Below are 111,618 nucleotides of genomic sequence, written 5' to 3'. Positions count from 1 at the left end.
TTTTCTTTTTTTTTTTTTTTTTTTTATTATTTTTTATTTTTTTAAAATTTATTTATTATTATTATACTTTAAGTTGTAGGGTACATGTGCATAACATGCAGGTTTGTTACATATGTATACTTGTGCCATGTTAGTCTGCTGCACCCATCAACTCGTCATTTACATCAGGTATAACTCCCAGTGCAATCCCTCCCCCCTCCCCCCTCCCCATGATAGGCCCCGGTGTGTGATGTTCCCCTTCCTGAGTCCAAGTGATCTCGTTGTTCAGTTCCCACCTATGAGTGAGAACATGCGGTGTTTGGTTTTCTGTTCTTGTGATAATTTGCTAAGAATGATGGTTTCCAGCTGCATCATGGATAGGAAGAATCAATATCGTGAAAATGGCCATACTGCCCAAGGTAATTTATAGATTCAATGCCATCCCCATCAAGCTACCAATGAGTTTCTTCACAGAATTGGAAAAAACTGCTTTAAAGTTCATATGGAACCAAAAAAGAGCCCGCATCTCCAAGACAATCCTAAGTCAAAAGAACAAAGCTGGAGGCATCATGCTACCTGACTTCAAACTATACTACAAGGCTACAGTAACCAAAACAGCATGGTACTGGTACCAAAACAGAGATATAGACCAATGGAACAGAACAGAGTCCTCAGAAATAATACCACACATCTACAGCCATCTGATCTTTGACAAACCTGAGAAAAACAAGAAATGGGGAAAGGATTCCCTATTTAATAAATGGTGCTGGGAAAATTGGCTAGCCATAAGTAGAAAGCTGAAACTGGATCCTTTCCTTACTCCTTATACGAAAATTAATTCAAGATGGATTAGAGACTTAAATGTTAGACCTAATACCATAAAAATCCTAGAGGAAAACCTAGGTAGTACCATTCAGGTTTCTTTTAAAGAGAAACCAATCCCATTCAGGAAGCTGAAGGCTGATCATCTCCCAAAGGCCCCACCTCTTAATAGCATTACCTTGTGGATTAGGCTTTCAACACATAAACTTTGAGGGGAAACAAACATTCAGACCATGGCAATATGGTTCTTTCCTTGGGGAGCAGGTCATATTAGTTGATAAATCAATATACCAATCAATGGAATCAAAGTTTCATCAAAAGTTAAATAAGTTTAATATTTAAATAACAACTTCAGCTACAGCTATAGTCTCCTCTCCACAGTACCCATTCTCTTTTCCTGCTTAATGAAGTAATGAAGTCATCTTATTTCTCATAGTTTCCCTTATATATTGAACCTCAAGTTTGAGAGTTAATCTGCTTGTCTTTTCCTATATGTTGTTTTCATGTATTCATCTCTGTACCTTCAAATATGACATATTCACGCCTTTTGTCAGCTTTGTCATTTATGAAAGATAACTTCTTTCAAAATCCAGCTCACCATTGGCTGATGTATCATCTGTGTGTAGAGTTGTTGCTGTTTTGGTGTGTTTTGTTTTGTTCACTGGCATTTTCTTTTCCTGGCTAAGTTGTAAGTTCGCCAATAAAATAATACCTGGTACTTAGTAGGTACTAGAAAAATTTTCATTAAATAAATGAATGGGAATATATGTTGCTTAAATAAATGAATGGGAATAAATTAAGCCAATTGCTTAATTTTATGCCATAACTAAACATTTTCATTATCAATCTTATGATTTTATTGGAAGAATAACTAAACACTTATTTTGGGGCTTCTTACACACTTAATAATTATAAAGGATTCTTTTGAGGTCAGAAAAAATTCTTTTGACTGAAATATTTTATTATTCTAGGTCACAAAATAATTTTTAAAGTTATAAAAGGTTTGGGAAAAAAAGAAGGGAACAAGGAAGTAAAAATGAAAATCAGCTATAACTGTACCATTCAAAGAAACAATAACAATATTACACTTATAATGTACATCAAATTTTTTGTTCTTTTTAAGGTTTACAATTTTATCATAAGTGTTTCCCATATTATTAGTCTCAAACAGCATCATTTTTCTTGTTTGTTTTTGTTTGTTTGTTTGTTTGTTTTTGGAGACAGGGTCTCACTCTGTCGCCCAGGCTGGAGTGCAACGGCACGATCTTGGCTCACTGCAACCACTGCCTCCCAGGTTCAAGCAATTCTCCTGCCTCAGCCTCCTGAGTAGCTGGGATTACAGGCGCACACCACCATGCCCAGCTAAGTTTTGTATTTTTTAGTAGAGACAGGGTTTCACCATGTTGGTCATGCTGGTCTTGTACTTCTGACCTCATGATCTGCCCACCTCGGCCTCCCAAAGTGCTGGGATTACAGGTGTGAACTACTGTGCCCAGCCTGCACTGTTTTTAATGACTACAAATTTCCTTAGTATGAGGGTCTGGAATTTAACTATTTTGCTCTTGCTGAACTTCTAGTGATATTCCTACTACTCTCCCACTTTTGCCATTTGTATGGGTAATCCAGTAACATTGGTATGCAAAAATTTCTGCCAATGTTTCTGTAGAAGAGATTCTTCAAGCTTTTTTGATTCATAAGGAATTAACATTTTAACATTATTAAAAATCTTTTAATAGAAACTGCCAAGTTGCCTTCAAGCATGGATAATTTATACTCCTCCTAACAGAATAATGACAATACCTATTTTGTTCCATTCTCACCTGGGTCATATTTTAGCAAAATACATCCAATAGAAGGAGTTGGACAATGTGACTTTGGAAAATAAGAAAACTTTAGCATTGCTTCTAAAAGCTTGGAAACTCTTATGATGTTTCTCTTAATATTCAGGTTCCAATTCCAATAATGTCATTTGTTTCTTTGTCTAGATTTTCTATGCAGTTCATGCTTTTCAAGCACGGAGTGACCATGAACTCAGCCTTCAGGAATATCAGAGAGTTCATATACTTAGGTTTTGTGACCTAAGTGGCAATAAAGAGTGGTGGTTAGCTGAAGCTCAAGGGCAGAAAGGATATGTGCCCGCTAACTACCTCGGAAAGATGACTTATGCTTAAGAAAATAAGACTTCGACTTTTATTTTCCAGCAAGTTATTGATTGACTACCTCATAAAACTGACATTACAAAACTTTGGACCAGAAAGCAAGAAACCTCCAAACTACAGAAACTGATACTCTACTGGGTTTTCAGGAATACTGTACTTCCTAACAGGGTTATTGCAAGAATGTATTATAAAGGATACATGTTGAAAGAAATACTAAGCCAACAGAAATAGCAAAGCAAATGACCCAAGCTTCAACTATCAACTACTTAAAAGTGAAGATCTTTTGAAAGAGTAATTATATCCTTCTATCATCAAGAAAGGTTGGATCCAAAGGTTTTTCAATTTACTTTTTTTTTTTTACTGTATGATGTATTTTGCCTCAAATGTTTTTGTTTTTCATATTGCTCTCTTGCAAATGCATACATGTTCATATACATACATATAAACCATATATATTATGTAGCTTTATACACATATGTGGATATGAATTACACACCTATATGTGTAAACCAGAGTATACATCAAAGATACATAATAGGAATATATCACCAACTAGAAGTCTTTGATAATGTATTTTGTTAATGTTTTGTTTATATGTTTTGAACTAAAAGAAAACTGAATAACTTGATATTAACATATAACATTACTAAATGCATACTATATGCCATTGTTCTAAGTGCTTTATATGTAGTAACTTGTTTAATACTCAAAACATTATGAAGAAACCATAGTCCAAAAGGGTAAAGTAATTTAATCCAAATCACATTGCTAGTAAGTGGTGGGCCTGGACTTAAACTTAGGTAGTATAAATAAAAAATAAAACCTAAGGCTTCCAACCATCTAAATAGACCTCCCCCTCAGCCAGGGCTCTTTTTTTTTTTTTTTTTTTTTTTTATTCAAAGGTATAACTGGATAAGTAGATGTGTTTACAACCATTCTTGTGAAATACATTTTTATAAAAATACTATCAACTTGTTTGCTAATAGCAGACACATACCTCAACTATGATGACCTAATTTTTGGTGGATAATGTACATGATTAGGTAGAAATAGGCAAGCTCACACTGGTAGATTAACTATCAAATACTCAGTTAAAACTCCGTTTGTGGCCCCCACTTCTTGATCGATTTCTATTCCACTTTGTCTTCTACCACCTTGTCAACTTCCTGAGTGACGCCCTCAGACTGACCACCTGACCCACCTGACCAGCCACTCCTCTGTCTGGAATTAGAAGATGTTTCCATCATAATATTCTTCAACTTCAGGTAATTTAGCTGGCACTCAGACTATCCAGCCGGAATCATGCCACTCTGCCTGTAGCCTTTCTGACTCAGTTGGAGGAATATCAAAGCAAACACCCATATTTCCTTTCAGGAGGCACACTGGTAATCTGAGACACTGCATTACTACTCAGCTTTCTGTTAAGTTCTTTCCAAGCACAGCTGACATCCTGTATTTCCTCTAGACTTTCCAGAGTCATGATCACAAAACCCTTATCAGAGTTGATTAAAGATCATGGTTCAAAGCTTGATACGCCAGAAATGTGGGCTAAAGTTGAAGCCAATGCATCCATCGCCCCTTTCTCTTCTATCAGTATCTGAGCTGATGGTTGGAAAAAATCAACAGCAGCATAAGAAATGGAAGCCAGAGACCTTACGGCATCCATGCTTTTAAATTTAACTAAATCCATTGTAGAAGGAATACCTACATGTTTAAAAGTAATTCCTGTTTTTTGTTCCACGTATCTTAGTTGACCTCTTTCTCTTGGTTGATAAAAACATATACAAGCCGAGCGCGGTGCCTCACGCCTGTAATCCCAGCACTTTGGGAGGCTGAAGTGGGCGGATCACAGGGTCAGGAGATCGAGACCATCCTGGCTAATATGGTGAAACCCTGTCTCTACTAAAAATACAAAAAATTAGCCGGGCATTGTGGCGGGTGCCTGTAGTCCCAGCTACTCGGAGGCTGAGGCAAGAGAATGGTGTGAACCCGGGGGCAGAGCCTGCAGTGAGCCGAGATCGCGCCACGGCACTCCAGTCCGAGCAACAGAGCAAGACTCCGTGTGAAAAAACAAAAAACAAACAAACAAACAAGAAACCATATACAAACTCCTGTCTGTCCAGCTCTACCTGTGCATCCAGAGAGATGGATATGGATATAGGGCTCAATATCCTGAGGAGGAGAACTTTGAATCACCAGGTCAACTACAGGAATGTCCAAATCACAAGGAGCCACGTTGGTTGCCACCAAAACTTTATAATTACCTCTCTGAAGCCTTGTAGTGTAATTTATCTTTGTGACTGTGCAATGTCCCATGTAAACACAGTGCATTCTGTTTTGTGTGGATTCATGGCCATGTCAGTTACATTCTTCTTGGTCTCACAGAAAATAATAGCCCCCCCCTTCAGATCCACTATGGACTTGAAGGACATCTCATTATCATCTATGTTTTATAAAGGAGGAAATTGAGGAACTCACGTGGAGGGACTGGGATTTAAAACCAGGTCTTCTGATTTTAAGACCTTTTCTTTTAGTGTTTTCCCTTTTCTTTTCCTTAAGTCACTAAAATCTATAGTTATATAACCTTACAAAAATCATGATATGCAAAATGGAAAAATGATAGTGACCACATATCTACTAATGGCATTAAAACATTAAAATGTACAACCCTAAAAGCTTACTTGTTAGCACACTTGCTTATCTGTCCATTCATTCATTGAACCAGTAAGTATTTATTGAGAGTTACAGTGGGAATACAATGCTGTGAAAGACAAACAAGATCCCTCCCTTCACACCACTTAAATTCTAGTGGGGAAAACATCTGCACATAACAAACTAAATAAAATGATCATAAAATAATAAATGTTATTTATATAAAACTGGCTACTTTCTTTACTGCTCAGTTAAAGGGTCTTGTAGCTCATTTTACGATATGAAAAAAATCAAGGTCTAAAAGCTCCTTGAGACAATTTAAACTCTAATACCAAATATAACTCTATAAAATACCAAACTGAGCTAATACTGTATATGTGTACTTATACATATGTACATAACCTAAATATATGTATGCACATATTATCTATACAAAGAGCCATACTCAGTGAAAGATAAGTTACCTCCTAAAGTTCCCTCTGAGGTACAATAGAAATTAAAATAATTGCTTCTCTTCTCAACTCTATCTAGCACGTGTTTTCTGTGATGGGATAAATGTTTTCATTTCAAGTGCCAGTGTGTGAACTGTAATAAACATTACTGCTTTCATTTTTTTGTAGGTACAGAGGTTACGTTAACTGTTATAGTTGCTGAACTGAGTTTTTATGTCAGGCAATTTTGTTTAGTCCAAACTGGTTTTGAACTATAAACAATTATGGATATGTATTTTTTGGTTTCTTTGACCCCGAAGGGAAATTGGGGTTTATGTCAAATTGATGTTTTATCACAATAAATCTGTTTCTCAAAGCAAAAGTCTCTGTAGGATTGAGATAATTCATTATTTACATATGGGGTAACAGACATTTACTGCCTATTGAGATAATGATTGAGATAATGGATTCTCAATCCTGGATTCTAATTTACTACAAATAATTTAGCACCATTATTTAAGAGAGCAGTTTAAAATAATAATCTTTCCTTTAAAAAAAAAAAAAAGACCAAGCTTAATTTTAAAAGCTTTGTGTTTATAGAGATCACCTATCAATATACTTTAGAATAATGCTGTTAGAAAAACCTAGGGATTAAGGAAGACAGTTTGAGATTAGAGATCTGTAGAGTGAAGATTTAGTAGCACACATTAAGGTTGATGGAACAGGCTGTTCACAGTCCTTGTGAATGTGGGAATTTGTTGGATATCCAGTTTTTTTGCTGTGAAAAATAAACTGTTTCTCTGATGCAGAGGGCTGCCTATCTTCTCTCAGAATATACATGTGCAACAATTGCTGGTTAATTTGTTAGCTTGCAAGTAAGACAACAACTCAGACTTTCCACATTTTCTGACTTAACCCATTTATGCCAGAGGTTGCAAATTTTTTTGGTGAAAAATCAGACCTTGGAGATGACCTTGAACAGTAGGATATAAATAACTCCCACAAGCTGAGGATTGCAATAATGGAACACTAGGCATAAATGGGTTAACAATGTACAAAACAATCTCAAGAATTAATCATTATATAGGAGCTTATTGTATACAAAGTTAGCTAAAATTAGGTAAAATACTATAACATTTTGAGCACTAAGTAAGATAGCCTTTTCTTTCATGGTATAGGAAGAAGCCATCAGTGTGTGAACAAGTCATACATTTTTATCTGCAAAGACCCTTGGGAAATGATATTTTTCTCCAAAACTTATCAGGAATGTGCATAACCAGGATGAATCAAAGTTCAACATTTATTACGTACTATGTGCATATATTGCATTGGCAATGTAGGTAAAGTGAGCAACTTGAGAAAAAATACTGTATTAAACACCAAGAGAGTTCACAATTTATTGGAAAAAGATGTATCCTTCAATAACTGAAATGAGGTGATAAAAAAAGGTAAAGATACAATATGAAGTATGATAAATCAATTAGGAAAATCCATTGATATGAGAAATCAATAATGAAAAAATAATTTTAAAAAAGATGAAACAATTGGGAGGGAAAGGGAGAGTCAGTTCAAATGGGGCTAGCACAGAAAATGAACACCCAGAATACGGGTAGGAAAATAGAAAAACTATATTGGGTCATCCCTGCCACCACATAAGGCACCTCATTCATCAGGATCAACTCTTGGGGCTTTGCTAGAAGACGAACTAATTCTTTTTCCTTAAATTCACAGATGCTATCAATCTTCTGAAGTTCTCATCGAGAACCAGTCATTCTAATCATTGTTTTCACACACTATGGAAATCATTAAAATAAAAATGTTGAAGACTGATTTAAAATAAACGTTTCCAAGTTTTGTTATATATATTTAGCATTTTAAGGCAAGAAACAATAGAAATTTGATTATGAAGACTTTTATTAAATTACAGTATATTACAGATATCTTAATAATAAGCCTTTCATCTTTAGGCTAATATGATATAAAAACCTACTTGGCCACATTACTTCTTGAGTTTCTTTTGGGCAGCTTTCTTCTTGACCATCTGTAATCGCTTCATAGCATTGAGCTGTGATTCTTGTGAAGTTGGACCTTTAAGGGATGCTGAGGGAGAGCTGCTGGATTCTGAAGTAGTTTTGCTAGTAGTACTTCCACTAGGTCCTGATGTTCCAGTATTTCCATTCCCACTTAGTTGGCTGCTGTTTCCTGGAACTAAACTACTTGGACTAGGAAGACCTACTTTGCTGACATTGTCACAACTAACTGAGCGACTAAGGCCAGTTTTACCCAAGGTTAGAGGTGGAGGTGGTTTTAATGGTACAGTGGGCGTAGTGCTGTTATTGGAACCTATTTTGGAACCTATTCCACCTTTGGATGATGTTGCCAGACCAGTCAAACCCACAGGTTTCTGGTTAGCTGATGAGGTAGCAGGTTTCCCAGTACTGTTTTGTGTTGTTGAACTCAATTTTGCCGTTGAGGGACCAGCAGAGGAAGTTTTGGCTGCAAAAGCTGCCCATCCAGTTAAGCCACTAGTTACTGACGAGGAAACGCTGGCACTAGAAGAATTTCCTGAAATAACTGTGGATGTCTAAAAAAATAAGGTAAATATTACATTAGAGCCAAGTATAATCAATACCTATATAAACATCCTTGAATATACAAAAACTCATTAGACTTTTTATATCTAAGTTATGAATTGGGAAATTTAAATCACACCACCAAATTAGGTTCTTATGAAGCAGATCGGAAAAACCACACAGAACAAAACTTATCTGTATCTAGCGGATATTATCATTTCCAAAACAGAAAATTTCTGATACCATATTCTTGTTCTAATGATCCCAAAAGAAAATATATGAAATTCCCTCTTGAGAATTGCTTTTAGATTCAATTCTAAGCTATATCTGAAAACCAGATTTAGTGCTTTAATATACTTTTTACCCAACAAAGTATTATCTAGCTTAATTAAACATCTAATTATTTTAGACTTTGCTCCAAATAACTAGGGATCATTTCAAAAATTTAATTCACCCTTAAGGGGCAAAAATGCCCATACCCAGAATATTCAGGAGAACATATCCAAGATGAAGAGATTCAGTCAATGTTTATTTACTGAGTGACTGTGTGAGAGAAAGAAGACAGCTGTATAGATTCTAAACCCATTTAAAAAAATGTTCTCCTAAATTTTGAGCAACAGTTACAGGAGTACAAAATATATGCAAAGTTAATTACTTGGAAGTGTACAACTTGCATGATGTATTAAAAAGGTCTCATGATTTTAGTTTCACAATTTGCCCATGATTCCAGTTAAACTATCATACAAAAGTCTCCTGCTCCTTTAATAAGGATTTTATCAATTGCCTCATTAGGCTGCACAGTGACATTTTCGGTAGGACTGATCTCACTCTCTGATATATTTCATAAAGGTATAACCCTTCAACTTTTCTGATTAACTTCCCTGGCTAATCAGAAGCTCACAATGATACCAATGCCACTATATAAACACATATTGCTCTTGTTCACACAAGAATATATTTTTTCACTTTCACATTAGGCACAAATGTACGTAGTTCAAATTAATTTTGAATTGAACTTCTTATTCACACCTTTTCTACCTTTACACTCTTAAGAAGATTCACAAAAGTGTTAAGTTCATATATAGATAAGAGATAAAATTTTACAAAATAATATCCTACTTAAAAAATGGTAGTTATACCTAAAATATATCCAGTTATAATTTAGAACTTTGCTCTGAAATAGTTGACAAAACATTTTGAGCTCTTGAAATCAAGGTAGCCTTCAATATTGTCTGCATGCATACATTTTTAATCAATGTGAAAAGTAACAAAAATAGAGTTCTGAGATCTTCGTTTTATAAGAGAAAGAATCCAGGTATTTGTCCACATACTCTGAAAATTGATAGGATGTTTTCTTACAGTAATATATTAATTATCTTACGAAGTTATCCAGAGAAGAAAAACTACATAAACCATACATTCCTAGAGGAATATATACCAGCAATGAGAGAAAAAGTTAGTCAAGAAGTAAACATTTACTTTTCAGTTATGAAACACCTAACTTTTTTTTTTTCCTTTTCTTGCTATTAAAGATAAAACTGTCTGCCATATGGTTAAATGATCTTTCAACAAACTTCACAAAGGAAAACCCATCTTTAGTAATTACAAGACCAACACTTAGGAAGTACAAGCAAGAAAGCAAGTTCTATGTGTCTGGCATTTCATTTTAATGGCTTGCTGTTGCTTAGTATTGCTTTTCAACAGGATGATAGATGGTTTATAATACTATCAGGACACATAAGAGTAATATAATACAAATAATGGAGACCAAGTGATTTCTTACTATTTCAGCATAGAAAACAAATTTCTCAAGTTTTTAACTATAAATATTTTTTTGCCTATTTGCTAGATGGGCAAGTTAGAAAAGACATTTGCTTTTTATATGTGAATGGGAACAATTTTTTTGTGGTATAAATTTGTTCACTTTTATAAAAAGTGAATTTTTTATTAAAAAACACAAAACCTCTTTATCAAAACAAATATAACAGCAAAGGCTTTAATTTGTTTGCCATAAAATGATTTCATGTTGAATTTTCTGAAAATAAACTTTAGTAGTAACAGATTAGTCTAAAAATCTCCTAAAAAGTGATTATGTGCAGAATACAGCAACTCTAATTACTTTCAATAAACTGGTCATTCTTACTTCTATTCCAATTCACCAAGTTCCTATATGACAAATCAATAATGGATATGCCTTGGATAGCAAATCTTCCCGGGCAAATTAAAATGAAAAATAACCTCCAAATATAATTATCAATAAGTTTTTAAAAGTACTTTATATTCATAATCTTTTTCATCATATCAAGGGTATTAAGCTTACTATTTACAGTCACTTAGATAAGGTAATAACTTTAGAGTTTTCTCAGGTCAATCTTTGAGAATTTGAGGCTAATATTTTTTTCTTACATGTTTAGTGCTATGCTTAACATTGGAATGTGTACCTCAGTAGAAGTCTTCTTTTTGTTATAAAATTAGATTAGAAAATTATTTTTTCATGATATAAAAATGCCAAGATAATAAGAATAATGTAGTATGATTTCAAGGATGCAACCTTAGGAATGAGAAAGGTGATACTCTCTCTAGACAATGTGGTCCCTTGGTATAAGGGACTGAAAGTTTATTATAAAGAAACAAAACAAGACAAAGCAAGAAAAATCCTTCAATAGCCAGTAAGAAGGGAGAAAAAAAAATTACAAGACCACTCTGCTCAAGTAGTGTGGGGGGCAAAACTGTTGCTACTAAGGGCAGAGGTATTTTGAATTTAAACCAGATTTCTTTTTTTTTTTTTTGAGTCAGAGTTTCGCTCTTGTCACCCAGGCTGGAGTGCAATGGCACTATCTCAGCTCACTGCAACTCCTGCTTCAGGGGTTCAAGCAATTCTTCTGCCTCAGCCTCCCAAGTAGCTGATTACATGCACCCGCCACCATGCCTGGGAATTACAGGTGCCCACCATCACGCCTTGCTAATTTTTGTATTTTTAGTAGACACGAGGTTTTACCATGTTGGCCAGGCTGGTCTCGAACTCCTGACCTCAGGTGATCCACCCGCCTTGGCCTCCCAAAGTGCTGGGACTACAGGCATGAGTCATGGCACCTAGCCTGAATTTAAACCAGATTTCTGATTGGAGATAAGTATTGAACCAGATGAGAATGGTAAAGAATATCATTTTGGAATGATCATAGACTGCTCCTATTTGTGATAAAAAGAAAAACAGCAGAGTTAGAGATTAATTAATGATATAAATGTTCCCTTTCTACCTAATATAATAGTAGTAAACTCTTAATTTCTAAAATATAGCCATTTAGTATATAAAGTTTCTCATTAAATTTTTTATCAAGCAACTATTGTTTAGTTAACTAAACTTTAAGATACAATCTTAGATAAAAATAGAATCTACTATACCTTGACTTCTGTTCTCTTAAATGCTAGAAAAGTTGTCTCTTGTTTCAGTTTAGTTTCTGGTTTCTTAACCAATGGATCTTTGACAGCTGGAGTTACAGAAACAACTGCAGGGGCTGGTTTCTGTGGTGGTTTCTGAGTTTTTTGAGCCTGCAAAAATCAGTGGATTAAATCACATACAAACTCTTAACTGAACATACAAAAAGATAATAATCTCTCACAGGACTCATCATTGAAATTAAATACAGTTGAACATTTAAAAAAGTACTGTGATGATAATGAATATATATGCTCTTTGACAAATTATTTTTATCATCATATTAATGGTTTTACAGATTGTGTTAGTTTCTAAACAGTAAAGATAATATTAAGCTTTAGAAATAATACAGAATAGGGTTAAATAACATTTTAACAAGACAAAATTGTTTTTTAAAAAGAAAAATCACAAACTATATGTAAGCATTAGCTTTACTCATGATGAAGTACATTTATTTCTCATTGGGGTTGGTCAAATATGTAGGAGTTTTCTTCTTGGGGTCTAGGCATAAGTCCCTCATTTGCTGAGGGCAAATTAAAACACAGCTCAGATCATTTATAAGGTTTTACATGAAGAATAGGGAGAAAAAAAACTATTGATAAATGATGAAACTTTTTGAGGTTTTTCCACATTGCAAAACTAGGCACGCTAAATCTTTAGAGAAAGTTCATAAATACAAATTTCTATGTTATCAAAGAATTTTCACCCACTATTACTTTATAAGCATCTTCAGTTATATTTTGACCAATAATTGATTTTTTCCTTTATTTTATAACTAGGCACTTTACTAAATTTTCCTATAAACTCTAATCATTTTTGAGTTTATTTTTTAGTGTTTTCTAGGTAGATAATTGTAACTGTCTATAAATGGTTATGTGCAGTAATATTAAGAGTAATTTTCGGAGTCAAACAGAGCTAGGATTAAAACCCAGCAACTGGCCGGGTGCAATGGCTCACGCCTGTAATCCCAGCACTTTGGGAGGCTGAGGCGGGTGGTTCATTTGAGGTCAGGAGTTTGACACCAGCCTGGCCCACATGGTGAAACCCTGTCTCTACTAAAAATATAAAAATTAGCCGGACATGGTGGTGAGCACCTGTAATCCCAGCTACTTGGGAGGCTGAGGCAGGAGAATGGCTTGAACCCATTAAGTGGAGGTTGCAGTGAGCTGAGATCACACCATTGCACTCTAGCCTGCAGAACGAGAGCGAAATTCCATCTCAAAAAACAACAGAAAAAAACCCAGCAACTATTTTTCTAGGTACATTATCTCAGGCAAAACATGTGAATCTCTAAAAGCCTCATGCTCTTCATCTGTAAAATGGTAACAGCATTTGTTTCAAAGGTGGGTTATGAGGATGAATTATGATTATGTAAGAGTTTAGCACAGTATCTGGAATATGCTGAGTGCTAAAAAAAAGTTACTGTTTATTCATCATTATTATTTAAAAAGGATAATCAAACTGAATCCAGAAAAATCCATGCATACTGAACGGGGAAAGATGCTTCCCACCAGCCATTCCATAGTCTTTGCTAATCTTCATAAGTCTATATAGTACTGTACTAGACAATTTATTAACAATCTGTCACCATTTCTGGAAACCAGAACTTGGCCTATTTTGCTCTTGTTTGGGTCTTCTTGTGTAATTCTGTGCTACCGTTTGCCATACTATATAGTTTTGGTCCTTAAATCTCAATTCGTATCACTTTTTATACACATACCTTCCACATCAAAGTACACCTACCTTCAATACCACTTATAAACCAAAAATCAGATCAAGAATATTAAGAATGTTCAAAGTAATTCACTGTTGATTACTGGTACTAGCAGGAAAGGACAGCCATCTTATCCTTTATTGCAAAACCATGTTACGAGAATGCATCCCTCACAGTAAAACAGAAACATATGGCTCCAAATCCATGGCTTTTGATCTTAATACTGCATTCCACCCACATCTAGCACTCCTGAGGTTAGACTCTGAGGACCCACCTAACTTGTATGTTTTAACAGATAAAGACTAATTATGATGAAGCCCCAGGAAGTACTTCTGCCTGAGATCATGTTTGGATCTTCTGCCTTCCCTGTTTTATCCAGCCATCTTAGAAACTGAGTAAAAAATCCTTTGTCCTTCACTGGTAATACCAGTTTAGGGAACTAGGATATAATTACTGATTCAGTTTTGTTCAATAAAGGAACTAAAAGTTTCATTGAGTGACTGCTTCAAACACTGCAAAATGTATAAAATTCTCCACTAAGGCACTAACTGCCAAAATGGCAGCACTAAAAACCCCATATATTTCTAAATGCTGTGAAACAGGAGTGTATTACTACCTTAGATTGAGAACCACTGCAAAAGTGATATGAGTCTCTCACCTGAAGCTGGGGAAAAACCCACTACTGGGTAGAGAGAAAATTATAGAACTGAAGAATAACCTTGGACCCTGCCATGCACGATCATAACATTCTTAACTAGGTCTTCCTACAACAATGTGTACTGCAGAACTTGCCCCAGTTTGAGGAATCTGTGCGAAGAGAAAGGGGATATCAGGTGCTATTTATAATATCTTTGAGATACCTTGGAACACCAACCAATGCACATATGAGAATCTCACTCAAAGCAATTATAGTTAGAATGACTCAATTTAGAATCCCCACTGTTTCAAAATTATCTCATTAAACCTTACATTTCCTGGATTCTGATCTTTAGGCTCACTTCAGATCATGTCTTTTGGTATTTCCCCACATTTACTCTTGGTGTATTCTAGTCATGTTTTAATATTAGCCATGACTCCCCATTTAGTACTTTGACTTTTGGACACACAGACCAGATTCACTGTTGATTTCTGGTACTAATCTGCATTTAGCCTGACATGGTGGCTCATGCCTATAATCCCAGAACTTTGGGAGACTACATCTCTACAAAAAATAAAGAAAATTAGCTAGGCCTGGTGGCACATGCCTGTAGTCCCAGATACTTGGAAGACTGAGGCGGGAGGATTGCTTGAGCCTGGGAGGTCGAGGCTGCAGCGAGCCATGGTCACGCTACTGCACTCCAGCCTAGACACCAGAGTGAGACCCTGTCTCAAAAAAAAAAAAAATTATATTTGCTTCATTTTATTTAACTTAAGAACAACAGAATGTAGAATGTGTCAGTCTTGAGCTCCATTTAAGTGCTATGCCAATGAATTACATGATCTTACTGATAAATTAGGTATTATTTGCAAAGCAGATAAAAGAATAAACAGTATCCCAGATGAAGAAGCTGAGAAGCAGAACACGAAAGTTCTCCACATATTCAGGTAATTACACACTTCGTCTGTGTCAGAGTGGCCAGAGTGTATGAATGTGTATGGTGAAGCAGTGAGAGAAGGGGCTGTAAGGTAGAGTCGGGTCAAAAAGAGAAGGTCCATATATGCATCCTAATGAGTATAACCTCATAATATAAGTAATTGAGAGCCACTGGGCATATATAAGCAGATAAATATTTTAGAAGAATTCTAATGACAGTAATCAAAGTGGATTGATGGGAAGCAAGGAGATTTCTTAAGTGGTTATTGCAATAGACAAGTAATGCATTTGTGGAACAGGGTAATAAAAGAGAAATGAATAGATTTCAGAGACATATAAGAGGGAGAATTAACAAATCTGGTAAACAAAGGGATATGAATTAAGAGAGGCATCAAAGATGTTTTCTAATTCAGGCAATTGCAGAAAAAAAAAACTGGATAATAGAACAACTTTTATTTTTAAATATATTGAACTTAAAGTATCTATAGACATATCTAGTTAGCTATAGAAGCTTACCCAGGAAGAGGGTTAGAACCATAAACATAGATTTGACATAAAATAAATCCCCAAAAAATGGAGGAGAAAAAACTTGGGGGAAGAATAGTGCTTACTTTAGATATTAAGGGAGCTAAAGTGATAATAATAATGAAACAGTTGAGTACATACTAAAGAAAGACAGATTATTGTCACAATTTGTTCTTTTGACAATTTCCAATTCTTAGTGGTTTCTTATCAATGCTCTGGAATGCATTGCTCATCTATAATAATTTCACTTTAGATCCTGGAGGGCTAGTTTAAATAATAAATTAAATAAAAATCAAACTGAGCAGAACAGATTGTAACTTGTCACAGAAATTTTCTGTTACAAGTAAGAAATATACACTATTGATATCCACACTTTTCATTTACTACTTTTTATTTCATAGGAATAAAAACACTTCCTATTTCTGATTTAACTGATTAAAAAGTAAAATGGTATCTCAAATTTTTACTTTTAACTAAGTACTTCTGACCTTTAAAGATATATTGGTTAGACAAATTTATGTAGAAATTCATTTGATTAACAGACATGAGAACTCTGCAATTGAGAATCACTCATTTAAGGCAGGGGAAGAGAGATGGAAGTGTGAGGGAGAGGTAGCGAATAAGACATTATGGCAATTTCTTGTTTTCTTTAAAAGAAAAATTATGAAATTCATTTATCATTTATCTATTTTATAAGTGAATAAAAGTTAGAAAACTATCCAATATAACAAATGAAAATGTATTTCACTATGATATTAAAGGCAGGTATGTTAGTGAACAGTAAAAAGAGAAAGTATGTTGGAAGAATGAGGTAATGGTCACTTGAGGATAATGAGAAGGAAAGACTAAGCAATAGAGAAATGCAGCTGGAAAGACGGATATGCACATATAAATATCGCCTCTGTACACATCTTATTCATTTGGTGGTTTAAGCTCACTCAGGAATTTTCTATATTTCCTTACCAGACCTCAACAAAGAGTGGCGCTTTGTATCTCACCAATTCTCAGTGCTGCATGGTATATTAAAATGTTTATAAATACATTGACAGACTAGTAAGGAATATTCATAATTTGTGTGTCACCAATCTTGTTTGTTTATCTATATTAGAAGTAGATAAAACTAAACAGAGAAAAATGCACATAATGTGGTCTGGTTTTTAGCCATAGAAATATTAATCACATATATATACTATACATATAAACATTTAAATAATCAGCTTATATTATTTATTTTTTCAATATCTTAAATATTCAAATCTTTGTTTTGAAAGCACATACCAACAGAAACATTGACAGACTGTTTAAAATAAATAAAAATACGATTCCTACCATTCTTTTCATTTGTCTGGTACATCGGGCACAGTACCACACCAGGCGAGGGTCATTCGCTTCCTTGTCTGTCACCTGGGGTTTATGGCAATCTCGGTGGTAGAGATTATGGCACTCCTGACATTCTACTAATTGATTGCCAGATGCCACCATCATTTGCCTAAGAAAACACACCATTAAACATTACACTACTTTTTTAATGCAATAATTTAAAGTTATTTCAGGGGCCGGGTGTACTGGCTCATGCCTGTAATCCCAGTACTTTGGGAGGCCAAGGCAGGCGGATCATTTGAGGTCAGGAGTTCAAGACCAGCCTGGCAGACATGGCGAAATCCTGCCTCTACTAAAAATACAAAAATTAGATGCGCATGGTGGTGCACACCTATAATCCCCACTACTCGGGAGGCTGAGGCAGGAGAATGGTTTGAACCCCGGAGATGGAAGCTGCAGTGAGCCAAGATCACACCACTGCACTCCAGCCTTGGTGACAGAGTAAGACTCTGTCTCAAAAAAAAAAAAAAAAAAAAAATGTTATTTCAGGGTTGTTCTAGTAAAGTTTGGTATATTAAAAAGAAAAAAAATCCCAGAAACCCAAAGATCAAAATAACAAACTCCAACACATAGCATGCACAAAAGCATAAGCTTTTAAAGCTTATGGTCAACCATTAATAAATACATGGAATGCCATGATTAAATTTGGCTATTTTCTCCTTGTCATTTCTCATCATAATTTTTGTCTTTCTCTCAGAAGGTAGTAGACTCTGATTAGTCTTCCAACAGTCTCATAACATTTTGTATCTCTATTAAATTCCCTTATATTAGTTAGCTATATGTTGTTGTTGTTCTTCATTAATATGAGTTACCTAAAGGTGAGAACTGGACCTAACTATTCACAGTCCTTAGCACGTTACTGCACACACATAGGGTGCTCAATGAATGTCTGATCAGATTAATAGAATGAAGGCATATGTGTATAAAAAAGTATAAATTCCAACAGCACAAAAAGCAGTCACCATAGCCTTAGATTATCATAGGCATATATATCATAATATAATAATCACTTTCCCTCTGGAACCCAAAAATGCAGAAAATGTTACAACATAACGGATTTAAAAGCCATAGTTGGGAAAGACAAAATATTTGACAATTTTCAATATGTTAAATTGTTATATGGGCAGTTCATAAGACATCTACTTATCTCCACCCCAGTTCCAAATCGTAAAAACAAAATAGAAAATGCACAATTGTTCTGATTTTGGGGGTTGAGGAGTGGAAAGGGGTCCTGTGTTCTTCATAAAGTAACAAAATAATCTGTGACAAGGGACAACTTACCTACAAACAACGCAGGCCAATCCCATCTCCATGGCAAAATCATCAGCACTGGTCTCCTCAAAACTGGAAAGGTCAGCCATAGCTAAATCCTTGCTAGTTTGGACAGTAATGGGAGAGGACTGTGTTTCTGGTTTCTCCAATCTAGGTTTCTTTGGAATATCAACTCCTTCAGTGATGTCTGATTTCATCTATAAAAAGCAGGCATCAGAAAATGATAAAGTGATGTGGTAGAATAAACTTTAAGTCACTGAAAGATGAATAAAAAGGACAATAGGCAATGATCAAGTCCATTTTACAGATATATTCACATAGTTTGGGACATATGTGCACATTAACGATCTGTAGAAGAATTATAACGAATTTATCGGTACATTAAATGAAACCAGCAAGACAGAAATAAATAAATCAGAATAGTTTAACAAAGATTTGTATTTCTCTTTGTACTCTTCTATCTATTAAAGATTTCTGGAAGTTCGATGGATTTACTTAGACTAGTATCTACTGTACAGACTTAACACATATTTGCTTCAAAGCAAATTCGGATTCCCTTCTTTAAGATATAAATATTATCAATATATCCATTAGATTTGGCAAAAATCAAAAAGTCTGATAAGACATGGAATTTGGAATTCTTGTACTTTGTTGATGACAGTGTAAATTTAATACATCTACTTTTGATAACAATTTGGCAATGCCTAGCAATGTTGAAGATGTCATATCCTATTACATTCACTTATAGGTATACATCCTATAGAAACTATTAACATGACATTTGTATAAAGTAGCTCACTTCAACTCCATTGTAATAGAAACAAAGGAGAAATATCTAACTGTGCATCAGTAGGGGAATGATAAGCTGGTTAATTCACAGAGTAAGTATTATGTAGTAGTTAAAAGAAATCTAGATCTACATGCATCAACATAGATACATTTCAAAAGCACATAGTGGAGTGGAGAAAAAGTTACCAAAGGATATACACACACACAGTATGATACCATTTACATAATTTTTTTTTTTTTTTTTTTGAGACAGAGTCTTGTTGTGTTGCCCAGGCTGGAGTGCAGGGGCACAAACTCTGCTCACTGTAACCTCCGCCTCCTGGGTTCAAGTGATTCTCATGTCTCAGTCTCCCGATCTGCTGGAACTACAGGTGTGCGCCACTACACCTGGCTAATTTTTGTATTTTAAGTAGAGATGGTGTTTTGCCATGTTGGCCAGGCTGGCCAACTCCCGACCTGCTGACCTCAAGTGATCCTCCTGCCTCAAACTCCCAAAGTGCTGGGATTACAGGCATGAGCCACCACGCCCAGCCTCATTTATGTAGATCTAAAAGCAGAGAAATAATCTAACGCAGTTTATGAATAGCCACTATTTAGCAAAAGTATGAAAACATACAGGATAATATACTCCATCTTGAGGGCAAAGGTTACTGAAGATATCGTTCAAATGTATTTTTTTCTAACTAAAATCTTAATTACTATATGTAGAAATCATCTAAAAATAGACAATCCAAGAATCATCTGTGGCCCTGCTCAGGTGCATACCATTCTATAAAGTTTATGTTTAGTCATTTACATCTATACTCTCCTATCTTTTCTTTCTTGCTTGCTTTCTTTTTTACTTGAGACAGCGCCTCACTCTGCCACCCAGGCTGGAGTGCAGTGGCATGATCTCCGCTCACTGCAATCTTTGCCTTCTGGACTCAAGCAATTCTTCCACCCCCTACCCGCCCACAAATAGTTGGGACTAGAGGTAATTGCCACCATGCCCAGATGATTTTTGTATTTTTTGTAGAGATGGGATTTCACCATGTTGCTCAGGCTGATCTTAAACTCCTGAGCTCAAGCAATCTACTTGCCTTGGCCTCCCAAAGTGTATCTATCTTTTCTTCTTAACAACTGTACCATCTAGGACCTCTGAGGCATAGATAAAAGTTTATACTCAAAATTACTATACTCCCTAGGGTTCAAATATTTATTGACAATAGCTTTTAACCATTTAACTTTAAAATTTGTAAATTTTACTCATTTTTGAAAGTCAAAATCTATAGCTATCAATACATATTCACTGAGTGATGATTATTATATACCTATACTCATTATTATATAAAAGAAATAGACATAAACCATTGTTCCTTTCTGCTTATGGAACAACTAATTTACCTTTTTTCTTTTAACAAGATTAAAATAAAATCTTACTTTATCAGCAGGTCTCTTTTCGGCTTCTTTCTTTACCTTTTCAGTTGTGAGGACCTTGCCATTATTATTACCAGAAGGAAGACTGGATGATATTTTGGGCTCTTGCTTAATGGAAATGTTTTTTGTGCTTGAAATTTTGGGTGGCTCCACATCCTAAAAGATGAAAAAAGGTACCAGTAATTAAATATTCAGACTGATCATCATAAAAAATAGATCATTAATCTAAACAATTTTCATTTAAAACTAAGACATCTCATTATAACCAATGTAATATTCCTTTCTTAAATAGATAAATAGCTTTATTGAGAAATAATTGATATACAAATTGTACCTTTATTTATTTATTTTTTTGGGGGGGTATGGAGTCTCACTCTGTTGCCCAGGCTGGAGTGGAGTGCTGTGGGACAGTCTTGGCTCACAGCAACCTCTGCCTCCTGGGTTCAAGTGATTCTCCTGCTTCAGCCTCCCGAGTATCTGGGACTACAGGTGCACCACCACACCCAGCTAGCTTTTGTAGTTTTAGTAAAGATGGCGTTTCACCATGTTGGCCACGCTGGTCTCAAACTCCTCGCCACAAATGATCCACCCACCTCGGCCTCCCAAAGTGCTGGGATTACAGACATGAACCACCACACCCGGCCCAAACTACACCTACTTAAAGTGTAACATTTGATAAATTTTGACATATGTATACATCTATGACACCATCACTACAATCAACATAATGAACAGATCCATCATCCCCCCAAATCTCCTTGTGGCCCTTTGTAATTACCCTGTTACAGGTATACACACTAGAGAAATTATGTCTCCCATCCTCAAGCAATCATTTATCTGTTTTCTGTAACATTACATTAGTTTGCATTTCCTAGAAATTTATATAAATGGAATCATAGAGTATGTATTCTTTTTTTGTCTGGCTTCTTTTACTTAGAATATTTATTTTGAGATTCATCCATGTTGTTAAGTGTATCAATAGTTCATTCCTGGCCGGGTGCGGTGGCTCAAGCCTGTAATCCCAGCACTTTGGGAGGCCAAGACGGGCGGATCACGAGGTCAGGAGATCGAGGCCATCCTGGCTAACACAGTGAAACCCCGTCACTACAAAAAAAAAAATACAAAAAACTAGCCGGGCGAGGTGGTGGGTGCCTGTAGTCCCAGCTACTTGGGAGGCTGAGGCAGGAGAATGGCGTAAATCCGGGAGGCGGAGCTTGCAGTGAGCTGAGATCCGGCCACTGCACTCCAGCCTGGGCGACAGAGCGAGACTCTGTCTCAACAACAACAACAGCAACAACAACAACAAAAAACAGTTCATTCCTTTTTATTGCTGAATAATACTCCATTGAATGAATATATCACAATTTATCTATCAATTTACCTATTGATGGATATTTGGGTTGTCTGCAGTTTGGGACTACTACAAATAAAGCTGTTATGAATATTCATGTACAAGTATTTGTACATACCTATGTTTTTACTTTTCTAGAATAAATAGGAGTGGGTTATATGTTAAGTATTAAATATATGCTTAATTTCTTAAGAAACTGCCAAACTCTGTGGCAGGACCATTTTATATTTCCACCAAGCATATATGAGAGTTCCAGCTCCTTTCCATCCTCACCAATAATTTGTATGGCTAGTCTTTTTAAATTGTAGACATTCTAATAGGTATGCAGTGGTATCTCATTTAGATTTAATTTACATTTTCCCAATAACTAATGATGCTGACCAGTTTTTCAAGTGCTCATTTGGCATACATATATCTTCTTTGGTAAACTATTTGATAAAATATTTTGCCCATTTAAAAAAATGAGTGTTTGTTTCATTATTGAGTTTAAAGAATTCATCATAGATTTTGGGCACAAGGCCTTTATCAGAGATACAATATGAAAATATTTTCTCTCAGTCTGTGGCCTGTCTTTCCGTTCTGTTTAAAACTTCGATCCCTTATTCATGTATTATAGCTTTGCTGATATAGATAACTTATTTATTGTTACTAATAGTAACAGCTCCTTGGAATTTCCCCTCCCCAGAAAGGAGGGCACTCCCCCACCATTCTAAATAAAACTAAAGCAGCTGAGTGCAGTCTATTTTACTGTGATAATATGTAAAAGTACAAAAGCATAAATGGGGATAATACACATCAATTTCAGAAGAGTGTCTACCTCTGAGGAGCAAGAGAAGAAAAAGGAAGGAGGAATGGCTCCTCAGATCTAGTGGTGGCAGGGCTTGATATATTATTATGCTGACTGCTTAAAACTGAGGCCTATAAATAGTTTTTTATAAACAGTTTATATTAGAACGCAGCCACACCCATTCATTTATGTATAATGTATGGCTGCTTTCACATTACCATGGCAGAATTAAATAGTTGCAATGGAGACCATCTGGCACACAAAATCTAGAATTCTTACTGTTTGGCTCTTTATAAAGTCTGTTGACCACTGGTGTAGACTTAGTCAAGTGTTGAAGAAAATGTTAATAATGCAGATTAAACTTAAAAGTGTATGGTGGGCCAGGTGTGGTGACTCATGCCTGTAATCCCAGCACTTTGGGAAGCCAAGGTGGGCAGACTGCTTGAGTCCAGGAGTTTGAGACCAGCCTGGGCAACATGGCAAAACTCTGTCTCCACAAAATATAAAAAAATTAGCCGAGCATGGTGGCACGCACCTGTAGTCTTAGCTACTCAGGAGGCTGAAGTGGGAGGACTGCTTGAACCTGGGAGGGAGAGAGCGCTGTGAGCCAAGACTGTGCCATTGCACTCCAGCCTCGGTAACACAGTGAGATCCTGTCTCAACAAAAAACCAAAAAACATGTATTGTGTGTAACTAAAAAATTGAGGACAAACTCATGCAGTATTAAACTATTACCTATTCAGCAAAAAAGTTGTTCTAGTTGTTGACAGATGAGTTAAGTTTTAACTGCATTATTTCACATTTGCCTTCCTCATTAATGTAAATGAATATCAACCAATATTCATGTTAGAATACACTTGGAGACCTGGTAATGTTTATAAGCATACCACTGCCTCCAGGTGATTATTATCCATGCTAAAGTTTGAGAAACACTGGCATAAATCACTCTTCTCACATAAATCTAGTGATGAAAATATTCAGCTGAAGGCTAAAATTAAATGGACCTGGGCTTTAAAAACCTGTAACAAAAGAGTTTCTGAAAACTGACCAAGAGAAGTAAAGTCTAGCTAGAAACCTAAGGGCAGCATGCTTTTTAATCACAACAAATTTTTCACGTTTTTTAAGAGATAAACTTCTATTTTAGAACTCCATTAAAACATTTTTTTTTTCTTTAGTAATAATAGGTTTTCCTAACTGGACAATACCAACACCCACAGTGGAATGAATTTGGCTTTGTAGAGCCATATTGATTTGCTCTACAATATGCTTTGTAGAGCCATATTGATTTGCTCGATCTGAACTCACTGAACCTACTGGAATTAGAATAGATAGAAGAAATGAAGTCACAATGGTTCTGTTATTCAAAGTACAATAAAAAGGCTTCAGAGTACTAGACCTAGTATTGAAAGAAGGCTGGGGACAAAATGCCAGTGTTTACTTGAGCTTCAGATTCTGGTGAGACTTGAGCTAGTCATGTTCTATCTTTTCCTTCTCGGTTTGGGATCTAGGTCCACAGACCTGAGTGATTTGGAGTTTCAGGACAACAGCTTAGAAGAATTCGAAAGAATGTCTTAGTAGGTATTAGGGAATATAGTAAGAGTTGTCATTCACTGACAGCCTATTATGTACCAGGCAGATACTACACTAGGTGACTCATTTATTGTATCTCCTTCAATTTTTACAACTCTGCAAAGTAGTTCTTATCATCCCCATTTTACCAATTAACAGACTAAGTGAAATGAAGTTGCTGTGTACCTCAGTTTCCTTACATAAAATGAAGAAAACAGTATCTATCTTAAAGGATCATTATTATAATTAAAATTAATTATTCACATAAACTACTCAGAAAAGTACCTGGGACATCAAGATACATTGTCTATTATCATCACACAATTATAAGATGTAAGTGGGATTTAAAACAGGTATGTTTGGTATCAAAACATATATTCTTTTCACATAAAGTTGCCATTGCCTGGTTTGTTATTATCAAGACAGGAGCTACAAACTTCTCAGAGTTCATCCATACCTCCTTTTCTCTTAAATTATTCTACCCATATTCAATTTATATTGTTGAAAAATCTGTGCTTTTACTTGATTTTTTAAATCCTTAAAACAATAGAGAATAATTAGAAGTAATCTGTGGTTACATTCAGCAGCTTAAAAAAAATTCTGATCATAAAGAATCGGAAATTAAAGTAAGTCGTAAACAAGTGAATTCATATACACATAAAGCAGTAGAACAGAATATCCCACACCCCCAGCTGATTTTTCTATGTGGTGTAACAGTTCTCTGAAAACTTGAAGGAAAAAAAGAAAATATAATTTCTCCGTGCCACAAGGAAAGATTATTTCAGCAGAGATTGTATTGAGATGGTCTATATGTTATCAATGTACTACTACAGGTCTTATAAAACTCTCTTCAAGCTTTTTATTCATGCAGGTACCTTTTGAGATGGACGGTAACTGGAATCAATGCCCCGAGCCAAAGATTCATCAAGCAGTGCTTTTAGCTTTTCAGCAGAATCTTTACTCTTTGAATGTAAGAAACCTAGTGCTTTCAAAAAAATGGGATCAAGTTCCAAGTTCACAGTAGCAGCCATTGCAAACACCTGAAGGAAAAAAAAGAGGACATAATTTAGACGACAATGCACAATTATCTATGTCAAAGTTTTACTTTTCTGTTTTTAAATTTATAATAGATAATACTGTGTACATGATATAAAATGTAAAATTATCAAAAAGTTATTACAAATAAAAGTACATTTCCTTCTTATTCCTGACAGGCATTATCTAGTTCCTGCCCCCCTGAAACAACTAGCAGTATCAGTTTTCTGTGTATCCATATTGATGGTAATGTTTTAAATCCAGGTAGGCTTCTCCCTGCCACAGAACTCCTTCCTAGCTGTGTTTTAAAAGATATACTTTGCAGTTTCAGTACATAGAACTTGATGGGTTTAGGTCAAGTTTACTCTGTATCAAAATTTCTTCTCTCAAACCTGATTTCCATAACACAAAGGAAGTCTTAGTGTGCATGTGTTTGTGTGTGTAATGGGTATCACAAGAGGGCAGCGGTGAAAGGGTGCGTTAAGTGATTAGCTGTCACGGGTCACTGCTGCCGCTTTTACCTCAACCTTTTTTTTTTTTTTTTTTTTAATTCACCTCTTTAGTTCTCTGCCCCAACCATGAATGTCTCAGAAAACATATTAATGATAACCTTATTTGATCACATTTAGATTGTGGTATCTTATGCATTAACCTATTTTTAAAATTAAGGTTTCTGAGGGATAATATCATAACTACTTAAAACACACACACACAAACACACACACACACACACACACACAGAGTCTATGACGCTTTGTGTCCTAAAGAGCTTAAAAAATAGCCAAGATGGATAAAGATATACATCAAAGGCTTATGAAATTCCACAGTACTAAAAAGTTTTGTTTTTAGTTAATACCAGTACTATCATGTGGTTCTGCTTCTGGTTGTCACTTTTTCAAAAACCTCTCCAGGCAAGAAATGATCAAAATAAAAATGTATTCTTTGTGTTCAATCCTTTGATCAATATACTATGGCTTGAAATCTTCTATCCTCGAGGTTAATATTATATTAATGCAACGCACTTGCACTGCTATAGTTAGAGAACTATCAGCAATTCCAGTTATCTCCCATTTTCAGGGGTTTATAACACCATTAAAACTTGCTGTAGGTTGAATCCTAGCATATGAAAGCACATCTGAAAATGGATTTTGTTGTTCCCTCCCCTCCAACTTCACTCTTCACCCCTCTCCGCATCTGACAAGAAACATACATACACATCACTAGGTTTTTTTTTTTTTTTTTTTTTAAAGTTCCCAGGAAGGTATTAGTTATCTACCTGATAACTACAAAATTATTGTCGAATTCTGTACTGTACTAAAATATTATCTGAATCACACATGGAAAGGAATCCAAAGGTCAGTACTACAATGAAAAAGTTACCTTATCTCAAACTGTTGTATTTGTAAGAATTTAACAAAATTGAAAAGCAGCCTCTGTCACTTCTTAAAATTATATTATTACATACATCACCTCTACATAATGATAGGTATAGGAAAGTTATTTTAAAATTTACTCAAGGGGCTGGTCACCACGTATGTTCTGAGGAAAAAATAGCTCCTTAATAAAATGTCCATGACTGAAAAGGTAAACATGCCATTCCTCCAGCATCTACAAGGGTAACAGCCACCTAATGTCTTTTTTCTTTAAATTCCACTCCTATGACAGTTTACTAATCTTTCTACTGATCTAATTTCATATAGGTAAAGGGAATAGCAGTTTACTTATCCGATTGTTATGAAACAGTTTATTTTATTGGGTACTGACCAAAGGGTTGACACCTAAAATAACCCTCGTAATATATTAGAAAAAACATTTCTTGAAATTTGTATGCTGAAAAATGAAAGCCAAGTATTTATTGCTATGTATTTCTACAATCACAGGTAAGAGGTTTACATTACAGATTAGGTGACAAGAGTCAGCACCTAGATTATAAGACGACAGAAGTCATCAACACCAACATTCCAGTTGGAACCTTAGAGTCAGTTCTTTTTATGTAATCTTACCATTATAAAACTTAACAGGCTTTGTACCCCTCCCCTAAATTACTAACATGGCCCTCTGGCCCAGTGGTCCCCCACGGTGAAATACAGAGAAAAAAATATTAATTTTTAAATTTATTTCTATTTCTATTTTTAAAAAAATCTATTCATATACAGAATTATAATAGTGTATTATATAATTGATCTTTAACCTCAAGGAGCTTTATCTTCAGCCAGTGAAATCTGAAACTTGCCACAAAAAAACTATACACCTCTTTTATTACAATCAATTCTCCTTTCTGACTACAATCTTCCATTACTCTATCTCTTCCACTGCCTTAACCCAGGGACCTCTTCAAAGTGCCAAGTCAATCTTTCTTCGGTATTTATTTATTCATTTCTCTGTTCCCATTCCACTTGCTCTTTGTTACAGAAGCCTCCAATTTCTTGTCCCTTTTGCTTTCTCCTTATTGGCACCCTCTTGCCCTGACTTTTGCTTCCTCACCAAACAGAAAACAGTAGTTGAGCCTAAAATAAAACACTCATGGTTATGTGGTTTATATTTTATATTTTAGTTTTCTATCTTACTTTTACTCCCACTTTTCTGTTGCCTTCTCTAATTTCTGTTACTTTTCCTTCCTTACTGGCAAATATCCATATAGTGAAAGAACTTTACTTTCTACAGCAGTCATAAAGAGGTCAGCAACTTGGTGTAACTGTGTTGATCTATATATACAAAAATATTTTCCTGGAGTTACACCAAATCATGTTACTTCCATACAATTCCTTTCCTGTATATTCATTCCTAAACTCATGGCCAAAACAGACTGTAAAAGAGCCATATCATTCTTACTATGGATTAGAGTTCTAGAAAACAAAGTCCTATGTGTGTGTATGAAAGAAAAATGTATATACAAAAGAAATTTAGTATATGAAATGTAGCTTTCATTTAAAAAGTAGATGTTGCTTTAAAAAAGGAATGTGAGAAAATTAATATTTACCACTTTAAAGCTTTCACTGACCTAGGGAAGTGGTAGTAGTAGTATTGATAAGAGTGAATTCTTAGGTGATGCTGGTAATTAGCTGTGTCAAATGCATACAGCACAAAAACCCCCACTACTAAACAATGATCTTTTTTCTCTTTCTCGTATTATCCTTGATTTATTGCAGTATGCCGTTTACTTCCTATCCAGCTCACATTCTGTGGTCCAACCTTTCAATAACTCTTTCAGTACTCTAGGCACCCGAAAGCCCTGTAGTTTCCTTACTTTATAGACATCCACCCTGCTAGTCATTCTCTCTCTGCCTGCACCCAAACTCTAAGTGCAACTGAGAGGAATACATATACACCCTATCTTCAGAATCACCATTCTCAGGTTGGCATTCAATACAACTTGGCAATTCTCTCATCCTTCTCTGGTCAACTCACTTCCCCATTTTCTGCAAAGATCAGCTATGCTTTCTCCATTTTCTTTTAAAATTGCTTCTGTGTTTCAGTAGATGGCCTCACCTACTTCACAAAGAAGAAAGGCTGTCAGAGAGGAATTAAGTCAACTTCCTTCCAGCACATCTACAAACTTACTTACACTCATCCTTTCAAACTCTTTCACATCCGATAAAAAAGGAGAAGGTGGCTCTCCATGCAATGTTACCTGGATCTGGATCCTATCTCTTCTTGTCCCCTCTTGAACCTTGGCCTATGGATTATTGCCCATATCTTTTTTTTTTTCCAGCCTTTTCTTTCTGCTGGCATCTTCTCATTGACATTTAAATATATTCAAACATCTATCTTTTCTCTTTTATAGGAAAACTTTCTCAGAAATCATCTACTTTTGTACTCTTTTTCTTCATTCCTTCTCCTTATACAGCAATTCGTGCAATTTGGCCTTTGTCCCACTATTCCATGAAAATGCTCTCATGAGTCATTCGTGGCCTCAATCAGTAAACCTAATACATATGATTTTCCCTCCTACTTCTTTGTCAGTCATCTTTGTAGGTTCCTCCTATTCCAATTAAAAATGAGATCCTCAATGCTAGGTTCTGGGTCTCTCCTTGTTCTACATCTTCTTCCAAAAATGTGTCTCTGAGTCAGCAGCATAGGCATCACATCAGAACTTAGAAATGCAAACTCTTGGTCTCCATTCCTAGGCCTACTGAAGAAAAAACTCTGGGAGTAGGGTCTAGAAATCTGTGTTAAGCCTTCCAGGCAATTCCATCTACTCTAAATTTTGGGAATTATTACCCTAGACAATTTGATCTATACAGTCCTTTGCCAGTGTTTACTAATACATCTCTGCAGTCCATGTGTCTCTCTCCCAAGATCAAACTGCCAGCTTGACATGGATATCTCATTGGTGCTTCCTATTGAACGTGTCTCCAACAGAGCCACTCATACACTCTTCCCTTTTCTCCTAACCAGTTCTTCCTCTAGTAATCCCTTTTTCAAATGATATTTACCCTATTGCCCAAGCCAGTAACCCAGAAGCAGCTTTATATCTTTCCACTTCCTTAATTCCCACCCCCAATTCAATAACCAAACCTCTTAAACATATCTCAAATCTATCCACCCTTTTCAATTCTTACTACTACCACTCTAGACCAACCTATCATCATCTATTATTTGGCCCGCTGCAATAGCTTAATCAGTCTCCCACAACCACTCTTGTCATCCTCTAAACCTTTTCATATCACTCACTTGCTTAAAATCCTTTTATTCACTTCTCACAATCCAAAGGTTCAAGAATAAGATTCTTAACAAGGTCTCTAATTCTCTACATCAGGGGTCCCTAACCTTCAGGCCATGCAGCAGGAGGTGAGCAGTAGGCAAGCAAGTGAAGCTTCATTTGTATTTACAGCCACTCCCATCACTTGCATTTCTACCTGAGCTCTGCCTCCTGTCAGATCAGTGGTGGAATTAGATTCTCACAGGAGTGTGAATCCTATGTGAACTGTGCATGTGAGTGCTCTAGGTTGTGTGCTCCTTATGAGAATCTAATGCCTGATGATCTGTCACTGTATCCCCCATCATCCCCAGATGAAACCGTCTAGCTGCAGCAAAGCAAGCTCAAGGTTCCCACTGATTCTACATTATGGTGAGTTGTCTAATTATTTTATCTTACAATGTACTAATAAGAGAAATAAAGTGCATAGTAAATGTAATGCACTTGAATCATCCTGAAACCATGTCTTCAATGAAACTGGTCCCTGGTGCCAAAAAGTTCGGGGACCATTGCTCTACATGATCTGATAATACATATAAAGCAGTTACAACAGTACCTGGCACATAGTTCACACTCATTAAATGTTACCTAGTATCTCAGGCCATTCTCACTCTCTGTTATAGCTATATGACTTATTTCAAGCCCTCCAGTATACTCTTTCTTACCTTAGTACTTCAGTAGAAAGTGTGCCACCCCCACCTCCATCTTAGGTCACCTCTCAAGTTTCTGTTTTTCCTGCACATTCCTTCAACAAAACTAGAAGTTTTACTGTTACATAGTCCAAAAACATTCTGTACTTATTTATAATATTAATCACACTGTTAATTATGTAAATAATCTTTCTTTCTCATCAGAATGTAAGTTCCATGAAGGCAGGCAGTGGATTGGTCTTGCCTACTGCTGTAATCCCTGTCTGGCAGAGTTCCTGGAAAACAGCAAATAACAGTAAATGTTGGCCAAGTAAATACTTGTTATCTACTTCCAATTTCATAAAACTTTCTCCTCCCTTGAGTTCTGTTACACTCAACTTTTCTGTTTTTCCTCTTCTATCTCTGACTACTCTTTCTGTGGTTTGTCTTCTGATGCTTGTTGCTTTTGGTATTGTCCAAGTGTTTGTCCTTGGCTATCTTCTTAGTTCTGCTAGCAGTTTCTTCTTGGTAATCTTATACACATCAGGTTTTCAACTATCATCTCTGGGTAGATGATTTAATATGTTTTACCCCAACTCCAATCTCTCTCTCTCGCTTTTTTTTTTTTTTTTGAGACATGGTCTTGCCCAGGTTAGAGTGCACCGAGATCATGGCTCACTGCAGCCTCGAACTCTGGGGCTCAAGCGATCCTTCTGCCTCAGCCTACCAAGCAGCTAGGACTACAGGCATGTACCACCATACCCATGCCCAGTTAATTTTGTTGTTTTTTAAGTAGAGACAGGGTCTTGCTATGTTGCTCTCATCTGGTCTCAAACTCCTGGGCTAAAACAATCCTACTGTTGTGGCTTCCCAAATTGCTAGGATTACAAGTACGACCCAAATCTCTTAAATTTGAATCTCGTGTTTCCAAATGCTTAGTGTATGTGTCTATCTGGTTCCTTAAAGGTGTCTCCAATTCAGTTACAACAAAAATTGAGATTCTGATTATCCTCCTGAAAAGTTCCTTGTCCTGCTCTTTCAATAAATGACATAACTTACTTTTAGTCAGGTTTGAGACCAAAGTCTTTCCTTCACTGAGTCTTTCCCTACTCCTTATATTCAAATAATCAGCAGGCCTTTCCTGTGGATTCTGCGATATTTTTCACACTTGCCCTACTTTTCACTTTCACTGCTACTAATGAAATTCAGGTTTTATTAGCTTACTTGAACTATGGCAATAACCTCGTTATTTTCCTTGACTTCAACTTTGTTGCCATACAAATTTTCCTTAAACCCAGTTTTCTTCCTTTTCATTCAAATAAAAAAAAATTCTTGCTGAGAAGTTAGGGCTTTCCACCACCTTCAAAATAAAGTCCACATTTCTTGGCCTAGCATTTAAGACGATTCAGTAATTGGCACAAAAATTATCATTCATCATTCCCAGATCTGCCTTATAGCTAGCTGGCCCTACCTCTGTTTTTTTAAATTTTTTGTCTGGGAAGCTCTTTACCTATTTTTATATATCTACATCCTATCAAGACCCTGTTCAAATACTTCTCATGAAGATTTGACTGACAGTTGCTGTGCCCCTCTCCATTCCAAACCCTATTAATAGTCTCTCCCTTCAAGGATATCTCATAGTGCTTTTTCATGGTAGTGCAACTTTCTCCCTTGAAGTATTTTTTTTTTTTTTTTTTGCACAAGTGTTATGTGCCCTACAAAACTCTGAGTACTTTAAGGGCAGAGTCTATATTTATGCTTTTGCCTATCCCTTTGCTACTTTGCAAAGTACCACAAATAATGGCTATAGAATTACTGGAACTAAGTGATCAAAGTATAGTGGTCTTATCCCTCCTTCTATACAACTGTAGCCATTTCCAAGGTCCCTTCAGCAGAAATCACAAAAGTAACTCACCCCTGCCCCCACAAAAAAACTCCAAACATCAAAAAAGCAAAAGCAAAGCAATCACCTCTTTCATGACTGGAGACTTGTAGTACAATGTTCCTATTTGTAGAACTCTCATAATCTTTCACCTAGCTTGCTTAAATTCATTAATCCCACTGGCCTGTAAACTTGATGAGAGCAGGAACATGTTTTGTTCACTGTATTTCCCTAGTGCTTGAAACTTAATAAGGGCTCAAAAATATTTACCCAATGAATGAACTAGGTTTTTTGGGTAAATGTCACCTTATAAGGCTTCTGTGATTTCTCCAACCTGAATTGGGCATTCATATATAAATGTAAGTATGTGCTTTCTCCCAGATCCATCTTTCACCCTACCTGGCAATCTCAAAAGAAGTCTAAAGTTGATCATATGCATGTGCCCCAGATGAAGGAAACCGAATTTATGCACACAGAGTGCAGTATTACTGTTGCCATTTCATAATGGCTCTAAAAAACTTTGTTCTTCATGACTTCGCAAACTCTTGCAACACCTTCCAATAAACATTCTTTTAAAGATGCTGCCTTTTTCATTCCTCCAGAGTTCTTGGTTCTGGGTAACAATGATACCTTAGGGACACCTGGAATCGCAGGAGAAAAGGCTCCGATTCCAAACCAATCAAGTGACTGAAAGCTGACAGCAAACACTTAGAAAAAGAATGTCAATCCTTTGATCAAAGCATCACACATCGAAGGCCTAGAATGGGGGATGGTCCTTGACAGGGGAGCTAAAAGATGAGAGACAATGAAGGAGCTACGTAGAGAAGTGACTAAAACCCTCCGACAAAGTCCGAGGCAGGATTCCAAGTCCCTTGTCCCTAGACCTAGAAATATCCTCGGTCCGCATGCCCCGGCCCGCAACTCCCTCGCAGGAAGCACAGTCCTCACTGAAAGGGGACAGCAGTCAGTCTAGGGAACGCAACCGCCCGTAGGTTATGATGATTCCGCTTGAGGAGCGAGGAAACTAATATCCCACGTAGCTACTCTCCCACCTCGCTCCTAGCGGGGGGTCTCGAGCCTCCAGGAGGCGGCCGGGAGCAAAGTCGCTCAGCACAACTCACCGTTCCGCCCCGCCCTGCCGATCCGTCTGTTCCCGGTGGTCCCTTCGGAAACGGTCCCCGCACTGGCCGGCTCCGAAAGCAGAAAAACAAAGGTTCCCACAGTAGGGGCGGGGGAAACGTTTGGCAGTGCGACAGTAGGAAGTGACGTTACTTCCCTTTTTCCGGTCCGCCGGATTATGAATGACGGCCGGCGGGAGTGTTTTCCAGATAAACTAGCTGTCGTTTTTCTCCTGGCCTCTGTGGAAGCGAGTGGTCTGCGGGCAGCAGCTCCCAGAGGCAGCCTGGGAATTCCAGCTCGGGCTGGGCGGGAAGGCGAAGGCGGCCCAGGTCGCCGACACGCTCACGCACCCTACCTGCCTGGCCGCGCCTCTGCGACCAGGTAAAGAGGGCGCTCGGGCCGCCGGCTTCTCAGCCTCCGCGACCCCCAAAGGACCGCTCTTTTCTTCGGAGGTCTATAGGGCTGAGGATGCGGGGAAAGGGTGGGAAGGATAAGGGCGTGGTATCATCGTCCTGATTTTTCTCCAGCCCTGGGGCCTCCTCAAACTCCTTTTTGGCCACTCCTGCTGAAGGTGCGGGTTGAGGACTCTGGGCTCCTCAGTAGTACGCGTTTCCCAGTTTCCCCCTAGCCAATCCCTCGTGTCTTCCTCTGCTGGAGAAATGGGACAGCTTCCAGTTGGAGGCGTTGGTGGGGGTGGTTTGATATTTGCTGTTAAGTGTAATTTCAGACCACTTGGGTCACACTTTTAACTTCTCTTCGGCATTGAGTTTTCCATTCCAGCCCTTCCTAATTGCAGAAAGCAGTTCTATGTGAATACTACCTAACATTTACTCCAAAGGACTTGCCTCATTTTGGGCCATTCGCTTATGTTTTGTCATCACAGCAGTATCTCTTCGGTTTTTAACTTCTGTAGAAAGTTTAACTTGCATGAAAATTGCTTTGGCTTCAAAAACGTTTGCTAATACACGTACTTCCATCCCAAATTTCCACCTGGTTTTGGGATTAGATGACTTGTTTTTTTCCTCTTTATTCTTAATGCCAGGATCCCATTCCTTGTCATAAATTCTTGAATATCAAGAAAATGCCAGCCTTAGTAATGTATCGTGTGCTACATTATTGATAAAGAAGGTGGTGTATTTCTATTTTATCTAAGCTTATTGGTAAAAGCAGTGTTTACAGGAGAAAAGGCAAAAGCTAGCAAGAACTAGTGATGTGATAATTTTAAACATGTAAACATGGTTATTTAAATCCATGATAATAAACTGTTATAACACAACTAAATGATTCGCTGTCATATTTAATAAATCAAACATTAAGCTATGTGGGTTTAAAAAAAAACAAAAAAACAAAAAAACCCCCAAAAAACTGCCTGATTGGGGGCACACACCACTGAGAGGATTGCTTTAAGCATACTCATTACTAAAAATCGTGTATTACACCTGTAGGTATCATTTTGTGAGGTCTCACTTCAAAAATAAGACTGAAAAGGTCAATGAGATTTGAGAATCATCTTATCAGTTCTTTTTATTTTATATATTTTGCACTTTTTTTTTTTGCTTTAATTTAAACAGAGCTCAAACTTGAGCGTCTCTAGTAGTGGGCCCATCAAGTTTTTGTTTTGTTTTGTTTTGTTTTGAGACGGAGTCTCTCTCAGTCGCCTGGGGATGGAGTGCAATGGCCTGATCTCTCCTCACTGCAACATCCGCCTCCCGGGCTCAAGCAATTCTTCTGCCTCAGCCTTCCGAGTAGCTGGGATTACAGGCGCCCACCATCACACCCGGCTCATTTTTGTATTTTTAGTAGAGGCGGAGTTTCACCATGTTGGCCAGGCTGGTCTCAAACTCCTGACCTCAAATGATCCGCCCGCCTCGGCCTCCCAAAGTGCTGGGATTATAGGCGTGGGCCACCGCGCCGGGCCTGTTTTTGCTTTTTTAAATTTGTTTTACTTGTAGCTTTTGTATCATCTGTGATTTTTAAATAAAAATAAATACTGGCCGGGCGCGGTGGCTCAAGCCTGTAATCCCAGCACTTTGGGAGGCCGAGACGGGCGGATCACGAGGTCAGGAGATCGAGACCATCCTGGCTGACACGGTGAAACCCCGTCTCTACTAAAAAATACAAAAACTTAGCTGGGCGAGGTGGCGGGCGCCTGTAGTCCCAGCTACTCGGGAGGCTGAGGCAGGAGAATGGCGTAAACCCAGGAGGTGGAGCTTGCAGTGAGCTGAGATCCGGCCACTGCACTCCAGCCTGGGCGACAGAGCGAGACTCCGTCTCAAAAAAAAAAAAAAAAAAAAAAAAAAAAAAAAAAAATAAAAATAAATACTGAGTATCCAATTAGCTTTTCTAACAAAGAATAAATACTGAATATCTAATTAGCCTTTCTAATAGCAACAATTTAGCAGCCCTCAAAATTAACAAATTCTGGAGCCAGCTAACTAATACATCTGTAGTATACACGGTTCCCTGGTGTGTGTGTGTTTATTCTAAGGTATTTAATGTAGTTTATGGAATTCTGTTATGCAGAATATTGGAACACTTGGAATGCAGATATTTAAACCATGTACATTAAAACAAGCACAGGTATTGTTTGCTGTGAAAATTAAGTAATTTTATTTCGTACTTGATGTTAGCCATTTGCGCTGTGGATCACTGTTAATTATGAGGTCTGGTTTAGCTGCAGGCATTATGACTCCATGGCAACAGATGATTCCCTGATTCTCCAGAGAGAAGATTACACCCTTTGTTTATGGCTAAGGTTACAGTAAGCTTTCCACTTAAAAACTTTTTTCCTACTTCTTTACCAGATAAGAAAACAGCTAATTTTAATCATTGGCTTTTGTTCTCTAGGACTTAACTGCATCCCATATTACATATTTAATGAGCTTGAAAAAAACTCAGTTTTTTTCTTATCTTTTTTGACTTTAAATATTTAAGGTAATTGGCTGCTATCTGTTGAGGGGCAAGCTTTTTTGTTGTTGTTGTTGGTTTTTTTTGGTTAAATCTATGTTATTGTAATAAAATAGGGTGCAATATTCAACCAAATAGTGTTGTTTTATGAAAAACATAAAACCCAAGCTAAATTTTAAAATTCAAAATATTGAACATATGATGTAGGAGAGAATTTTTAGCAGGTTTAAATTTTAATCTTTAAGAAAACAGTTTGTGATTTTTCATACTTATAAACTGTGTTGAACTTCTTATTTTGTACAGTGGGTTAGTATGTACATGGATTACGGGTTTCACATTTATATTTTACCTTTCATGATCCCCTGGCTTTCAGTCTCAGTAACAACTATGTTTTTTCAGTGTTTGGGTGGGAAAAACTTTTCAATCAATATAAATCCCTTACCTTTCATGGAAAGATGCTTGAAAATATAACGCATAATTTGGGTTTTGCCCATCAAAGTTTGCATTTTTTTTTGTTTTGTTTTTTTGTTTTTGTTTTTTTTTTGAGATGGAGTTTTCCCCTTGTTGCCCAGGCTGGAGTGCAATGGCACCATCTCGGCTCGCCGCAACCTCTCCCTCCCAGGTTCAAGCAATTCTCCTGCCTCAGCCTCCCGAGTAGCTGGGAATACAGGCATGCCCCACCATGCCTGGCTAATTTTTTTTTTTGTATTTTTAGTAGAGACGGGGTTTCTCCATGTTGGTCAGTCTGGTCTCGAACTCCTGACCTCAGGTGATCCGCCCCAGCCTCCCAAAGTGCTGGGATTACAGGTGTGAGCGACGGCGCCTGGCCCAAAGTTTGCATATTTTAATAGTGCCAATTGGTAAGGAATTTGCTTATAAATTATAAAGAAATAATAGTAGCTAGTATTTATTTAAGGACTTAATATGTGACAAGCTTTGTTCTGTACAGCACACTACATGGTAGGTACAGTTATTGTCTCCATTTTATAAGTGAGGAAACAGATATGCAGAAAAGTTTTTTATAGCTACTAAGAATCAGAACCAGGATATTTGCACCCAGGTAGTCTGGCTCAACAGTCTTGGCTCTAATCTATTACTTTATAATTCTTGTTTTATAAATATTCTCACTAGGCACATGTATGAAGTCTAGTTAAGATTCTTAGTTCCTTTGCCCTGGATATAAGTATACATAAAAACTTCTGTGCTTGCTCTATTTATGAGTTTGGTTAGATTCCATTTATATTTTTCCCAATTCACCTCACAAAGGTGATCTTATTTCTTCATTTTAATTTATACTTAGTTGATCCTTAAAATAGATTTATTAATTTGGAAAAGAAAGAATGGTGTCATGAAGAACGAAATTCATGTTGTACCAAGAATAAAGTTATTAATAATACTCTCAGACAGTGATTTCTAACATTCATGTATGCACATTCATTCCTTGAACTAAAGTTTGAGTTCATTAAACACCGGAGATATTATAGTGTTAGGTGATAAGAGCTATGAAGAAAAAGGGACGCTAGGTAAGAGGCTAGGGAGTGCTTTTTCAATTCAGGCAGTCAGGAGAGGCTGTTCTGAGTTAATATTTATGCAGATAAATCAATGAAATGAGGGAGCAAGCCATGTGAATCTCTTGGAGAAAAGCATTCTAGGCAAAGAAATAGCAAGTACAAAAATTCTCAAGTGGGAGCATTTCTGGCACCTTCCAAAAACAGCAAGGACAACTGTGGCTGGAAGGGAGTGAAGAAGGATAAGAGATGAGGTCAGAAAGGGATAGCTAGGGTCACAGTAGGCCTATAGGCCATAATAGGAAATTTGGATTTTATTCTGAGTGTGCTGAAGAGCCACTGGATGGTTTTGAGCAGGAGACATCTGATTTATGTTTTTAAGGATCATCCTGTTGTTGGAGAATGGACTGTTTTATGGCAAGTGGAGGAAAACAGTTAATAGGCTTTTGCAGTAGTCCTTGTAAGCACTGGTGATGACTTAGATTAAGGTGGTAGTGGTAGAGGTGCTAAGGAGTTGGATTTAGCGTATACTTCAAAGGTAGAGATGGCAGGGTCTGAGAGAGAGAAGAAAAGAAGTTGAGTGGGACTTTTGAGTTTTCGGCCTGAGCATCTGGTTGATTGGTGTTCCCATTTTACCAGGAAGTAGAACACTAAGGGAAGAGGAGCAGGTTTAGAAAAACATCCACATGGAGATGTCAGGTAGAATACAGGAGTGTGAAGTTAGGGGAGAAGATATGGCTGGGATATACATGTAAGAGTCAGATAATATTTAAAGCTATGGCACTGGAGATCACCCAGAACAGTGCTGTCATATTGTGAGTTGTGCCCCATTAATGAGTCAGGAAATCAATGTAATGAGTAACAACCAGCATTTAAAAAAACAAGCACAGAGGAAAAAATATCAGATTTATCCCATATAGTAGGATAAGTATTGCTTCATGACATTTTTGTTTCCATTTTATTCAGTGTATTGTGTGTTACATTATAAAATGTGTAACTGTGTGGCATGATCACAAGTGTGAAAACCAGTATTCAAAGGATGAAGTGTGGATTGAGAAGAGGGCAAAACACTGAGCTGGGGTCACTGAGCCATCTGCAGAGTAGCCAATAAAAGGAATCAGGAAAGAATTGCCAAAGGATTTAATCCAGTGGAGAAACTTGTCAAATAACCCAGGGATGGAAGTTTATATCAAGGATTACTGAGACCAGCATACTTGCTTAGAATAACATAATACCCGACGATTTTCACTTTGGTAAAATTGCTTCAATTTATGAAATTTTATTTATAAATAGTACTATTATATTAGAACAATACCTATTCTTAAATGTCTCTAAATAAGATCTTTTATAAATTTAATTAATACTTTTGGACTGATGTACAATTCTCATCTCTATAATGGAAATAAAATACTTTTAAGGATTGTGAGCTTTAGAAGTAATGCACATGTTCTGTGTGCTCAGCACGTAGTAGGTAGATGATAAAATGTATGTACTATTTAAAACTTTATTTACCTAACATTTATTGAACTATCAAATTGTCACAAAGATAACTTATTTGAAAAAACAAAAAACAAAACACAGGTTGATAATTTGCAGCAATTATGCACTTTTTGGTCTTCATTATATAATATATAATTTATCTAATATATAATGTTGTACATAATGCCATAGATCTTGACTTGAATTTTGATCACAAAATTTTCAAGCTTTGTTTTTTCTGGACTGTGGAGAAGTATGCTTATTTTTAATAGTTTACTGTTTGTCTCTCTCATTCTCTGTGTTTTATCAAGGCTAAGATATATTCATTAGAATGAAAGTGCAAAAAAAAATTCTGAATGCCTAAATATTAAACCTATGACTAATTCCACCATTTAAAAATATATTAGAACTTTCCTGAGTAATGAAATCAAAGCCATAATCTTTTCTTTTTACCTACTTATTAATTCACCAAGATTCCCAAGCAAACTGGCATGTCCGGGAAAGAGATGCACACTCTATTTAATATCCTGAAGTTTGTGGTTTTGTCTGCTACTTTCTCATTCCCTCTCTGGAGAGTGGCACCTGTCAAAGCTGAGAAAGAGCAAATTACTCTATTTCTGTGCTTGGCAGGAATGTAATATGGAGTAACAAGAGCTATGCCCCAGAAGCCCTAGAGACAGAAGTTGAGTCTATAGTACCTACCTTCTTAAAGATCATGACGAAAAATGAATGAACTAAGGCATTCTCAAGCTAGGAAAGAAAAAAGAGGAGGGATTTTTTTTTTTTTTTTGTCTGTGATATTTGCATACTTGGAGCAAATAGTGGTTCTTCTCTCTAAAAAGGCACAGTGCAAGCCAAAAACATCACATTTGTACAGGTTTACTAAATAATATTTATTTTAAAAATTATATTAGTACATAATAGGGAAACATTCAAGGAGAGTAATTTTTTATTTTTTTACTCTAAGATCATTAAGTAACATTTTTAATCTCCCAGGGGAAAAACCAACATCTATATTTTTAAGAAAATACGTTAAGAATCAACAGTACTTTGTTGCATTGTCTCTCAGGCATCTCATTAATTTTTAGATATCACCATGGGCAGGTTATTGCTATTCTGTTTTGCTGACATTTAGCATTTTAAGTGCTAACAATGAGAAGAGTTTATAGAATATGTCTAAAACCCTATTGTCATATTCTTATGTGCCTTGCAACATGGCAAATATAGACGTACTTTTTAAAAAATATATTTCTACATATCTTAAAAGCTATTAGATAGCATGACTTTGTTTCCAGTTTTTAAAAAGTGTTAAGATGAGGCTCATAATTACTATTTTTTAGACTGCTGGGCAAATGATGAAATCAGTCATGTTTTCTTTCAAATCTGCTTTCTTGAAACACTTAGGGATCAGTCTTCTTTTTATTATCCTACTGGCAGGAGAGTGAGTCCAGAGCAAATTCCTCATAAAGACTGTTAATTCCTGGAAAGTGTGGTTGGTTCTTTTTGCCCTAGTGTTGTTACAGATCTCACTTTGTTTGACTGTTTTTAAGGACTCATAGCATAAAGGTGTTATATTAATAATGAAAATGTTTCCAGAGCTCTATTCAGCTTTATTTAAAAAACAAAACAAAACAAAGCAAACTCTGACCTTTGATCTTTAATAAAAACCTTTTTGTTTAAAAATTATCTCTCGGTGACAAAAATTTTAAAAAATAAGCTCAGGGAGAAAATGGCATCTGTAAGTTAAAAAGTTGTTCCTTTTACAGTACGTAAAATAATTTTCCCCAGATAATCTTTTAAGAAGTAACAAATCATGGTATGTATCTGTTACATTTTAATAGAATAAATATAAAATAAAGCAGTAGTGATTATTTGTATTATTAAGAAACTTTATAATCCCAGCACTTTGGGAGGCCGAGACGGGCGAATCACGAGGTCAAGAGATCGAGACCATCCTGGCTAACACGGTGAAACCCCGTCTCTACTAAAAAATACAAAAACTAGCCGGGCGAGGTGGCGGGCGCCTGTAGTCCCAGCTACTCGGGAGGCTGAGGCAGGAGAATGGCGTAAACCCGGGAGGCGGAGCTTGCAGTGAGCTGAGATCCGGCCACTGCACTCCAGCCTGGGCGACAGAGCCAGACTTCGTCTCAAAAAAAAAAAAAGAAACTTTATAAGATAATACTTTACTAACTATATTTCTTTTTTATAATGGATTATAAGTTATTTGCTTTTAAAGAATGAAGAACTAAGAGGCTTAAAGTGTTCAGGTTTTGTTTCAGATTTTTTTAAAAAAGGAATTTAAAATATTAAAGAAAATTTAGTATGATGAAGGTTTTCTAAAATTAAGTGTACACTAACATTTTGAATACACTTAAAAGACGAGAGGTGCATGTGTACTTTTTAAAAGCTTTTAAAGTAATTTTCCTTCTAATATGTCATGTTTCTGGTACATATTTCCATGATGAATGCTTTTAAAGAGTGCCATCTAGTGTCAGTTTTGGAATAATTGTAATTTATGGATTAGAACATTGGGAATTTTTGACCCAGGAAATGTATAAACATAAAAAGACAGGACAATTGATAAAAAACTTAAGGAATATGACTTGAAAATAGCCATGAAGAATCTGATCTCAAGACTGTGTGTGTTTGCACCTTTAACCAGTGTGTATATTTATCTCTGCTTTCATTTGTCAAATACTGCTTGCTTATATATATAATAAGCATATAAAGCAGTGAACAAAAAATTTTTACTCATGGAACATTCTAGTTGTGGGAGACAAATAATAAAATATGGTATATTACCATTTTTTCAGGGAGCGTGGGGACTGGGGTTTGTGATTTAAATTGAGTAGTCAGGGAGGATCTCAGTATGAAGTTGCCATTGAATAAATAAATACCTGAAGGAAGTGAGGAAGTGTTCTAGGTACTGGAAACACCAAGTGCAAAGGCCCTGATGTGGGAATGTACCTAGTGTTTTAGCAGGGGTCCCCCAACCCAGGGCCCAGGACTAGTACCCGTCTGGGGCCTGTTAGGAACCCCACCTCAAAGTGGGAGGTGAGCGGCAGTAAGCCAGCGTTACTGCCTAAATGTCGTCTCCTGTCAGATCAGCAATGACATTAGATTCTTATAGGTGCTCCAACCCTATTAACTGCACGCAGGAGGAATCTAGGTTGCACGTTCCTTATGAGAATCTAATGCCTGATGATCTGAGGTTTCATCCGGAAACCATCCCCATCCCCCTACCAACCCCTCATGGAAAAATTGTCTTTCATGAAACTGGTCTGTGGTGCCAATAATGTTGGAGATGGCTGTTTTAGAGGAATAACAATCTACTTTGGCTGGAACAGTGAGCAATGAAGAGAGTTAATGAGACAAACTCAGAGACATAAAAGAGGATTAGATCAAGGAGATTTTTGTAGGCTGTTGTAGAAACTTTGGCTTTTCTCTAAGGACAATGGGAAGACCTTGGAGGGTTTCGTTATGGGGGTGTAAAGGAAAAGAACGGTGTAAACTGAGATGGGGAAGACACATAAGGAGCAGGTTTGAGGGTGGGAGAGAATAAGGAACTAGATTTTGGACATGTTAACTTTAAGATAGCTCTCACTATCCATGTTATGGGGAAATTTAAATATTTTTATATTATGATTTAGCACTCAGCAGCTATCACTTGAGTAGAATCTACTTCTCCTAAAAGAACGAATGTCCCCTCCCTATTATTTTGTAGGGTCATAAAAAAGAAGCAGTATGGAAGGACCAGCACTGGCAAAACTTCTCAAGGATATTATCCCCAGACATCTCTCAGTATTCTTGGTTAATTTATTTCCCTTTCTGTTTATCTCCTGTTCTCACCTATAGTGAGACCCCAAAGTACTTGATTGGGAGGGCTCTATTGGGAAGCACTGGGGTTTGCTCATTTTAAAGGAGCTGTTGTAAAATTTCCTCTAATGCTAGTCAATTGCAAAGGGTGGAATTTTTTCTTTTGAAAGTCATTTAGTCAGTCTTCAGAAACAAACCTTATAGCATTATTATCTACTGCAAATTTTTACTGATTTCTAGAACAGGCTTTTGAAACATTCATCTTTTAGCTTCTAAATGATTATATTCCAAGACCATAATCATTACAATTTATACTTTAGGTGACTCAATGAAAGAAGAAAATGAAAGCCATAAAGAAAAGTCTTACAGAAGAAGAATACCTGTATCTGGACTTTTCTCACCAAACAAAAGGATGCATCTTTCCTCTTCATACATCTGTAACTTTATTTCTGTTATCTTACTGTGACTGTAAAATCTTTAAAATTTGCTTAGTTGTCACCAAAGAAGTGAGTACAGATAGTTCACTACTAAGAGATGATCTGATCCAGGATGTTGAAATACAGATTATTTCAAGGCAAGAGCTCCCACCAATAGTCCAGAATTGCTGTTTGCCTGCAGTAGTAGAACGATCAGACAATTTTTGTAGAGCAGGACTTGCCGTTGTATTGAGACACATAATCCAGAAATCCTGTGAAGCAGACCCCTTAAAGAAGGAACTTTTGGAACTTCTGGGCTTTAAAAAGACTTGCTTGAAAGCCTGTGCTGAAGTAAGTATAATGTCTCTTTTCTGTTATTTGAAGCTATAGAGTGGAGTGATAACATAATTACTTGACCATTTAATATTTTAACTTCCTATTAGGAATAAAAGTTTGTTTTAAAAAACCACAGTAACCAATGAAATAAGGTAGCCCTTTGATATAGTTTGAATATTTATCCCCTCCAAATTTCATGTTGAAATGTGATCCCCAATATTGTTGGGGGTGGGACCTGGTAGGAGGTGTTTGCGTCATGGGGACAGATGCCTTATAAATGACTTGGTGCTCTCACTAGGGTAATGAGTGAGTTCTTGCTCTGTTAGTTCACTAGAGATCTAGCTGTTGAAAAGCGTCTGGTACCTCCTCCTTGCTCTCTCTTGCACCCTCTCTCCCCATGCGACACACCTGCTCTCTCTTTGCCTTCTACCATGACTAAAAGCTTCTTGAGGTCCTGACCAGAAGCAGATGCTTCTTGTATAGTCTGCAGAACCATGAGCCAAATAAACCTCTTCACTTTATAAATTACTCAGCCTCACCTATTCCTTTACAGCAATGCAAAATGGGCTAATACACCCTTTACGTGTGCCAATATTTCAGTGCAGTATTGAAAAATAAGAATTAAGACTTAATTTATAAAGTTTGGAGACATTTTTAGAAAATAACTTTTTTTTCTTTATTTTAGTTATGTTGATTTTTAAACAGAATGTTTACATATAAATAGGAACTCAAATAGTAATGCTTTGGAAGTCCTGCTTATTGTAGGATCTAGGAGAATGGCGGGACAGGAGAGGTATATTTTTAAGGCTTTAAGAAGTAATGATTTATTTAGTAAGGGGAATATAGGAATGCTAAACCTCTTTTGCTTAATGTTTTTACTTCTAAAACACCGTGATGTGTCTCCTGATGTAACATAAAAGCCTAACCCAGGGATGATTTAGCTCAAAACTTATTTCCCAATAAGACAGTTATTTTTTCTCAAGTTATGTTGAAATTAAAAAATCCTTTCATTTCTTGTTTTGTTTTTGTTTTGTAGGTTAGTCAGTGGACCAGGCTATGTGAACTCACCATCCCTTTGGCTATTGAGAATTTTCTCAGAGAATCTTCTGACCAGCCCCCAACTATACCTGTAGAAATACTACAGCTAGAGAAAAAGCTTAGTGAGCCTGTTAGAGTGCATAATGATGATAAACTCCGCAGGCAGAAACTCAAGCAACAGAAGGCTGATGGAGTTGGGCCTCCCCTTACTAAGGGAAAGGCAAAGAGCAAGGTCCACACGCAGGAAACATCTGAAGAGTTGGACTCTTCATCTGAGAGTCTGGAACTGAAAGTGGCATTCTCAAAGCTCACAGTGCGGGAAGAACCAGCTACTACCAACAGAGAGCCTTCTCACATCAGAAAAGCAAAAGCCTCCGACCTTCCACCTCTGGAGCATGTGTTTGCAGAAGGGCTTTACTTCACTCTGGCAGATATCGTGCTCTTGCCCTGTATCCATCATTTCTTGGTAAGGTTTCGTCTGGACTGTACACATTACTATGAGTTTCGGTCTATGAAATTGCCTAGGTTTGAATTTTTATTCTAATTCTTATTGCCAGTATGCTGCTGGGCAAGTTATTAATGTCTTTCTCCATTTTCTTATCTGTAAAATGGAGATAATAATAGTACCTATCTAAGAGGAAAAATGTAAGGAACAAATTAAAGTTTGTGTGAAGTATGGAGAACAGTGCTTGGCACATAGTAAGCTGTCAATCAATGTTAGTAATTATTATGACTTTTAATGTGAAATTGCTAAAATGTTAACAGTTGTTATTATTAACTTCAAGTTTCTATTGTGATTACTTTCTAATATTAGAAGGTCTAAGTCGGCTCTGTGGTACCATGGATAGTCCGTTGGACTTCTACTATTAGAGGATCCAGTTAAAAAAAAACAAAAACTAAAAATCTTGTCAGCTAAATTTTATAATTATTAGTCACTTAAATTAATCTTATGTTAGGTATTATCAAATTGAAAATATTTTATTCTGACCTGTATGCTTCTCCGTTCTCTCTGAGATTAAAGTAGCTGGCTCTGTTATTATGTGCTGGGGGAGGATAGAAAGTTTTCTGAGTAGGAAGATCTCTCTCTCTCTCTCTCTCTCTCTGTCTTACACACACACACACACACACACACACACACGCACATGCACACACACATTCCCTCTGTGCAGGAAAAAAGAACAGGGTGAAAATAATACCAGAGTGAACATAGGAAGCTTAGCTCTCTGCAGCCTTCCAATTGGTTTTCAAGAGCTGCATTGCTTTTTGCTTTTGTTTTGTTTTTTTTTTCTTGGAAGCATTTCCCCCTTTTCCCTACTAAGGAATCAGATATTAGATTTCATTCTCATTATATATCACCAACAATTCAGGTATCTTTTGACAGAAGAGACTTCTATTGAAAATCTATGTATTTGAAGGCTTTGCTTCACAAGTAAATTAGGCAGTATTGATCAATTGTCATTTTCTTAAAGAACATTTCTCTTTTCCTCAAAATTGAACCAAACTTGGCAACCAAAACAATGTAAAAATAGGGAGATCCAGGAATTGTTTAGATGTTGATTGGCATTTTAAGTGCCAAATGTCATAATTTAATAGAGTCCACAGAGTTGAGTGGGAAGAAGACATTGATTTTTAAATTTTTTCCTAGTCAAATGATTTCTAGATTCTCTTCTCCATGATCCCTCTCCTCTATTACCAAGTTCAGTCATTAGAGCAGTCATTTGATACATTATGAAATATTTGGTCTTCTGTCTTCTTGACTTCTTTGGATAACTGTGTTTCCAGTGTCATCAGAATTGAATGAAAGTAGCATATCCATTCCTTTATTGAAGAAATTTATTAAAATGATGTGAATATGTAAACTAATTCTCGAAATATTTTCCTTCATTCCTTTGTATTTTTACTGGATTTTTTTTTTTTTTGAGATGGAGTCTTGCTCTGTCACCCAGGCTGGAGTGCAGTGGTATAATCTTGGCTCACTGCAACCTCTGCTTCCTGAGTTGAAGCAATTCTCCTGCCTCAGCCTCCCAAGTAGCTGGGATTACAGGTGCACGCCACCATGCCCAGCTAATTTTTCTATTTTTTAACTAGAGACAGGGTTTCACCATGTTGGCCAGGCTGGTCTCGAACTCCTGACCTTGTGATCCGCCCACCTCATATTTTCAGGAATTCATCTTTCTTTGATAAAGCCTTGATACTTGTTATATTTTTCTCCTTTAAATCATCTTGGGTAGTAAAGAAGTCATTTTAATTCATAGAGTGGTTATGTTGGCAAGCCTTTTTGCTTGAATTAACATACATTGAGGTGAATGGAGTGACCATCCAAATGATCAGAATCAGGATCAAGTTCATCATCAGTAATCAAGGTCAAGTTACCAGAAGCATAAAACTGAATCTAGGGACAGAATATTTAGTCACAGGAATAGAGTCAAGGACATAAAAGTAAGGAGTCAGTTTTGCTAAGTCAAGGTTTGAATTCCTAAGGGACAAAATGAGAAGAACTAGGGAAAATACCCAGTTCTGATAAACAGAATAAAACCAAAGATGGAAAACAATAACAAGTAGAATGGATGAGGTGTTTTTTTGGTTTTGTTTTTTTTAATTAGTCAGAGACAAACATGGAAGGGCTAAGGTATTATGTATAAAGCTGCTGCAAGCTCTTTTTTTCCAGAAAATACTTTATTACTTTACAAAGTTAACCCGTGATGGCTCAGCACCTCTTAAGGAAAGGGGCCTGACGATACCCTCTCCTCTGAAAAGTCTTAGAAATAGATTTAAAAGGAATAAATTAATATGTACACTCATGTTTCCCCCTCTTTAATCCATTTACTAGAATTTTCTGGTAGATAGCATATCAAGCATATGGGAGAAGTAGCAATGAATAGCTATACTAGGGCAAAATCCTACTGTTCCAATACTAGAAGATTGTATGTTATTTTTCAAGTGGTACTAGTAAGCAAATACACTTTGATAGAAGTATTTAAAACATTATTGTACTCCTATAAGACAGAAAGGTTGCATTTTATAATTTTATAAAATCTTCTTGTAATTTGAACACTTATGATTTGATTTTCTACATTTTAACTTCTAATGCTTTGAATTGAGTTTAAATACACACACACACACACACACACACACACCCCCACACACCCCCACACCCCTTTATTAGCTTAGGTAAAATCATTCCTCTTTTAGAAATTGATTTTTTAGCAAAACTAAATACCTCTTCCTGTGTTCCCATTGGCATAAAATCGGGAACCTCACTTTTTGCTGGCATATTACAAAAATGGTAGCTGCTACTTATTTAGTGGTAAATTTGTATTTTCTGTGTCTTCTCCTATGCATTAGGTCCTCAAGAGCTTTTAGCTTTAACTCACTACTTCTAATTTATAAGTAAAAAATGGAGAGCTGGGATAATATTTCCATTTAGATAGGTTGTTTACTGTTTTTTCTCTGCTTACACTGCTCACCTAAACATCTGTGAGTATATTTTCAAAAAAATAGGTATGACTAAGGAAATGATATAAAATAACAAAATATTTTATATAATAAGTGATTGTAAAGGAATGCAAAGGAAGAAATATTTTGAATAGATGCAACGTCTTGCTTCTCTTTTTATTCAGACAATTTTTTTTGCCCGTTATTGACAATTAACTACAGAGTTACTAAAATATTATTTTTGCTTTGGTAGCTGTACTTTTTTTTAAAAAAACATTGTTTTAAAAATAAATTATCTTTTTTTTTTTTTCTTGTCCTTAAAGAACTCTGTGATATTTATAATGGTTTTGATCTTATGAGCCAGGTAACTATTTGGTAATCATTTCTTATGAAGAAATTTAATTTTCATTTCACAGAGTTTTCATTAGCAACTTCCTTAAATATATTTTCATGAGTGTAATGAATGTGGTTCAGTACCTTCTGAGCTGTCTAGATATTAGTAGAGTGGCCTGGCATGTTGATTAAATGGAGTGGCCTGTCACACAGAGTAAACCTCCTCAATTTCTTTTAAATATGAATTATTGTTATTTAATTGCAACTTCATTTCAAAAGAAAGGAAAGATGCCGCGTACATCTAACAAATAAGAATAAGTCACTAAAAAGAAGAGTACAGGAAAGATGAAGAAAAGAGAACATTTATAGTGTGATTATCATGTCTAAAGATCTGTTCCCGTAGCACCTAATCTATTTCCAAGCAATTCAGAAATCTTGAGAGAATTAATAAACTTTTTGGCTCTCAGGGTGCTTAGAGAGTATTTTTCAAACTTTTTTTTACTTTAACTCAGTAAATACAGATGGCCCTCCATATCCATGTGTTCTGCATTCATGTATTCAACCAACCGCAGATTTAAAATATTTGGAAAAAATTGCATCTCTACTGAACATGTACCAACTTTTTTCTTGTCCTGATCCCCTAAACAATACAGAATAACTATTTGCATAGTGTTTATATTGTATTAGGTATTAGAAGTAATCTAGGATTTAAAGTATAGGAGAGGATGTGTATAGGTTATATGCAAATACTACACCATTTTATATCAAGGACATGAGTATGAGTGTCCGTGGATTTGGGTGTCTGATACAGGTCCTGAAACCAATCCTTCATGGATACTGAGGGACAACTGTAATACATTTTACAAGTTGAATAAGTGTAGAAATAAATGTGTATCTTTAAATAATATGTTAAAAAATATATAAATAATTACAAAAAAACTTATGGGATGTGTACTCTGATATTTTCTATTTCATTTTTTAAAAACCTGCTATGTTGATTTCACAACCCCTAAATGAGTGATAAATAGCAGCTTGAAAAATATTGAGGGGATTATTCTCTGAATAAATGGATTCTTTATCATTTGTTTATTCACTCAACAGGGTATTATTTGCAAGGCAGTGTTTTAAGTGCTTCAGTATTCAAAGAGAGTTAGATACAGTCCTTGTTCTTATAGTCAATTACTTGTGCTCATTTAATCTTAAAGTCCACATAAAATACAGGATAATATATATGTATGAATTTTTTATTAATTTTCTGTCCTTTCTGTCTCATGCTCTGATATTACTGCTAGATATATTTGTAGAGATTTCCTGTGACTTGACCTTTTTATTTATCTATCTGTTCATAATCATAAGTCATAATGTGTTTGTGACATAGTGGTTTCTATGGAAACAACATTTATTGCTTCTCAAAGAAGCAAGAACACTCTAAATTTTAAAGAAAATAGAATTTGGTGGTAGTGCTAGGGAGAAAGCATCTGACCAAGGGAAAACAAAAATATATGAGTTTGTGTCAGGAGGAACAATTTCAAATTTTTCTAATTTGAAAAAATAAAAGTATTACTTTAAGTGCTGCTTTTGAAAAAAAGTCTTCCAAATAATGCTAGTTATCTTTTTTAGTTTTAAATATTTACAATTTTCTCTTTTATCTTTTTACTATTTTCTTTAGTAAAATGTTCTCCTTACCTCATTGTGTAATTTTTAAAAATACGGTTCTCAAAGATACTTCTTACATTATTGGTAAGGAATATCATTTAGATTTTGCCTAATAGTTCACATACAGAGAAGATAGCTTCACACACACAAAAAAATGGAACTTTAGATCACTATTAATAGTACAAGCTCTCCATTTTTACACTTCTGCAGTAAGCTGAAAAATTTCTTTTGAGACCCCTCAAAATACACCAATGATTATAGACTACAGATATTAAATTGTGATAATTTAAAAGCGTTACATTATTTGTGTTGAGGAAGTTAATACTGATTTTCATTCTTTCCCCATTAACCACTTAAACTAATTTGTGTAAGTATATATTAAGGATTTTAGGTTTTTGATATAATGTTGTCCAATTAACTCTCTATATGCAGTGTGTTAATAACTTATCAAGTATACTGAGGGTCAGGAACAGAGGAATGTGTTCATGGCCATGAATTATAGATGAAAGGGTTTCCAGATTGGAATGCAGTTGATCACAGAAGAGTTCTTAGAGAGAGTTAAAAACATACTACCAATGAAAGATGATAGACAGTTGAATATAAGGTGTAAAATTTTCCAAAATGATTTTCAATTGTACTATTCATAGACATTTGCAAATGCCATTGTTATTTATGTTGATTCTTTTTGGAATTATTATATTCTTCTTTTTCTATTGATGGCTGTTTTCCATTGTATAGCTGTATGACAGTTTATCCATTCATCTACTGAAGGGCATCTTGGTTACTTCCAAATTTTGGCAATTATGAATAAAGATGCTGTTAACATCTGTGTTCAGGTTTTTGTGTGGGCATACATTTTCAACTCATTTGAAGCACAATTATTGGATTGTATGGTAAGAGTATATTTACCTTTGTAAGGAACTGCTAAACTGTCTTTCAAAGTGGCTGTACTATTTTTCATTCCCACCAGCAATGAATGAGAGTTCCTGTTGTTCCACATGCTCACCATCATTTGGAGTTGTCAGTGTTTTGGATTTTTGCCATTCTGATAGGTGTGTGGTTGCATTTCCTTGTTTTAACTTGTAATTCTCTAATGATATATGATGATGAGCATTTTTTAAATATACTTAGTTGCCATCTGTGTATCTTTTTTGGTTGTCTACTCAGATCTTTTGCTCATTTTAATTGTGTTCATTTTCTCATTGCTGAGTTGCTCCAATTTTTATGCTGTGAAATTAATCATAAAAACATATAAGACACATCACTAAAGAAGATATACAAATGGCAAATAATCACATGAAAAGTTGCTCAACATCATTAGTCATAGGGAAATGCAAATTGAAATCACAATGAGACACTGCTATATACCCACAAGAATGACTAAAATCAAACAGACTGATAATACCAAGTGTTGACAAGTTGTGGAGATACTGGAACCTCCATGGATTGCTAGTGGGAATTGTAAAATGGAATGGCAACGTTGGAGAAGATTTTAATTTCTTTAAACGTTAAATATACAGTTACCATAAAACCTAGCAGTTTGACTCTTAGATTTCCAAAGAAATGAAAAACAGTTCCACATAAACACTGCTACATTATAATGTATAGCAACTTTATTTATAATAGCCAACAACCGGGAAAATGCAAATATCTATCAACAAGTGAATGAGTAAGGAAAATACAGTATATCCACACAATGACTACTACTCTTAATAAAAAAACAAACAATTGGTCAGTGTAACTATATGGATTAACTTCAAAAGCATAATACTAAGTGATAAAAGAAAACCACATTTTATGATTCCATTTGTATGAAAATCTGGAAAAGGCAAAACTATAAACATAGAAAGCCGATCAGTGGTTGTCTGCAACTGACTGTGGAAGCACAGATAGAGTGCAAATGGTCACAAGGGAAATTTCAGGGGTGACGTAAGTGTACTAAAACTAGGTGGTTGCATTACTGCATACATTTACTACAACTCAATTGTTTGAACTATACGTTTAGATGTGTGAATGTTGTGGTTTGTAAAGTTACCTCAACGCAGCTGTTACAAACAAACAAAAGATATATAATAATGTGTTTTATTATTTTCCTACCTAGGTAATTATCTGCAAGAAATTCTCTGAGAAGCTGGTAGAATTTCCATTGCTAGCCTCTTGGTACCAGAGGATTCAGGAAGTGCCAAGAGTAAAAACAGCAGCTTCTAAGTGTGGGATCCAATTTCTTCATTTACCAAAGTTGTTGACAGTCTCAACTGAGCAGCGTCCAAACTTAAGTGAAGTCCCAGGTGTAGAAGAGCACAGCGATCCTTTATTTATAGGAGGACCAAGACCAACCATGGCCAAGTTAATGGTACTTAATTGTGTTATTAACATTTTCTTTCAAAAATTCTATATGATAATGTTGCTGAGCATTCTGCTCAAACTTGTACACGTGTTGACATTTTTTTTTTATAAATTTTATTTGTAGCTTTCTTACTTCACTCTTTGCCAGTTAATATTTCTGCTACTTTTTTCATTTATGTGAAGTATACTAAATTTAAAACTTTTAGTACTATGTATTTTTGGAGCCAAGTAAGTCACAATATATACTTTTAAAAAGCATTTTTCTCAAAACTTTTTTTTTTTTTCTTTTAATATTCAGGATATTGACCAAGGTAGCATCATACCTGGTCAAGTGTACTATTTTAACATAATCTTTTTCTGTTGTAAAGTTTTGGTCTCAGCCTTTTTTAGTTTGGATAATGATTTCAAGTTAAAGAAATATAAAGATGAGGCTGGACATAGTAGCTTACACCTGTGATGCCAGCACTTTGAGAGGCTGAGGCAGGCCTATCACTTGAGGTCAGGAGTTCGAGACCAGTCTGGGCAACATGGCAAAACCCTGTCTCTACTAAAATTACAAAAATTAGCTGCGTGTGGTGGCATGTGCCTGTCGTCCCAGCTATTCAGGAGGCTGAGGCACCAGAATAGCTTGAACTTGGGAGGGTGGAGGTTACAGTGAGCCGAGATTGTGCCACTGTACTCCAGCCTGGGCGACAAAGTGAGACTCTTACCTCGGGAAAAAAAAAAAAAAAAGAAAAGAAATATAAAGATTAATATCTCAATTTACTTTCCAAGGTTTTATTTAAATTTGTAATTTTGGAATTCTTCTAATTTTATTTTTACTTTAATCTTTGATTTTAATGTTTTTGTTATATAACAAGCCTGGGTGACAGAGTTAGACCCTGTTTCAAAAACAGAAAAAGCATATGCTTTATTTTTTTCTCACTGGGGCATAGTTTGTTTTCAGTAGTACTAATTGTAAAGTTTTCAACAATGGGCTTTCCTTTCCCTAACATTTGAAATGATCTGCAAAAATATTTTTGCTTTTAATAGGTGATGTGAAGATTTATTTGAATAGAAAATTCATGAAGTAATTTAAGTTATCCATTGAGTTGCACTGGAAAAATATTTTATTTCCCTATTTGGGTTAGGAAGTAATTGAGTTCTGTAGTTAACAGAGTTTACTGATTTAGAAATGGACAGGAAGACTTTGGTAAGGATACCAATTCCTTAACTCTTCATCTAAGCTCTGTGGCCTATTGATTAAGTAATGAAACATGATTATATAGTTGATTTTAGAAGTTATTGAGGCATGTCTAGATTTTGATGTGTCTTGATTATATGACTACACTGCCAAGGGACCTCTGGTTCACCTCTTGAGTGGATATGCAACTTCTTTTGGAAATGATGAAATGATGAAAATATCTTAAAATAGATAGTGGCAATGGTTGAATTGTGAATATTCTAAAAACCACTGAATTGGATGCTTTAAAAGGAGAAATTGTGTGGTATTATATATAAATTATATCTCAATATAGTTGTGTTTTTTAAAAGACTCTAAGGTAAGAATGAGTTTAGTGAAATGAGAAATAGCAAGAAAGTCAGTGTGGCTAGACTGAAGGAGATAGAAGAGAGGTAGATGATGTCAGAGAGATGTGTTTATCTTTCTGGAGGCAAATGAGTGCACAGGGCTTGTAGACCAATAACCATATCTTTAGCCCTAATGAAAGATTCTTTGTACTATTTCCTTTGGGACGCAAATTCAGCTAGTTTTTGTAATGGAAAGTAATCTCATAAACTGATACAAAGCATTTAATGCTGGAGTCTCAGAGATTTTTTATTTGAATAGGTTATTCCTAAAGATAAAAGTAACTGAGCCATGGAGATAGCTAAACATAGATATAGATGTAGATGTAGATATAGATATAGATATAGATATACACTGTGGACTATGGACCTGGAATGTGATTGGAAGGGATCTGTGAATCCATGTGTATGCCATGCCACTGTACATAGATCAAATAAACAAATGTACAGCTTCTAAGACAGAGAAGGATCCTGCAATTTTTTTAATATATTGAAAAGTGGTTCTAATTCTTGAAAATATTGGGAACTATTTGGTTAAACCAGAGAAATTTTTCTCTAGTGACATTAAAGACGCTTCTAAAAGACTAGTATGAGTGGTGTTTTGGGGTATGTGTTAAAGTGGTAGCTTTTAGGCTGTGGTGGTTTTCATATATGTAAACGGAGACCTTGATGGACATATGCAGAGTTCTTTATTATTTCTATGTGGATTGTTTTTGATAACATTTTCATCTTCAGCTGAACTTTCTCTTTGATATCCAATATATTTCTAGGTAGCTTATTACTTCTATGGATCTTCTAGTAATAATTTTAAAATAGCATTACTTTTTATTATCTCAATATAAAAAATAGGATAGTGTGATGTCAAAATACTCAACACACTGTATTTTTATTTAATTAAAATATGTATTTTAGGGAATAGCTGATGATTATTACTATTTATCCTCCTCCTTACCAATATAGAAATACAATTTTTAGCCTTCAAGAATATAATAAGACTATATTAATTCCTTAATTTAGAAAAAGGCTGTTTCCTTTTCTAGGAAAAGGGCATTGAAGTGATGTTTTCTCCCCACCCTTGCCCTACTTGGACTGTTGATTGGAATGTTCTCCCTGCAGCAGTCAGCCCAAAGGAAGGTGAGTTTTCTTTTCTCTTTAAGTTTTATTCGTAATTTGGATACTGTCTTCAGATCTGTCTAATAATTCTGTAAATCTCCCTTTGGCTTTATCTAACATTCTGATTACACTATCAGTTGAGTTTTCATTTTATTTTTATTATGAAAATTGTATATACACACACACCACTTAGATTTAATATTTCTCACATTTTTCTACATTTGTTTTATTTGTTACTTTTTTTTTTTTGCTGACATATTTTGGAAAAAAAAATTCCAGGTAACATGTCATACGTTAGGACTCATATTTTAAAAATACTGATATCTTAAATAATCACAATGCCATTATCATACCTAATAAAAATTAACAAACTTTAATGATCATCTAATGCCCAATTTATAATCCATTTTCTCCAATTGTTTAAAATATTGTTGAGAAATATTGTTTTATTGTTTGGTTTTAAGTTGAGTGATTATATTTTTCTTTGCTGGAGATTATATTTGGTTTGTTTTTGTTTCTTCTTTATAATTTTTCAAACATAGTTATTTTATATTTTATATTTGTTATTTCTAATAGATAATCATTATTTTATATTTTGTACTTGTTATTTCTAATACTTAATGTTCATAGAGTTATAATTCTGCTGTTTGTTTTTTCTGTTGACTTTATTTCTGGTACCTTATTTTCCTGTGAGTTTTGTAATTTTAGACTGTGAATTCATTTGGGGTTACCTCAATCTGTGGTGTCTTGTGGGACTTGGATTAAGGATAAATTCCCACAGAAAGGGATTATATTTGCTTATACGTACTACGACTTAAGACTACTTAGCGTTGGTTTTTCAGCTTCAAATTTCTTTAAAAAATGTTTAAATTTAATTATATTTATTATTTTTTCATTGACACATAATTGTGCATATTTGTGGGGAACAATGTGATATTTTGATACATGTATGCAATGCGTAATGATCAAATTAGTATAATTAGCATATTCATCATCTCAGACATTTATCATTTCTTTGTGTTAGGAACAGTTGAAATCTGCTCTTCCAGCTATTTGAACTGTTATTAATTATAGTCACCAAACAGTGCTGTAGAACCCAGGAACTTATTTTTCTTATCTAGCTGTAATTTTATATCCATTAACCAACGTCTGTCCTTTCCAGGCTCTAGTAACCACTATTTTACTCTCTAATTCTTTAAGACCAACTTTTTTTACCTTCCAAATATAAGTGAGAACATGTGATATTTGTCTTTCTGTGCCTGGTTTATTTTATTTAGCATAATGTCCTCTAAGCTCATCCGTGTTGCTGTGAATGACAAGATTTATTTCATTTTTATGACTGGATAGTACTCCATCATATATATGTACCACGTTTTCTTTATCTCTTCTTCTGTTGATGGACACTTAGGTTGATTCCATATCTTGGCTATTGTGAATAGTGCTGCAATAAACATGTAAATGTAGATATCTCTTCACTATACTGATTTCTTTTCTTTTGGATATATATCCAGCAGTGGAATTGCTAGATCCTATAATAGTTCTAATTTCATTTTTGAGAAAAGTCCATACTGTGTTTCATAATGGCTGTACTAGTTTATATTCCTACCAACAGTATATAAGAGTTTCCCTTTCTTTGCATCCTCACCATGTTATTTTTTGACTTTTTAATAATAGACATTCTAACTGGGATGAGAAGATATTGTGGGTTTGATTTGCATTTTCCTGATGACTACTTATTTATTTTTGCTATTTAGTTGTTTGAATTCCCTGTGTATTCAGGATATTAATCTTTTGTTGGATGAATAGTTTGCAAATATTTTTTCTCTTTCTGCTGATTGTCTCTTCACTTTGTTGATTGTTTCCTTTGCTTATATAGGTTTTTAGTTTAATATAATTCTATTTGTCTATTTTTGCTTTTGTTGTCTATGCTTTTATGGTCTTATTCATAAAAACTTGCCCAGTCCAATGTCTAGAAGCATTCTCCTTATATTTTCTTCTAGTAGTTTTATAGTTTTGGGTCTTACATTTAAGTCTTTAATCCATTTTGAGTGGATTTTGGTATATGATGAAAGATAAGGTCTACTTTTATTCTTCTACATATGGATATCCAGTTTTTCTAGTACCATTTATTGAAAAGACTGTCCTTTCCCCAGTGAATGTCCTTGACACCTCTGTAAAACATGAGTTGGCTATAAATGAGTAGAGATACACTTTGGATATTTGTCCTCTGTAAATCTCAAGTTGAAATTTGAACCCAAATGTTGAAAGTGGGATCTCAAGGCAGGTGTTTGGTTCATGGGAGCAGATTCCTTATGATTGGCTTTGTGACATCCTCATGGTAATGTGTGAGTTCTCATTCTTAGTTCCCATGATAACTGGTTGTTGAAAAAAGCCTGGTATCTCCTCTACTCTCTCTTTCTCGCTCCCCTTTGCTATGTGATGCCTGCTCCCCTTTGCCTTCTGCCATGAGTGGAAGCTTCCTAAGACCCTCATCAGAATCAGATGCTGACCCTATGCTTCTTATACAGCCTGCAGAACTGTGAACCAAATAAACCTCTTTTCTTTATAAATTACTCAGCCCCAGATATTCCTTTATAGCAATATACAAATGGACAAAGACAGGTGGATTCATTTCTGGTTCTCTATTCTGTTCCCGTGGTCTATGTGTCTGTTTTTAATGCCAGTACCACAGTATTTTGGTTATTATAACTTTGCAGTATATTTGAAAATTAGGTTGTATGAGGCCTTCAGCTTTGTTCCTTTTGCTCAGGATTGCTTTGGCTATTCAGACTCTTCTGTGGTTATACATGAATTTTAGGATTTTTTTTCTATTTTTGTGAGGATTGTCATTAATATTTTCATAGAGATTATACTGAATCTGTAGATCACTTTTGGTACTATGATCATTTTTATAATGCATGAACATGGATGTCTTTTTTTTGTGTATCCTCTTCAATTTCTTTTATCAGTGTTTTATAGTTTTTCTCTAAAAGTCTTTCACTTCTTTAAATTCGTTGTTTTTTTTTTCTCTCTCGTTTGTCTTGTTTGTTGTTCCTGTATACAGATGCTACAGAATTTTATATGTTGATTTTGTATCCTGCAGTTTGGCTGAGATTCTTTATCAGTTCTAAGTGTTTCTTGGTAGAGCTTTTTGGTAGGTTTTTCTATATATAAGATTGTGTCATCTGCAAATAGGGACAATTTGACTTCTTCCTTGCCAATTTGGATGCCCTTTATTTCTCATGCCTAATTGTTCTGGCTAGGACTTAGTAGGATTCAGTATGGTGAATAAGAGTGGTGAGAATGGGCATCCTTGTCTTGTTCCAATTCTTAGAAGAAAAGCTTTCAGTTTTCCCCATTCAGTATGATGTTAGCTATGGGTTTGACATATGACCTTTATTATGTTGAGGCATGTTCCTTTTATACCCAGTTTGTTGAGAGTTTTTATTACAAAGGATGTTGAATTTTATCAACTGCATTTGGTGTATCTATTGAGATAATCACATAAGTTTTGTCCCTCATTCTGTTGATATAATGTATCTGATTTATTGATTTGCATATGTTGAATTATCCTTGTATTCCTGGGATAAATTCCACTTGATCATGGTAATGAGTGTTGTAGTGTGCTGTTGGATTTTCTGTTTGCTAGTATTTTGTTGAGGATTTTTGCATCACTCTTTATCAGGGATATTGGCCTATAGTTTTCTTTTTCTGTTGTATAATTTTCTCTTTTTCTGTTGTATTCTTGTCTAGTTTTTGTATCATGGTAGCGCTAGCCTCATAGAATGAGTTTTGAGTAATTCCCTCCTCTTCAATTTTCTGGAAGAGTTTGAGAAGAACTGGTATTAGATCTTCTTTGAATGTTTGGTATAATTCAGCTGTGAAGTCATCAAGTCCTAAGCTTTTCTTTGATGGGAGACTTTTTATTACTAATTCCATCTTGTTACTCATAATCGGTCTATTTCTAGGAGGTAGGACACTGCTTCAGCGTAGGCACTGGGAAGACATGACTGCAGTTGGTGGCCAAGGTACTGTTTTTCCAAGAGACTGTGTACTTTTTCAACTCACACACAGAGGGGCATGACTGCTCTTGTTGGTCAAAGCCCCATTTACCTGGGATGTCTTGTGTTGCTTCAGTTCTGGTCCAGAGAGGCACGGTGTAGCAAAGACTGGGAGAGATTTTTAGAACAGCTCTTTCAGGCCATCATTTTCCTTAGAGGCAGTGTGCAGCTTCGGCTCAGTCCCCTAAGAGCAGGTGCATACATGACTGAGGGATGGAACGATTCTGCCTGAACACCATTTCTCCAGGAATGTGTGCACAGCTTCAGCTCTAGCTGTGAGTGGGGACTAGGAGGAGTGCATGAAGCAGCTCCACTACTGCTTGAGCCCACAGGGAGTGGTATAAGAGCTGGTCACAGCTAGGCTCGGGGATGTCAGGGCACTGGGCAAGAGTGGTTTGGCAGCAGCTTAGCCTCAGAGATGAAGGGATATTGTGGGTACTCGCCTCTGAGCAACACTCCAACAGTAGTTCCAGTTTGAAGATGGCATTGTGCAGTAGCCACATAGGCCCCAGGGTGCAAGGCATAGTGTCAGCTCCTTCTCTGTGGGAAGACGGCTATGTGGACTATAGGCAGCTCCCTCAGCTGGACTTCAGTACACCGATCAACGCTTTGAACAACTATAGTCCTCACTCCAGTAGTGAGGACTATAGTTGCTAGCCTTTCCCCATGGGGAGAAGTTCCTCCTAATTCCCATCTGATCCCTGCTGGGGAATGGGGTGGTGGAGACCAGGTGTTTCCTTCAGTTCTCTGTATGGCTATCCTGAGTTCCTGTGTTCGCCTGCGTTTCTGTTACTTCTTTGATGTACTCCAGCACTCTCCTTTAGTCATTTTCATTGTGATGTAGTTATTTATTGGTTGTTTAGGCTGTTTTTGTGGTGGGGGTATGGGAGGCTCGGGCATATGGAGTGTTAGGGGCTTCTTAAGCACAGATTCTTTAAACATTTTTTCATCTAAAACTGAGACTTAAACAGACAAGTTACCTTTTATCATCTTCCTTTGTTGTTGGGTAGAACTTTTTTCATGTGTCTTTTCAGAGGGAATATAGCTTTTGAAGGTTTCTGCTTTCAGGTAGTGATATTTGTTCCAACTCTCCATCATGCTGGGATGAAGGACTGGCCTCTTTTTGTCCTACTGTTAAAGTCTGGGTCCCTATTATTAGCAAATACCCTCAGAGCAGCCATAGTGTCAGTTCAAGACTTATTATACAGATTTTCAGCAATCCCCCCAACTTTTTACCCCCCCACGTTCTTAAAGCCCTATAAATTTTCCTTATTCTGAGAAACCCACCTAGGCATATAAAGGATGCTTGTTTAATTTTAAATACCATTTTAGGTGTTTTTTAGATAGAGAATTCTTTAGAATAGCTCAATTTCCTCAATTATTCACTTATTCTTTAGTTTTATATTTAGCCATATATAACTTTTAATTTTTAATCCTCTTTGAAGTAGTTGCCTTCCCTTTTCATATTCTTTTTTTCTGTGATACTACCTAATATTGCCTGTATCTCACGGGTCAATTCTATTCTGCTAATCAAGGAAATAATTTAGAATTCTCTCAGTATGGAAGAAGATCATGTTGGAGAATTAATATTTCTGCCCCAAAGATATTTTATAAAAACAAAATTGTTTTTACTGTTTTTAAATAAATATATTTGAAAATTATATATATGTATATTTGAAAATTAGGTTGTATGAAGCCTTCAGCTTTGTTCCTTTTGCTCAGGATTGCTTTGGCTATTCCGACTCTTCTGTGGTTATACATGAATTTGTCATAATACTGTGACAAATAAAATTGAAATTTTGGTCTTTTATTAATTGTATACAAAGATAGTAAATAATTTGTTAGTGTTTTAATTTTATATATTTTCTGATATTTCAAAAATTTAAATGTTTTTATGGTACTTACAATTGATTTTTGACTGTACACACTTAAGTTATAATATTGATTTTGAACAAGCTAAACTTAGAATTTACTAAGCTTAAAAATCCAATTTTCATTAATATTTATGTTTATCAAGAAATGAAAACAGAGTTTTCTAAATGCCACATGTTTTGCTTTATCCATAATTTATTTACTTGGAGCCAAAATAATATTTTCACTTATTAGTATGAGCAAACAATTACATCAGCTACGAACTGAAGGAGATCTCATATTAAACATTCATGACTGGTCGTTTTTCTGGTTAGAAGTTAATATCTAACAGAGTTCATGGAATATATTACTCATTGTATCCCTATAATTGGATCATCTTGTTTTCATAATATGACAAAGAAGCAACTCTAATAGCAGGGCTATAGGGTTTACTCACATTACATTCACTGTTTCTTAAAAGGTTTATAGTCTGTTAAAGTAAGGCAGAATTGTGGCATTTTAAGTTTGTTGTTTTCAGTTCTGGTAATTTCAAACATTGCATGATAATAGGATCTTTGTGAAATAAAACTATGTAGGGGTGTGAAGGATCACTATGAAAACACTTTTAAGATGTATGTTTCTGTACTGTCAGGAGAAATCTCTAATACAACCTGTATTATAGTAAGATTTTATTGGTACTTGGTTCATTTGGATGTCCCAACGACTGACTCCTCATACTGAATTCATTGAATTACATCAATATTTGGGTGCATATTATAATAACCATTCTTTTTACTAATAAATGCTGTATTAATCCTCATGATAGAAGCTATTTTTTTTAGGCCTATCCAATCTGCCATCCTCTGCTCTTACCCATTTCTCTCCCCATATCTTATCTACCATCCCTTGAACTTTTTACTGTTTCTTTTATACAACCTATATTTACTATTTACATGTCTTTCCTTTTTTCTTCCAGCCTTGAATATTATTCTTCCCACTCCCCTTGCTGGTTGAAATTATACTTGCCTTTTAAGGATCAATTCAAATGCTGTTTCCTTCATTAAGTCTTCTTTATGGAGTCAACCTGCCTGAAATTTAGTTAACTACCTAGCTAGATAACCCATGGCCAGATACTCATCTTCTCTGTGCCTTGGTTGCCTCATCTGTGGAATGGAGATAATAGTGTATACCTTATGGAGTTGTTGGTACAGTCAATGCATTAATATGGAAAGCAATTAGCACAGTGCCTAGGAAAATTGTGAATGTTAAATATTTGCTCATATGGAAGTCACATTAATTACTACCTCTTGATATCCTGTTAGTGCTTTCTCTTTTTTGTTGTTTTTACTTTTTTTTTACTTCTTAGAGACGTAGTCTCACTCTGTCACCCAGACTGAAGTGCGGTGGCTCAATGATAGCTCATTGCAGCCTCTAACTATTGAGTGCAAGCAATCCTCCCACCTTACCTTCCCGATTAGCTAGGATTACAGGTGCATGCCACCACACCTGGCTAATTTTTCAGTTTTGTGTAGAGACAGAGGTCTCACTGTGTTGCCTAGGCTGGACCTTTTGTAATTTCTTTCTTTTTTCTTTTTTCTTTTTTTGAGAGAGTCTTGCTCTGTTGCCCAGGCTAGAGTGCAGTGGGCAATCTCGGCTCACTGCAAGCTCTGCCTCCCGGTTTCACACCATTCTCCTGCCTCAGCCTCCAGAGTAGCTGGGACTACAGGCGCCCACCACCACACCCACTAATTTTTTTGTATTTTTAGTAGAGATGGGGTTTCACCATGTTAGCCAGGATGGTCTTGATCTCCTGACCTTGTGATCCACCCGCCTTGGCCTCCCAAAGTGCTGGGATTACAGGCATGAGCCACCGTGCCCGGCCTGTAATTTCTTATACTTCATATTTGTATTTATATTATGCTTCTGTTACACTGTAATTATTTATGTGCATGTTTTTCTTCTTCAATAGACTGTGAACTCTTTGAATGTAGGACTCCTTGAGCTAGATACTCAATTATTTTTTATTAAACTGAATGACTTGAAACTACAGATTCTTTTTTTAAACGTCCCAAATTTCTGCTTTATCTAGGAAAGTCTTTAACTTCTTTTATCTCATGTAGATTTCAAAGGCTGAAATAATTGAGATTTTTTAGTTTCAAGAAAAGAGAACTGAGAATTTAATGTACATTATATATATATATTTTGTTGTTGTTGTTGTTGTTGTTGTTGTTGAGATGGAGTCTCGCTGTGTCGCCTGGGCTGGAGTGCAGTGGCGCGATCTCGGCTCACTGCAAGCTCCACCTCCTGGGTTCACGCTGTTCTCCTGCCTCAGCCTCCCGAGTAGCTGGGACTACAGGCACCCACCACCACGCCCGACTAATTTTTTGTATTTTTAGTAGAGACGGGGTTTCACCGTGTTAGCCAGGATGGTCTAGTTGTCCTGACCTCGTGATCCGCCCACCTCGGCCTCCCAAAATGCTGGGATTACAGGCGTGAACCACCGCGCCCAGCCTATTACTGTATTTTTAATAGACTGGGAGTAGGTTGCAGACACTGTTCACTTTGACTCCTAAATGCTTAAATATTTCCTAAAAACAGGACATTTCTTTTTTTGTTTTGTTTTTGAGATGGAGTCTGGCTCTGTCACCCAGGCTGGAGTGCAGTGGCGCGATCTTGGCTCACTGCAAGCTCTGCCTCCCATGTTCACGCCGTTCTCCTAACTCAGCCTCCGGAGTAGCTGGGACTGTAGGCCCCCACCACCACGCGTGGCTAATTTTTTTTTTTTTTTTTTTTTTTTTGCATTTTTAGTAGAGATGGGGTTTCACCGTGTTAGCCAGGATGGTCTTGATCTCCTGACTTCGTGATCCGCCCGCGTCGGGCTCCAACGTGTTGGGATTATAGGTGTGAGCCACTGCGCCCAGCTGAAACAGAACATTCTTTTACATCTTTATAGTATAGTTATCAAACAGGATCTTTAATTTAGTACACATTATTATGTAACCTATAGTCTGGCAGATTTTGGCACGTTTAGTTGCATTAAGATGAAACAGTTTACAGCCTGTGTCTTTAATAACATGGTCATTTTTGGAATAGTTCAGGCCATATTTTTATAGAATGTCTCTCAATTTGGATTTGTCTGATTTTCCTCATGAGTAGATTCAAGTTATGCATTTTGGGCAGGAATATCATAGATGCAATGTTTTATTCTTCTCAGTGCAGCCTATCAGGAGGCACATTATGTCAGTTTGCACACAGTGCTATTTGGTTAAGCTTTATTGAATTAATAAGTAATTTGTAGAGAGATACTTTGAGACTATGTAATAACTTGGTTTTTTTTCAACCTTGCACTCACTAGTTTATATTCATTGGATGCTTCTTGCCTATGATAGTTACAAAATGGTGATTTTCAACTGTCATCCTTCTATATTTATTAGTTGTCACTCTTCTGTAAGAAAGTTTTTTTCTCCACTTTTTGTTTCCTTATTTACCATCAGTATCAACTCATAAGTTTTTATTTTATTAAGTGACTTATAATTCAACACTATTATTATTAGTTTTAATGCTCAAGTTGTCCCAGGTTGTGAGTGGCAACCTGACTTTTGATCCCTTGGAAATGCCCCCAATCATTCTATGGTGACTTCCTTAATTTCTGGCATAACGACATATTACAGGTTTATCTTGTCATTTACCTGCCCCAGCCCTAGAGTCAGCTGTTTCTCGAAGGAGTCCTGGATCCCTTTACTAGAGAAGGGCATTTAGAAATTAAGATTAGAGGACTAGGTGTGCTCATTGTTAATGAACTGTTATAGCTTCTAGGTCATCTCAGTAGGGACCTGTATGTATAGCTCTATTAGGAAATAGATGTATGCATACATTCAGGTACACATACATATACAACTATACACATCAATGTCTACTGATATATCTATATCTTTTATCCATCTATATATATATATGTATACTAAAAATCGTGAGTTTATACAGATACATCTAATTCAAATCTAATAATACAGGATTCTTCCTGCTTTTTCTGAATTCAGTATCTGTATCTGCCTTTTCCAACAGTAAAAATAATAGCCCTTAACATCATTATTGCATTTGCTCATTTTGTCAGTCTCTCAATATATGAACAGTAGTTTCAGAATTACTATACCCACATCTGTGTGAAAAATATACCTACTGAGTTGAATTCCAGATGGTTTACCTTTATTTTCATCTTTGAAGTGAGATATATAGTCAAAGTTCTCATGCAGATTCTTGTGCTATTCTATACAAAATGAATTTTATAAAGTAAAGAATGAAAGGTTTTAGTTAGTATTAATCATGTTCCCTAACACAAAGAGATTTGGCTGTGATCATCAATATTCAACTAATAGTCTTCTACTTCACTGAGAACATCCAGGCTATTGCATACTCTTTTACTATTTGGCCTCAAATACCTGTGTGATTTCCTTCTCTGTGTGATGAATGAGGGTAAATACTGTTTGAGCCTGAGGACTCCTTTGTTAAGTCCAGAGTCACCCTCTGTTTTTGCCTTGTGAATTTTTGTCCTCTGAGTATAAAAGAGGGTTATGGTCTTTTGCCTTAAGACCTAGAACAGAGCTGGCCTAAGCCGCTTAATCCATGTATTATTTCACTGTGGCCCTCTCTGTTCTCCAGTAGTTCTTAGGTAGGTGGTTCCTATATTAGAGGTTGCTACTAGCTCATAATAACTATATCAATCATGTAGGAGGGAGGATAGTCAGAAGCATGACCTTACATAAGATAAAGAAGACAAGAAGGTGCTTAGGTGTTGTTCCAGTTATAATCTCTTTTATTCACACATTCGATGTCTTAGAAATATGGCCCCATTAAATGTACCTGAGAACTTAATTTTGCTTTTAAGCTACATGAAAGTACCATCTTCTAGGGAGAGTAATATGGGGAGAGTGCATAAAAACCTTAAACATTACCACCCATTCACCCTCATCCCTTGTCCCCTACTTTAGAGTACAACTGACCCTTGAACATCATGGGGGTTAGGGTCGCTGAATCCCCATGCAGTTAAAAATGTGCATGTAACTTTTGACTCCCCAAAAACTTAATAGCCTATTGTTGACTGGAAGCCTCACCAATAACCTAAACAGTTGATTAACATGTATTTTATATGTTATATGTATTATAATAAAGTAAGCTTGAGAAAAGGTGATAAAAATCATAAGGAAGAGAAAATATATTTACTATTTATTAGGTGGAAATGAATCATCATCAAGGTGTACATTCTCATCATCTTCATTTTAGGTAAGTTAAGGATGAGGAGGAAGTGGAGGGGCTGGTCTTGCAGTCTCGGGTATAGCTGAGCAGTTCAACTGTCGGTCAAGTGTATGTACTTCTCAGCTGAGATAAAAGGAAAAAATTTAATGCCAGAGTTTTATCAGAAGGAGATATTATAGTGTCTTCTTTCTAGAGGGCTTTAAAGCTAGCAGATGACATTGCTTGGGATGATAAAATATGAAATCTTAGAACAGGAATTATGAACTGGTATATTCTAACTCTTTATGTAGATCACTGATTGAATTGATGTTTCTAGGAAAAATGAAATTCTTTAATTCTAGTGGCAGATTATCCTCTTAGTAGTGAGATATTAACCTTTATGTATAGTTATTATTGTTGACTAAAGTTTTAAATGTAAAGACTTATCCTTATGAGGATCATTTATATAAATACTCTGGTTTTTTCCCATTTATTTTCTGTAAAATATTTGGGGTTGAAAAGAATGAACTGACACTTAACATTAGGAAAAAATATAAAACAAGATAGTGATGTATAACTAATAAAAATTGGCTTCAATAAAAAGTCTGTGTGCCATAGTCCCTACTCCTTTGTTGTGTGTTTCTATAAACCAACAGCAGCACCCCTTCTTTCTTCTCCCAGCAGAAGTGATTTGGGGAAGCAAGGGAAGAGTGTGGTCAAGGTCTTTGGAAAGAGGTGAATACAAGGTGAAGAATGAAAGGGCTAAAGGCAGCCTTTTCCCCTATTATTGATTCTTAACTAGGTTCTTACCAACCCTTGAGTATATGGTAAATATGTAGGCACATTATTTATTGCTATTCTTGCCAGAAGGCAAGGGATGCTAAAAGTTCACCAAAGAATGGTCTCATCCACAATGTCAGTAATGCCGTCCTTTGTGGGGAATCCGAAACGCAAAAGCTTTTTCTAAGGCTGGTAGGCAGGACATCCAGATGTTGCTTTGTCCTAAATCATTACTTTTCAAACTAGGATATCTATCAGAATCGTTTGAAAGTCTTGTTAAAACAGATTGCAGGGCTCTACCCCACAGTTTCTCTTACAGGTCTAGGGTAGAGCCCTAGAATTGCATTTCTAAGAAATATCTCTGTGATACTGCTTCTGCTGCTTTGGAAACCACACCATGTGAAGTATTACCCTAGGGAACCAATATAATGCATGCACTGGCTGCTTGATTTCACTCTTTGCCACCCAAATAACATGAATAGTATCAAACCTGTCCAAATATTTCTTTACAACTTATTCTGTTTTTAGCAAAGAGTAAGTCATGTATAAGGACTTGTGCATATCTCTGTGCCATTTGCTAACTACAAGAATGTCTATTTTAGACCAATTGTACTGACAAATATAAGTGGAAGTAAAAGTATCCTAATACTGTAAATAAAAATAATGGTCTATTTTAAGAAAATTTTATTTCTGAAATACTCATCTTGCGTTCTTATTATTTCTACTTTACCACACTAGATGAGACTCAAAACTAGCACATTTGTTTTCTTACTCTTAAAAAATTATCCAGTTAGACAGTATAAACTGTTTTTGTTGTTGTTGTTGTTGTTGTTTATATTATATAACTTTAGATTTTAAGGCTATTACGTTTTGAACTTTTTGGCATTTAAAATACTAAAAGTGGCCAGGCATGGTAGCTCATGCGTGTAATCCCAGCACTTTGGGAAACTGAGGCAGGTGGATCACTTGAGGTCAGGAGTTCAAGACCAGCCTGATAAAACGCTGTCTCAGCCTAAAATACAAAAATTAGCTGTGTGTGGTGGTACGTGCCTGTGGTCCCAGCTACTTGGGAGGCTGAGGTGAGAGAATTTCTTGAACCTGGGAGGTAGAGGTTGGGGTGAGTCAAGATCATGCCACTGTATTCCAGCCTGGGCGACAGAGTGAGACTCCATCTCAAGAAGAAAAAAAAAATACTAAAAGCATATCAATAGTATGAGATCAAAGAGGTGATTTTTGTTTTGTTTTGTTTTGTTTTTTCACTTTCTGGGAAAAATGTTCCTAACTTAAATGTTTTTCATTTCTCTAAGTTATATTTAGCTGTGAAATTCAAAACCTGCCCATATTTGACTCAGAACTCTACCAATTTTTGAGTATTTTCTCTTCTATTAAGAGTGAAATTCTCAATGCGAATTTTGTTGCTTTGTCGAAATATTTTTTAAAGTATTTAAACTTATTTTTAATCTGAAATTAAGTGCTTCTAAATAATTCTATGTATAAATATGGGCACAATTTATATTAAATGGTTTAACATATAACAAGATTGGCAAGAACATGGTTTTTATCTGCTTAATAATACTCTTTGGATTTAGTGCAGAAACATTAATGTGTATCAATTATAGAAATTGAAATAGATATATATTACATATGATATGTATTATATATATGAGTGATATATATAGCCATGTGTTAAATTCATTATTTTTCTGGTAGAAAGTTAGAAAAGTCAGCCAGAGTAATAGGAAAAAGAATTTAAACTGGCAAAGCAATGGATAAAATTTTATTGGGCAAAATTATCCCAGTTATGACATTAAGCATTCCTTATATTAACATGTTTTTTTTAAAATAGAATAATTATTCTTGGCAATTAAGAGGTGTTACTGTTGATAGGAATATTTTACAATAGGTTTGAATGAAAACCATAACTCATTTGGTGAACTTCTAAAAATAAAAAAGTAATGTACCACATAATCTTTATTGGTGAGGAACATAACAAGGAAGTAGAGAGCTAGTAGAAAGGTACCATTATTTTTCAGTGTTACTGTCTTCTTATGAAACATTAAAAGGTTTAATAAGAAAAAAAACCATGTAAAATGCACAATTTTATAATTGATAATATATTTTATTATTTAAATTTTAAAAGGTTCTTAAAAATTTCACATGAAGTGACACAAAAAATAATTTAATTAAATTCTCCTGAAATGTATCTGTGGGTACAACATAATTTTTATCAAAATCTGAAGACTTTTTGTGGCTGTAGACAAGCTTATGCTAAATTTTATATGGAAAAAACAATTTGAAAAAGAACAACAGAATCACTCTAGTCAGTGTTAAGACTTACTACATAGCTATAGTAATTGGAGAGATAGACATATAGAACAATAAAACAATAAAACAGAATAGAAAAGCATAAAAGGTATAAAAGCAACTCAATGGAAGAAGGATAGTCTTTTCAATAACCATTGCTCTACAATTGGACATCCATAGGCAAAAAAACAAAAACAAAAAACTCTACCTAAATCGCACACCTTATATAAAAGTTAACCCAAAATAGATCATGGAATTAAATATAAAATTTTAAACTATAAAGCTTTAGAAGAAAATATACACAAAATGCTTTGGGACCTAAGCAAAGAGTAAGCAATATGTTCTTATATGTGACACCAAGAGCATGATCTATTTTATAAAAATTGATAAATGGGACTTCATCAAAATTAAAAACCTTTGCCCTGCCAAAGACTATTAAAAGAATGATAAAACAAGCTATAGACTGGAAGAAAATATTTGCAAACCACAAATATTCACAAATTCGACAAAGAACTTGGATCAAGAATATATAAAGAGTTCTCAAATCTCAACAGTTAAACAAATAAATAAAAGTCCAATTATAAAATGGGCAAAATACATGAACAGACATTTCACCAAAGAGCATATAAGATGGCACATGCATATATGAAAATTTCTTCTCTTTTCGCAATTAATATGAGGAAAATGTAAATTTAAACTATAATGAGATATTACTACACACCTATCAGAATGTCTAGAATTGAAAAGTAACAACACTGAATGCTGACAAGGATGCAGAGAAACTGGATCACGCATACATTGCTGGTAGGAATGTAAAATGGTACAGCCACTCTAGAAAATAGTTTGTCAGTTTCTTACAAAACTGAACATGCAACTACCATAAGACTCAGTAATTGCACTTTTGGGGATTCATTCCAGAGAAATAACAACTTATATTAACATGAAAATCTGCACAAGAATGTTTATAGCAATATTATTATTCGTGGCCCCCTAACTGGAAATAACCCAAATATCGTTCAATAGGTGAATGATTCTGGTGTATCTGTGCAATGGAATACTATTCAGCAATAAAAAAGAATGGACTATTAATACTTGCAACAAGTTGGATGGATCTCAAGGGCATTGTGCTTAATGAAAAAAAAAGTCTGAAAAGGTTACCTATACTGTATGTTTGCCTTTATATAACATTATCAAAATGATAAAACTAAAAAGATGGAGAATAGATTAATATTTGACAGGGATCAAGAATGGCGGTAGCAAGGTGCCCCCTTGTGGAGAGGGGTTTGTTACACAACTTTATACATGGAATCAAGTTGCATAAAAGGATACGTATACTGACAAGTGCGTACATGTAAAAACTTGTGAGAACTAAGGTCTGTAGTTAACAGTATTGTACTAATAATGATTTCCTAGTTTTGTTATTGTACTAAAATTATTTAAGGTGTCACCATTGGAGAAGCTGGGTAAGGAGTTCATGGGAGTCTTATACTATTATTGCAACTCCCTGTGAGTCTATAAACGTTTCAAAATAAAAAAGTTAAAAATAATTTAAGCAGAAATATTTGGAAAAATCAGGAAAATTAAGAATATTGAAATACTTCTCAGCTCACCTTTTTTCAAACAGAAAAATCGGGGAGATGGTGTAAATCAAATGATAGTTTAATACAAGACAAGAGCTGCAAAGACATCTGAATATATTTTCTTTGTAATTAATAGCAATGCAGTACTAGTATACACAGGTAAGCTTTGACTTTTACCTTTGACAGACAGTCAGACTTAACAAGTTGCTATTCCTAAACTCACAGAGAAATGGATAAAGTCAAATTGACGTAGCATAATTTGAGTTTCTTTATCAACATTTTTTCAGAACAGTGATTAATATAGTCTAGGAGTAGTTCAATAATTAAGCCTGGCTGATAGTTTACCCTAGGCTCTCTGAAAACTTCAAGGATGTTATGGTGTTATAGATGTTATGTTCATGGAGAAGGAGAAGTAGGGGAAATTCTTTCATACTGAAAGCTTAATAGTATCCAATTTCAATTATACATTTCCATTCAAAAAACTGAAAACTGAAACTAAGTATCTTATTTTGACTGTAAAAATGACTGAGTGAATGAGATTGTTTTGAACTTTAAGTTTAGCTTAGATATGTAGAGGGCACAGTTGTATAACATTATACTGTTACCTAAATCCCATGGAACTACTTTGCTGTAAGCAAGGCCTGAAAGAGTAGCAAGATTAAATTCAAGTTTTATACTTTAGAGTCCTCAACAAAAATAGGCACATGCCCTGTATCTAACATAGAGACAGCAATTCTTTAGCTAGGACAGCATTGGTAAAATGGGCTCACAGCTTTAGTGCCTCATTGCCACAGATTGTATGGCTCACTGGGTTTCTCTCTCTCTTTTTCTTTTTTGAGCCATGAAGCCAGATTCTCTTCTTAGGAAAATACAATGCTTTTTTTTTTGTTTGTTTGTTTGTTTGTTTGTTTTAAGTATACTAACTGTAGCATGTGATTAAAAGAGAAAGGTTAAAAGTCTTTTTTCTTCTTGGAGTTAGATTTGCTGTAATTCTTCTCAGTATTATGTTATGCTTTGTCCTCTTCTGTAGGGTTAGACTTCAAGAACCCTATTTATAGACCATGTTTTTAAGTACTTTACAGAGACCATAATGACTGATTATCAGTAAAGGTTTTAATGGCCAATATCAAGGGTATATTACATACAATCTTCTAGAAGTATTGCTTTTTAAAACAAAATACAGTTATTTGATGTGAGGAAACATCTATGTGATCATACAAATTTATCTGAGGTTTATTTTATTTAGGTCATATGTAGGGTATAAAAACTGGGATTTTTTTTGTCTATGGGAAATGAACAAATTGAATGTTTACTGAATAATCAAGGAGATTTGGGTTTGGTTTTGACTTCACTAAGTTGTTTGTCATAGCACTACGCAAGTTTGAAAATTATCGTGGTTTATTTTAGAGATATTATGAGTTTACTAGTAAGAAACTTCAAATTATCCATTCAAAGGTATACTTAAGTATTAATAGTACTTACTATTTTTAAGTATTAATATGTTTCAGAGATCATTCTGCTTCAAAGGTTAAAACAGGATTTATGTGAATAATGAAATGCTTGTTTCTGAAAACCTTTACCAGCCAAGGGTTCAATTCTCTCTTCAGTTAGTATTGAAATGTAGTTGTGTGGGGCCATTTTAATTTAGCAAGACAAGACTTCCTGGTGAATTTATCTGGAGCAATTCCCAGTTCTACTATGTTTATAGCAGCATCTGCATTATCTTAGGGTAGAAATATGTACCCACTTCAAGATAAGACTTTTCCTAAGCACTTTATATTTTTTTCTTTATGAGTTTTTCCATTGATCACAAATCCTGGATGCCATAATAAAAGGCTGTGGTGTTTTAGAATGAGGCAGCTTTAGATGAAAATTTGTAAATATTTGATATAAATTATTAATGGGTAAACTTTTAGCAAGAAACCACTTTAAGTAGAACAAAACTTACTGTTGAGAGTCATCCAGAAGCAATGAGGGACAGGAAAGAACGTTTTCTGTAAAACAAAGATAGTTGCAATAAAGCATTTAGTTCCAGCTTTCAGCATGATTTCTAATAAAGATAAAAGAATGAACAATGGCAAACATTCACAGAGTTATTTGTAGCTATATATAAATTATACATGCAGTTGGATGTATTCATGAAACAACCTGGGATTAAAAATATTTGAAAAAAATCTGCATCTGTACTGAACATGTACAGACTTTTTTCTTGTCATGATGCCCTAAATAATACAGTAGAACTATTTACATAGCATTTACATTGTAATTAGGTATTACAAGTAATCTAGAGATGACAGTATATGGGAGGATGTGCATAGGTTATGTGCAGATATTATGCCGTTTGTATCAGGGACTTGAGCATTCATAGATTTTAGTATCTGTGGGAGGTCATAGAATCAATCCTTCACTGATATTGATGGATGACTATAATTTATACATAAACTATACATACCTGCTCTGAAAACCCTGAAGTTTATTTCTGTTTATAATTAATGAGAAACTGGCTCTTTATTAATTCCATTTTGTACATTTGCAAAAAGGCATTTTCTTGAATAATTTATCTCTTGTATTACCTTTCCAGAGTTCTTTTAAATATCTCACAGTAATATTGTTTTTAAGCTTAAAAATTTTTGACATTGCTAAACTTTCCAGAATTTTTTTTTAAATCCTAATGCTTATAGGAGTTGGAGGGAAAACTAATGATGTGGATCCCTGTTTTTCTGCTAATGGGAACTAATTAGTACTGTTCATTACAATTGAAATTGGCATTCTCTGTGCTATTCCAGACAGTTATGATAAATATCAGCTCAACTATACAAGGAACTATTTTATTCCATGCTTTGAACCAGCTCCTCTTAGCACCGAAGCCCATTCATTATTTTTATTTAATTAGGCCAACTCACATTGGAGAGATACCTGAAGCAAAGAAATTTCCTTAATAGCTATGTAATAACAATAGCTCACAGGCACTTAAACAGTACAGTTGTCTAAGATTGAATCATCAGAAGAAGGGGAAAAAAGTTATCCTTAACTATAGGGCAAAAATGTAGTCATAAATAGACAACCATCATTATTTAAATGGCATAAATATACAATATTAGTAATCCATAGTATAATGTTTATAGATGTGAATTTTGTATGCTTATTTGGGGAACATTGTTAAATGTATTTTTATGTTGAAATTTGTAGTCACATTTGAAAGTTGACTGTATTCTGTACACAAAAATGCAAACATATGCTTCCTAGGAAAAAATAGAAATTTTGCATATGATTACACAGCAAGTATTTTCTAAAACTAGGGCAAAGTCTTAATTCCCAGGACAACTCCTTATCTTAAAAACAAATTATTTTATATGAAGGTTTTACTCTGACTTGTCTGTTGAAATGAGAAAGCAAAAGTATTTTTGTGGCAGTGTGCACTCTAATAAGCAAGACATTAAAATGTTTGGAGGGGCTAGAAATAGGGTCATGCCCCACCCCTTTTTAATAACTTTATTGACCCAATACTTCCATGTCCTAGGGAAATAATTCACATTTTGATATTTTTCAGCAAAACAAGAAAAGGAGAGAAAACTTAACTGTAAAAGGCAATATTACAGAAAATGACTTAGAAAGTTGTTTTCTGACTGGGTGCAGTGGTTGCAGTGGTTCATTCCTGTAATCCCAGCACTTTGGGAGGCTGAGACAGGAGGATCACTTGTGTCCAGGAGTTCAAGACCAGCCTGAGCAACATAGTGAGACCTCATTTCTCCAAAAAAAAAAAAAAAAAAAAAAAAAAAAAAAAAACTAACTGGTGTGGTAGTGTGCACCTATAGTTCCTGCTACTAGGGATCACACCACTGCACACAGACTGGGTAACAGAGTGAGATCCTGGGAAGGAAGGAAGGAAGGAAGGAGGGAAGGAGGGAAGGAAGGAGGCAGGGAGGGAAGGAGGCAGGGAGGGAGGGAGGGAGGGAGGGAGGGAGGAAGGAAGGAAGGAAGGGAGGGAGGGAGGGAAGGGAAGGGAAGGAAGGAAAGGGAAGGAAGGAAGGAAGGAAGGAAAGGCGGGAGGAAGGGAGGGAGGCAATGAGAGAACGAGGGCAACAGAGTGACACCCTGTCTAGGAAGGAAAGAAGGAAGGGAAGGAGGCAGGGAGGGAGGGAAGGAGGGAGCTCTAGGTGATTCTCAGGCATAAGAGCCGGAGGAATAAATTCCCTGACCTATATCTCCTTTACTATCTGATCTCCTGCTGTGACTTCTTTGAGATAGAGGAAAAACCAAAGTGTTTTTCATACTCTAACGCAACACATTACTTCTGATACTGAATGCATGAAGGGATTTCCGCACACATCAAGAAATTCTCCAGCAGAAAAGAGCAGGGTATCCTCCAATTCAATTCTGACATCATCTACCTGGAGATAGTGTTAGATCTCACATGTTAAAGGCTCAGTTCCACAAAACTGCCCCCCATTTCAGATGCCAATCACAAGGTCTAGGTTGTGACATGTACCCATATCACATGGTTCCCACCACTGGCATGGTTCCCATGACACCCTCCTAAGATTCAACTAATTTTCAAGAATAGCTCACATAATTCAGGGAAACACTTGAATTACATTTACTGGTTTATTAATAAAAGATGTAATAAAGGATACAGATGAACAACAGATGAAGAAATACACAGGGCAAGGTCTGGAAAGGTCCTGAGCACAGGAGTTTCTGTCCCTGTGGAGTTGAGGTGTGCCACCCTTCTGGCACATGGCTGTGTTCACCAATGTAGAAGTTCTCAGAACCCCCTGCTTCAGGGATTTTTATGGAGGGTTTAACCACATAAACATGATTGATTATTAATTCAATTTCCATCCCCTCTCCCCTCTCCAGAGAATGGGAGCTGGGTCTGAAGTTCTCAGATTAGAATCATGTCTTGGTCTTTCTGGTGACTACCCCTTGTTCAGAAGTCCACCGAAGAGTTGTCTCATTAGAACGCAAGACACTCCTATCACCTTGAAAATCCCAAGGAATTTTGGAAATTTGTGTCAGGGACTGGTAGCAGAGACCTACACACACACACACACACACGTATATACATATATACACATACATATATGTGTATGTGTGTGTGTGTGTATATATATATTATATATCTTATTATTTCACAGATTTTCACTGACCAAAACCATAGGTATGCGAGAGGGCAAGGAAGCCACTTGAGTAGCCCATGCAGACCAACCTTCAAAGCAGAAAGCAGGTTAAATTGAAAGGGCAAATAATCTTGCAGATATCTGACAGAGTAGTTGTGGAAATTCAGAGCCAGGAGAGACATTAGAAATCACCTAAAATCAGAAAATTTGAGGTACCTCGTGAGAGTAAGTAACATGCATTGTGTAATTTACAATTAAGACACACTGTCCGTCAATCAGCAGAGTTGAGAACTCTAGCTCTACATGCATTATAGTTCATAATTATGTCACAGTCACCACTTATAGCATCTATGCAAATTGCTTGTTGTGTGTGAAGTTACACTGATCAGCATTGCTATTGCCTACAAAATTAATAAAATTTGAAATGTATTAACCTAAGGGGCTGGAGTTTGGCCATATTAGAGGAAGCATTTTGGAAGAGTAGTTTGTCCCGCATAACTTATTTCAGTTTGTACTATAATTCTCTGAAAATTACTTTCAGTGACCATACCTGTTATAGAAAATTGCTGTTTAAGGTGATTATCTTAGACAGGGGGAAGAATTACAATAACCCTTTATTAGAGTCATTGCTTAAGAGGCTTAAAATTTGATTAATTCATTTGATTAAAAGCAGCATATAAAACTCTTCAATGTATTAAGCATTTCCCATTCTCAAAATGAATTCTACCCATTGTTGTTGAAATGTTTCCTTTTAACATTTTCCTACCTTATTGTTTTCACTAATCTGTTAATACCATCTGGCCAATTATATCAAGTAATTTTACATTTATTGAATGTTCCTATGTGTGGAGACTATGAAGCATCTCTTCAAACTCTGCTCACATTCTGGAAATCATTGGCCAAAACACTCACTCTGAAATCAAAGATTTTACTTGTGAACAGCAAATTTTGTGTATTTCTCACACAAATGTTCTTTTTGCATTCTGGGGTCTCTTCATCCTTTCTTATATAGCTTGTGTTATATAGGTTCTTGCTAAGATCTTTTATATCTCTGTATCAAAAAGTAGAAATCATCAATGTCAGCTGAGCTTTTCTGCTACAATTGTGATTATTATATTTAATTGTAAATGCTACATTGTACCCAACCTATTTCACAAGGAGATACATTCCTTTGATTGTGTATTACAAGGAAGCCATTATTAGGTTTGAGTGCCTATAGATATAAAGGTTATAGTCAAAAAAAGACTATTTCAATATAAATGAACCATTTCCTCCTTTTTAAAAAGCAGTAAACTAATTAGCCAAAATATATTGTAGCTTTACAAATGCTTTTACTAGGCCTTTAGACATGTTCCTACTATACTTTCTTTTTATTATACAGTGAGATAGAACTTGCCATTTAATGTCAAAGTATCAAAGAATTCAGCTACTTCACATGTCTATAGTGTTTGCTTTTAAAACAATTAATTTTAAAAATTTGAAACATAATACAAGTACCCCTAATATAAATGCTGATTTTTAATGGTTCCATAATATCTCACCAAACAGATTTGATATATTTTGCTGAATTAACAGCAGCTGAATATAAAGTTGCCCTCAACTTATCATTACCACAGGTAACACTACAGTGAAAACATCCTACACATAGCTTTTTCTATACTTTCAGTTATTCCCTGTGATACAGTTTTTTGAATATTTGTCCCTGTCCAGATCTCATGTTGAATTGTAATCCCCAATGCTGGAGGTGGGGCCTGGTGGGAGGTGTTTGGGTCATAGGGGCAGATCCCTCATGTCTTGGTGCTGTCTTCACATTAGTGAGTTCTCACGAGATATGGTGGTTTAAAAGTGTGTAGCACCTCTCCCGTCACTCACTCCGTCTTGCTCCCGTTCTCGTCATGTAATGTGCCTCCCGTCACTCACTCTCTCTTGCTCCCATTCTCGTCATGTAATGTGCCTGCCTCCCCTTTGCCTTCTGCCATAAATGGAAGCTTCCTGAGGCCTCCCCAGAGGCAGATGCCACTATGCTTCCTGTACAGCCTGCAGAGCTGCAAGCCAATTAAATCTCTTTTCTTATGAATTACCCATTCTCAGGTATTTCTTTATAGTAGTGCAAGAATGACCTCATACACTCTGGAAAGGCGGTAATAGGGTTAAAGGATGTGAAATTTTTGCTACTAATATTACATATTGCTAAACTGATTTCCAGTAGGGCTTAACTAGTTTATTTTACCATCAGCAATGTTAAATAACCTCTGCTTCATTCCACCTTCAGTGACATTAATTCATTCAACTTTTTGTAAGTTTTACAGGCTGATAGGGAAAACTCATTGTTTTATTTTGTATTATTTTATCATCACAAGGTTGGATATTTGCAGGTATTTTGTTTAATATCTGACTTATCATTTTTCTTGTCAACTTGAATTCTTTAACAAAATAAATATTTTAATCTTTATTTGCTAAAGATATTTCTGCAGAATATAATTTGCTTTTTAAATTTCAGTTAGCAACATGTTCTTCTTAAAGCTGAGACATTCCACAGGTTTTGTGTTTTAGTTCCACTTTGTATACAGACAACTATAGCAGAAGTAGGCAGCTTCTGTTAGTTCTTAAGAGTATGACAGTCTCAGGTTAAACAACATAGAGCCTAAGCTCTATAAGTCAGCTAGTAATGGTAAAATCAGAAATCTCAGAATTTATTTAGGCTACATGTTATTTGTTATATCTTTATTAATTTCCTATTTATTCTACCTTAACTATTTAGAAAAGCCTTTTTTAAAATGTCAGCCTCTCTACATTGTGCTGACAGAATTCCCAGGAATATTTATTATTATTATTATTATTTTTAAAAGAATAACCTACCTCTAGGGGGCAGCATGAAGGTGGTGATGATAGTTCAAGTGAACCCAGTTTGAGAGATGAAGCTCAAGGGACTAAGTGGAGGCTGTTGGTCCAGTTGTCTCTTACTCCTGGAGGATGTTAGTTGTTGTGTTTAGTTTCAATAAAGGAGATGCCCTTACCAACTGGATCCTCCTTGAACAAACTGAGCTCCTTGAGGGCATCAACTGTTCATGTTTGTAACTTTTATGCCTAGCTGAGTCACCAGCACAAATAAGGCAGAGATTTAATGAATACTGAAATGAAATAATGAATGAATTGTAGGGGAAAATAGTATGGGAGGCAATTGGAGTTATAAACTATAATATTGAACGTGACCACTATGAGTCATCAAAGGAGGAAAATAAATTTAAAATTTTTAATTATCTCTAAGATCTGATTTTTAAAAATTTTTACCAAAATTAGAATATCTGTAAATATCCATGTGGACTTAAACAAAAAATGGACTTTTTTGATTAATAGAATACAATGACACTCATTTTTTTAATGGAATAGCTAGTGAAATAAAATACAGTACATTAGTTCCTCAAAGCCAGTGTTTCAAGATAATTCAGTCTTATATAATTGTGACCTAAAGCAATACAAAATTGGTAGTTATTTTCCAGTCCTCTTTAGTAGGCTGGCTCATTGGATCTGAGAAGCAGTGCACAGACAGGAAAACTATGTGTTCTCTACCTTTGCAGTGTTTAGGAGACCAGTCCAAAAAACTATGCCTTATGCAGCCTAGTAATTTGATCAGTTAATGACATGAACATTTGGCTAAGATTTGAGAAAAAAAAAAAATAGGCAAAAAAAAAAAAAGAGAGAATTCAAGTATAAAATGTAGTGAATTCCAAGTCCATAAGGGCTACCTCAAGGACAAGAGATAAAGCCCCCTAATATTGAACTGTGGGAGAATCTGCTTCAGCTGCAGGGTTTTCTATTTGGAAGCCTGTGGGAGCAGGTAACTTCAATAAATCTATATTGTTTTGGAATAGATGCCTTTTAAAACTTTTCTTTTTAAGAAAACATGCTTAAAAGCATAATTTTTTCTCTTAATCCTCTCTTTTCTATGAGACTTTGATCTTACCAGCTAGATTGTACCAACTGCATTGCATTTTAAAAACATAATTTATCTGTTTGTTAAGGGATTGCTAAGTTGGAAAGACAGAGGCGGTAGATGCTGTGAAAGGCCAGAAAGGAGGGGGATTGATTCTTGGTTGGGAAAGGGTCCAAGCAGGTCAACCAGGTCTTGAATTTGGCCTTGAATCAAAGTAAACCTTAGATTAAAAAGAAAGAAGAATGTAAAGTATCTTAGTGAGAGGGAACAGCATAAATGAAAATGGACTAGAGAGAATGAATGTGGAAAGGGAATTTCAAGTGAATGTCAGAAAAATAGTTTACGAAGTAATGCCAGCTATTGATGGATTGGTACAGTTGAGAACAGCTCACTGAGAAGCTTTAATGTTATAATCTATTTTTTAAATAATTAAAGCCAAACTTTACAGTGTTTTTTAAGTGGGAAGTGTTATGGGGCATTGTTTTCTTTTGATATCAAAACCATTTTCCATGATCTCAGAACTCCTGGACAAAGAACCTCTAATAATTTTGTATATCTCATTATACTTTTTAAATTTTTTTTTTTTTTTTCCCGAGATGGAGTCTTGCTCTGTCACTCAGGCTGGAATGCAGTGGTGTAGTCTTGGCTCACTGGAACCCCAGCCTCCTGGGTTCAAGTAATTCTGCTACCTCAGCCTCCAAAGTAGCTGGGATTGTAGACACTTGCCACCATGTCTAACTAATTTTTGTATTTTTAGTAAAGATGAAGTTTCACCATATTGGCCAGGCTGGTCTCGAACTCCTAACCTCAAGTGATCCAACTGCCTTGGCCTCCCAAAGTGCCAGGATTACAGGCTTCCACCACTTGGACTCAATATACTTGTAAATGTAATTTTCTAAAAACAGCTTTTGGAGAGAACAGAGGCATCAATACTGTTACAATCTATTAATTATCTGGCCCTATGGACATTAGTAAGTGACATTCTAGAGTATGAGTATCGGAGACCAGTGGTTTGTCTATTAAAATAGTAGAATTATCTTACTTGACAATTCTTGAGAAGGCTGTGACTCCATTTACTAAATTTACTATATTTATTATAGTGTTTGACTTCTTGATTCTGCAAACCTTTATTTGACTCTGCCTGTTGTCTTTCACATGAGGACTACAGCATTTTTTACTGACTCCTCCTTGACCATCATTTTTTTTCTTAATATAATAAAAACCTGGCATTTCCATGAAGTTGACTTACTGGCTTGTATTGCTATTTACTTCTGGGATGTAGTAATGTAGAGATATATTATGGAAAGAAACTTAACAAAAAAACAGAAAGAGAAAATTATCTGTAGTTGTCAAGGGCTCATTAACCTTTCTGTGCCTTAAATCGAAGCCACATTTTTGTGTCTGTGTAGCTTGTCATCCTCAATAAAATCTGCTTGAATTTGAAAATTCTATTTCTAGAGCTGCTTTTTATTTGCTCATTACTGACATCCCTCATTTTCTCTTCTCAGGGAGGGACTGGATATTGGTGGGTCTCCCCACCCGAACTCTCCCAAAGGGAGAAAATTCCTTAGAGGTTTTGAGTGACACAGCAACACATTTTTTGGCTTTGTTGTCAGATTGGAAGTGTGTGAATCCTCAGTCCCTCAGGCCAGATTTCAAGAAGTTCCAAAGGAACTTCTCATATGGAAAATAGTCAGTCTTCCCTTGCATAATTTTTATTACCTAATAAATGATTCAGATTGGGCACCTAACTGAAGGAGGCATATGAGTGGCAGATTATAACAATAGGTTATATATTTTGGCCATCAGCCTGAAATTCTAAATGAATATATTCTAACTCATTTAGTTTCTCCCCAAAGCTTTGTAAGGATATTCTTAGCATTTAATTATACCAAACCAAACTACAGTTTATTTGGAGTTAGTTATTTGTTCTGGGTTCATTAACACATCTGATTTAAAAGCGATAAGCACTTAAAATAAATGGAAAATGATTCCTGGGTAGATAGGTCTAAGTGGATGCAGTTTTGTACCTGACCTGGTTCATGTGTCTGACCTATTACTACTTCAAGGAATGTAGTAGCAGGTGTTGATATTTTTCCTAACAGCAGATTGGTCATGTTTGGTGGGATATGCTTAGTGCAGTGTGAAATTGACATTTCAGAGCTCCAGGTTGCTATTTACAGTGACTGGTTTCTATTGATGAACTTTTTGCTTCTTTTACTTACAGACCCACATAAACTTTTAAAAATTGATTCTCAGTTTTAAATTGATTCATGCTTTTCTTTCAGATAAGGTAGTTTGAATTTCCCTGAATAGTTTTATTCTTGAGTATAATACCTTTTGGGGGATGGTGTTCATTTCACTCTTTCCTATATGTTTCTGAATAAAACAAATTTAGATTTTGAAAGGTCAGTTAGTCCAGCTGCTTTCAATCTGAAGAGACTTAATTCTCCCCAGGCAAGCACAATGTATCTCACTTAAAAAATATATTTTAGAGATAAGTAGCTTAAGAATAACTGTACCTATTGAATACCTAGCATGATATCTCCCTCATTTACCTAATAAACAAAACAAACATTAGGAACCAACATCAAAATGTTTTTGTACCATATGAAAGCTGTCACAGTTTCTCTTTTTACTGTAAATGGCTCATCAACTTGGAAATTTCACATAAGCAGATCAGAATTTAAGAGTGCAGAGGATATTAGTATCCTAGAAATTTGTCTGTTATGAAGCCTTTTATTATTTCATCTTTCCACCATGAAAGATATCTCTATAAGGATGAAGCAAAGCAGAAGTAAGTAAAAAGGCAAAGGAAATAACTATACTTAAGGAGATAAGAGTTAAGCATTTTTTTTCTCAGCCTTTATGTATGTCTGTCTTTAACATTTATAAAGTGCTTAGTGTGTGGGAAACATTATCATAATATCAACTCCTAGAGCACACATTAACAACCCAATGATGTGTGAACTGTTGTCATCCCATTGTACAGGTAAAGAACTAAAGTATAGAGAAATTAGGTTATTTTCACAAGGTCCCACAACTAGTAAAATGCAGAGTTGATTTGAAAGCATGGCCTCTGGAGCCAGACTGTCTGAACCACCATTTACACTATGCTGCCCTTATGTGTCCACAAGCAACAGTTTACATACCATTTTTCAATGTTTTACTATATCATGTATCTTATTTTGGTACCAAAGGAGTAATTATAAACATAACACAGTTACTCTGGTATTTTTAGAAATCTAAACTATTATGTCTGAGGTATACAGAGTTATATGTTACATTAAAATTTGGAATCAAATTTGTACTCTTTTGAGTTTTCTGAACACATTTCTCTTGTAAAGCCATTCCAAGGTTTTTATGTTGCTTTTACATTGAATCAAAAAATACATGTTTAGTAATAATTTGATTTTTCCCCAGAGGTAGTTGTAGCCCATCAATTTCAAGGGTCACTTCTAAAGTCGTCTTAGAATTATTATTGGTCACAAAAAAAAAAAAAATTTAGTTTCTGAATCATTGTTTGGATTTGTTTGTATTCTTTCTTATACATATTTCCTAACATTTCAGCAGTTAATCTTTTTCTTTAGCAGTCATAAAAATTAAAGAGGGGCGGCTATAATTTATAAAAAGGACAGAAAATCACATCAAAAGTTTAACAGTGTACCTCTAAATTACATGTTTAATATCAACCGATCACCTAATAATGTATTTAATTATATATGCTTTATATTAGCAAAAAAGTGAACAAGTTTTATAGAAAAAATATTAATCTATCAGAAATTAAATGATTTTTTATGTATTTTATGTTACCATTATATATCCAACTCAGATATACTAAGTGTAGTCTTATATAAATGCTAATTTATACTGTATCTCTCCAGTTGCCCATACTTATTTTAAACTCCGTAAGAATTTGTTCGTTTATGAGTGGCTGCAACAGATTTAGAGAAAGATGTGGGATAATTACTCTGCTCAGGCTGCCATAACAAAAGACCACAGACTGGTGGTTTTAACAATAGAAATTAAGTTTTTCACATTTCTGGAAGCTAGAAGTCCATGATCAGGGTGCCAGCAGGGATGCTTTCTGGCAAGGCTTCTCTTGGCTTGCAGATGGCCACCATATTGCTGTGTCCTTACACAGCTTTTCCTCTGTGTGCACACACTCCTTATGTCTCTTTCTCTTATGAGGACACCAGTCCTGTCAAATTAAGGCCCCACACTTATGACCTCATGTAACCCTAATTACCTCCCTAAAGGTCCTGTCTTCAAATATAGTCATGTTGGAGGTTAGGCCTTCAACATAATTTTGGGGGCACACATTCAGTTCCTAACAATTAGCATCAGTGATTGTGGGTAATCTGCCAGGTTCTGCTGATCATATTCTCTTATTTTTATATTCAACACACTAGCATTGTGCAACAAATGAAGACATTTTTCTTTAACTTACCTCACTTAGAGAAAACCTTGAGGTGTTTTGTATTCACTTTATATCTTTAAGTTTAGGCAAAGTACTAGTATGATGGCTTTCAAAAATTTTTTTTACCTTGATCTGCATATAGATATAGATTTTTCATTACAACTCAATTCACATGCACCCACAATCACACATACACATGTACTGTATAACAGAAACAAGAGTTTATGTTATGAATCTTACCCTCTTAAAAGCATTACACCTTGATATTTTTCTTAAATTCTATTATAATTTATTTTTAAATTTAATAAATTTAATCCCATTAATTTAATTAATAATGGTCATGACCCATTAAATTGACTCATGAGTTAACACTCATTTAAAATTTGAAAAACTGCTTGCAAGGTAAAACTCATTTGATCAGTATTGTCTCAAGGTAGCAATGTTACTGTATGTGCATTCCTAGTAACTCCCCTAGAATTTAACATTTAAACGTATTTTTAGCACAGAGTTTTGCTGTTTGTTGTTGACCACTCTCAAGTACTCAATGACTGGAAGAAAACTCTCTAGAAAGTGTAACCCTTCATTTAGAGGGTGCACTAGTTTCTTTCAAATCTTGAAACAGCACAAATAAGAGATCTAGGAGACTGCTACATTGTTGAGGTTGGGCTCCTTGAAAGCCAAGTTCCCATGAAAATCAGGTGCATATGCACAGTGATATAAGCTATTCAACAAGTATCTCAATGTATTTGTCATCAATGATCTTTGTCCCTGATATGGTCTGGCTCTGTGTCCCCACCCAAATCTCATCTTGAATTGTAATCCAAACTGTAATCCCCACATGTTGCGGTTGCGGGACGGACCTTGTGGGAGGTGATTAGATCATGGGGCCGGTTCCCCCATGCTGTTCTCCTGATAGTGAATAAGTTCTCATGAGATCTGATGGTTTTATAAGGGGCTTTCCCTGCTTCGCTCTGCACTTGTCTCTCCTGCCACCATGTGAAGAAGGACATGTTTGCTTCCCCTTCCACTAGGATTGTAAGTTCCCTGAGGCCTTCCCAGCCATGTGGAACTGTGAGTCAATTAAACCTCTTTGCTTTATAAATTATCCAGCCTTGGACAGTTCTTTATAGCAGCGTGAGAACAGATTAATACAGTCCCTTTTACATTAATTGGAGATACTCTAGCATTCAGGGTCCTTTCAGAAAATAGGAACCATTCTAAATACTTCAAGCAGGGATAATTTAATACAGGACATTAAATTATATAGATGATGAAAGCTCTAGAAGCCAAACCAGGAATGGTGACTCATCCCAGGGAATGGCAACAGCAGGAAGCTGCTGGCAGGAGGCAATGTTACTGAAACTGGGGAGCTGAGGTCATGTGGCAAAAAGCTGGAACCACGGAGAGGACTGTCTGGATAAGCTTTAGTCACAAATGAGATGGAGCTACTGCTGGAGACACTATGGGAAACAAAGACAAGAGAGAAGAAATAATCTGACTTCTCCCCTCCTCCTACCCTCCATCCTTTTACTAATAGCATTCATTGGTCAAAACTACTGGAAGCCCAGAGACCAGGGGAAACAGAAAAATGTAGTTCCCTGCTGTATAGAATAGAACCAAGGAGAGGCAGGGATTGGATCTAAGATCAGCTAATCTAAGCAAATGATTGGCATAGATACTTAGAGTAATCTGGTTTTTTTTTCTTATTGAATTAATTTTATTTTTGTCATAATACCCACGTAAAAATTCACCCTTGTAAATTATGCTCATGTTTATAGATTCATAGGATATGAGTTTTAGGCTTTTAGAATATGCCTTTCTCTCTCATGTTTTCATTGAATATGTGTGCCTTAATTTATCTATTTCCTTCTAATGGAACATTGAGGTTGCATTTGACATTTTGCTGTTATAAATTACTCTGACGTGACTATATTCATGGAAAGATACTTTCTCCTATACTGTTTTATTATTTTAAAAGTTATACTCAGAAGATGGATTAGTGTCCCAAAAGCATGAATAGGTTTTTGACTCTTTTTTTTTTTTTTGAACCAGATTGCTTTTCCATAGCATTTTTCCAGTGTTCCAGTATGTAAGTATGATAAGTTAGAAGAAAAGCTTTGGACAAATTGAAGTACCAGAGTTTAACTGAGCAAATAATGAATCATGAATTGGGTAGCCCCCAAAACAGAATATGTTGAGAGCGATTCCTGGATGACACATGGTCAGTTAAGCTTATGGATGGACAGAAAAAAGAAGGTGATATGCAGAAAATGGAAGTGAGGAACAGAAACAGCTGGATTGGTTACAGCTGGGTGTTTGAATTTGAATAGGGCTTGAAGAGTTGACCACCTGTGATTGGCTGAAACTCAGATGCGGTGATTGGCTGAGACTTGGCTACTTGTTATAGGAGTAAGTTACAGTCTATTTATTCATCCAGTTAGGTTACAGTTCACTATGTATGGAGAAACCTTTAGGTCAAACATAAAATATGTAAGGAGTCAGCTTAAGGTTAAATTTAATTTAAACAGATAGAACCAATTTTACTTTTATCTACATTAGAATTGTTTCATTAAAAAAATTTTGTTGCTTCATTTAGTTGGTGAGTTATGGTAACTGGTTTTCAATGGTTGGTTCTTTGATAATTAGGAGATTGAGCATATTTTTCACAAATTTATTGACTAGTGGCATTTTTTCTTTTGTAAATTACTTATTTACATTTTTGCACATTCTTCTAACAAATTTGCTAAGACTGTGGATCTAAGAAGACAGAAAACGGTTTAACATGGACTCTCATATTGAAAAAAAAAAAACTATAAATCTGTATCTCTCCTTCAGCCCTGTAGCCTGGGTGGTGGACTAGAATGAACTATATTGAAAGATCCCTAAAGTCCATTTCCTAAACCAGCCTGACTGGTTCCCTTACAATTCACAATAATAGCTTCCTTTGTCTTTTTCTTCTCTGTGCCCTTAGAACTGGGGTTTGGGGTTAGGGAGGGTCAGTCTTTCAAAAAACAAGCACTTAATTTCTCGAAGTGTCATCTTGAGAAAATGATGTGGTTTTTTTTCATGAAAGAATTCTAGTTTTTTGCCTTTTTAACTTAAAAACATTTTGTTTCACAAATAAAAATGTTTCGAGAAGAAATAGTATAATAATTTTTATATTCTTAAATCTATGTCTATGTGTTTTTATACATAGTATGAATTACGGCTTTATTGTTCTGAAATTAGTTCTTAGCAGTCTATAGGTTTAAAAATTTTCCTTTAGAATTTGAAAGGACCTTAGAGATAATCAAGCCTATTGTTTTATTTTCTTACCTATTCACTAGCACAGGAGATTATCTTTGTTTTGTAAGAAAAATAAAACATCTATTATATATATATGAGGTTTGCAACAATAAAAAGCTTAATTTAGCTTCCTTAAATGCTTTAATTTCCTTCCTTTGAAAGTATTAGACTGCATACTTTAAGTTAAACTCACAATAATTAATTAGCATTCAAAATATATATATTATAGTTGGCTGAGATACGCTGATTTTTACTTAAATGTTAACATGGTTAATTTAAGATTTATTTCCTACTTCTAGCTGTCATAAGGTGTTATTTATGATTTATTCTTCCTTTGAGAAAATTATTAAGGATTTATATTATTCTCATATAATCTATCTTATAAAACAAGTATGGAACAAAAAATAAAAGTATGATTTTTATAGAATAGATTATATGAAAATAATACAAGAATAAGAGATATAAGCTATTCAACAATTGATATAAGCTATTCATTATTTTATAGAATATAGAATATATTATTCTCATATAAACCATTCTATAAAACAAGTACAGAACAAAGAATCAAAGTATGAGACTACATTTGTTTTCTAAAATGTTTTAATTCAAATGAGAAAATTATTTTACATTTAGGAAAAACATACAAAAATTTATACCAACTAATAATCCACTTACAAATTTTATTAAACAATATTTTATTTTCAATCATTTCTATTTAATTAGAGAAACTAGGAAGTTATTTTTAAAAATATACTATACTATATATGTACACACACACATCACTTTTCCTTTCCTGCCAAGAGGAGAAGGCCATCATAAGGCGAGGTCTGCAGAGGGGCAGTCTTCATGAACCAATGACGGTTTGCTGATAAAGGAAGCAGCTAGTAAAGCATGGATAAAATTAACCTACCCATGGTAACCACATTTTATGGATCTACAACTGGAAGATGTGGTTTATGATCAACTGAAGCTTCATCTTCTTCTATTTCCCTGTCCTCCCAGGTTTTTATTCCAAGTTTCTATTTTCAGATTCTTGAAAGTCTCATGATTTCCTTCCTCTGCACCTTTGCAATTGCTGTTTTCTCTTCCTAGAATCCCCAGAATTGGTATCAATTTTGCAAGCAAAATTTGTAATAATAGCTTTCTCTGGCTGGTATAGTTTATAATAGATTATTTAATTTGTTTATTTATTTGTTTTTTGGTATTCCACATTTTTTACCCCTGATTTTTTGTGTATATGTTACCTTTACAATCAGAATACAGATCTTATTTTATTTATTTTTGAGACAAGGCCTCACTCTGTCACCCAGGCTGTAATGCAATGGCACATTTATAGCTCACTGCAGCCTCAATCTCCTGGGCTGAAGTGATCCTCTCACCTCAGCCTCCTGAGTAGGTGGGACTACAGGCCCACCACCATGCCTACCTAATTTAAATAAAAATTTGAATAGAGATACCATATAGTTACGTTTTGCTGGCTGGTCTCCCAACTCCTGAGTTTAAGCATTCCTTCCACCTCAGCCTCTCAAAAAGCTAGGATTACAGGTGTGAACCACCACACCTGGCCCAGATTTTTTTGTTTGTTTATACACATCATCTGTATTTTAACATGGTTTGACAGATTGGCAGAAGAAAAAGCTTGCTTTGAAAGTCCATTTTCACTTAACCACATAGTGGCAAACTGAATTAAATATGAAACTCAGATCTTAAAAGTTCAGCATGTTTATAGCTGTTCATTCTGTTTTATTTCTTATGTTTTTCTTTTACTTAGCGTTTAGACTGAGTGTCCTCTATTTTAGCATTTCCCCACATAGCACCTTTCTGAGAGTTACTTGCTTAACAAAAATTAACTGTCTGTTCCTTATACTCTTTTTTTTTCTTTCCTTTTTTTTTTTTTTATTATTATACTTTAAGTTCTGGGATACATGTGCAGAACATGCAGGTTTGTTACATAAGTATACATGTGCCACAGTGGTTTGCTGCATCTGTCAATTCGTCATCTACATTAGGTATTTCTCCTAATGCTATCCCTCCTCTAGTCCCCCAGACTACAACAGGCCCTGGAGTATGATATTCCCCTCCCTGTGTCCATGTGTTCTCATTATTCAACTCCCACTTATGAGTGAGAATATGCAGTGTTTGGTTTTCTGTTCCTGTTAGTTTGCTGAGAATGATGGTTTCCAGCTTCATCCATGTCCCTGTAAAGGACATGAACTCATCCTTTTTTATGGCTGTATAGTATTCCATGGTGTATATGTGCCACATTTTCTTTATCCAGTCTATCATTGATGGCCATTTGGGTTGGTTCCAAGTCTGTGCTATTGTGAACAGTGCTGCAATAGACATGTGTGTATGTGTCTTTACAGTAGAATGATTTATAATCCTATGGGTATATACCCAGTAATGGGATTGCTGGGTCAAATGGTATTTCTGATTCTGTATCCTTGAGGAATCGCCACACTGTCTTCCACAATGGTTGAACTTATTTACACTCCCACCAGCAGTGTAAAAGCGTTCCTATTTCTCCACATCCTCTCCAGCACCTGTTGTTTCCTGACTTTTTAATGATCGCCATTCTAACTGGCATGAGATGGTATCTCATTGTGGTTTCGATTTGAATTTCTCTAACGAACAGTGGTGATGAGTTTTTTTCCATATGTTTGTTGGCCACATAAATGTCTTCTTTTTAGAAGTGTCTGTGCATATACTTCGCCAACTTTTTGATGAGGTTTCTTTTTTCCCTTGCAAATTTGTTTAAGTTTCTTGTAGATTCTGGATATTAGCCCTTTATCAGATGGATATTTTGCAAAAATTTCCTCCCATTCTGTAGGTTGCCTGTTCACTCTGATGATAGTTTCTTTTACTGTGCAGAAGCTCTTTAGTTTAATTAAATCCCGTTTGTCAGTTTTGGCTTTGGTTGCCATTGCTTTTGGTGTTTTAGTCATGAAGTCTTTGCTCATTCCTATGTCCTGAATGGTACTGCCTAGGTTTTTTCTTATAGGGTTTTTATGGTTTTAGGTCTTATGTTTAAGTCTTTAATCCATCTGAAGTTAATTATTGTATAAGGTGTAAGGAAGGGGTCCAGTTTCAGTTTTCTGCATATGGCTAGTCAGTTTTCCCAACACTATTTATTAAATAGGGAATCCTTTTCCCATTGCTTGTTTTTGTCACGTTTGTCAAAGATCAGATGGTTGTAGATGTGTGGCATTATTTCTGAGGCCTCTGTTCTGTTCCATTCATCTATATATCTGTTTTGGTACCAGTACCATGCTGTTTTGGTTACTGTAGCCTTGTAGTATAGTTTGAAGTCAGGTAGCGTGATGCCTCCAGCTTTGTTTGTTTTGCTTAGGATTGTCTTGGCTATACAGGCCCTTTTTTGGTTCCATATGAACTTTAAAGTAGTTTTTTCTAATTATGTGAAGAAAGTCAATGGTAGCTTGATGTTGATAGCATTGAATCTATAAATTACTTTGGACAGTATGGCCATTTTCATGATATTGATTCTTCCTGTCCATGAGCATGGAATGTTTTTCCATTTATTTGTGTCCTCTTTGATTTCCTTGAGCAGTGGTTTGTAGTTCTTGAAGAGATCCTTCACATCCATCGTAAGTTGTATTCCTAGCTATTTTATTCTCTTGGTAGCAATTGTGAATGGGAGTTCACTCATGATTTGGCTCTCTGTCTGTTGTTGGTGTAGAGGAATGCTTGTGATTTTTGCACATTGATTTTGTATCCTGAGACTTTGCGGAAGTTGCTTATCAGCTTAAGGAGTTTTGGGGGTAAGACAATGGGGTTTTCTAAATATACAGTCATATCATTTGCAAACAAAGACAATTTGACTTCCTATCTTCCTATTTAAATACCCTTTATTTCTTCTTCTTGCTTGATTGCCCTGGCCAGAACTTCCAATATTATGTTGAATATGAGTGGTGAGGGAGGGGATCCTTGTCTTGTTCCAGTTTTCAAAAGAATGCTGCCAGCTTTTGCCTATTCAGTATTATATTGGCTGTGGGTTTGTCATAAATAGCTCTTACTGTTTTGATATATATTCCATCAATACCTAGTTTATTGAGTGTTTTTAGCATGAAGGGGTATGGAATTTTATCGAAGGCCTTTTCTGCATCTATTGAGATAATCATGTTGTTTTTGTCATTGGTTCTGTTTATGTGGTGGATTACATTTATTGATTTGCCTGTGTTGAAACAGCCTTGCATCCCAGGGATGAAGCCAATTTGATTGTGGTGGATAAGCTTTTTGATGTGCTGCTGGATTCGGTTTGCCAGTATTTTATTGAGGATTTTTGCATTGAAGTTCATCAAGGATATTGGCCTGACAGTTTCTTTTTTTATTGTGTCTCTGCCAGGTTTTAGTATCAGGATGATGTTAGCTTCGTAAAATGAGTTAGGGAGGAGTCCCTCTTTTTCTGTTGTTTGCAATAGTTTCAGAAGGAATGGTACCATCTTCTCTTTGTACCTTTGGTAGAATTCGACTTTGAATCCATCTGGTCCTGGACTTTTTTTGGTTGGTAGGCTATTACTGCCTCAGTTTCAGAACTTATTAGTCTATTCAGGGATTGGACTTCTTCCTGGTTTAGTCCTGGGAAGGTGTATGTGTCTAGGAGTTTATCCATTTCTTGTAGATTTTCTAGTTTATTTGCATAGAGGTGTTTATAGTATTCTTTTATGGTAGTTTGTATTTCTGTGGGATCAGTGGTGATATCCCGTTTATCATTTTTTATTGTGTCTATTTGATTCTTCTCTCTTTTCTTCTTTATTAGTCTGGCTAGCATTCTATCTATTTTGTTGATCTTTTCAAAAATTCAGCTCCTGGATTCATTGATTTTTTTTTTTTGGAAGGGTTTTTCATGTCTCTATCTCCTTCAGTTCTGCTCTGATATTAGTTATTTCTTGTCTTCTACCAGCTTCTGAATTTGTTTGCTCTTGCTTCTCTAGTTCTTTTAATTGTGATGTTAGGGTGTTGATTTTAGACCTTTCCCACTTTGTCCTGTGGGCATTTAGTGGTATAAATTTCTCTGTTAACACTGCTTTAGCTGTGTCCCAGAGATTCTGGTACATTGTGTCTTTTTTCTCATTGTTTTCAAAGAACTTATTTATTCAGACTTATTTTCGTTACTTACCCACTAGTCATTCAGGAGCAGGTTATTCAGTTTCCATGTAGTTGTGCAGTTTTGAGTGAGTTTCTTAATCCTGAGTTCTAATTTGATTGCACTGTGGTCTGAGAGACTGTTATGATTTCCATTCTTTTGCATTTGCTGTGGAGTGTTTTACTTCCAATTATGTGGTCAGTTTTAGAATAAGTATGATGTGGTGCTGAGAAGAATATATATTCTGTTGATTTGGGGTGGAGAGTTCTGTAGATGTTTATTAGGTTCGCTTGGTCCAGAGCTGAGTTCTAATTCTGAATATCCTTGTTAATTTTCTGTCTCGTTGATCTGGCTAATATTGACAGTGGGGTGTTAAAGTCTCCCACTATTATTGTGTGGGAGTCTAAGTCTCTTTGTAGGTCTCTAAGAACTTGCTTTATGAATCTGGGTGCTCCTGTATTGGTTGCATATATATTTAGGATAGTTAGCTCTTCTTATTGCATTGATCCATTTACCATTATGTAATGCCCTTCTTCGTCTCTTTTGATCATTGTTAGTTTAAAGTCTGTTTTATCAGAGACTAGGATTGCAACCCCTGCTTTTTTTTGCTTTCCGTTTCTGTGGTAAATATTCCTCCATCCCTTTATTTTGAGCCTATGTGTATCTTTGCACATGAGGTGGGTCTCCTGAATACAGCACATTGATGGGTCTTGACTATTCAAATTTGCCAGTCTGTGTCTTTTAATTGGGGCATGTAGCCCATTTACATTAAGTGTAATATTGTTGTGTGTGAATTTGAAACTGTCATTATGATACAGGCTGGTTATCTTGCCCGTTAGTTGATGGAATTTCTTCATAGTGTCGATAATCTTCATAATTTCGTATGTTTTTACCGTTGCTGATACCGGTTTTTCCTTTCCGTATTTAGTACTTCCTTTAGGAGCTCTTGTAAGGCAGGCCTGGTGGTGACAAAATACCTCAGCATTTGCTTGTCTGTAAAGGATTTTATTTCTCCTTCGGTTATGAAGCTTAGTTTGGCTGGATATGAAATTCTGGGTTGAAAATCCTTTTCTTTAAGAATGTTGAATATTGGCCCCCACTCTCTTCTGGCTTGTAGAGTTTCTGCCGAGAGATCTGCTGTTAGTCTGATGGGCTTCCCTTTGTGGGTAACCCGACCTTTCTCTCTGGCTGCCCGTAACATTTTTTCCTTCATTTCAACCTTGGTGAATCTGGTGATTGTTTGTCTTGGAGCTACTCTTCTTGAGGAGTACCTTTGCGGTGGTCTCCGTATATCCTGAATTTGAAATTGGGTTTGTGTTTCTAGATTGGCTGGGGAAGTTCTCCTGGATAATATCCCAAAGAGTGTTTTCCAACTAGTTTCCGGTCTCCCTGTCACTTTCAGGTACACCAATCAAATGTAGGTTTGGTCTTTTTACATAGTCCCAGATTTCTTGGAGACTTTGCTCGTTTTTTTTCATTCTTTTTTCTCTAATCTTGTCTTCATGCTTTTTTTTGTTACATTGATCTTCAATCTCTGATATCCTTTCTTCTTGATCGATTAGGCTATTGATACTTTTTTATGCATCACGAAGTTCTTGTGCTGTGTTTTTCAGCTCCATCAGGTCATTTATGTTCTTCTCTAAACTGGTTATTCTATTAGCAATTCCTCTAACCTTTTTTCAAGTTTCTTAGCTTCTTTGCATTGGGTTAGAACATGCTCTTTTAGCTCGGGGGACTTTGTTATTACCTTCTGAAGCCTACTTCTGTCAATTCGTCAAACTCGTTCTCCGTCCAGTTTTGTTCCCTGGCTGGCGAGGAGTTGTGATCCTTTGGAGGAGAAGAGGCATTCTGGATTTTGGAATTTACAACCTTTTTGCACTGGTTTTTCCTCATCTTTGTGGATTTATCTACCTTTGGTCTTTGATGTTGGTGATCTTTGGATGGAGTTTCTGTGTGGACGTCCTTTTTGTTGATGTTGATGCTATTCCTTTCTGTTTATCAGTTTTCTTTCTAATACTCAGTCCCGTCTGCTGCAGGTCTGCTGGAGTTTGCTGGAGGTCCACTGCAATACACCCTGTTTTCCTGGGTATCACCAGTGGAGGCTGCAGAACAGCAAAGATTGCTGCCTGTTCCTTCCTCTAGAAGCTTTGTTCCACAGGGGCACCTGACAGATGCCAGCCAGAGCTCTTTTGTATGAGGTGTCTGTCGACCCCTGCGGGGAGGTGTCTCCCAGTCAGGAGGCATGGGGGTCAGGAACCCACTTGAGAAGGCAGTCTGTCCCTCAGCATAGCTTGAGCGCTATGCTGGGAGATCTGTTGCTCTCTTCAGAGCCAACAGGCAGGAACGTTGAAGTCTGCTGAAGGTGCACCCACAGCCGCCCCTTCCACCAGGTGCTCTGTCCCAGGCAGATAGGAGTTTTATCCAGAAGGCCCTGACTGGGGCAGTTGCCTTTCAGAGATGCCCTGTCCAGAGAAGAGGAATCTAGAGGCAGTCTGGCTACAGCTGCTTTGCTGCACTTCGGTGGACGACGCCCAGTTCAAACTTCCTCGTGGCTTTGTTTATGCTGTGAGGGGAAAACCACCTACTCAAGCCTCTGTAATGGCAGACACCCCTCCCCGCCCACCAAGCTCCAGTGTCTCAGGTTGCCTTCAGACTGCTGTGCTGGCAGCGAGAATTTCAAGCCAGTGAATCTTAGCTTGCTGGGCTCTGTGGGGGTGGGATCCACTGAGCCAGACCACTTGGCTCCCTGGCTTCAGCCCCCATTCCAGGGGAGTAAATGGTTCTGTCTCGCTGGCATCCCAGGTGCCACTGGGGTATGAAAAAAACTCCTGCAGCTAGCTCTGTGTCTACCCAAACACCTGCCCAGTTTTGTGCTTGAAACCCAGGGCCCTGGTGGTATAGGCACCCGAGGGAATCTCCTGGTCTGTGGGTTGCAAAGACTGTGGGAAAAGCAGAGTATCTGGGCTGAAGTGCACCTTTCCTCATGGCACAGTTCCTCAGGGCTTCCCTTGGCTAGGGGTGGGGGGAATTCCCTGACACCTTGCAGTTCCTGGGTGAGGCAACGCCCTACCCTGCTTTGGCTCACCCTCCATGGGCTGTACCCACTGTCTAACCAGTCCGAGTGAGATGAACCAGGTACCTCAGTTGGAAATGCAGAAATCACCCGCCTTCTGCGTTGATCTTGCTGGGAGCTGCAGACTGGAGCTGTTCCTATTCAGCCAGCTTGCCAGCCCAATGTTCCTTACATTCTTAAAGATTCTAAGTTTATCTTGTCTTGATTTCCTCATCTCTAGGATAAGGCAGCTGTGTTGAATGTGGGGCCATCCATCTCTACTATGCTGCAGTGTGCTTTCGGGGAGTCCTATTACTTTATAACTACCCGCCATTCTCCATTCTGTATCCCTCCAACTCAATCTATGATGGCTGTTGGATTAAACTTCATAATATAGAACCCTAATCACATTGAGCATCTGTTCTGGAATGGAAAAGAATAAATGTTAATAACTTTCTTCATGCAATGGGAATTTTGTGAGTTACCATTTATTAAAAGCTGACTAAATAAATTCTACTTACTAAACAAAAATGTATTGATACATTTTTGGGTCTGGTAAGTTTTGGCACTAAGGATAGCGAATTGATTCAGAATTTATGCATATCACACTAGTAGGGAAATTAAAATTCTATAATTTTGTATTTAATCATAGCCGGTGTGTGTGTGTGTATATATATAAAATATATATGCTTATCTTTCTGATATTAATTTCCTTACATAGAATATGGATCCTCCAGGCATAACTAGTTTCTATTTCACATGTACATCCTCAGAATTCCTGAAACCTCTTTGTTATTGCCAATCTGGAATGACTTTCCTCCCTTTATCACATTTCTATTTGTCTTTCAATATGCAGCTTAGATATTAGATAGCAAGTCTTCCTTCCTTTCTCAACGTCTTCCTTCTTTTTCTATGGAACATTACTTTTTAACCTTGAACTATAATTGATGTAGGTTCACATTTTCTCCTCCATGAGACTGCTACCTTTTGCAGGCAGGAAGTAGCTTAAAAGCATAAGCTTTTGAGTCAGGTAGACCAGACTCTGTCATTTACCAGTTATGCCTACCTAGGCAAGTTACTTGATTTCTCTAAGTGTTGGTTTTCTCATCTGCAAAATGGGGATGTTAATAATGACTTTTGTATAGGGTAGCAGAAAGAGTTAAAGAAGACAATGTTTGTAACATACTTAGTACCATGCTTGGTTCATTGGTAAGTGTCCAATAAATTCAAGGCATTTTTAATTGTTTTATTATATAATTTTAATTATTTTATATATTACCCTGTGAACTCTTACAAATAACTCAATATTTTGGATGCAGCAAGTGTTTAATAGATATATTTAGGAAAACTTTAACAAATGTTGTTGAATAAAGGCTTGTAGGAATTCAGAAGCAAGAATGATTAGTTCTGATTGTTGGATTAAGGAAGACTTGGCTGGAGTTGGCATTTGAACTTTCACATCTGAGTTATGATTTGACAGAAATGAACAACAGAAAAACATTGGAAGCCAATGACATGTAATTTCAGGAAGAAGTGTGAGCTAAGCTTTACATTAATAATAAAACCTACTCGACGGGTTGGTTTGTTTAATAAATGCATCTAAAGCATTGGCATAGTAAGAATACAGTAAATATTAGCCTGTGTTTTAACAGCCCATATATAGACTACATGTTAAATAACAAAAACTCATTTATACTTATAGTATATATGTGTATATATACACACATGCACACTTCATCTTTGACACTAGCTTGAAGGATCTCTGTATGGCAACATTTCCTTAATATTTTTGTTTGCAATATCCATTTAGAAGTACAAAGAAAACGTTTATTTTAAAATATTGTTTATTTCAGCTATATATTATTCTTCCTGTTTGTTTGAATTAGTGAGACAATACTTTGCAAATGGCTTTAAGTTGTCAGCTGTTAAGGATTATCATGCCATTTTTTCCCCACTGGTTTAGCTAAATTTGAGAGAAATCTATATAAGTGACAGCTTACAACAGCTGCAATTGCTTGATACGCGAAAACAATCAAGGGATATATATTATGTGAAGTTCAAGGTCATTTTATTTTAATTAAACATGTATTGAATTATAGTATGTTCCATAATAATGTAACTAAGATTTTTTTCTGTCATGCTCTTTTTAAATTTTTTATTTTAATATACTTTCCAGACATATGAAAGTTATAAGAATAGTACAATAATTCTAATATACCTTTTATCCAGATTCCTCAGTGTTAACATTTTAACACCTTTACTTTATTTCTCTCCCTTTCTGTGTCACCCACACATACTCATTCTCTCTCTGAACTATGTGAGATAGTTGCAGACATGACAACCATCATTTGCTCCTGAATACGTCAGTGTGAGGTTCTTAAAAATAAGAAAAAATAGGATATTTTCTTAAATAACCGAAAAACAATTATCAAATTAAGATTGATGCAATATTATTATCTATTCCACAGACCTTACTTAGATTTTGCTATTTGTCCCAATAATGTCCTTTATAACAACAGAAAAATCCCATATTTATATTTTGCATGTAGTTGTCGCATCTCTCTGCTTCTCTTTTAATCTGGAACACTTCCTCAGTCTTTCTTTGTCTTTCTTGACCTTAACATTCTTGAAGAACACAGACCAGTTATTTTGCAGAATGCCTCTCAATTTGGATTTGTCTGCTGTTTTCTGATAATTAGAATCAGGTGATGCACTTGGAGCAGGAATAGCATAGAAGTGATATTTTCTTCTCAGTGCATCATGTCTGGAGGACGACAAAAATTGTAAAACATAAATTTTGGAAATTTGGAAAGAAATTCTTTTATAATTTTTTAGAATGTTTGAAAACTTATATTTCTCAATTCTTTTATTTTTATTTAACATTTTTCATTTTTTAGCCAATCAGTAAAATATTAAGTATGGAATAACACTTTCCCTGCAAGGTTCTCTGTCAAATTATTGCAGTTTGTCAAGTATATTTATTGTTAAATGAAGGTATATATAGAAAGACACTCTTTAGTAAGAAATTTAGTTATCTATGGTATTAAATAGTAACATGGGTTTGATATGAAATAGAACGTTGTAGCAAGAATGTTTTTGAGAGTTACAAATAAAAAGCTTGAACTAAGTAATTGGTTTGACAGATTTACTTTTGCCAAATTTTGCCACCCAACTCTGAGGCCACTAACAGGGAAAAGATTCAGGCGTTGCCTATTAATGCTCACTTAGTATTAGTTAGTTTTTTCAGATATTTGAGAGAAGGAATTTTCTTTTAAGTCAGAATTAATTTTAAGTCAACAGTGCTCCTTTATATAGAAAGATATATGATACTCAGATTTTAAGCCTGATCTTTCTTTCTTACTTATTTTCCCCTCAAGAGAGAAAAAACTACTGCCTGATTACAAACCCTGCAGTGCATATGTTGAATCTAATTACATGTTTCATATTGCTCCTTGCCAACAAATACATGTTAATAATAATGAATAATCAACCTCCCTTAACAAGAGGAACACAAAATGTGTTTCTGCCATTTCTCATGATGAATAGACCCAGGAGTACGTCAAAGATGGTATCCTCACCACATCAGTTGCCTATGACTTATTACCAGCAACCTGCTCTAGACGATGAAGTGTGAAATTGATGGGCACTATAGGGAATTCGAACTGAGATTTCAGGCTAGGGAAGAGCTGTCTCACAATATTCGACTGCCTTGTTCATTGACTCACTGGTTTCCCCTAAGGCCTCTTTTTATAATGCTCTGGAAAATGTTTCCTGGCTAAGTTAATGTATGTGCTACTGTATCTGGCTAGCAACCAGATTGATAGAATAAAACTTATAGGAAATTTTACTATATCCTGTTCCCCAGCTGATAGCAAGAAGTCTGAGCCATATAAGAACTGACTGAACAGAATGAACGGATGAAATATTTGAGCGTGTCATTGTGAGAATATCTTTCACTGCAGAAGATATTATAGACACTAAAGGGGAAAATGTGCTGTTATCACCTCCCATCTTTTTTTAATTAACTTTTAGAGATTAGTTTGCTAGTGATTCCCACATTTAACTCATGTCGGATGATTCTTTTATAATAGAAGTATTAATTTATAATTTATATTTGATTTATGAAATTGCTTGAATAGTTAAGTATCGATTAATTTAGCAGAGTCTGAAAGTATAGTACATACTATATCCTTATAATTTATTTCAGAAATTTTCATTTACTTCTGGAATTATTTTCCTCCTGCTTTATTTGAAAAGTCAAGATATTATTATGTTGCTATAGCATTAGTAGAAAAATTCCAGGGAAGTAGTCATATAAGCAAAACTCAAGTTTTCAAGCAGGCCTGAATTTAAAGCTGTACCCTAGCTACTTAATCTCAAGCAAATTACCTAATATTTCCAAGCCTTAAATTTCTTAGCTTGGAGAATCATAATATTTACTTCACATTCTTAAGTAAAATAATGTATAAAATAACTTGCACAGTGCCTAGCTTTACTTTCTCCTCTCACCCAGTACTTTGATATTTTTGTTGAGGCATAAACAGTAGAATATAAATGTTAACATTATTTGATATTTTATTCCATCATGAACTTACTAAATTTTTTGAACTTTGAACTTTGAACTTACTAAATGTTTGCAGTAAAAAACTTTAGTAAGAAACTTTTGAACTTACTAAATTTAATTTTCATTTTCTTTTTAATTTTTGAGACAGGGTCTTGCTCTGTTTCCAGGCTGGAATGCAGTGGCACAATTATAGCTCACTGCAGCCTCAAACTCCTGAGCTAAAGGGATCCTCCCCTCAGCCTCCCAAGTAGTTAGAAATACAAGCGTGTGCCACCATGCTCAGCCTTTTTTTCTTTTGTTAAGTTTTTGTAGAGATGGAGCCTTTTGCTTTATTGCCCAGGCTGGTCTCGAACTCCTGGCCTCAAGCAATCCTCTAGCCTTAGCCTCGCAAAGTGCCCAATCACAGGCATGAGTCATCTTTCTTGGCCTAATCTTCCTTTCTTTAGAAACAAAATTGGACTCATGAATCTATTAGCATTCTTAAGAAGTATTCTACAGCAGAACAGAAGTAGAACAAGCAAGGAAAAGTGAAAATACATCTATTGCTAAGGGAAGGAAGAATTAAAACACAAATATATTTTTGTTAAGATTTTTTAAAATAAAATGTAAATTTTTGAATTTTTTTGCATTTATAATTCTGTCTCTTAGTTTGTTTAACTACTAATCTTTTTTTTTTTTGACAAAGATAATGCGGGTTTGGGTGAAGCACTTCTAAGTCAAAATGAACTTTTCCCACAGTGGTCAGGAATTGCCATAGTGCTGTTTTCTAAGGTGCATAGCATGTCTGTGTGGGATAGTTCGTATTCTGAAGCCCAGAGACTCTTTTCCTAGCAGGAATAATTTTTCTGTGAGATGCTTTGAAAGATATTTTGCTTCACTTATATGCCCTGTCAGAATAAATGTGCCACTTCTTGCGCATACCTTGTATAAGGTCCACAACCTCTGTAAACTCTGAGTGCCACTGGCAAAACTAAGCAATGTTCTGGTTAACCTTCACAAGCAGGGTAGTTGGGAGAAACACAAATGAAGAGAATATGAGAAACAGGGGAAGAGAAAGAAAAGAAAAAAAGGAGAAAGACGGCCGTGTGTGGTGACTCATGCCTGTAATCCCAGTGCTTTGGAAGGCCAAGGTGGGGGGATCACTTGAGCTCAGGAGTTCAAGATCAGCCTGGGCAACATAGCAAGATCTCATCTCTACAAAAAATTTAAAAATTAGCCAAGCATGGTGTGCGCACCTCCCAGCTATGTGGGAGGCTGAGGCAGGAGGATCTGTTGAGCCCAAGAGGTTGTGGCTGCAGAGAGCCATATTCATGCCACTGCACTCCAGCCTCGGAAACAGAGTAAGACCCTATCTCTAAAAACAAAACAAAACAAACCCACAAAAAAAAAAAAAAACAGGAGAAAGATAAAAACATCATTCATGGCTTCATAATATATAGAAATTATGATTACTTGAGAATCCTGGGATTCTCAAGCTGGGATTATAGGCGCACACCTCATGCCCAGCTAACTTTTGTATTTATAATAGAGACAGGGTTTCACCATGTTACATGGGCTTATTTGAGAATTCTTAATAATCACTTCTGATTTTTTGTCTTAATAAATATGTAGATAGTTTATTTCAGAACTTTCACTTTAAGTTTTATGAAAAGAATTATTGTGTTTGCGTATATATAATATATTTTTAAAAATAACTACCAATTTGGGCTAACCTCAAGTAATTTTTTTCTGTAATGTCAAAGTCATCTCATTAATAATAACTATTCTGGAACACAAGTTCATTTTATTTGTACAAAGCACATCTCACATTCTTTCCCTCTGTCTGAGATGGACAATTTGTTCGAATTTGACCTTTATTCCTCCTAGAGGCATAAGTTTGGGCTGATTTATTTGGATAAGATTGGATATTGCACCTGGTGTGGATAATACTAGATTACATCTTCAGGAAATTGAACTTTTTTTGTTTACCCTTTAGAACAAACAGCTTTCTGAAATGAATATGTTGGAGACAGTGTTAGCTTCTTTTTTCGTTTCCATTCTGCTACATACGATCTTTTCATTTTACAATACAAGTAGCTTTCTGTTGCTTTAGCAAGTTGGTATATTATACTTTCTGAAACTAAATTTCCTGATACATTCTTGGTAAAATTCAGAGTGGTTTGCAGTTGGTGTTGACCTATATGCCTTAAAACTTTTTTATATTAATGTAATCTAAATTTACAGAAAATTACAAAAATAGTACCAAAAAAATCCAGATTCACTGTTTACATTTTTATTTTGCCCCATTTTTTAAAAATCATTCATGCTCCAGTTCTTTTTCTTTCTCTCTCCCTCTCTATATGGGTGTATGTGTATGTCTATATTTTTCTTGAACCAGTTGAAAGTGAGTTGTAGGCATTGTACCCGTTTAACCCTTACATTCTTTTATATAACCAGAATAGAATGATCAAAATCAGGAATTTTAATGTGGATACAGTATTATTATCTCCATAGCCTATATTCAAATGTCATCAATTGTCCCAATGTCTTTTATATTTATCTTTTTTTAATTTTTTTTATTTTTTTATTACATTCTTTTTTTAAAATTTATTTATTATTATTATACTTTAAGAAGTTCTAGGGTACATGTGCATAACATGCAGGTTTTGTGTACATGTATACTTGTGCCATGTTGGTTATTGCTGCACCCATCAACTCGTCATTTACATCAGGTATAACTCCCAGTGCAATCCCTCCCCTCCCCCTCCCCATGATCGTTGGTGTGTGATGTTCCTTCCTGAGTCAAGTGATCTCATTGTTCAGTTCCCACCTATGGTGAGGCTTGTCACGGTGTTTTGGTTTTCTGTTCTTGTGATAGTTTGCTAAAGAATGATGGTTTCCGGCTGCATCCATGTCCTACAAAGACACAAGCGTCATCACTTTTATGGCTGCATGATATTCCATGGTGTATATGTGCCACATTTCTTAATCAATCTGTCACTGATGGACATTTGGGTTGATTCCAAGTCTTTGCTATTGTGAATAGTGCCGCTAATAAACATCGTGTGCATGTGTCTTTAGAGCAGCATAATTTATAATCCTTGGGGTATATCCCCAGTAATGGGATGGCTGGGTCATATGGTGCATCTAGTTCTAGATCCTTGAGGGAATCGCCTACTGTTTTCCATAATGGTTGAACTAGTTTACAATCCACCAACAGTGTAAAGTGTTCCTATTTCCTCCCGCATCCTCTCAGCACCTGTTGTTTCCTGACTTTTTAGTCATCATTCTAACTGGTGTGAGATGGTATCTCATTGTGGTTTTGATTTGCGTTTACTCTGATGGCCAGTGATGATGAGCCATTTTTTAATGTGTCTACCATTTGGCTGTATGAATGTCTTCTTTTGAAATGTCTGTTCATATCCTTTGCCCACTTTTGATGGGTTGTTTGTTTTTCTTGCAGTTGTTTTAGCGGAGTTCTTTGTAGGTTCTGGATGTGTGGCCTTTGTCAGATGGGTAGATTGCAAAAATTTTCTCCCCATTCATGGAGTTGCCTGTTCACTCTGATGGTAGTTTTGTTTTGTTATTTTTTGAAGCTCTTTAGTTTAATGAGATCCCATTTGTCAATTTTGGCTTTGCTGCCATTGCTTTTAGTGTTTTTAGACATGAAGTCTTTGCCCATGCCTATGTCCTGAATGGTACTACCTAGGTTTTCCTCTAGGATTTTTATGGTATTAGATCTAACATTTAAGTCTCTAATCCATCTTGAATTAATTTTATATTTATCTTATATCTTAATTTTATATTTATCTTATATCTTATTCATGATTCAGTTCAAGATTACATTGTATGTAGTTTTCAAGTTTCCTTAGTTTCCTTTAATACGGAATTAGCTTCTCTTTTGTCATTTATGATCTTCATATTTTTGGAGAGTACAAGCAAATTAGTTTGAAGAATGTCCATCAATTTGAGTTTGTCTGATTAGATTCATATTATGGATTTGGGGCAAGAATACTACAGAAGTGATGCACCACAGAAAAGGCATGGGATGTTCGTTTATCCTGTTTTTGTTAATGATGATGCTAAGCCTAGTTAATATGGCACCTGCCAGGTTTCTCTTCTGTAATGTTACTATTTTTTACTTTGCAATTAAGTAATTTGTGATAGTTTGAGACTATGTACATATCTTATTCCTCACCTGCTTTTCATTTAGCATCTGTCTTAGTTTGTTTTTTGTTGCTGTAACAGAATATGATAGACTAGGTAAATTATAAAAATAGAAATTTATTTGGCTCATGGTTTTTGAGGTGGAGAAGTCCAAGAGCATAGCACTAGCATTTGGTGAGGGTCATCCCATGGCAGAAGGTGGAAGGCAGAAGAGAGCACATGAGACAGAGAGAGACACCAGGGACCAGACTAGCTTTATAACAATTCACCCTTCCAATAAATAACCCATTCCCTCAATAATAACATTAATCCATTCATAAGGGCGGAGCCCTCATGACCCAATTACCTCTTATTAGGCCTCACCTTCCAACAAAGTTGCATTGGATTAAACTTACAACACATGAACTTTTAGAGAACACATACAACCCAAAATAGCATCCATTGATGATTGTTGCCTGAATTAATTATCATTAACTACTATAATGTTTGCAAAATTGTGACTTTCTAGCATCCATAATTTATTCTACATTCATTAATTGGCAGACTAAGGAAAAGCTTTCCCTTCTCTTCCCCACTTATCATTTGTTTTCTTTATTTGTATCAGGATAAATTCATGGATTCTTATTTTTTCAATGGATTACATTCTATTATTATCAGTATTTATTTTGATACTCAAATTTTCCCACATTTGGTCAGTAAGAGCCCCTTCAAAGTAACTTCTACATCGTTGTGACATGTTCTCATCACTCCTGGAGCACTTCGTTAATTTCTGACATCACAAAATGTTCCAAGATTATCTTGTCATTTGTCTGACCTAGTGCTGAAAGTAGCCTTTATTCCAAGATCTGGATGTACACTGTAATAATAGCTACTAGTATGCTACTGCTTTTAGGCCTTCTCTTGGACACAACTAGGATATATGTGTGTCAGTTTGTGTATATGTTTGTGTGTAATCAGATCAAACAGATACTCAGATACTTCTAATTCTAATCCAGAAGCAGAGGGTTTGTTTTAGTCTTCTCATGTTGAACAGTAAGAATCCTGAGAAATTTGCTCATTTGTAGAATACACAGAAAGCATTTTCAAAATTGTTGACTTATAACATTTTTAAAACAAACTAATATAAAGGCATCACAGGAAAAGAAAACAGAGTAGCATCTCTTATGAATATAGATGTGAAAACTCTCAGCAAAGTATTAGTTAACCAAATCCAGCAAGAGATTAAAAAAAAAAAATCATATACCATAACCAAATCAATTTACCCTAGAAAGGCAAGGTTGATATAGCATCTAAAAGTCAATTAAAATAATACATCATATCAATAGTATACAGGGCAACAACCACTTTTATTTGTATCAATATCAATTCATGGATTTTTATTTTGTTCAATGAGTTGTGAAATCTTTTGACACTCAATTTCCCTAATGCCTACATAAAAAAGGCATTTGATAAAATTCAACACATTTTCATGCTTAAAACACTTAACAAACTAGGAAAAGAAGGGAACATCCTCAACCAGTTAAAAGACATCTACCAAAAACGACAATTAACATCATACTTAATTGTAAAGGCTAAATGTATTCTCCCTAAAATCAGGAATGACGAGGATGTCTTCTCTTACCAGGACAACTAGGAATAAAAAGAAAAAAAAAGGCTTCTACTTTGGAAAAAGAGAAGGGAGAAAACTATCTCTCTTTGCAGATGACATGATCTTCTATACAGAAAATCCTAAGACATCCACTGAAAAACTATTACAATTACTAAACAAGTTTACCAATATTGCAGAATATAAAAGCAATATACAAGTTAGTTGAACTTGCACCTGCAATGAACAATCTGAAAATGAAAGGAAGAAAATAATCTCATTTACAACCCTATCATAAAGATTACAATAACCCTTATATTACGTCATACTCATAAATTAACTCTAAATGGACAGAAGATGTAAAGTAAGATGTAAAACTATAAAACTCTTGGAAGAAAACAGACAATTATTTGTGATACTGGATTATACAAAGCCTTCTAAGAACGACACTAAAAATATAAGCAATAAAATAAAAAATATAAATTGGACATGATCAACATTTTAAAACTTTTAAGGCCGGGCATGGTGGCTCATGCCTGTAATCCTAGCACTTTCAGAGGCTGAGGCAGGCAGATCACTTGAGGACAGGACAGGAGTTCAAGACAACCTTGGTCAACATGGAGAAACCCTATCTCTACTAAAAGTACAAAAAATTAGCCGGGCGTGGTGGCTCACACTTGTAGTCCCAGCTACTCAGGAGGCTGAGGCAGGAGAATCGCTTGAACGCCAGAGGCGAAGGTTGCAGTGAGCAGGAGACTGTGCGCCACTGCACTCTGCCCTGGGCAACAGAGCAAGACTCGGTCTCAAAACAAAAACAAATAACTTCTGTACTTCAAAGAACACCATCCAAAAAAAAAAAAAAAAAACCCACAATCCATATAATATGAGACTATTATGGCAAATTATATGCCTGATAAGAAACTTGTATCTGAAAAATAGAAAGCAATATTATTTCCATAACAAAAGACAAACAACCCAATTTTAAAATGGGTATTTTAAAATTGAGTAGGCATTTCTTCAAATAAGAGATATGGATAAATACTAAGCACATAAATATATGCTCAACATCATTAGCTGTTAGGGAAATGCAAATCAAAACCATAATGAGATACCACTCCACACCTAATAGTATTGCTACAAATAAAATAGCCAGATAATAACAAATGTTGGCTAGAATGTGGATAAATTAGCATCCTCATATATTGCTGCTAGGAATGTAAAATGTTGCAGCAACTTTGGAGAACATTTTGACAGTCCCTTAAAGGTTAAACATGATAATATAACTCAGCAAGTCTACTCTCATGTTTACACCCAAGAGAATTGAAAACATACACCCAAACAAAAACTTGTACAATGAATGGTCATGTATGTGCTATATGTGATATATCGATCAACAGTAATATATTTATGTAATTTACATATGCTGAGAATGGGGAACATACTCAAAATTTTTTTTTTTTTTTTACTGATAAGTGTTCAAAAAAGTTTGGAGACCACTGCCTTAGAGCAATAGTTCTCATACTTTCCATGCATGAGATTCAACAGGGTGTTTGTTAAAGATTTCCAGGCCCTAACCCCAGAGTTTCTAGTTCAGTAGGTCTAAGGTAGAACCTAAAAGTTTGCTTTTCTAAGCAGTCTCCAGATGATGCCAGTGCGTTGGTCCAGGGGACATGCTTTGGGTACTTAGATTGTTGTCCCTGTTATGCTAAAGCATACTGAGGATGCCTGTTAAAATACATATTTTAAGGCCCCACATCTAGAAATTATGTATGAATAGGCCAAGAATTGGCTTCAGAATTTGCATTAACGGTGACCACAGGTGATTCTGACTCAGTAGGCCTAAGGATCATCACTTTCTGAGTAATGCTACTTAGGAGCTTAGAGAGTGGAGTTACGAAATGGTGGTGTCAGTCAGGAAGAAGCAGCATTGTCCCTTTTGAAAATTGGGAAACTGTTCTTCAGATATTCTCAGAGTCTGAGAATAAATTCAGAGTCAGGAAAATTCTCCTTGGATTCTCTCTTAAAGGCTACTGATGGAAGAAAAGACATGAGCTAATGAGAAGCATTCAATAAAATAGAAATGTTTGAAAGCTTTTTCCCCTCCTTGGGAATTAGATTTATACTTTTGTTTGCAAATAAATTTTCAAGAATATAGAAAATATGTAAAGCACGATTTTTTTGGTATCATTATTACTATTTTAAAACTGAACATTTAAAACTTTTATTCCATCAAGACATCATAACCTTCACATACATTTACTGACTACAAAATTGATAAAGAAAAATAATCACCCCTGGTCTTACAATCATTGTAAGACTTGCAAATTTCTTTACAGGTTTTTGTTTTTGCTTTTAGTACAGAGTTGTGTTATTGTTGTTATTTGGTTTCATGATTTCTTTGTATTAGTGATGATAGTGATATATGATGTTTTGTTTCCTTTTTTCCTCCTGAATTGTGTCATAAGTATTTTTCCTGTGGTTTCATAAATACTTTATAAGGATGGCCCATTGAATTATAGTGTACCGTCATTTATTTTACATTTTTAAATATTTAGAAGTTATATTTCCTACATTTTCCATTAGATTCATAGAGTTTTATAATTGGAGTTACCAAAGATGATTTCTACTTGTCCATTTTATAGATAGTTAAACCAGTTTTCCCGAAATCATAAAATTAAAAAATGGCAAAGTTAGAACTAAAGCCCGTTCTCTCACTCTTGTTGTACTGGTTATTCCACTATGTTGTGCTGTTTTCTCTAATAATTTAAAATTTACTGGAAAGAACATTAGATCTGTGCCACTTTGTTTCCTACTTAACCCATTTTTTCTTTGTTCTTTTTTCCTCTTTCTCTGCCTGCTTTGAGGTAGTTTGAGTATTTTTTATGATTCTGTCTTATCTCCACTATTGACTTATTGAGTATATCTCACTTTAAAAAAAGTAGTAGTTTCCTTAGGATTTAAGATATACATCTTTATCGCAGTCTACCTGAAAACACTGTTTTCAGAAAGAGCTTTAGAATAAAGCAAATATTAAGATTTGTGTATATTATTGACATTTATAATAACTAAATTTCTTGTATTATCCCTACTTTTTTTTAATGCAAAGACTGCCAAACATGTTATATTCCTTAACCCAAATATGTCAAGTTCTTATAGTGGACGAATGTGTATTTTGTATCTCCCCATTAACAAGACATTTATAAGAAGACTGTTTTCCTAGGTTTTCTTTTTAATTGCAGTGCTGCTAATAGAGATGACTTATATTCAAGGGGAAGTGAGCAAATCTTGAACCTTATTTAAAACTACCATAGATTTTTGAACTGTGAATTTTATTATTAAGACATGAAATTGTAGTTTGTGTGTCTATGTGTGTTTTCTCTTTTTTGCCTTTGCAACCAATGTAAGTGTACTCATTGAATCTTGGAGTTAGAAAGGGACTCAAAAGCTCATTTAAACCAAACTCTTTGTATAACAGAAAAGGAAACACAGGCTGTACTAATTATCTATTGCTGCATAATAAATTACTCTAAAACTTAGTGGTTTATACAGCTAGCATTTATTATCTCACAGTTTCTGTGGTCCAGCAATCCTGGGATGGCTTAGATGGGCCCTCTGGCTCAGAGCCTCTTACAAGGCTACACAATCAGTGTGTAGGCTGGGCTGTGGCCTCATCACAAGGCTCAACTTGGAGAGGACCCACTTCCAAGTCTATTTACATGTCTGTTAGCAGGATCCTGTTCAAGTACTGTTGGAATGAGGGTCTCAGATCCTCACTGGCTGTTCACTGGGAGCATTAGTTGCTACAGGCCTCTCTGTAGGGCAGCTGAGAGCATCGCAGTTGGCTTTCCTCAGAGTATGCCATGGAGAAAGCAAGCCAGAGAGGGAATTCACAGTCTGTTTATAACTTAAACAGACTTGGAAGTGACATCCCATCCCCTTTACTATATTCTGCTCATTTGAAGTGAGTCACTAGGTTCAGCCTATAATGAAGGGGAGAGGATTACACAAAGGTGTGAATAAAGGAGGGAGGACCACTGGGAAATACCTTGGATGCTGCCTACCACAGAGACCCAGATAAGTGAAATGCCCAGTCATACATACATTTTGTTAGTGGCAAAGCAGGGCCAGGTTCCTGATCTTTCAATTCACAGTCAGTCCATGGTTCTTTTGAATTTTCTCTAGTCATTAAAAAAAAAAAAAAAAAAAAAAAAGTTAATGACATAATAACCCTTACTTTTTGAGAGGATAAATTACTTTTAATTCACTACAGCTCACCAGATTACTCTTAATATTGCAATAGGGGAAAGATGCAGAGAAAAAAGAATAGTTTTATATCTTTACTAGTTTTGCTTTTCTACTCAGTGGAAATCCGTACCAAGTCTCATAGAAGCAAGGTTGCAAAGGAGAACTAGGAATGTTGACAGTGACTAACTTAGAGATCTCCCAGTTAAAACTTCAAACTACACACCTTGATCTGGATTTGTTAGTTGGGTGCTTCTACAATAAACTCATATTTTTAAGAAAATGATAGATATGGACATTAGTATACTTTACAAATCCTTACATAATTTACATTATGGTTCAAATAAAATAGGTTGAAACCAAGGAAGAGCATTAGTATGATTTAAAAATGTGAAAGGCAAGATTGGGCACGGTGGTTTATGCCTGTATTCCCAGGGGGGATCGCTTGAGGCCAGGAGTTTGAGACCACTTTAGGCAACATAGTAAGATTTTTATGTGTAAAAAAATTTTAAAACAATTAGCCAGGTGTAGTGGTCATGCCTGTAGCCCCAGCTACTCAGGAGGCTGAGGCAGGAGGATCACTTTAGACCGGGAGTTTGAGGCTTCAGTAAGCTATG

At 35.7% G+C, this 111,618-nt stretch overlaps 3 protein-coding genes and 1 pseudogene across 13 annotated transcripts in view; 2 read left to right on the top strand and 2 right to left on the bottom strand.

The window, feature by feature from the left end:
* The window catches only part of ARHGEF38 (Rho guanine nucleotide exchange factor 38), a 132,934-nt gene extending 129,909 nt beyond the window's left edge, over positions 1–3,025 (top strand). The window contains exon 14 of the mRNA XM_003899050.5: positions 2,787–3,025. Coding sequence (XP_003899099.2) covers positions 2,787–2,972 — 186 coding nt within the window. The 3' untranslated portion in view covers positions 2,973–3,025. The remainder of the gene's footprint in view (positions 1–2,786) is intronic.
* A 1,022-nt stretch (positions 3,026–4,047) lies between these two features.
* On the bottom strand, positions 4,048–4,800 carry LOC103884539 (annotated as a pseudogene).
* A 3,139-nt stretch (positions 4,801–7,939) lies between these two features.
* INTS12 (integrator complex subunit 12) lies at positions 7,940–33,926 on the bottom strand. 7 transcript variants are annotated; one of them, XM_009207310.4, is made up of 8 exons: positions 33,795–33,912; positions 30,828–31,087; positions 25,304–25,468; positions 20,725–20,877; positions 18,526–18,713; positions 17,194–17,353; positions 12,019–12,165; positions 7,940–8,627 (listed from the first exon to the last, which is right to left on the bottom strand). In XM_009207310.4, the coding sequence occupies exons 3-8, from the start codon at positions 25,457–25,459 to the stop codon at positions 8,043–8,045; spliced, it is 1,389 nt and encodes a 462-aa protein (XP_009205574.1). In that variant the 5' UTR covers positions 25,460–25,468; positions 30,828–31,087; positions 33,795–33,912; the 3' UTR covers positions 7,940–8,042. The 7 variants fall into 7 exon arrangements, with proteins under 7 accessions (XP_009205574.1, XP_017814412.1, XP_009205577.1 ...); XM_017958923.3 differs by lacking the exon at positions 33,795–33,912 and adding an exon at positions 33,073–33,785; XM_009207313.4 differs by lacking the exon at positions 30,828–31,087 and having other exon boundaries at positions 20,761–20,877; positions 33,795–33,926.
* Positions 33,927–33,939: 13 nt separating this feature from the next.
* On the top strand, positions 33,940–101,187 carry GSTCD (glutathione S-transferase C-terminal domain containing). 5 transcript variants are annotated; one of them, XM_031664371.1, is made up of 6 exons: positions 33,940–34,173; positions 43,823–44,269; positions 45,291–45,758; positions 52,818–53,069; positions 55,669–55,762; positions 96,706–101,187. In XM_031664371.1, the coding sequence occupies exons 2-6, from the start codon at positions 43,844–43,846 to the stop codon at positions 96,708–96,710; spliced, it is 1,245 nt and encodes a 414-aa protein (XP_031520231.1). In that variant the 5' UTR covers positions 33,940–34,173; positions 43,823–43,843; the 3' UTR covers positions 96,711–101,187. The 5 variants fall into 5 exon arrangements, with proteins under 5 accessions (XP_031520231.1, XP_031520235.1, XP_031520232.1 ...); XM_031664375.1 differs by lacking the exon at positions 33,940–34,173 and adding an exon at positions 36,113–36,553; XM_031664372.1 differs by lacking the exon at positions 33,940–34,173 and adding an exon at positions 37,449–38,624.
* The last annotated feature ends 10,431 nt before the right edge of the window (positions 101,188–111,618 follow it).

This window comes from Papio anubis, chromosome 3, assembly GCF_008728515.1.
Source record: "Papio anubis isolate 15944 chromosome 3, Panubis1.0, whole genome shotgun sequence".
Lineage (NCBI taxonomy): Eukaryota > Metazoa > Chordata > Mammalia > Primates > Cercopithecidae > Papio > Papio anubis.
The sequence above is the reverse complement of the archived record's forward strand: the minus strand, read 5'-3'. Positions and strand labels throughout refer to the sequence as shown.

What these genes read in the sequence shown, in the direction of transcription:
- GSTCD (XM_031664371.1), top strand. Translation starts at nt 43,844, where the DNA reads ATGAAAGCCATAAAGAAAAGTCTTACAGAAGAAGAATACCTGTATCTG. An exon ending in GCTTGAAAGCCTGTGCTGAA is followed by an intron (nt 44,270 to 45,290) that starts GTAAGTATAATG and finishes TTTGTTTTGTAG; the next exon opens with GTTAGTCAGTGGACCAGGCT. An exon ending in CAACCATGGCCAAGTTAATG is followed by an intron (nt 53,070 to 55,668) that starts GTACTTAATTGT and finishes TTCCTTTTCTAG; the next exon opens with GAAAAGGGCATTGAAGTGAT.
- INTS12 (XM_031664370.1), bottom strand. Translation starts at nt 32,815, where the DNA reads ATGAGAGTTCTACAAATAGGAACATTGTACTACAAGTCTCCAGTCATG. An exon ending in TTGGCCTGCGTTGTTTGTAG is followed by an intron (nt 17,354 to 18,525) that starts GTAAGTTGTCCC and finishes GTGTTTTCTTAG; the next exon opens with GCAAATGATGGTGGCATCTG. An exon ending in TTAAGAGAACAGAAGTCAAG is followed by an intron (nt 8,628 to 12,018) that starts GTATAGTAGATT and finishes TTATTTTTTTAG; the next exon opens with ACATCCACAGTTATTTCAGG.